Source organism: Ranitomeya imitator, chromosome 1 (assembly GCF_032444005.1).
Source record: "Ranitomeya imitator isolate aRanImi1 chromosome 1, aRanImi1.pri, whole genome shotgun sequence".
NCBI lineage: Eukaryota > Metazoa > Chordata > Amphibia > Anura > Dendrobatidae > Ranitomeya > Ranitomeya imitator.
The window spans coordinates 1122983516-1123127694 of NC_091282.1; the positions used below are offsets into that span (position 1 = coordinate 1122983516).

The window sequence follows — 144179 nt, forward strand, 5'->3', positions numbered from 1 at the left end:
AAGTAATAGTGACAAGCAACAAAAAGGTCAAGATCCCAGTGATGAGTGGTTCCTTCTAAAATATCGCAGATACTATGGTGATCACTTCCAATTATCAGTATAATCCAGGTGTTCCTCTATCATGCACCTAAGCTATTAGGTTGGAATTGGCTCTAAGATTTCTTAACATATTTGTAGCTTCTGCCACCACTATCAGAGGATTTTTCTAAGCCAAAATAGTTAATATAATAATTACAAGCATTAATAAAACCTCATGCAGCTGCACTGAAGACAAAAATAAAAAGGTATACATTCATAAATAAGGTGAAACAAAAAAAAGTCTATTAATTTGTACAAAAAAGTTATTGCCCAGCAAACAAGCTCATTCAGCAGGAGAAATTATGTCCAGGCTGGTTTTAAGATAGTCGCTCTGGGCGGCACATCATCCTATGTAACCAGGTCAACAATGATATTCTATGTGCATAAGACGATGTAGTAGCGATCATTCTGTGCGCATTAGAAAAGCTGTCGGATGTATCTAAATAGGCTATTAACCTCTTAACCCCTGGAGCTTTTTTTCGGTTTTGCGTTTTCGTTTTTTACTCCCCTCCTTCCCAGAGCCATAACTTTTTTATTTTTCCGGCAATATGGCCATTTGAGGGCTTATTTTTTGCGGGACGAGTTGTACTTTTGAACGACGCCATTGGTTTTACCATGCAGTGTACTAGAAAATGGGGAAAAAAATTCCACGTGCGGTGAAATTGCAAAAAAAGGTGCAATTCCACACTTGTTTGTTTGGCTTTTTTGCTAGGTTCACTAAATGCTAAACTGACCTGCCATTATGATTCTCCAGGTCATTATGAGTTCATAGACATCAAGCATGACTGGGTTATTATTTATCTAAGTGGTGAAAAAAAATTCCAAACTTTGCTAAAAATAAATTTTTCTTGCAATTTTCCAAGACCCGTAGCATCTCCATTTTTCGTGATCTGGGGTCGGGTGAGGGCTTATTTTTTGTGTGCTGAGCTGACGTTTTTAATGATATCATTTTGGTGCAGATATGTTCTTTTGATCGTCCATTATTGCATTTTAATGCAATGTTGCGGCGACCAAAAAAACACAATTCTGGCGATATGAATTTTTTTCTCGCTATGCAGTTTACCGATCAGGTTAATTCTTTTTTTTTATTGATAGATCGGGCGATTCTGAACACAGTGATACCAAATATGTGTAGGTTTGATTTTTTTTAATGTTTTATTTTGAATGGGGCAAAAGGGGGGTGATTTAAACTTTCATATTTTTTTATTTTTTTCATATTTTTTAAAACATTTTTTTTTACTTTTGCCATGCTTCAATAGCCTCCATGGGAGGCTAGAAGCTGGCATAGCCTGATTGGCTCTGCTACATATGAGCAATGCTCAGATCGCTCCTATGTAGCAGAATTACTGCATTGCTATGAGCACTGACCACAGGGTGGCCCTCACAGCAATCCGGCAGCAACAACCATGGAAGTTTTCAGGAGACTTCTGGTTGTTATGCCAATGCACCGATGACCCCCGATCAGGTGACAAGGGACAGAGGTGCGCGCATTTCCGGTCCGATGGCCGGAAGTGCTTGTTAAATGTCGCAGAGTTTGACAGCGGCATTTAATTAGTTAATAGGCGCGGGTGGAGCACGATTACACCTGCGCCTATTGCGGGCACATGTCAGCTGTTCAAAACTGCGGGCTCACCATCAGAGCCAGCATCAATGCAGGGGATCTGCCATCGGACGTACTATTCTGTCTGATGGCAGAAAGGGGTTAAATACATCCTATCCGCCATCAATTTCTGGCCACAGGTCGTGTAGTCTAAGCACACCTTTACCCAAGTTAGGTTGAGGAACCTGCATATGCCGATAATGAGGGATCCAGTGGCATGTAAAAGTTTGGGAACCCCTAGTGAAAACGACACATTTACTCTATATTTCTGGCAAAAAAAAATTACACATTTTCATATTTTTCATTTTAAAAATTACAAAAATTAAAATGGGATAATGCTAACGCTTGGGAACCCTGGAGATTTGTGTGCTCAGATAACTTTGACCAAAGTTCAGACCTTAATTAGCCTGTTAGGGTTATGGCTTGTTCACCATCATCATTAGGAAAGGCCAGGTGATGCAAATTTCCCTGCTTTATAAAAACCCAGTCTCCTCTAACCTTGTGCCAAAAACAGCCGCCATGGGTTCTTCTAAGGCTATGTGCACACGTTGCGGATTGGTGTGCGGATTTTTCCTCACTGTTTTTATAAAACATTTACCGCAGTTTTTGTGCGGATTCCACCTGCGGTTTCCTAATGAGGAGCAGGTGTAAACCGTTGCGGAATCCGCACGAAGAATTGACATGCTGCGAAAAAAACACATCTGCAAAGCGGATTGTGTTTTCCATATATTTATATAGTACTGTACAACTCATGGAAAACAGCTGCGGTCCCGCAGCAAAATCCGCAACGTGTGCACATAGCCTAAACAACAGCCTAGCACTCTGAAAATGAACATGGAGGAGGCCTACAAAGCGGGAGAAGGCTTCACATTGTGTTTCAAACAAAATCAAGATGTGAACTTTGCCTAAAAGTGGAAAACATTTAAGAACCTGAATATTTCAAAATGTGAGTACTACATCTAATTAACTGTATTTATTAATTCTGTCTTTGCATTATACAACACATCATTCCTTTCAATATGAGTTTCAATTTGAAACACTTGAGATCCCTGTATGAGATGATTGTTACAAATCTACTGACAAATACACGTACCACATGAACTAGTCCAGAAATATGTCATAATTTACAGAAGTGACATCACTGCTTTACAATTATGAAAAGGAACAAACTGTACAGAGCAGCATGTTTTATTGCATTGTCTACTTTAAAACAAAACACTAACACTTTAATAACGGTCCATAATTCACAATGCATTGATACAGGTGCTTCTCACAAAACTAGAATATCATCAAATAGTTAATTTATTTCAGTTCTTCAATATAAAAAGTGAAACTCATATTATATAGAGTCATTACAAAGAGAGTGATCTATTTCACGTGTTTATTTCTGTTAATGTTGATGATTATGGCCTACAGCCAATGAAAACCCAAAAGTCATTATCTCTGTAAATTAGAATTAACTAAAACACCTGAAAATGCTTCCTAAGGGTACCGTTACACTAAACGATTTACCAACGATCACGACCAGCGATACGATCGTTGGTAAGTCGTTGTGTGGTCGCTGAGGAGCTGTAACACAGACAGCTCTCCAGCGACCAACAATGCCGAAGTCCCCGGGTAACCAGGGTAAACATCGGGTTACTAAGCGCAGGGCCGCGCTTAGTAACCCGATGTTTACCCTGGTTACCATTGTAAATGTAAAAAAAAAAAAACACTACATACTTACATTCCGGTGTCTGTCGAGTCCCCCGGCGTCAGCTTCCCTGCACTGTGTGAGCGCCGGCCGTAAAGCAGAGCGGTGACGTCAGCGCTGTGTTCTGCTTTAAGGCCGGCCGGCGCTGACTCTGTGCAGGGAAGCTGACGCCGGGGGATGCGACAGACACCGTAATGTGAGTATGTAGTGTTTTTTTTTTTTTTACATTTACAATGGTAACCAGGGTAAACATCGGGTTACTAAGCGCGGCCCTGCGCTTAGTAACCCGATATTTACCCTGATTACCAGTGAACACATCGCTGGATCGGCGTCACACACGCCGATTCAGCGATGACAGCGGGTGATCAGCGACCAAATAAAGGTCCTGATCATTCGCAGCGACCAACGATCTCCCAGCAGGGGCCTGATCGTTGGTCGCTGTCACGCATAACGATTTCGTTAACGATATCGTTGCTACGTCACAAAAAGCAACGATATCGTTAACGAAATCGTTATGTGTGACGGTACCTTAAGTGTTTAAAAAGGTCCCTTAGTCTGTTTCAGTAGGCTCCATAATCATGGGAAACACTTGAAATAGATCACTCTGTGTGTAATGACTATATAATATATGAGTTTCACTTTTTGTATTGAAGAACTGAAATAAATTAACTTTTTGATGATATTCTAATTTTGTGAGAAGCACCTGTATGTGTCTTGTTAATAAATGTTGCATTTTAAATAAATGACTAAACATTTAACAGTTTTTTTACGCAACTTAATTTCCTGCAGATTGAAGGGAGACTATGTCCTTAGACCCCACCAATCTCTCCGGAGAATTGTGCATCTCAGCAGGCTGAACTTTCTACTTCAGCTTGGAATACAGGACTATCTATTCTGTCCTCCGCTCAGTGAGTGAACTCATGCAACATATTTCTGAGCCATGTTTCAGGAAATCAGTGGGGGGTCTCAAGATCAAAACCCTATTGATCTGCTGGTAATTAAAAATATATACACTGCTCAAAAAATAAAGGGAACACTTAAACAACAGAACATAACTTCAAGTAAATCAAACTTCTGTGAAATTAAACTGACCACTTAGGAAGCAACACTGACAATCAATTTCACATGCTGCTGTGCAAATGGAATAGACAACAGATGGAAATTATTGGCAATTATCAAGACACACTCAATAAAGGAGTGGTTCTGCAGGTGGGGACCACAGACCACATGTCAGTACCAATGCTTTCTGGCTGATGCTTTGGTCACTTTTGAATGTTGGTTGTGCTTTCACACTCATGGTAGCATGAGACGGACTCAACAACCCACACAAGTGGCTCAGGTAGTGCAGCTCATCCAGGATGGCACATCAATGCGAGCTGTGGTAAGAAGGTTTGCTGTGTCTGTCAGCGTAGTGTCCAGAGGCTGGAGACGCTACCAGGAGACAGGCCAGTACACCAGGAGACGTGGAGGGGGCTGTAGGAGGGCAACAAGCCAGCAGCAGGACCACTACCTCAGCCTTTGTGCATGGAGGAACAGGAGGAGCACTGCCAGAGCCATGCAAAATGACCTCCAGCAGGCCACAAATGTGCATGTGTATGAACAAACGGTTAGAAACTAACTCCGAGGATGGTCTGAGTGCCCGACGTCCACAGATGGGGGTTGTGCTCACAGCCCAAAACCATGCAGGACGCTTAGCATTTGCCACAGAACACTATGATTGTCAAATTCGCCACTGGCGCCCTGTGCTCTTCACAGATGAAAGCAGGTTCACACTGAGCATATGTGACAGACGTGACAGAGTCTGGAGACGCCGTGGAGAGCGTTCTGCTGCCTGCAACATCCTTCAGCATGACCGGTTTGGCAGTGGGTCAGTAATGGTGTGGGGTGGCATTTCTTTGGAGGGCCGCACAACTCTCCATGTGCTCGCCAGAGGTAGCCTGACTGCCATTAGGTACCGGGATGAGATCCTCAGACCCCTTGTGAGGCCATATGCTGGTGCGGTTGGCCTTGGGTTCCTCTCAATGCAAAACAATGCCAGACCTCATGTGGCTAGAGAGTGTCAGCAGTTCATGCAAGATGAATACATTGAAGCTATGGACTGTCCCGCCCGTTCCCCAGACCTGAATCCGATTGAACACATCTGGGACATCATGTCTCGCACCATCCACCAATGTCACGTTGCACCACAGACTGTCCAGAAGTTGGCGGATGCTTTAGTCCAGGTCTGGGAGGAGGTCCCTCAGAAGACCATCTGCTGCCTCATCAGGAGCATGCCCAGGCATTGAAGGGAGACCATACAGGTACGTGGAGGCCACACACACTACTGAGCATCATTTCCTTGTCTTGAGGCATTTCCACTGAAGTTGGATCAGCCTATAACTTCATTTTCCACTTTGATTTTGAGCATCATTCCAACTCCAGACCTCTGGGGAATATTAGTTGTGATTTATGTTGATCATTTTTAGGTTTTATTGTTCTCAACACATTCCACTATGTAATGAATAAAGATTTACGACTGGAATATTTCATTCAGTGACATCTAGGATGTTGGATTTTAGTGTTCCCTTTATTTTTTTGAGCAGTGTATATTTTAGTTACTCTCTAAAAGATTTATTTAAATTTGGAAAGTGATTTGGGGAGTGGTTATTTGTGCATGGGGTCTAGAGAGAAACCTATTCACTAACAAGAGTCTTAGGACGTATGATTACCATTAGGCTGAAATCACACATGTAGTGTTGTGGTCATTTTTTATGCAGTTCTTTGAGGCAAAGCTAGACGTGGATTCATAAGCAGGAAATAGAAGGAAAGGAGTAAGAACTTCTATTTCTTGTCCACTTTGGCTTTGGTATCTCAAACTGCATCGTAAATTTTCTCACTGCCTAACCTTCTTGGCTCTTTCACCCGAGACAACAACAGTGCTCAGACCCTCCGATCATGAATGTGAGGAACTATATCTTGACTATTTGTTGTGATCTTGACCCAACGGATCTTGTGGAATTCACTACATAAAGTACAACTACCCTGCCTAGCGTGCAGGCCAGGATTATTTGTGTTTTCAAACTTTACACTTTGCTATAAACTTGTAACTAACATCTTTCCACAGCATATTGCAAAAAAATACAGAAACATAGCAAAAATACTAAAAAAATATAGCTAACTCCTATGTGGACGTGCCCTGAAATACTCATTTATTTGCTGTATAACATGCACAGTACTTTTGTGGTACTTCTTCAGTAAATTCCTATAGTAAAAGAATAACTATAATGATAATAATACCAATAGTAATCTAAAAGTTTCTAATTATTCTGGTCATACTAACTACAGGACAGATACAGATAAATTACTACTAATGATGAATGACAACTATAAAACCTTCAAGTAATAATGTCTTGTTTCCATAATTAGTATTGCTTCGTTATCCATTTCTTGTTAAAAAAAAAAAAAGAAATTAAAGAATATTTATAACAAGAATAGTAAAAATACCCAATAATGAGCCAATCTTATACTAATCTGTATAAAACATTATTTTCAAGTATTGCCATTTGCACATTTAAAAATAAAATAAATAACAAAAACTATTATTTCTGCAGTACAAAAAGGAAATAGAATAAAACTTAGTAGCACAAATGAACCATTACTTCATTTAAAAATGGAAACTCTTATATGATTGGATTATTTTTTTCCTGCAATTATACACCAGTTACCATGGTCAAAAGAAGAACTTATAACGGTAAGCTCTGGAACATCATTTTCCAAGAGACTACGCAGTTCTCCCTCGCGGAAAACGTGATAATAGCGCATATATGCCTTAGAGTCAAAAGCATCTGCTTCTTGGTCACTAGCTGCCACGGTCTCATCCAAGACTGAGTCACTGGACTCTGTGGTTGAAGTTCTCTTTAAGACTCTGTTTTGGGTACCTGCATCACCTTCATTGCTACAATTACAGTGACGGTATTTGACATCTGGCTGGAAGTTTTGCTTTACATCATTCTGAACCAAACCAATGTGTTTCCCATTTTTGGAGTGATCTAAAGCTAGAAACCATTGATGTTTTTTGACCCTTTCACTTTTAATAAAAACATCATCATCGTCAAAACTGGTCTCCTTAAGTAGGAGCCTCTGGTGTCCAAGATCCAGACTACAGTGTCGGGAAGGTTGCACCGACACAGCGCTATTCACCCAACCGCTCACAGGGCTGAGCGACTTCATCTTATCAATCTGTCTCCTCAAGGTGGTCTCATCAAGGGATCTGGAGAAGAACCACGAGCGAATAGATTTTCCAATAGCACTGTAGAGTCTACTGTCGTCATTAGGAAACTTCATGCAGCATGTTTCGCTTGCTCTACAGGTGTTGGCGTTGTGTAATTGCTTAGAATCAAAAGTCTGCTTCAAGTTATGTATGTTGATGCTCCCGGACTGCTGAACCAACTTTGAGCTGATGTCATGTGATTTAGTATTGGAGTCTTCTTTATTTTCACACTGGTTTGTTTCTGGGTTCCGCCGAGGCAGTAATGCTTTGTTCCATGGCACAAATACGTCTTGCTTTTCAAACCGACGGCTTTTCTGTTCCATTGCCCAAACATACAGCATTATCTGACCACCAGGATGCAAAATTCTTGCCATTTCTTTTATTGCCCGAATTCTTCTTTGCTTAGTAGAAAAATGATGAATCACTAAGTAAAAAAAACACAGAAAACATTACAATTGATTGCTAGAAACATAAACTACCAGCTCTACAATTAAATCAAAGGGTGTTTATCACAATCTCACTATTTTTCACAAAGCACAGTAAATGCATAATAATTGTTTATATACTGTACATACTAAGCCCTACATAAAGTTTATTTTCTGGTTGTATACTTTTTCATCTCTATCTATTTAAATCAGCAAAAACTATATTTCCGGCAGCACTTGCTTCTCTTTAGTGCTGCAGATTCCATCCTTCTTCTCTCAAAGTTGTCATCAAACTAAAATCAAGCTAATCTAAATCTACAATACACCTTATGCTTCTGTTCACTCTGTGCTCCTTTAGAGTACTCTGCCTACTACTTATTTTATCTGCTGCCATCTACATTCGAAAAGCTGCCTGTATGGTTTTAAACCATTGTTAGCTGGTTTCTCTCAGAGCTCAACTCTACTGCAGTCCCTTACTATATAAGTGCATATGTATAAGACAGTGCAGAGCTGTGAATGTTTTCTGCAGCTGACAGATCAGTGATGTGACACTACAAATGCTGCTAAAGTTGATGCATATGGCAGAGGTTATATTTTGTGTCATGCATCAACAGAGCAGCATTTGCAGTTTCACACCACTGATCTTTCAGCAGCATGCAATAAACATAGCTCAACTCCTCTCAGCTCCTGAGCTAAGCACAGCTTAAAAAAATATTAGAACTTTTTTCTAACACTTAAAAAGGCATGTTTTATGGAAAAAATGTTACATATTCTCACCACAGTAAAGTTTATCTACCATTTGAACTTGATGGAGAACGCCACAAAAATATTCCAAGTCTGTAAGTCCTATTAGAAGATCATGGTTGAAAAAAATTACTGTTGAGTTAAAAACGGACTTTAAAAGCGACGCAACCTCAAAACTCTTTACTAGAAGCTTTAATGAATTGGTAACAGCACAGAAACCTCATAAAACATGCACAATACTTAGCAATGGATCAAACTGTCTATGCTCACTTCTACCACAGTTCACCATCCAGCCATCATAATGACAATTCTAATTTGTCAGATTAAGGAAAATAGAACTTTCCTAAATATGGTGGCATCTGGCAGAAAAAAAATGTTGTGCGCCTGATTTTTTAGTTTGGGCTTGAACAGTTAGTTTCAGCGAAGGAAAATACTAAAGAGTTTCTCACCATGCTATTAATGGCATATCGTTATTATAAATCATCACTTACAGTTTGGTCTTAATTGGACTGTGAAGCTCTCATAAAGGCCACGATCATATGTTCAGTATTCGGTCAGTATTCTACCTTAGTATTTGTAGGTCAAAATTGGTCAAAATTTTCAGCACAGCATACCTTCCACCCTCCGCTGTTCAACAGCGATATCCTGAGGCTATGCAAATACAATTTGCTGAGTGCTCCGGAGTTCTCTATAAAAGAGCCACTGCCAGACGACTCCTGCAACAGCTTATCTCTCTGAGAAAAAAATTTTTCTCTTCCTTGACATCATCATTTGGGAGAGGGACAGGAGGCCCCCACACAGATCTGAAGTTCATGCTTTAAGTCTCCTCATCTCGGCATGCTTAACATGTCACTCTCCGCAAGGAGAAACTTTACCCCATGGATACCGGTCAGATGCCTCTCACCCAGCCAAACCAGATCTCATACTTTGCACTGATGAGGGGCAGTAACCCGAAACACAGTGTCTGCAAACTGGGATTCTGGTTTTGGCTTTTATCCTAAGTCTTGTGGCAAGGCTTGTTAAAGAGTCGACATTGATTTTTAGGATTGGTACTTCCTACAGGTGGCACTACAGTTCTAGTTCACTTCCTCTCTGAAGAGACAACTTGCATATTTCCCAGAGGAGCATTGCGGCTTTAACCCTAGAACGCATACCCATAGAAATCTATACATTCACGCACCTGGGGCCTTTTAGGCCTGTTTGCAATTATCATAGAATAACTCAAATAAAAATACTTTTCAAAGTTTATTGCAAAGTAAGGATGCATTCCCACTAGCACATGGGTCCGCCAGGACGGGATTCCGTAATGGATCTGACCTCCTGATGACCCCAGCTAAGGCTGGCGGACACATACCTGGGGCCTCGCAGGCCTGCCAGGTTACTTGTTTTCTATTTTCTGTAAGGCTACTTTCACACTAGCATTTTCTGCAATCCGTCACAATGCGTCGTTTTGCAGAAAAAACGCATCCTGCAAAAGTGCTTGCAGGATGCGTTTTTTCCCCATAGACTTGCATTGACGACGCATTTGCGACGGATTGCCACACGTCGCATCCGTCGAGCGACGGATGCGTCGTGCTTTTGCGGACCGTCGGGAGCAAAAAACGCTACATGTAACGTTTTTTCTCCTGACGGACCGCCCCCACCTCCCCGCACCTTACAATGGGGCAGTGGATGCGCCGGAAAAATGCATCCGCTGCACCCATTGTGCAATGCAGCAAACGCTAGCGTCGGAATCTCTCCCCGACGCATTGCGACGGGGAGATTCCGACGCTAGTGTGAAAGAAGCCTAAAATTACTTTAGTTAGAATTTTGAAACTAGGTATTCCTCAGGTATTTAGTTGTTAGTAATTTCCAGTTGTTCATATATTTTTATGTTATAGGCATTTCGGTATAACAACCTTTTTTTGGGACTACCCCATATTCACGCACCTGGGGCCTTTTAGGCCTATGTGCAAATAACACGGAATAACTCAAATAAAAATACTTTTCAAAATTTATTTTACAATTGCAAGGTAAGGATGCATTCCAACTAGCGCTGGGGTCCGCCAGGAGGGGATCCGTAATGGATCTGACCTCCTGGTGACCCCAGCTAAGGCTGGCGGAATCCCGCCATTCCGGCAGCCTTAGCTGAAGTTACCAGGAGGTCAGATCCATTATGGATCCCCTACTGGCGAACCCCAGCGCTACTGGGAACACAGCCTAAGATGTGTATATTTCAAAACATAATTATGTGCATAAAACAACAAAAAAGTAAGTAAACGGGCATGCCAAATATAGGCATTCTATATGCAATTTTGTTATGAAAACATTTTTTGGTTGTAGCAAACTTGGTGCAGGAATATTTATTTGTAAAGTTACATATTCCCCCGACAATTCTCGCATATTATTTTTTCGGCTGAATGTTCCTTGCATACATTTTGTCCGCAAGTAGAACAGAAATGCTCCGATTTTCTTTCCTTCTTTGCTGGACAAATATAGCAGCAGCGCTTTCTTTTTTTTTTCTCTTTGCTCTGGATGTTCCACAAAGCATATTCCACATCGGATCATTGCCTCCGTAATTTGCCTTGATAAGCATATCATGCTGCTTCTCTCCATCATAGTAGGCATCAAAAGTTCATAACAAAGTTCTGTCAAAAATAGACGTCTCTTGTCTTTCCTGTTGGCATGGAATTCTGGATTAGTTTGACAATAAACAATGTAGCTATTGAGGGCTGACACATCAAGGATATTGGAAAAAAGGGCAACAGGCCAACGTTTAGTCTGCCTTTTGCACGAATACTCTCCAATCATTTCGTCCATCTTGTCGACACCTCCTTTTGTCTTATTATAATGCAGTATGATTTCAGGTTTTTTTTTCCTGTCATTGGTGTCAATACTTCCATCATGATGCATTTTTCTTTCTTGGCTTTATAAGACACCATTGTTGCTTGATTGCAGAAACCGAATACACTCTCGTAGATTGTTCGCTGTGCATTGTGCTTCATGATTGGAGGAATTTCGCGGCGGTTTGGCCTCATAGTGCCAACAAGTGTAAGTTGCTTTTGAAGCAAAAAGTTGGCCATTTCAAAATTGGTAAAGTAATTATCCATTGTAATATTTTTTTCCTGAATTGAAAATTGGTAGAGCAAGTGTTTTTACTATGTCGGAACATTGGTCTTTCTGGACTGGAGCATCAGTTTCTTTGCCACAGTAAATCAGACCATTCATCCCATAATCCCAGAGTCATAAAAGTTCTTCCCCAGCAACAATACTGACAAAAAGACTGAGTATCACATGTAAACCTAGTACAGGCCTAAAAGGCCCCAGGTGCGTGAATATGGGGTAGTCCAAAAAAAAGTTGTTATACCGAAATGTCTGTAACATAAAAATATATGAATAACTGGAAATTACTAACAACTATATACCTGAGGATTACCTAGATTTTCAAAATTCTAACTAAAGTACTTTTACAGAAAATAGAAAACAAGTAACCTGGCAAGGCCTGCGAGGCCCCAGGTATGCGTTCTAGGGTTAAGTTTCCTCATCTCGGCATGATTAACATGTCACTCTCCATGAGGAGAAACATTACCACTTGGATACCAGCCAACACCACCAAAATTCATGACAAAATTACATTTTCAAGCAACAGTTTGCAGACTTTTCCTGTTTAGCATGATAATATTGAGTGGTCAAACAGTAGCGAGAACTATGATGGTGAATCCATAAGTGACTAATTTGCTGAAGATTTTTCATGCAGATTTCTGTAGCTGATTACAGTACCAATGCAAGTGGACAAGATTTTACAAATTCTTTTTCTGTTGCAGTTTTGTCATAAATGTTCAATAGATATTTCACCACTTTTCATATTTGAAAGAATGCAATCCATGGTGAATTTATTGTAAAATCTGTATGTAACATTTCTATTGTAAAACCACTTTGTTTATATGTTCAGTCTTTTGAGCACTTTCTACCAATATAGGTTGTAAAAACCCTCGGTGAGAGAAACAAAATTGCATGTCACTTCTTTGAAGTGGCTCCTAATGGAATCTGCTCCAAAATAAGCCCTGTCCTACCTGCAAAAAATGCTTCAGGAAAATCTCCCACAAATTGTTGAAAAAACACTTCAAAAGTGCTTCAAGAAATGTAGAACTTAAAAAAACTCCCCAAAGAAGTAGCGTTTCCTCAACCGGTTTCCACTAGAAAACTACCGTATATACTTGAGTATAAGCTGAAATTTTTTCAGGCCATTTTTTTAGGCTGAAAGTGCCCCTCTCGGCTTATACACTTCCTGTGTTCAGCGGTCAAGTGGTACCGCTCATTAAAGTAATGAATATGGACGTGACTCCACTCCCATAGGGGTGGAGCCGCATATTCATTACTTTAATGAGCGGTATCAGTGACTGCTGAACACAGGAATGAGCTGCCGGCGCCATCGCATCAGAGAAGCAATGGCTGTGACGTTCAGGTCAGAGGGCGCGAAGATGTGGTTAGTGCGCGCCACCCTCTGCCTGAACAGTCACTGCACAGAGACGGAAGACAGAGCAGCGCACAGCAGTGGAACGGGGACAGGTGAATATCGCAAGTGCCGGTGTCCCCGCCTGCTCAGGACAAGAGGTGAGTATGTTTTTCTTTTATAAATCGCAGCAGCAGCATATGGGGCAAATGTTTCTATGGAGCATCTTATGGGGCCATAATCAAACTTAATGTAGCATTATATGGGGCAAATGTTTCTATGGAGTATCTTATGGGGCCATAATCAACCATAATGCAGCATTATAGGGGGCAAATGTAGCAGAGCCGATCGGGTTGTCGCAGCTTCTCGCCTCCCATGGAGGCTATTGAAGCATGGCAAAAGTAAAAAAAAAATGTTTTAATAAATATTAAAAAAATAAAAAAAAATATAAAAGTTTAAATCACCCCCCTTTCGCCCCATTCAAAATAAAACAATAAAAAAATTCAAACCTACACATATTTGGTATCGCTGCGTTCAGAATTGCCCGATCTATCAATAAAAAAAGAATTAACCTGATCGCTAAACGGCGTAGCGAGAAAAAAATTCAAAACGCCAGAATTACTTTTTTTTTGGTCGCCGCGACATTGCATTAAAATGCAATAACAGGCGATCAAAAGAAAGTATCTGCACCAAAATGGTATCATTAAAAATGTCAGCTCGGCACGCAAAAAATAATCCCTCACCCGACCCAAGATCACAAAAAATGGAGATGCTACGGGTATCGGAAAATGGCGCAATTTTTTTAAAAAATTTTTAGCAAACTTTGGAATTTTTTTTTCACCATTTAGATAAAAAATAACCTAGACATGTTTGGTGTTGTGATGGTATGATATGTTATGTGGGTATCATTTTGTGTATATTTATATTTTACTGATTTTCATAGTGTTCTCTTGTTGCCCTGTACCATTCCGTGTATTCCCCATATTGTCTAGACCCTCAATTACCTTCCAAAAGACTGATAATTGAATTAGCTCACTTACTGTCTGCAGCCTGACTGTATCTATGCCTCTTGATGACCCCCTGTAGTGCCTTAATCCCTTGGGCACCTTTGTCAGGTCTGGGAGGCATGAACACCACCCCAACCTGTCTGACTACCCCTGGACATAAAAGGAGGGGGCTTGGGAAGACAGGAGCTGGGAAGTCAGTTCCTGTGTGGAGTGGATGGTGTGAACACAGCATGTCAGAGAGAAAGGGAAGCATATGGATTTTTTTATCCTCTGCTGGATTATTGGACTCTCATCTCCTTGGACATTTTATCCTGTTACTGAACTGCATTTGTATTCTGAACTATTGTATCCTCAGTGTGGTGGATTGTTTATGGACCTTTTAGTTTTGCCTATAATAAAGGTCTTGGGAATGTTCACACTTCCCTCGCTCTGTTGATTGTTTGGTATCGGAGAAGGCCCCCGTGACAGGTGTCTATGAACTCGTAATGACCTGGAGAATCAAAATAGCATGTCAGTTTTAGCATTTATTGAACCTAGCAAAAAAAAGTCAAGCAAAAAACAAGTGTGGGATTGCACTTTTTTTTGCAATTTCACAGCACTTTGAATTTTTTTTCCGTTTTCTAGTACATGATATGCTAAAACCAATGATGTCGTGCAAAAGTACAGCTCGTCCCGCAAAAAAATAAGCCGTCACAGGGCCAAATTGACAGAAAAATAAAAAGTTATGGCTCTGGGAAGGAGGGGAGTGAAAAAAGAAAATGAAAAAATGAAAATACCCCTGGTCATGAAGGGGTTAATGGAGCATCTTATGGGGCCATAATCAACCTTTGTGCAGAATTATATGGGGCAAATGTTTCTATGGAGCATCTCATGGGGCCATAATCAACCTTTGTGCAGCATTATATTTGGCATATTTTTGTATGAAGCATCTTATGGGGCCCATCATAAATTTAATGGAGCATTATATGGGGCATATTTTATTACAGAGCATCTTATGGGGCCCATCATGAACTGTATGGAGCATTATATGGGGCTCCTGATTCAATATGGATATTCAAAAACACTTAACCTACTGATGTCTCAATTAATTTTACTTTTATTGGTATCTATTTTTATTTTTTACATTTACCGGTAGCTGCTGCATTTCCCACCCTAGGCTTATGCTAGAGCCATTAAGTTTTCCCAGTTTTTGTGGCAAAATTAGGGGGGTCGGCTTATACTCGGGTCGGCTTATACTCGCGTATATACGGTAGTTGTTTTTGACCAACTCAAATAAACTCTGAATGCACATACTGTTAGGCTATGTGCACAAGTTGCAGATTAGGCTTAGGAATTTCTGGTGCATATTCTGCCTCTCCTGACAGAAAACGCACCTGTGGATTTGTCGCATTTTTTTGTGCGGTTCCGCAGCGTTTTTTGTGCCTTTTTGCTGCGGTTTTCTTGCGGATTTGCTGCGTTTTTTACCCCTGCGGTTTTCTATAATGGAATGGGTACAAAAACGCTGCAGATTCACAAAAAAGAAGTGACATGCTACTTCTTTTAAACCGCAGCGTGTGCACAGCATTTTTTTTTTCATTGATTTACATTGTACTGTAAATCAATTGCGGATCTGCAGCATTTCTGCGCCTCAAAAAACGCTGCGGATCCGCAGAGAATCCGCAACGTGTGCACATACCCTAAGAGTATGTTCACAGTGAGGTTTTTTCAGGAGTCTTTGGAGCAGAAACTTCCCAACCTGTGTTTTTTGAACTCCTCATGCTTTTTGGAGAGTTTTCAAAAACTCTTGAAAAAAACATCAGTGTGAACACACCATAACAACTCCTACACGCAAGTGTCAATTACATTACCACGGAAGAGTTTTACTAGTTCTGAAAATAAAAAATGAAGGTTCCTATTAAATAACAGCAAGCAAATAGCTTAAAAACGATGAGGTATTAATACTGAAAATACATTAGGGAATTGTATAGTAGAGTAAGCACTATCGATGACTAAGTACGAGCAGATAAATGATTCAATGGAGAATGACGATGTGAGATGTTCGTGTATTTTAGTGATTGGTATTTATAGAAAGATTAAATGGAGAATAAAAGCCCTTATAATAAGCAGGTACATCTTAGTCATCACTATGCTCGTTATTTTCTCTCCAATGTCACTGTAATCCTCCACAACATAATCACCAAGGAAATAAGTAAGTTTTACAAAAGTTATGATTTTCATTCAGTAAGCGGCGTTTTCACAGATGGATACGCAAAGAAAAAGCCGAGACGTGTTTTGTGCTTGTTCCCAGACAAGGATCTAATTCACTCATTCAAATCAATGGGTCCTTAAAAAACAGCACACGGATGCCATCCATGTGTCATATAAGTGCTGACTATTTTTTGCTGTGTAATGAGTTGGAGAAACTTGAATTTTATTATTTTTTATTTTTTTTGTATAGGAGAGCAACATCCCACCCTCATGGTAAAAACAGACGCATAAACCAAAAATGGGGGACAACTGGATCTAGCACACTTATGGAAAAACTTTTCTTTTTCTTGTATGTAGAAGAAAATGGACTGTTGCATGAGGTCTTAGAAGGATCATTATATTACATAAATGATTATTTTTTTACGATATGGATAGACTGTGACCTCAAACTACATGACATTTCCATATAGATTCGGTAGAGGTGGAGCAAGGAAAAGTGGGAGTAAGCCAATATATGCAGCACCAGATAGAAATTGCAGCCACTTATTGTTCTGGTGAAAGAGGACCTTTCAATGGATTTTTTAATATAAATTTAATTTAAATTGAGTTCCTCCTCCAACTACTGCTGCTCCTCTGATTGCCCTCCTTTCCAAAGTAGCTGAAAATGTTTCCCTTCAACCAACAGGGCGTATACCACAGAAATGGCTTTTTTTACTCTGTGAAAGGAGTTCTGTGATGTTTTCCCGGTTGGTTAAAGGGAAAATTAGCATCTATTTCTATCTGGGGAGGCATAACTTTGGACCAGAGGTGTACGGGAGAAAAAAAAGAAACACTGTTCCAGAATCAGTGGAACAGCAGCCATTGGAGGAGGTACTCAGTTCATAGTTAATACAGTTAAAAAAAAACAAATGTCCATATAATTCAAATAAGGGATGGGAATTACAAAAAAAAGGGGGACATGCACAACCACAATGCCGGATTAAGGCTGCCCCCAAAAAGTAAATCTGTCCCAATGTACCAAAGATTCATAAAAGAACTCTACACATTTTCATAATGATTTGTTATTTTCTTCTAAAAAAGGATCTCAAACTTTTTTGGAACCATAAGCGGAACCCGCTGTCACCATCTCCTGAAGCAGACTATTCTACAGATTAATAGTTTGCATGGTAAAAATGTCTTGTCTACTCTGGGGATTCAACCTTTCTTTCTCCAGGGAGAGAGAGTGTCCCTTTGTCTATGAAACAGGTTTTCATAATAGCTTTTGTATGGGCCACTTATGTATTTGTACTAGTTAATCATGTAGATTAGCGAAATTAGGATTATTTAGTCTAGAAAAAAGACGACTGAGGGGCGATCTAATAACCATGTATAAGTATATAAGGGGACAATACAAATATCTCGCTGAGGATCTGTTTATACCAAGGAAGGTGACGGGCACAAGGGGGCATTCTTTGCGTCTGGAGGAGAGAAGGTTTTTCCACCAACATAGAAGAGGATTCTTTACTGTTAGGGCAGTGAGAATCTGGAATTGCTTGCCTGAGGAGGTGGTGATGGCGAACTCAGTCGAGGGGTTCAAGAGAGGCCTGGATGTCTTCCTGGAGCAGAACAATATTGTATCATACAATTATTAGGTTCTGTAGAAGGACGTAGATCTGGGTATTTATTATGATGGAATATAGGCTGAACTGGATGGACAAATGTCTTTTTTCGGCCTTACTAACTATGTTACTATGTTACTATGTTACTATGTCGCCTCGATCTTAGTCTCTTCTCAAGATTAAATAAATGTCATTCATTAAAGGGAATCTGTCAGTAGGATCAACCCTCCTAAGCCATTGAATAAAATATATTTGATATCTGAGACCTAATGTCGTATTCCAGAGGAGTCCACAGTTTTCTTATATGTAAATGACCTCTTCCAGGCTATGGGGAGGATGATGCCTGGAAGATAACTCTGCCCCCTTCTATTTACAGTAAGCTCTGGAGGCAGAGTTATCTTCCAGGCAGCGTCCTCCCCATAGCCTGGAAGAGGTAAAATACAAAAAGGGATAAAAGATGATTTATCAACAACAAGGCTTCTGATATGAGACACACAGGGAGGACTTTTTTCCAGCTGCCCATAGAAATAATTTAGATACGTCAAATGTGGTGCATTGGGTATTGGGTACAGCCGGGACCAGCTGCTTCGAAAGCATCACCAAACCAGGGATTCAAGCTTCAGGAGGCTAATTTGCATATTCCAGGTGCCTTCTGGGAGAAGCGAAGTCTCCCTAAGCTAGAAGATCGTTGGGTACAGCCGGGACCAGCTGCTTCGAAAGCATCACCAAACCAGGGATTCAAGCTTCAGGAGGCTAATTTGCATATTCCAGGTGCCTTCTGGGAGAAGCGAAGTCTCCCTAAGCTAGAAGATCGTTGGGTACAGCCGGGACCAGCTGCTTCGAAAGCATCACCAAACTGCGCGCCTTACGGCGCGCGAATTTTTGCCTGTAGGACATTATTGCAAGAGAGCTTGGCTGAGTAGATTACACAAGAAGGAAAACACACAGCAAGTCAGCAGGATCTAGGAGCAACATGGCAGATGTGACAACCTACATGGTGAGCTGCAGCATGTGCTACATGTTCACAGATCGACCAGAAGAAGAATCCAATTTCACCTGTCAGAAGTGTAGACTAGTGGCCCTTTTAGAAGAAAAGGTGCGGGGTCTGGAAGAAAGAATAACAACTTTGAAACTCATCAAAGAGAATGAAGACTTTCTAGACAGAACAGAAGCATCTCTACTGGTCACAGAAGGTGAAAAAAGTGTCAGAGAACCTCCAAAAGCAGATGAGTGGAAGCATGTGACCAAAAGAAGCAAGAAGACCATGGAGAAATCACCAACCACACAACTGAAGAACCGATATCAAATCTTTGTAGAGGATGAAGATGGCACACCTAAGAATGAAGCAATACCAGCAAGCAAAAAAGAAAAGGGCACACAGCAACAAGTGACAGCAAAAAGTACAGCCAAGAAGCAACGAAGAGTGGTGGTGGTGGGAGACTCACTACTGAGAGGCACAGAAGCAGCCATCTGCAGACCGGACATAACTGCAAGAGAAGTATGCTGCCTTCCAGGTGCGATGATCAAGGATGTGACCGATAGGATACCAAAGCTCTTCAGCTCCAAGGACGTCCACCCATTTCTTCTGATACATGTTGGCACCAATGACACGGCAAGGAAGGACCTACCGACAATCTGCAAGGACTTTGAAGAGTTGGGGAAGAAATTAAAGGAACTGGATGCACAGGTAGTTTTTTCTTCTATCCTTCCAGTAGACGGGCATGGCACCAGGAGATGGAACAGGATCCTTGATGCAAACAACTGGCTAAGACGATGGTGCAGACAACAAGGATTTGGATTCCTGGACCACGGTGTGAATTACTGCTATGATGGACTCCTCGCCAGAGACGGACTACACCTCAACAAACCTGGGAAACACACATTCGCCAGAAGACTCGCTACACTCATCAGGCGGGCGTTAAACTAGAAGAAGAGGGGACGGGAAGAAAAACATTAGACTCGAACAAAGACGACCCAGGAAAACATACTCAGAAGGGAGGTAAGAACATTTCTAAAACAATCCACAGTGAGGAGATTGGAACAAAACAAAATCCTCTAAACTGCATGCTCGCAAACGCCAGAAGCCTGACAAACAAGATGGAAGAACTAGAAGCAGAAATATCTACAGGTAACTTTGACATAGTGGGAATAACCGAGACATGGTTAGATGAAAGCTATGACTGGGCAGTTAACTTACAGGGTTACAGTCTGTTTAGAAACGATCGTAAAAATCGGAGAGGAGGAGGGGTTTGTCTCTATGTAAAGTCTTGTCTAAAGTCCACTTTAAGGGAGGATATTAGCGAAGGGAATGAGGATGTCGAGTCCATATGGGTTGAAATTCATGGAGGGAAAAATGGTAACAAAATTCTCATTGGGGTCTGTTACAAACCCCCAAATATAACAGAAACCATGGAAAGTCTACTTCTAAAGCAGATAGATGAAGCTGCAACCCATAATGAGGTCCTGGTTATGGGGGACTTTAACTACCCGGATATTAACTGGGAAACAGAAACCTGTGAAACCCATAAAGGCAACAGGTTTCTGCTAATTACCAAGAAAAATTATCTTTCACAATTGGTGCAGAATCCAACCAGAGGAGCAGCACTTTTAGACCTAATACTATCTAATAGACCTGACAGAATAACAAATCTGCAGGTGGTTGGGCATTTAGGAAATAGCGACCACAATATTGTGCAGTTTCACCTGTCTTTCACTAGGGGGACTTGTCAGGGAGTCACAAAAACATTGAACTTTAGGAAGGCAAAGTTTGACCAGCTTAGAGATGCCCTTAATCTGGTAGACTGGGACAATATCCTCAGAAATAACAATACAGATAATAAATGGGAAATGTTTAAGAACATCCTAAATAGGCAGTGTAAGCGGTTTATACCTTGTGGGAATAAAAGGACTAGAAATAGGAAAAACCCAATGTGGCTAAACAAAGAAGTAAGACAGGCAATTAACAGTAAAAAGAAAGCATTTGCACTACTAAAGCAGGATGGCACCATTGAAGCTCTAAAAAACTATAGGGAGAAAAATACTTTATCTAAAAAACTAATTAAAGCTGCCAAAAAGGAAACAGAGAAGCACATTGCTAAGGAGAGTAAAACTAATCCCAAACTGTTCTTCAACTATATCAATAGTAAAAGAATAAAAACTGAAAATGTAGGCCCCTTAAAAAATAGTGAGGAAAGAATGGTTGTAGATGACGAGGAAAAAGCTAACATATTAAACACCTTCTTCTCCACGGTATTCACGGTGGAAAATGAAATGCTAGGTGAAATCCCAAGAAACAATGAAAACCCTATATTAAGGGTCACCAATCTAACTCAAGAAGAGGTTGGTACACAAAATGAGAATGCTTGGTCTGGGGGAAAATGTGTGTAAATGGGTTAGTAACTGGCTTAGTGATAGAAAGCAGAGGGTGGTTATAAATGGTATAGTCTCTAACTGGGTCGCTGTGACCAGTGGGGTACCGCAGGGGTCGGTATTGGGACCTGTTCTCTTCAACATATTCATTAATGATCTGGTAGAAGGTTTACACAGTAAAATATCGATATTTGCAGATGATACAAAACTATGTAAAGCAGTTAATACAAGAGAAGATAGTATTCTGCTACAGATGGATCTGGATAAGTTGGAAACTTGGGCTGAAAGGTGGCAGATGAGGTTTAACAATGATAAATGTAAGGTTATACACATGGGAAGAGGGAATCAATATCACCATTACACACTGAACGGGAAACCACTGGGTAAATCTGACAGGGAGAAGGACTTGGGGATCCTAGTTAATGATAAACTTACCTGGAGCAGCCAGTGCCAGGCAGCAGCTGCCAAGGCAAACAGGATCATGGGGTGCATTAAAAGAGGTCTGGATACACATGATGAGAGCATTATACTGCCTCTGTACAAATCCCTAGTTAGACCGCACATGGAGTACTGTGTCCAGTTTTGGGCACCGGTGCTCAGGAAGGATATAATGGAACTAGAGAGAGTACAAAGGAGGGCAACAAAATTAATAAAGGGGATGGGAGAACTACAATACCCAGATAGATTAGCGAAATTAGGATTATTTAGTCTAGAAAAAAGACGACTGAGGGGCGATCTAATAACCATGCATAAGTATATAAGGGGACAATACAAATATCTCGCTGAGGATCTGTTTATACCAAGGAAGGTGACGGGCACAAGGGGGCATTCTTTGCGTCTGGAGGAGAGAAGGTTTTTCCACCAACATAGAAGAGGATTCTTTACTGTTAGGGCAGTGAGAATCTGGAATTGCTTGCCTGAGGAGGTGGTGATGGCGAACTCAGTCGAGGGGTTCAAGAGAGGCCTGGATGTCTTCCTGGAGCAGAACAATATTGTATCATACAATTATTAGGTTCTGTAGAAGGACGTAGATCTGGGTATTTATTATGATGGAATATAGGCTGAACTGGATGGACAAATGTCTTTTTTCGGCCTTACTAACTATGTTACTATGTTACTATGTATGTAGATTCCCTTTAATCCGTCCTCATAACTAAGATCCTCCATGCTCATCAGTTTTATGAATCTCGTTCTTTTCTAACTGCAGGGCATTTCCTCTATGAACTGGCGTCTATAACTGAACTGCATATTCCATAGATTGCACCAACACCATGTAAAGTGGTAGTATTACATCAATGCTCCGCAAGTTCACACCTCTTTTAACACATGACAGTATCCTGGCTCACCTTAGAAGCCGCTGATTGACACTGCATGCTGTTATGTAGTCTGTGATCTACAAGTACACACTGATCCATCTCTACAAGTAACTTTCCTAGTGTCACTCCCCCTAGAACATATGGATCTGCATATTATTAGTGCCCAAGTGTATGACCTTACATTTCTCCATATTAATATCTCACCTGCCACGTGGATGTCAAATTCCTTAAGTTTTGTCCAACTCATCTGGTAACTTATGAAGATCCTCCATAGACTGCTCTATACTGCACAGCTTGGTGTCATCAGAAATAAGAAGTTAAATAATAGAAGATCCACCACATATAACCAGATACCATTCAGACTTGCTGTCATCAACCACGACCAGGGGCGGATTTTAATGGGGTCAATCTGGGCGGTAGCCCAGGGCCCAGTGGTGTGGGGGGGCCCTGGGCTACCGCTCAGATTGCCCACCACCATAAGGGCATTACTGGCATTACTGCCCTGACTGGCATATGGGCCCGGTGGGCAGAGGGGGCCCGCATCGGGCCCCGTCTCATCTGCTCCCGTCTCATCTGCTCACCGGGCCCCTACCGGCGCTGCGGCAGTTAAGCGCTATTGATGTGCGGGCGCACGCCCGCACGTCAATAGTTGACAGCCGCCAGCCAATCGGAGGCTGGCAGCTGACATCAGCCGCAGCGCGCACGTCGCCGGCGTCTGATGTCATTGTCAGTTGCCAGCGAGTGCGCGCTTCAGCTGCGAGGAGCCAAAGGAGCGCGGGCAGGTGAGGAGAACTCTTTTTTTTTTTATTATGAACCGCAATATGCTGGACACACTGGGGGCAATATGCTGGAGACACTGGGGGCAATATGCTGAACACACTGGGGGCAGGATGCTGGACACACTGGGGGCAGGATGCTGGACACACTGGGGGCAATATGCTGGACACACTGGGGCAGATTGCTGGACACACTGGGGGCCATATGCTGGAGAAACTGGGGCAGAATACTGGACAAACTTGGAGCAATATGCTGGACACACTGGGGGCAATATGCTGGAGACACTGGGGGAAATATGCTGGACACACTGGGGGCAATATGTTGGATACACTGGGGGAAATATGCTGGACACACTGGGGGCAATATGCTGGACACACTGGGGGCAATATGCTGGAGACACTGGGGCAGATTGCTGGACACACTGGGGGCAATATGCTATGCTGGACACACTGGGGGCAATATGCTGGACAAACTGGGGGCAATATGCTGGACTCACTGGGGGCAGGATGCTGGAGACACTGGGGGCAGGATGCTGGACACACTGGGCGCAATATGCTGGACACACTAGGGCAGATTGCTGGACACACTGGGGGCAATATGCTGGAGACACTGGGGCAGAATGCTAGACACTGGGGGCAATATGCAGGACACACTGGGGGCAATATGCTGGACACACTGGGGCAGATTGCTGGACACACTGGGGGCAATATGCTGGACACACTGGGGGCAATATGCTGAACACACTGGGGTCAATATGCTGGAGACACTGGGGCAGATTGCTGGACACACTGGGGGCAATATGCTGGACACACTGGGGGCAGGATGCTGGACACACTGGGAGCAATATGCTTGACACACTGGGGGCAATATGCTGGACACACTGGGGGCAATATGCTGGACACACTGGGGGCAATATGCTGGAGACACTGGGGCAGATTGCTGGACACACTGGGGGCAATATGCTGGACACACTGGGGGCAGGATGCTGGACACACTGGGGGCAGGATGCTGGACACACTGGGGGCAGGATGCTGGACACATTGGGGGTAGAGATGCTGGACATTGGAGGCAGAGATGCTGGACACTGGGGGCAGAGATGCTGGACACTGGGGGCAGAGATGCTGGACACTGGGGGCAGAGATGCTGGACACTGGGGGCAAAGATGCTGGACACTGGGGGCAGAGATGCTGGACACTGGGGGCAGAGATGCTGGACACTGGGGGCAGAGATGCTGGACACATTGGGGGCAGAGATGCTGGACATTGGGGCAGAGATGCTGGACACTGGGGGGCAGAGATGCTGGATACACTGGGGGCAGGACTAGAGACAGATGGGGCAGGATTGGAGACATGGGCAGAATGTAGATACGGGGCATGATTGGAGACACGGGGCAGAATGAAAAACATGGGGCAGGATTGGAGACAGATCGTGCAGGATCATGGGGCAGGATGGATACGATGGAGACTGATGGGGAGATCATATGGGGCAGGATGGGGAGGTCATACGGGGCAGAATGGATACTCATGAGGGCAGGATGGGAGAACATATGGCTGAAGCCAGGAATGAGATATACGGGGCCAGGATGGGGGATATTATAATTACCATACAATTAAGGGATATTATTACTGCAGTAATGTATTTATTTTATTTTTTGAGGACACTGTTTTAAATGGGGGGGGGGCGGTCCTGTTACTGTGTAGAGTGATACTATGTATTCTCATTTTCTTCATGTGGTGTAATATAGAAGTTGGGAAAAATTAAGTAATGTGTTCTGCAAGCGGAGCTCGAGATAACTGTGTTAATTCCTGCAGAGACAAGTCCTGGCTAGATGAAGTGATGGCGGTCTTTGCTCGATGAAAGAAGGACTTCTCCTAGAGACGTCACTGGTGAGTCAGTGTTACCTATACACTGACACTATACACTGTATACTATATACAGAGATCCTGTGTATAATGTCACCGGTGATCACTGTATTACCTCTACACAGACAATGCATGCTAAGTACAGATCTCCTCTGAATACTGGCACTTATGGTGATAGTACTGTTTTTTTTTTCTTCCTAACTGACGGATAAATTGACTAGATTAATGGATGTTTGACAGGTTATAGTTTCACACAGCAACTATTTTTCTGGAATAATCTGGTTCAGGTATATGATGTCCCTGTCGCATGACCCCGTCGCATGACCGGAGGGCCCACAGTGTCTGAACAGCCCGGGGCCCTGGCTACCCTTAATCTACCCCTGACCATGACTCTCTGTGTGTGCTCTTTTCAACATAAATACAAAATCTTACTTTCTAATCCTATAGGCCTACATTTCAGGGATTTGCGTGAGACGGAGTCAAACACTATATTCACACCCACACATTTGTCTAGGTTTCTACTCACCTCTTCATAATGACTGCAGAGTTCAGGTTAATTTGAGGACTTCCGTTCTTAGTAAAACAGTGCTGGTGATCCTTACAATGTTATTTTCTATCACATGCTCATATTTATAATCCCTTACCAGCCCCCTGAACATTTTTCACACAATAGACGTTAAGCTTATAAGTCTAAAATTACCCGTGAAAAAACTGGAGCCCTGTTTAAAAATAGTCACTCAGCAAAGAACAGTCATTAAAGAGTCTTTAAACATGATGTATAACTGAGATGAGTCCTTAAGAACACTTTGGAGGTGGCCCATCTGAAAGCAGGGCCTTGTTCACATTGCAGACATTGTCCAAGCTAGGTTACATAAAATCATTTAGCCAACTAAGTACCTTAGATGACACATTAAGACCACTGGGATCAACCATATCCACAGCTTTCTCCAATTTGGCACATACAAAGCTGGAGAACCTGCATTTAGCAATTCTTCCTTCTCTTGATCTTCAGTGACCGGTACCCATTACCGTTATTTGTGTTCCACCTCTGAGGACCATCTTTTTTTTCTGAATATTTAAAGAACTTCTTGATTTTAAAATTTAAAAAAATCTATTGAAGACTCCTCTTAAAATGTAGTAAAATGATAGTTTGAATAAGCCTGCCCTCCATGTCAGAGAAGGTTCAGACAACTGTATTACATGTTCCGTGTATGGGCCGCAATGCCCGGTCTGACGGTGGGGCTCCTGACCTATGAGGTTGTCAGCTCGGGTCAGGAAACCTGCATTCAGTCCGGGCACTGCGGCCCCTATACCGACCATGTAATGCGGCCGTTGGAACCCGGCATTTTTGAGGGAATTACAAAACTTCTTCACTTAACTATAAATGCCAAACCAACAAAATATTCCATGCTTCAGCCTCTTTTTGTCTTGTTTTGGATTATCCAGATTAAAATGTGCCAGAGTAATGAAAAGTCTGATCAGAATGTCAAACTAAGAACTTCATGTTTAGTTATATATATTTTTGCCTAGCGGTGATAGATCATTGTATGATTTTTGGAGGTGCTGTCCATTCTCTTTTTTTCAGAGTAATGAACATGTATCCTTTACTGATAGATATGGATGAAAATTGCACCATTATTAGGGAATAAGGCCATGTGCACACGTTCAGTATTTTTCGCGTTTTTTCCGCGTTTTTTCGCGTTTTTTCGCTATAAAAACGTGATAAAAACGCGAAAAAAACGCTTACATATGCTTCCTATTAATTACAGTGTATTCCGCATTTCTAGTGCAAATGTTGCTTTTTTTTCCGCGAAAAAATCGCATTGCGGAAAAAAAAGCAACATGTTCATTAAAAATGTGGAATTGCGGGGATTCCGCACACCTAGGAGTGCATTGATCTGCTTACTTTCCGTATGGGGCTGTGCACACCATGCGGGAAGTAAGCAGATTATGTGCGGTTGGTACCCAGGGTGGAGGAGAGGAGACTCTCCTCTACGGACTGGGCACCATATAATTAGTAAAAAAAAAAAAGAATTAAAATAAAAAATAGTGATATACTTACCCTCTGATGGCCCCGGTGTCTTCCCGCCTCTCAGCGGTGCATGCTGCCGCTTCTGTTCCTATAGATGGTCTGTGTGAAGGACCTGTGATGACGTCGCGGTCCTGTGATTGGTCGCACGACCGCTCACGTGACCGCTCACGTGACCGCGACATCATCGAAGGTCCTGCACACACACACCATCTATAGGAATGGACGCCGCTGAGGAGATCAGCTGTCTGCAGAGTGAGTATAACCATTTTTTTGATTTTTTTTTAATTATTTTTAAACATTCTATCTTTTACTATAGATGCGGCATAGGCTGCATCTATAGTAAAAAGTTGGTCACACTTGTCAAACACTATGTTTGACAAGTGTGACCAACCTGTCAGTCAGTTTTCCAAGCGATGCTACAGATCGCTTGGAAAACTTTAGCATTCTGCAAGCTAATTACGCTTGCAAAATGCTAAAAAAAAAAACGCAAAAAAAACGCAAAAAAAAAATGCGGATTTCTTGCAGAAAATTTCCGGTTTTCTTCAGGAAATTTCTGCAAGAAATCCTGACGTGTGCACATACCCTAAAGGTACCGTCACACTGAACGATATCGCTAGCGATTCGTGACGTTGCAGCGTCCTGGCTAGCGATATCGTTCAGTTTGACACGCAGCAGCGATCAGGATCCTGCTGTGCAGTCGTTGGTCGCTGCAGAAAGTCCAGCACTTTATTTCGTCGCTGGACTCCCTGCAGACATCGCTGAATCAGCATGTGTGACGCCGATTCAGCGATGTCTTCCCTGGTAACCAGGGTAAACATCGGGTTACTAAGCGCAGGGCCGCTGCAGCGATCGACATCGTTGTCGGTATCGCTGCAGCGTCGCTCAGTGTGAAGGTACCTTAACACACAGTAATTGCTTAACCCTGACACAAATATCAGACTTACCTCCAATAGAGATGACAGTGTCGAAGCACTTATCTCTAAAAGGGAGATTCAGGTTGTCGCATACCATGACTTCAAGGTTGTTATTTCTGCCAATCTCCACTAAAGGTTCACAGTAATCACAGCCAAGATTGTACGTGTTACAGTTCACACTGAGATACTTTCCTGTACCACAACCTGCGAAGAAAAAATGAGAAATCTTCAGGAATTTGCCAATACACAGCGAAACTGGTACAGGCATTAATAAATATCACATGTGAGGTTTAAACAAATACGAGGAAAGCCAATCAGACATTACAATTGACAAGCATAATTTATGTACCCTGAAATTTGTATCTTCTAGACCGGATGCACAATTATTAGACGATTTTTATTTTCCAGATTAATTTTATTATTCAACAACTCCAGTGCTGTCAGTCAAGCCAGAAAGTTAATAAACCTGACTATTTGAGAAAGTAAATATGTGTTCAGAATAATTGGGCAACTAGTAATTAGTGTGCAGGATTATTATGCAACTACCGTATATACTCGAGTGTAAGCCGACCTGAGTATAAGCCGACCCCTTTAATTTTGCAACAACGCTACACTCATCAGGAGGGCGTTAAACTAGAAGAAGAGGGGACGGGAAGAAAAACATTAGACTCGAACAAAGACAACCCAGGAAAACATACTCAGAAGGGAGGTAAGAACATTTCTAAAACAATCCACAGTGAGGAGATTGGAACAAAAAAAAATCCTCTAAACTGCATGCTCGCAAACGCCAGAAGCCTGACAAACAAGATGGAAGAACTAGAAGCAGAAATATCTACAGGTAACTTTGACATAGTGGGAATAACCGAGACATGGTTAGATGAAAGCTATGACTGGGCAGTTAACTTACAGGGTTACAGTCTGTTTAGAAAGGATCGTAAAAATCGGAGAGGAGGGGTTTGTCTCTATGTAAAGTCTTGTCTAAAGTCCACTTTAAGGGAGGATATTAGCGAAGGGAATGAGGATGTCGAGTCCATATGGGTTGAAATTCATGGAGGGAAAAATGGTAACAAAATTCTCATTGGGGTCTGTTACAAACCCCCAAATATAACAGAAAGCATGGAAAGTCTACTTCTAAAGCAGATAGATGAAGCTGCAACCCATAATGAGGTCCTGGTTATGGGGGACTTTAACTACCCGGATATTAACTGGGAAACAGAAACCTGTGAAACCCATAAAGGCAACAGGTTTCTGCTAATAACCAAGAAAAATTATCTTTCACAATTGGTGCAGAATCCAACCAGAGGAGCAGCACTTTTAGACCTAATACTATCTAATAGACCTGACAGAATAACAAATCTGCAGGTGGTTGGGCATTTAGGAAATAGCGACCACAATATTGTGCAGTTTCACCTGTCTTTCACTAGGGGGACTTGTCAGGGAGTCACAAAAACATTGAACTTTAGGAAGGCAAAGTTTGAACAGCTTAGAGATGCCCTTAATCTGGTAGACTGGGACAATATCCTCAGAAATGAGAATACAGATAATAAATGGGAAATGTTTAAGAACATCCTAAATAGGCAGTGTAAGCGGTTTATACCTTGTGGGAATAAAAGGACTAGAAATAGGAAAAACCCAATGTGGCTAAACGAAGAAGTAAGACAGGCAATTAACAGTAAAAAGAAAGCATTTGCACTACTAAAGCAGGATGGCACCATTGAAGCTCTAAAAAACTATAGGGAGAAAAATACTTTATCTAAAAAACTAATTAAAGCTGCCAAAAAGGAAACAGAGAAGCACATTGCTAAGGAGAGTAAAACTAATCCCAAACTGTTCTTCAACTATATCAATAGTAAAAGAATAAAAACTGAAAATGTAGGCCCGTTAAAAAATAGTGAGGAAAGAATGGTTGTAGATGACGAGGAAAAAGCTAACATATTAAACACCTTCTTCTCCACGGTATTCACGGTGGAAAATGAAATACTAGGTGAAATCCCAAGAAACAATGAAAACCCTATATTAAGGGTCACCAATCTAACCCAAGAAGAGGTGCGAAACCGGCTAAATAAGATTAAAATAGATAAATCTCCGGGTCCGGATGGCATACACCCACGAGTACTAAGAGAACTAAGTAATGTAATAGATAAACCATTATTTCTTATTTTTAGGGACTCTATAGCGACAGGGTCTGTTCCGCAGGACTGGCGCATAGCAAATGTGGTGCCAATATTCAAAAAGGGCTCTAAAAGTGAACCTGGAAATTATAGGCCAGTAAGTCTAACCTCTATTGTTGGTAAAATATTTGAAGGGTTTCTGAGGGATGTTATTCTGGATTATCTCAATGAGAATAACTGTTTAACTCCATATCAGCATGGGTTTATGAGAAATCGCTCCTGTCAAACCAATCTAATCAGTTTTTATGAAGAGGTAAGCTATAGACTGGACCACGGTGAGTCATTGGACGTGGTATATCTCGATTTTTCCAAAGCGTTTGATACCGTGCCGCACAAGAGGTTGGTACACAAAATGAGAATGCTTGGTCTGGGGGAAAATGTGTGTAAATGGGTTAGTAACTGGCTTAGTGATAGAAAGCAGAGGGTGGTTATAAATGGTATAGTCTCTAACTGGGTCGCTGTGACCAGTGGGGTACCGCAGGGGTCAGTATTGGGACCTGTTCTCTTCAACATATTCATTAATGATCTGGTAGAAGGTTTACACAGTAAAATATCGATATTTGCAGATGATACAAAACTATGTAAAGCAGTTAATACAAGAGAAGATAGTATTCTGCTACAGATGGATCTGGATAAGTTGGAAACTTGGGCTGAAAGGTGGCAGATGAGGTTTAACAATGATAAATGTAAGGTTATACACATGGGAAGAGGGAATCAATATCACCATTACACACTGAACGGGAAACCACTGGGTAAATCTGACAGGGAGAAGGACTTGGGGATCCTAGTTAATGATAAACTTACCTGGAGCAGCCAGTGCCAGGCAGCAGCTGCCAAGGCAAACAGGATCATGGGGTGCATTAAAAGAGGTCTGGATACACATGATGAGAGCATTATACTGCCTCTGTACAAATCCCTAGTTAGACCGCACATGGAGTACTGTGTCCAGTTTTGGGCACCGGTGCTCAGGAAGGATATAATGGAACTAGAGAGAGTACAAAGGAGGGCAACAAAATTAATAAAGGGGATGGGAGAACTACAATACCCAGATAGATTAGCGAAATTAGGATTATTTAGTCTAGAAAAAAGACGACTGAGGGGCGATCTAATAACCATGTATAAGTATATAAGGGGACAATACAAATATCTCGCTGAGGATCTGTTTATACCAAGGAAGGTGACGGGCACAAGGGGGCATTCTTTGCGTCTGGAGGAGAGAAGGTTTTTCCACCAACATAGAAGAGGATTCTTTACTGTTAGGGCAGTGAGAATCTGGAATTGCTTGCCTGAGGAGGTGGTGATGGCGAACTCAGTCGAGGGGTTCAAGAGAGGCCTGGATGTCTTCCTGGAGCAGAACAATATTGTATCATACAATTATTAGGTTCTGTAGAAGGACGTAGATCTGGGGATTTATTATGATGGAATATAGGCTGAACTGGATGGACAAATGTCTTTTTTCGGCCTTACTAACTATGTTACTATGTTACTATGTAACAAAAAACTGGGAAAACTCGAGTATAAGCCTAGGGTGGAAAATGCAGCAGCTACCGGTAAATGGCAAATACCAATAAAAGTAAAATTAATTGAGACATCAGTAGGTTGTTTTTGAATATCCATATTGAATCAGGAGCCCCATATAATGCTCCATAAAGTTTATGATGGCCCCATAAGAGGCTCCATATTAAAATATGCCCCATATAATGCTCCATGCAGTTTATTATGGCCCCATATATGCCCCATATAATGCTCCATACAGTTCTTTATGGCCCCATAGATGCCTCATATAATGCTCCACGCAGTTCTTTATGGCCCCATAGATGCCCCATATAATGCTCCATGCAGTTCATTATGGCCCCATAGATGCCCCATATAATGCTCCATGCAGTTCTTTATGGACCCATAGATGCCCCATATAATGCTCCATGCACTTCATTATGGCCCCATAGATGCCCCATATAATGCTCCATGCAGTTCATTATGGCCCCATAGATGCCCCATATAATGCTCCATGCAGTTCTTTATGGCCCCATAGATGCCCCATATAATGCTCCATACAGTTCATTATGGCCCCATAGATGCTCCATATAAAACTGTGCCACATATAATGTTCCATACCGTTCATTATTGCCCCATAGATGCTCCATATAAAACTGTTGCCACATATAATGCTCCATACCATTCATTATTGCCCCATAGATGCTCCATATAAAACTGTGCCACATATAATGCTCCATACCGTTCATTATTGCCCCATAGATGCTCCATATAAAGCTGTGCCACATATAATGCTCCATACAGTTCATTATTGCCCCATAGATGCTCCATATAACAATGTGCCACATATAATGCTGCTGCTGCAATAATAAAAAAAATGACATTCTCACCTCTCATCCCGTCTCTCCGCACTGACTGTTCAGGCAGAGGGCGGCGCATACACTAATACGTCATCGTGCCCTCTGACCTGAACAATCACAGCAAGAGGACGGGAAGACGGAGCGGCGCCCGGCGGGTGGAACGCGGACAGGTAAATATGAAATACTCACCTGCTCCGGCGCAGTCCCTGGCTCCTTCTCCCGGAGAGATGGTCTCCGGGCACTGCAGCTTCTTCCTCTGTCAGCTGTCACTGGTACCGCTCATTACAGGAATGAATATGCGGCTCCACCCCTATGGAAGTGGAGTCTATATTCATTACTTTAATGAGCGGTACCACGTGACCACTGAACAGAGGAAGAGCTGTGGCACCCGAAGACCATGGGACAGGCAGGGATAGCGCCAGGAGCAGGTGAGTATGCGAAAGTCCTCTCTCCCCCTCACCCGCCGTCCCTGCCGCTGACCATGGGCTGAAAATCTCGGCTTATACTCGAGTATATACGGTAAATAAAAAATGTCAATTTTCCCATCTCAGTTGTTTATTTTCATCAGTTAAACCCTTCCCGACAAGAGGTATTGTCGTTTTGGCGTTTTCTGCTCCCCTTCTTCCCAGAGCCATAACTTTTTTATTTTTCGATCAATATGGCCATGTGAGAGCTTGTTTTTTGCAGGATGAATTGTACTTTTGAAAGACACCATTGATTTTAGCAAGGAGTGTACTGAAAAACTTGAAAAAAATTCCAAGTGTGGTGAAATTGCAAATAAAGTGCAATTCCACAGTTCTTTTTGTTTTTTCTTTTTGCCGTGTTCACTAAATGCTAAAACTGACCTGCCATTATGATTCTCCAGGTCACTATGAGTTCATAGACACGAAAAATGTCTAGGTTCTTTTTTTATTTAAGTGGTGAAAAAAAATCCAAAATATTGTTAAAAAAAAAAAAAAAAAAAGACCTGTAGCGTCTCCATTTTTCGTGATCTCGGGTTGGGTGAGGGCTTATTTTTTGTACACCATTTTGACATGGATACCATCTTTTCATCGCCTATTATTGTATTTTATTACAATGTAGCAGAGACCAAAAAAACGTAATTCTGACGTTTTTAACTTTTTTTTCTCGTTACACCGTTTATCGATCAAGTATATTTGATTTTTTATTGTTTTATTTTGAATTGGGCGAAAGGGGGTGATTTGAACTTTTATATTTTTTTAAATTTTTGCAATATTTTTAATAACTTTTTTTTTTTACTTTTTGCATTCATCAATAGTCTCCATGGGAGACTAAAAGCTGCAGTTGTCTGATCGGCTCTACTACATACAGGCGATAATCAGATCACCTGTGTGTAGTAGAAATGCTCACTTGCTAAGAGCGCCGACCATGGGGCGGCGCTCATAGCAATCCAGGAATAACAACCATAGAGGTCTGCTTCAGACCTCTGGTTGTCATGCTGACCATCGGTGACCCATGATCATGTGACAGGGTCACCGATGGGCGGGATTTACGACACGCTTCAGGTAAGAGAGAGTTAAATACCGCTATTAGAAATTGACAGTGGCATTTAACTAGTTAACAGCAATTCCACCCGCGGCTGTTTCATAAATCAGCTGTCATGTGCCTGGAAAGGTGCAAACTCAGCGCCGGAGCTCACACCAAACAGGGGGAGTCCGGCATCGGCATACTATTACGCCCAATGTTGTAAAGGGGTTAAAGTGAAAATAATAACCAAACAACTCAAAATGTACAAAAATACATTTTTTACATTACCAACCAAAAATATCAGTGACCAATACAGCCACCATCCTTTTCAATAACAACCATAATCCTTCCAACCATGGAGTCTTTCTGTTTCTTAATCTGTTGACAATCAACATTTTGGGCAGGGGCATCACAGTCTCCCAGACACTAATCAGAGAGGTGACTGTTTTTCTGAACTGTAAATCTCCTATTTACGTAAGAAGGGCACACGTGTCCTCAATAGGGTTTAGGTCAGGTGAGGAAGGGGCCATGTTATTATTCTTTCATCTTTAAGGCCTCCACTGTGGAGACTTTGTTGCTGCGATGGAGCATTGCCCTGAATAAAAATCATGGTTTTCTTGCAATATGCAGACTTTACCACTGCTTGAAGAAAGGTTCTTCTAAAAACTGGCAATAGTTTCGGCAATTGATTTTGACTCTATCTTCAACCTGAAAAGGTCCAACTAGCTCATCTTCAATAATCCCAGCCCATAGCAGAACCCCAAATCTACCTCAATGGCATCTGAGTCGAAGTAAAGGACTGTGCTCGTCACTGATCAATCCCTGGACTCATCCGTATAGTCAATAGACTCCTCTCATCAGTCCATAAAACCTTTGAACAATCCATATTAAGATATTCCTTGGACCAGTCTTGACATTTCTCCTTCTGTGCCTTGCTCAGTGGTGGTCTGGTTTCATTCGGCCATGACTCTGAGCTCTGAACACCTTGTACTTCTGGGAACTGCAGGAAGGTTGTAGTTCCGGAATATGACAGCACTGGAGGATAATGGCTTCCTTGTGGCTTCACATTTCATTCTTCCCAAATCTTTGGCAGTTAATGTGCGTCATATTTTCTCAACATGTTCTTTGCAAAACTGTTGATTATTTACAACAAAACTTTTGAAAGTTCTGTGATCACGCCACAATAGCTTAACAATTTCAAGAGTGCTACATCCCTCCCTAAGACTTTAAAAACATTTTGACTTTTCAAAGTCAGTTAATGGAATTGTTCGGTCTAAAATGAAATGTCTGAAGTCACTCTGTGTGACTGCAGACTTTTGAATCTCGGCACACAGCGAGGATTCGCTATTCTCTGCATTGGGAACAGCGGTCAGGTATGCGATATGCATACTCCCAGGCAGAATCCGTCTAGTGGGTGTGGCCTAGCTCAATACAGTTCTATGGATTGAGGTCATGCCCAGTAGACAGATTCTGCCCCGGGGTATGCATACCAGACCACTGTTCCCGGGGCAGAGAAAAGTGAATTCTAGCAGTGCTGGGAAGATTCAAAAGTGTCCAGTCCCACACAGTGACTGCAGACTTTTCATTTTAGTCTCCATTTTGACTCAAAAAAAGTCCAAGGAAGAATAACTCTAGACTTATTGCTACCCAAGACCGGCTGATAGTCCAAGAGAGCAAAGGCTGGGTGTTCTTTTCCAAACCCACAGAATAGATACCTACCATAGCACAATTATAATGCTATGATAGGATATAGGTCCCTATTGCTCATGTGCGGGTTCTGTAAAGTCACTCCTTTTTGTCTTTTGGTATTAATTGCTGTTTTTGTTGCCAAATGCATCCAAATGACGCATGTGATTCATTTTAGCGCAAAGTTAAAAAAAAAAGCCTTTCTTCCTGTCTTCCGGTCTTGAGCTGTTTTTGCGACCTTTGTTGCCAAAAGTGGCATGTTGGCTTAAAAAAAAGTTTAAAAAAATGCGCCTAAATTTTAGCGTACTCAAAAATACACTAGATGTAATTCATGAATTACGATTAAACATCCAGAATTACTAAACTCCACCCCCCCAAAAAAGGTGAGCACATATAAAATACTAGCTGTTTCCAGCCAGCTAACGCTCGGCACGCTCATTGATATCTAATTAACGCTGCTGGTGATTATGCAATTAAATGTACGTTTAACTTGGCTGAAGTGGTTGAATTGCTGCGTGTGGTAAAGTGGGGAGGCGGAGCCTCGTGTGGTAATGTGTGGGGACGGAGCCTTGTGTGGTAATGTGTGGGGACAGAGCCTTGTGTGGTAATGTGTGGGGACAGAGCCTTGTGTGGTAATGTGTGTGGACGGAGCCTCGTGTGGTAATGTGTGTGGACGGAGCCTCGTGTGGTAATGTGCGGGGACGGATCATCGTGTGGTAATGTGTGAGGACGGAGCATCGTGTGGTAATGTGTGTGGACGGAGCCTCATGTGGTAATGTGTGGGGACGGAGCCTCGTGTGGTAATGTGTGGGGACGGAGCTTTGTGTGGTAATGTGTGGGGATGGAGCCTCGTGTGGTAATGTGTGGGGACGGAGCTTTGTGTGGTAATGTGTGGGGACGGAGCTTTGTGTGGTAATGTGTGGGGACGGAGCCTCGTGAGGTAATTTGTGGGGACGGAGCCTCTTGTGGTAATGTGTGGGGACAGAGCCTCGTGTGGTAATGTGTGAGGATGGAGCCTCGTGTGATAATGTGTGTGGACGGGATTATGTGTGGTAATAGGGTGGGGGGCGGGATTATGTGTGGTGATGTGGTGGGGGCAGAGCTACTGTGCAGGGGGCGGGATTAGCGAGTAATCACGATGCCTCTTATATATATAGATACTTACAAAAAAGCGGAAACAGAATAAAGAATTGGAAGCTCACAAAAAAATAGCAAAAATGATTTCTATCACTAGGTACATGCATTTACGTAAAAAAAGTCCCCAAAATTGGACAGACCCTTTAAATGTTTTTAAGTTGGATATCACCAAAAACCTTGAGAGATACTTCTAAACCATGCCTCTATGGGTCAGAGTTGATTTTATTGCAGTTAGATGGTCTCCATAATATTGGTTAGGAGGTCTGCATGTTTTTGTAGACTATCCATTCAGAGATTCTAATATAAAATGTTGGAAAACAATCAGATTTCTTTTATATACATATGAATATGTATCTATATGTATATACACAAGGACAAAATTGTTGGTAACTTTGTGTTAAAGAAGGATAAAACCACAATGGTCACTTAAATAACTTGAAACTGACAAAAGTACATTTCAGTTTAAATATACTGCATATCAACTAATGAAAATCATTGAACTGATTGGTTTTGAATTGTGGCTAAACATAAAAATTAAAAAGAAAATAATTGAAAATGGTCTGGACAAAAATGATAGTACCATTAACAAAATTTGATTGCACAACCTTTTGAGGTAATACCTGCAATCACACAATTTCTGTAACTCTCAATAAAACATTTGTACCTATAAACAGGTATTTTGGCCCACTCATAGTGAAAAAACTGCTCTCAGGTGTGAAGGAGCTTACTCCAGACGGCAGATTTCAGTTCCTTCCACAAATGTTCAGTAGGATTTAGAAGAGGGCTCATAGAAGCCACTTCAGAATAGTGTAATGCTTCGCTTTTAGCCAATCTTGGATATTTTTAGCTGTGTGTTTTGAGTCTTTATCCTGTTGGAGGACCCATGACCTACAACTCAGACTAAGCTTTCTGACACTGTACAAGTACAGACCAAAAGTTTGGACACACCTTCTCATTTAAAGATTTTTCTGTATTTTCATGACTATGAAAATTGTAAACTCACACTGAAGTCATCAAAATTATGAATTAACACATGTGGAATTATATACCTAACAAAAAGGTGTGAAACAACTGAAAATATGTCTTATATTCTAGGCTCTTCAAAGTAGCCACCTTTTGCTTTGATGAGTGCTTTGCACACTCTTGGCATTCTTTTGATGAGCTGCAAGAGGTAGTCACCGGTAATGGTTTTCACTTCACAGGTGTGCCCTGTCAGGTTTAATAAGTGGGATTTCTTGCCTTATAAAAGGGGTTTGGACCATCAGTTGTGTTGTGCAGAAGTCTGGTGGATACACAGCTGATAGTCCTACTGAATAGACTGTAAGAATTTGTATTATGGCAAGAAAAAAGCAGCTAAGTAAAGAAAAATGAGTGGCCATCATTACTTTAAGAAATGAAGGTCAAACAGTCAAAAAAATTGGGAAAACTATGAAAGTGTCCCCAAGAGCAGTTGCAAAAACCATCAAGCACTACAAAGAAACTGGCTCACATGAGGACCGCCCCAGGAAAGGAAGACCAAGAGTCACCTCTGCTTCTGAGGATAAGTTTATCCGAGTCACCAGCCTCAGAAATCGCAGGTTAACAGCAGCTCAGATTAGAGACCAGGTCAATGCCACACAGAGTTCTAGCAGCAGACACATCTCTACAATAACTGTTAAGAGGAGACTTTGTGCAGCAGGCCTTCATGGTAAAATAGCTGCTAGGAAACCACTGCTAAGGACAGGCAATAAGCAGAAGAGACTTGTTTGGGCTAAAGAACACAAGGAATGGACATTAGACCAGTGGAAATCTGTGCTTTGGTCTGATGAGTCCACATTTGAGATCTTTGGTTCCAACCACCATGTCTTTGAGCGACGCAGAAAAGGTGAACGGATGGACTCTACATGCCTGGTTCCCACCGTGAAGCATGGAGGAGGAGGTGTGATGGTGTGGGGGTGCTTAGCTGGTTACACTGTTGAGGATTTATTCAAAATTGAAGGCATACTGGACCAGCATTGCTACCACAGCATCTTGCAGCGACATGCTATTCCATCCGGTTTGCGTTTAGTTGGACCATCATTTATTTTTCAACAGGACAATGACCCCAAACACACCTCCAGGCTGTATAAGGGCTATTTAACCAAGAAGGAGAGTGATTGGGTGCTACGCCAGATGACCTCGCCTCCACAGTCACCAGACCTGAACCCAATCAAGATGGTTTGGGGTGAGCTGGACCGCAGAGTGAAGGCAAAAGGGCCAACAAGTGCTAAGCATCTCTGGGAACTCCTTCAAGATTGTTGGAAGACCATTTCCGGTAACTACTTCTTGAAGCTCATCAAGAGAATGCCAAGAGTGTGCAAAGCAGTCATCAAAGCAAGAGGTGGCTACTTTGAGGAACCTAGAATATAAGACATATTTTCAGTTGTTTCACACTTTTTTGTTAAGTATATAATTCCACATGTGGTAATTCATAGTTTTGATGCCTTCAGTGTGAATGTACAATTTTCATAGTCATGAAAATACAGAAAAATCTTTAAATGAGAAGGTGTGTCCAAACTTTTGGTCTGTACTGTATATATATGAAATTATGTCCAATGTCCCTTTTTTTTCTCAGTTTTATTTGTGTTGTTCCAATGCACAAAAAGGAAATAAACATGTGTTTAACAAAATGTGTGTAACTGCAATAATTTTCTGGGAGAAATACATTTCTAGAACAATTTCAAGGGTGCTAACACTTTTGGCCATGGCTGTATATACAGTGCCTTGCGAAAATATTTGGCTCCCTAGAACTTTTCAACGTTTTCCCACATATCTTGCTTCAAACATAAAGATGCCAAATGTAAATTTTTGGTGAAGAATCAACAAGTGGAACACAATTGTGAAGTTGAACGAAATTTATTGGATATTTAAAATTTTTGTGGAAATTCAAAAACTGAAAAGTGGGGTGTTAGGAGTCGAGTTCCCGCTGCTGCACAGGGGGAATCTCGATCCACGTCTGCTGCAGTCTCCCATTCTACATCAGCCGCAGTGGAGCCTGCTCAGCGGAGACGTCAGTCCCAGCGTCTCACTCAGTGTGATACTGTGCAAAGGCTTACTGCTGCCTTTCCAGGCTCTGCTGTTGTAGCCTGCACTGGTCAGCGGCGAGCAGGCTTTTCTGGGACTAAGTCCTGCTTTGCACACACTGAGCATGCCCAGGGTAAGACCTCTCATTGGAGGTCAGGGGTCACATGCTCAAGTACTGCTGCACCTCCCATTTGTCCTCTAGGAAGGTCATGAAGTTGCTCTGGTATTGCAGCAACTTCCATTGGTTCCCTAGGAAGGTTCTGAAGCTGCTGCAGCTATAAAAGGTTTGCATGGCCGCACGGCCATGCGCTAGTATCACCTCATGTCATGAGCTTGTTATTTGTGGTCGCGCCTGTATGTATGTATTCAGGGACCCGGCTGAAATAAGCCCCTAGAATACCGGCACCTCCGGCAAGGATTTTTGAATGTATGTATTCAGGAACCCGGCTGAAATAAGCCCCTAGAATACCGGCACCTCCGGTGAGGAGTGTTTGTGTGCTTTTCTGGTGCGTGACCACTGACTGCCATCACATTGCCTTGTGCAGGCGTGTACTACGGAGGACATAGAATGAACTTCAATCCAATATTGCGGCCAGCATGCAGCCAGCGGGTAAGGAAAGGGTGAATCAAACACCCGAAAACTTCGCCCATATGACCGAAAACCGGTCCAGCCAAATTCAGGTGACAGGTTCCCTTTAATACTTTGTTGCGCCACCTTTTGCTGAGATTACAGCTGCAAGTCGCTTGTGGTCTGTCTCTATCAGTTTTGTACATTGATAGACTGAAATTCTTGCCCATTCTTCTTTGGCAAACAGCTCGAGCTCAGTGAGGTTTGATGGATATCGTTTGTGAACAGCAGTTTTCAGCTCTTTCCACAGATTCTCGATTGGATTGAGGTCTGGACTTTGACTTGGCCATTCTAACACCTGGATACGTTTATTTGTGAACCATTCCATTGTAGATTTTGCTTTATGTCTGGGATCATTGTCTTGTTGGAAGACAAATCTCCGTCCCAGTCTCAGATCTTTTGCAGACTCAAACAGGTTTTCTTCAAGAATGGTCCTGTATTTGGCTCCATCCATCTTCCCATCAATTTTAACCATCTTCGCTGTCCCTGCTGAAGAAAAGCAGGCCCAAACCATGATGCTGCCACCAGGATGTCTGACAGTGGGGATGGTGTGTTCAGGGTGATGAGCGGTGTTGCCTTTACCCCAAACATATCGTTTGGCATTGTTGTCAGACAGTTCGATTTTGGTTTCATCTGACCAGAGCACCTTCTTCCACATGTTTGGTGTGTCTCCCAGGTGACTTGTTGCAAACTTTAAACAACACTTTTTATGTATATCTTTGAGAAATGGCTTTCTTCTTGCCACTCTTCCATAAAGGCGAGATTTGTGCAGTGTACGACTGATTGTTGTCCTATGGACAGACTGTCCCACCTCAGCTGTAGATCTCTGTAGTTCATCCAGACTGATGATGGGCCTCTTGGCTGCAACTCTGATCAGTCTTCTCCTTGTTTGAGATGAAAGTTTAGAGGGATGGCCGGGTCTTGGTAGATTTGCAGTGGTATGATCCATTTCCATGTGATCGCTTGCACCGTGCTCCTTGGGATTTAAAGTTTTGGAATTCATTTTGTATCCAAATCTGGCTTTAAACTTCTCCACAACGGTATCACAGACCTGCCTGTTGTGTTCCTTGGTCTTCATGATGCTCTCTGTGCTTCAAACAGAACCCTGAGATTATCACAGAGCAGGTGCATTTATACAGAGACTTGATTACACACAGGTGATTATATTTATCATCATTAGGCATTTAGGACAACATTGGATCATTCAGAGATCCACAATGAACTTCTGGAGTGAGATGGCTGCACTGAAAGTAAAGGGGCCGAATAATATTGCACGCCCCACTGTTCAGTTTTTGAATTTCCCAAAAAATTTAAAATAACCAATAAATTTCATTCAACTTCACAAATGTGTTCCACTTGTTGTTGATTCTTTACCAAAAATTTACATTTGGTATCTTTATGTTTGAAGCATGATATGTGTATCCAGTTCAGATTACTAATACTGACCTACAAAGCCATCCATAACCTGTCTCATCCATATATCTCTGAACTAATCTCCCGATATCTTCCCTCACGTAATCTCCGGTCCTCCCAAGACCTCCTTCTCTCCTCCACACTTATTCGCTCCTCATCCAACCGCCTCCAAGACTTCTCCAGAATATCCCCCATACTCTGGAATTCTTTGCCCCAACACGTCCGACTATCAATCACATTCGGATCCTTCAGACGGAACCTGAAAACCCATCTCATCAGGAAAGCCTACAGCCTGCACTGACCCCGCTGCCTCCTCATCACTACCGAAGATACTGCCTCACCACCACCGGAGCTCCTGCAACCCTCAACCTATTGTCTCCTTCCCCATAATCCTGTAGAAAGTAAGCACACAAGGACAGGGTCCTCGCCCCTCTGTATCAGTCTGTCATTGTTAGTTTGTTTACTGTAAGTGATATCTGTAACTTGTATGTAACCCATTTTCATGTACAGCACCATGGAATCAATGGTGCTATATAAATAAATAATAATAATGGGAAAAGGTTGAAAAGTTCCATTAAGCCGAATACTTTCGCAAGGCACTGTATAACATGCTACATCTATGCGTTTGTGCTGTTGTATGCTGCAAAAGAGCAGACACGGAATCTATATGACGTCTGTTTGTCTCACTGTCATGAATGGCTCTGTCCTACGTTGTTTTTTAAGAATTCAGGTCAGAAGCCATCAAAGCACTGCTGAATGCACTGTTCCTAGGCTTGGAAAATCGGAAAAACATTGTTGCTTTTTTCCAAAAAACAGCACCGCTCCTCCCTACAGTTTTTGTGGTAGTACAACTGAATCCCATTCAGTTTAACGGAACGGGGCTGTAATATCAGATATAACCCACAGACAGGAGTGGCGCTATTTAAGGAGTCATGTTATTTATGATGAAAAAAACACTTTTAAAAGGGATTATACATAAAAACTCCTGGAAAAATTATATTTGAAATCCCCATAAATCGCACAGATTTTATGATACACTATCACACAAGGCTATGGATATTAAAGTTACAATTTCTCAAAACATAAAGTGCTTAAAGTCAATAAATAATAAGTCTGAAGTGCAGAACAGATAAAACTTCCAGACTACAAATCTCTGTGTATTCACTAGCAGGATCCTCGTTTCTGCACCTCTGAATTCTCCTTCCGCTCAGCGTTGTGTAAGAAGCGATCGCCCATTCTTCATGCAGCGTAAATCGTGCTCACTAAAGCGTCGGCTCAGCGCTGTCACACGTCGCAGCCTATTTTTACCTATTGTCTATTTCTGTCATTGTTCGGGAAGGCTGTTATTACTCAGTGCTCAGGTGGCTGCAACCAGAAAGTTGCCTGACAAGGTTTCTGAAGAAATATACACAACATTTGCGAAGAATTATTATCACACAAGAGGTCAATTAGTATTCAGCAGAAAAGCTATACAGCATGTATGAATTTCTGCGTGGGAGAAAATAGTGCAAAATATTTAAAAATGCCATATACATGACGTGGAAAACATGGCACAATTTATTAAGTAAGTTGAATATGTTTCTCTCTGCCATATAACTTAATGGCTGACTTACAATTACGTCTCTTTCCAAAAGTGTCAAAATAAGTGAATAATGTATTTACAGGACAAAATACATTTTGCCAATGTTAACTACATCACTTTTTAGCTCTGATCACATTTACTCAGTGGTTTCTGCTGAAAAAGAACAGGCTGATATATTTCAGGACTTTTCCTACAGTGCATACCACCAGCCTCCAAAGGACACCACTGAAGGTAGTGCCGAATTTCGTGCATGCAGGGCTATTCCTACTTAGAGCAGTTGTCCAGGATTAAGATACTATTGACCTATTTATGGGATAGGTCATCAATATTAGATCGGTAGGGGTCTGCTTTAGAAATATATTTTTAAGATTTATATTTAAAAATTGCTGATGTGCTCAATACTTATTTCACCCACTGTATATACACAAAAACTGCACTGCTGCACCTACCATACATATACACACAGCTCTGCTACATGCACAGTTGATACACACAGCTCTGTACATACACAAACATATGTTCCCTCCCCTGCCCTTCCCCGATCAGACAGATCAGTGTTGGGTAGGGAGAGAACCTTGCAGCTACACATTTCTCTCAATAATCTTCTCAATAATGGGGCACAGCACTGTATAAACACTTTGCACAATCAATTAGGCCAGAGGGTCTTTTAGTCCAAAAGCTACAGACCATTTTTTTTAAATATTTTACTTTGTTTGCAAGATTACACGAGTACCAGAGTAACAGTATTTTACTTTACAGCAGGCATGACTAACGTTGAAGTGTGTTGCTGACATGCTCTATGACCTGTGCAGAGGTCTCTGTAAGACAGCAGGAGCAAGTGGATCCCGAGTCTTCTCCTTCCAGCATTTATTGTAATTTTGGATGTGCAGAGACAAATAAAATTCTGCAACGAGCTGTTCTGTAACTCTTATTGATTTTGCACATTTTATGTTTAAGCATGATAATTAAAAAGTCTAAGATAAATTAAATAGTAGGAATAAAATGACTGAATTTGGAAAAGAAGATATAAAATTCCTTAAATTAGATGTGTTACAATAAATAGGTGGCATCAATTATTTTATATAACATTAAAATAAGAAATGCTTACCTATATCAACAACGAGACTGCCTGGCTTTTGCTCCAGCAGAAACTGTCGGACCTTTGGCCATGCTTTACTCTGCACCTCATTGAAGTATGGGGCTGTGCTCTCATACACACTGTGCACATGTTGATTCTCCAGCTGGGCGGCTTCATGGTCCATGCTGAAAAAGAGCAGTGACATTTAGTCATACCCACAATGGATAATACTTAATACATGGATTACTATGAGTTTTCTGATCAGGCTTGCCTATAATCCTTCACAATAGATGGCTGTGCTTGTCTGGCATGTAGACTTGGACAACCAAAGGGCTGGAAACAGTGTCGTACCTGCACCATGCTGCCGGTTACATCTTAGCATCTGAGTCTCGGTGCAGCAGGAGCGGTGACATCACCAGATCGTGTCTGCTGTGCAACACCTCAGTCAACATGCTGCACAGAACAGTCGAGAGCATCAGGTGCTATCAGAAACTGTGGGGCATCATACTGTGTGGGGGGCTGTGGGGACATAATACTGTGTGTTGGAATCTACTTGGACAACCCCTTCTCAATCACTATGTTCACCCCTAAAAAGAATAACAGCTATAATCACCCCGATGCAGGCGCCGTTCCAGCAGAGTCAGCAATAGCTCTCGTGGGGCTCTCACTTCCTCTTGATGTCTGATTTGTCCAAAAAGAGGGGGCAGTGAAGCAGCTGCTAATTGGCTGCAGGGCTCGTGTGACATAGAAATCTCAGACAAGCCTTGGGAGAGCCAGTGACGACACCACTGGAACGGCATCGACACTGGAGGTAAAGCAGTTATTTTATAAGAAGGGATTGAGTAGTGGTTTGACTTCTTGGATTTGGACTCCATAACAGTCACGGTCTCCACGTGGCCCCTTAGAAAATTAATTACCCACCCCTACTCTACAGAATTACCTAAAGTTGTCCCTGCTACTATTGGTCAACAATCTGAAGAAAGAATTCTAAGTAAAAGCTAGCTGGACTTCCTAAACCCTTTAGGAATAGTTTGGAAGGATGGTGGCAACTGAGGTCCTATTATCCAACATTAGTGCCTCACATCATTAATGCTCTCAGGACAACCATGTACATCCAAACTTATGTTACCATGTCTACAAGAAATCCTATCTGACCTTTCCGGCTGGAGCTGCGGCATGCAGACCAGAAGAGGACGTCATGGAATGAAGATGGGAGGCGCCGGAGCGGACCTAAGATACCCATTTGACCAGACCACAGCGGGACCGCCCCTAGGTGAGTATAATCTAACCTCTTTTTCTCCTCTTTCAGGATACATCGGCGGCTTATCTACAGCATTACAGAATGCTGTAGATAAGCCCCTGATGACGGTGAGCTTACCTCACCATCGATTTTGGGGGTGACAGGTTCCCTTTAAGGGGATCCTGCCACTTGATTCGTGACACCTGAACCACATCAGGAGTACGTAGTTTATGTAACTGGTCGGTTGAAAGGACGATTATTGTTTCCTTTTCATCACAATTGCCATTTACTTCTAAGAACACTAACTGTGCAGATCTCACTTCTTAATATCTTAAGAACATCTTAATATCCTGCAGAGGGTAAAGTGCCCCGCTGATCGGAAAACGAGTGATTTTCAATCTTTCAGTGTGTGATAAGATTTCATGGCGGTGGTTCTATTTCAGAAATATTTTTCATGTCTCTCTCTCACAGAGGATAACTGGACCAAGCCAGAGAAAAGGATTTCAATTTTTCATCTTACCTCATAGGGGGGTTTATAAGTACTGTACATGTAATAATTACCTACACAAATAGAGCAAAAACGTTCAAAGAATTCTTGCTGAATTTTTAAGCACTTGAGGACCTGGGAATTTCTCATTTTTGCACTTTAGGTTTTTTTCCCTCTTTTTCCTAGAGCCATACATTTTTTATTTTTATTCAACACTGCCTGATTTTTGCAAGACGAGATATAATTTTGAATGTCACCATTCATATCACCAATGTACTTTAAAATGGGGAAAAAATTCCAAATGTAGTAACATTGCAAAAACAAACCACAATTCTACAAACATTTGTTTTTAATTTAATAATAAATGACATGGTAACATGATTCTCCGGGTCAGTAAAATTACAAGGCTACAAAAATGTGCAATTTTTTTTATTATTTTAGTGGTGAAAAATAATATAATTTAAAAAAAAGTGTTTGTGTTACAATTTTCTGAGACCAGTAACTTTTTTATTTTACAATGATGAAGCTGTATAAGGGCTTGTTTTTGTACCCAGAACTGACATTTCGAATTTATGCTATCTTGGGGTACATATGACATTTTGATTTTTTACTGCATTTCTTGCAACAACCAAAAAATGGTAATTTCCATTTCCATGACGATACCAAATATGCTTGTTTTTCAATTTTTTTTAATGTCTTTATTTTTTTATTTAAACTTTTATATATTTGTTTTTATAAAGGTTTGTTTAAATTTTGTACTTTTCTTAGGGTATGTTTCCACGGTCAGGAAACGCTGAGTGTTTGACGCTGCGTAGAGCCGCAGCGTCAAACACGCAGCGTGCAGATGTTACAGCATAGTGGAGAGGATATCCTGAAATCCCGTCTCCACTATGCGTTAAAACAGGCAGGCGGCAGACCCGCGTAAACGGACATGCGGCGCGTCTTTTCAGAACGCATCATGTCTGCTTACAATGTGGCGATGCTCCGTCGCCGCACCGTAAGTTACCCATAGATAATCATTAGATGCGGTAAAACCACATCTAATGATTAGTCACATGCGTAGTAAGTGCGTAAACGCAGCTTACGACGCATGTCTCCTAATTTACGTGCAGGCTTACCTGTCCCACCGCCGGAAGTCCACGTCCACTGCAGTTCTCGCGATAACTTATCTTATTGTGAGAACTGCCATGCACATGACCGGGGGGTTATCTCCGGTCACTAGTCTGGTTCTCACGATTGTGAGAACGCTGCAGTGTAGGTGATCGCTGGAGAGTTATCTCCGGTCACTAGTCTGGTTCTCACGATCAGCTGATCAGCAAATTGTGAGAACGCTGCAGTGTAGGTGATCGCTGGAGAGTTATCTCCGGTGGTCATCTACAAGCTCTGCTATGCCTGGATGTCAGGCATCCAGATGTAGCAGAGCTGGACTCGTCGTGAGACACTCGTTATTAAGGACTGTGTCAGACACAGGGAGTATACTGTTGGTTTATTATTTTTATCTAGAAGACGAGGGCTTCACTTGGATTACCAGTACAATAACAATATGGTCAAAACTCTGTGGTGTTTTATTTCATAAAATACTTTATTCTGCATGTGAGTGTTTTATTAACCCTTTACCAAGTATAGAATTAGTAATGGTAGATTGACGCCTCTCCATTACTAAGCCAGCTTAATGTCACCTTACAAAGGTGACATTAACCCCTCATTACCCATATTCCACCGCCACTCGGGAGTGGAAAGAGAGAGGTTAAGCGCCGGAATTGGTGCATCTTACAGATGTGCCATTTCTGGGGCGGCTGGGAGCTGGTATTTGTAGCCAGGGGGTGGCCAATATCCATGGCCCCTCTCTATTTTATGAATATCAGCCCCCAGCTGTCTGTGTAGCCTTTCTGGCTATAAATTACAGACGGACCCCACGTCATTTTTTTTGTGGGGGGGGTCCCCCTATTTTAATAGTCAGTAAAGGCTAAATATACAGCTGTGGACTGATATTCATAGCCTGGGAAGATCCATGGGTATTAACCCCTTCCCAGGCTACAAACATCGGTCCCCCAGTCGCTGGTTTTCCCTCTTTGGTGCAGAAAATTGTGCGGGAGCCCACGCCATTTTATTTTTCTATTTTTTTTTTTTTAAATTAAGCAGATATTGCTTTTAAGGCCGGGGTAAGTCTCGCATCTTAATACCCGGCACTGCCGCCGGCACTCAGGAGCGGAGCGTGCGGCCGCATAGGAATACATGCAACAGCACACTCTGCTCCAGAGTGCCGTCGTCAGTGCCAGGTATTAAGATGCGAGACTCGTCCGAGTTTCTCGCATGTGTGATCCCGGCCTAACTCTTTATGTTCCATTTTATTATATTTATTACTAAACATCGGGCTTGGTATTATCTATCTATCTATCATCTATCTATCTATTATCTATCTATCGTATCTATCTATTTATTTATCTATCTATAATTATCTATCATCTATCTATCATATCTATCTATTATCTATCTATTTATCTATCTATTATCTATCATCTATCATATCTATGTATTTATCTATTATCTATCATCTATCATATCTATCTATCTATCTATCTATCGTATCTATCTATCATCTATCGTATCTATCTATCTATCGTATCTATCTATCATCTATCGATATACTGTATCTATCTAGCTATCGATAGATATATCTATCAATAGATATATTTATAGATAGATAATAGATAGATACAATAGATACAGTAGATACAATATAGATACGATAGATAGATACAATAGATCTATCTATTATCTATCTATCTATCCCATATCTATCTATCAGTCTGTGTGTGTAAACATTATTCCTCAATGGAGTATGTAAATGAAGAGGTTAGACAAGAAAAGACATCACAATTCTTTTTTTTTGGTATATCTTTATTTAGCTTACAAAAACACACACAAATCCGCATGAAAAACGCATGTAAAAACTCATCAAAAACACAGGTGACCTGCCTGTGACCTCAGGTGCAGATTTGGTATAGATTTTACCTGCGTCAAATCCTGAGCAAATCTTGATGCAATCCTGACCGTGGAAATATACCCTTAGGGCAGGGGTGTCAAACTGCATTCCTCGAGGGCCGCAAACCATGCGTGTTTTCAAGATTTCCTTAGCTTTGCACAAGGTGCTGTAATCATTATGTGTGTAGGTGATTAAATTATCACCTCTGCAGTACAAGGAAATCCTGAAAACATGACCTGTTTGCAGCCCTTGAGGATTGCAGTTTGACACCCATGCCTTAGGGCATTCAGGAAACGCTGCGGCTCAAAAATGCAGCATCCAGATGTTACAGCATAGTGGAGGGGATTTCATGAAATCCCGTCTCCACTATGCATTAAAAGACGCATGCGGCAGACCCGCGAAAACGCACATGCGGCGCGTCTATTAAGAACGCAGCATGTCCTTACATTGCAGAAACAACGCAAGGACAACACAGGTGACCTGCCAGTGACCTCAGGTGCAGATTTGGTCAGGATTTTACCTGCATAAAATCCTGACCAAATCCTGATGCAATCCTGAACGTGGACACATACCCTTAGAGACCTGGGATGAAAATGTTCTTCATAGGTCGTTAAGAGGTTAAAGTCACGTTTTGTTGTTGATGCTTTGCTGTTACTTGGAAATTATCAAAGTGTTGCACAATGTGTGATAGATCTGGCAAATTTTAAGATATTAAACTTCTGTGTTGAAATGTTAATATGCCACTTCCTTATTGTAACAAGTTTCTAGAAACTCATTTGCATAGAACATAGAATACTGTGTCTACTTTGAAAAAAAAATAGAAAAGCCTAGAATTGCAAAAAGTCACAATTATTTAGAAAAAAAATGGTTTGTGCAAATTTTTTTCATTGTAGAAAACCAACATAAAAAGCTTTGATAATTTATTGTCAAGCAAACTGGCATACAAAACAGTAGCAGCTGTGGAAAAGTAGTAGCTCTTGACATGCCACTGAAGACCATAATAGGCTGAGGCCTAAAGGGGTACAAATCATGAGAACAAAAGGCTGCTATCATATTTTGCCCTCAGACAGACTAACAAAAATTTTTATTTAGGGTGAAATAGCTCTTAGGCCGGTTTCACATGTCCTGATATTTCCCGTACCGGTAAACATGGTATATCCGTGTCTGTGTGAAACATCGATGTGGCACACGTGCAGCAGGCCGTGTGCCACCCGTGTGCCACATCAGGACCACAGGGACTGCTGCGGAGGAAGCAGCGCTACAGTAAGAGCTATCGCCCTGCGTGTGGTGCTGAAGTCAGCTGTCATCCGTCCTCCACTGCTCGGCGGCGAGGGGAGAAGGGGAGAGGGGTTGAAAGAAAAACTGGCATGGGGTGCCCCCTATATTTTACAACCAACCTGGCAAAACTCACAGGTGCAGGCTGCTATTCTCAGGCTGGTAAAGGGCCATGGATATGGCCCCCCAGCCTAAAAACAGCAGCCCGCAGCTGCCCAGAAAAGGCACATCTATTAGATGCGCCAATTCTGGAGCTTTGCCCGATTCTTCCCACTGCCCTGTAGTGGTGGCATATGGGGTGACATATGGGGTAATGAGGGGTTAATGTCACCTTCCTATTGTAAGGTGACATTAAGCCCGGCTTAGTAATGGAGAGGTGTCAATAAGACACCTATCCATTACTAATCCTACAGTTGTTAAATGGTTAATAAAACACACACAATAAGAAAAAAGTCTTTTAATTAAATAAAACAATACACACAGTTTTTCTATCTTTATTCTTCTGCCATTCCAAGCGAAGCCATCGTTCTCATGTAATAAGTCATAAGATAAAAAAACAAAAATATACCTATACCTGTCCGTCAAACAGCAAGTTCGAAGCAGTAATCCAAATCTAGGGGAATTTACAGTTTACAACCGGGAGCGCTGCTCATGGTCATAGTGACCCGAACAGACTTTTTGCGGCCCTGTAGATTTTTTTCTGTAAGTCTATAAAACTTGAGACTCCTTGACTTTTCCTCATTTGGGGGGACCTACCTATGAGTATTTTTTTTTTTTTTTCGTTTACTTTTTGCTACACGCAAAAAGTTACACTTGTTGTGTTCGGGTCATAGTGACCCGACATCGTTTTTTACAGCTGTGAGGCCATATTTTCAGTGAAATAAAGGAGTTATAACCTCAGTTGGGTCTATTTATTGCATCTACTATTGTATATCAATTGATTTATTTCCTAAATTATTTCAATGGGGTCGTACACGAGCTCTACCGGGGGTATGCATTGAGATCTGCGCACCATAAAAATGGTTTTATATTGATTATTTTTGGTGCGCAGTCTATTCTAAAATGTAGAGTGCATCCGGAGAGATCACTAGGTGTGCACTACACGTGTATATTATGCGCAGAACGGACTGCTCAGAACGCGCTGTCTAAGACGTTTTTTTTTTGTAAAGCTGAGCTGTAAAGTCTTGCAAATAATTTTCTTTTGCTAAGTAAGTCTGTCTTCCTGGCTTATCTGCTTGTTTTCAGAAGGGTTCTTATCTTCTCTGCTCTTATCAGTACACATATGCTAGCCCAGACATGTTACCTTTCAGTTTCTTTGGAGAGCAGCTGTGTGCTTCTACCCCCATGGCCTCTTCCGGCATCAAAAGAAAAAGATGCAGCTATTGCCCTTCTACTTGTGACAACAAGACAAGTATAACATGTTCTGGCTGTAAAACATTTCTATGGAAAAATCATGTGTATTGTTTTTCATGCAAGAATCCGTAAATTTATATGATCATGTAAATATATTCACATTGTAATGTTTATTATCTTTAATTTTTTATCACAAAATGTTTGATTTGATTGTTTTGTTTGTTTTTTACAAAATATGTGTAGTTTTCTATTTTCCTTTTGCTCATTGGATGGATCTGTTTTTTCAGAATAAAAACAAAAAAAAAGATTTCTAGTTCATTTTACTTTTTTTTTTACTACCAAACATGTTCACAAACAGTCTAGTAAGCAAAAAGTATAAAAAAAATGGAGTTAGAGTGTCTAAAATCAAGGTTTAATAAGCCGGGTCACTACAAGTGTATAGTAACATAGTAACATAGTAACATAGTTAGTAAGGCCGAAAAAAGACATTTGTCCATCCAGTTCAGCCTATATTCCATCATAATAAATACCCAGTAAATGCCAACAAAACAGCAGGGTTAAGCTTGTCAAGCTTAAAGGGCCACTGTCACCCCCTCCAGCCGTTATAAACTAAAAGAGCCACCTTGTGCAGCAGTAATGCTGCATTCTAACAAGGTGGCTCTTTTAGTTCTTGGTGCAGTTATTGCCAAAATAAAGTGTTTTATAATTTCGCCAAAATACCTATCTTTAGACAGGGAGGCAGGTCTTAACCCCCCTGCTGCAAACGCCACACTGCCGTCACTCAAATCTTCTTTGGCACCGGGCGCCGCCCCTCCGCGCTGTTTTCCAATTAAATCCGGTGCCTGCGCTGTTTAGTACTGGCTGGGGCAGGCGCAGTGACCTCTGGCCGTCTGACCTCACATGCAGTCTTGCAGACTGCGCCTCTGCGGCCGCCCTGCCTATGAATCCCAGCCCCGCACTGTGCATAATGCATAACATACTGTGGGGCTGGGATTCACTAGCTGGGTTGCCGCACAGGAGCAGTCTGCAAGACTGCATGTGAGGTCAGACGGCCAGAGCTCACTGCGCCTGCCCCAGCCAATACTAAACAGCGCAGGCTCCGGATTTCTGTTGGAAAACAGCGCGGAGGGGCGGCGCCCAGCGCCGAAGAAGATTTGAGTGACGGCAGTGTGGCGTCTGCAGCAGGGGGGTTAAGACCTGCCTCCCTGTCTAAAGACAGGTATTTTGGCAAAATTATAAAAAGCTTTGTTTTGGAAATAACTGCACCAAGAACTAAAAGAGCCACCTTGTTAGAATGCAGCATTACTGCTGCACAAGGTGGCTATTTTAGTTTATAACGGCTGGAGGGGGTGACAGAGTCCCTTTAATTTACTTTATAATAATAGTTAGGCATTGAAAACTGGGGGTCATTTGGCTAAAGTTGTGGGGGGGTAGGGCTGGCTCAAGATTTTTGTCGGCCCAGGAAACGCGGAATACGTCACAGCGGTGGAGCAGGGAGAGGTAAGTATTTCAACTTTGCAAGTGCTGTGATCCTGAGCAAGCAGGGGGGGCCCACTCATTGGCGATGGCACTGGCACATGGCCCCTCATAGTACGGTGGTGTGTTTAACAGCGGGTGGCGCCTCCCACTGGCAGAGACACTTTTGCGTACTTTGAAGGGCCCTGTGCCAGTGACGTCGCCAATGTGTATGCCCCTCACCTGATGAAGGAACCTGCACTTTCATCTGCACCTTCCTCTTTGTCCCCGTGTAAGGTGGTATAGTATGCGGGAAGGGGAACCTGACTTTCAGCAGGGTCAGATTCTGGCTGTGTAGAGTGCAAGGGGAATGTAGTGGTCTGGGTCAATGTACCAGCAGACTCATCTAGCAGTGGCTGGGCAATGGGCAGGATGAGGAGGAAACACAGATATAGGCCCAAATAATAAAGTAGGCTAAATGCAGTTCAAATGTGGTAACAGGACTAAACAGGCAGCATTGCTTTGATCAGTGGAGGAAAACTGTAATGAGTGGCAGACACAGTTAGTAGGCCCAAATAATAAAGTAGGCTAAATGCAGTTCAAATGTGGCAACAGGACTAAACAGGCGGCATTGCTTTGTTCAGTGGAGGACAACTGTAATGAGTGGCAGCCAGACACAGTTAGTAGGTCCAAATAATAAAGTAGGCTAAATGCAATTCAAAATTGGTAACAAGACTAAACAGGCGGCATTGCTTTGTTCAGTGGAGGACAACTGTAATGAGTGGCAGCCAGACACAGTTAGTAGGCCCAAATAATAAAGTAGGCTAAATGCAGTTCAAAATTGGTAACAGGACTAAACAGGCGGCATTGCTTTGTTCAGCGGAGGACGACTCTAATGAGTGGCAGCCAGACACAGTTAGTAGGCCCAAAAAATAAAGTGGGCTAAATGTCTGCCAAAAAATTGTTCATAAATAAACAGGTGGCACAGCTAGGTACAGGGGTGGGCTCCTCTGCTGAGTAGCAGACAGTGGTAGTAGGCGCAAAGTATTAACTGGTCTAAATGGAGGCCAGGGCCCAACAAATTAGCATTGGCAGTGCCATTGAAGGATTTAACAGCACAGACTACACAGTGGTGGAGCAGGGAGAGGTAAGTGGTAGAGCACTGTTCGAGCTGGGGGGAACACTCTCTTGTGGGCGGCGGTACTGGCACAGGGCCCCTCATATTACGACGGTGTGTCTGACGTTGGTTGTGCACCACCACTGTTAGAGACACTTCATTGTACTATGAGGGACCCTGTGCCAGTGCCGTCGCCCAAGAGTGGGCCCACCCACCTGTCCAGGCAAACGACACTCGCACGGGTGCTTACGCCAGGTGGTGACCACGGCCCTGTGGGGGGAGTCAGCCCATTTAGGGAGGTATAAAAATGGCCTATGGTAGACATTCAGCAGCTGCAAATGGAGGAATTGGAGAAGTCAGTAAGAGGAGGCCAAAAGCAAGACATTTTTCAGGCAAGCTACGTGTCAGCAGGGGAAGGTGGGGCAAAATAATTTGAAATCCATGATTGGTTCATTTTAATGAAGGTTAGATCATCAACATTTCGGGTAGCCAGACGACTCCTTCTTTCGGTCAGTATTGAACCAGCATCACTGAATACTCTTTCTGATAGCACACTAGCAGCAAGGCAAGCGAGCTCCTGTAATACATACTCTGCCAATTCAGGCCAGGTGTCTATTTTTGATGTCCAGTAATCAAAGGGGAATGACCGGTGAGGGAGAACATCGATAAGGGAGCAAAAGTAGTTGGTAACCATACTGGACAAATGCTGTCTCCTGTCACTTTGAATCGATGCAGCAGTATCTGTCGTGTCAGCGGTCATTGCGAAATCACTCCACAACCTGGTCATAAAACCCCTCTGTCCAACGCCACTTCGTATTTGTGCACCTCTAACACCTCTGCCATGTTGCCCCCTATGGCTCGTGTGAGAACCATCACCGCCGCTGTGTGCTGGGAATGCCTGAACTAAACAAGAGTTGCTTGTTTGGTAGCCAATATGTGCTCAAGGTTCTCATGTGGCATGATATTTGTAATTTTCCTTTATATCGTGGATCCAGGAGGCAGGCCAACCAGTAATCGTCATTGGTCATCATTTTGATAATGCGGGGGTCACATTTTTAGGATAGGCAAGGCATACTCAGCCATGTGGGCCAATGTTCCAGGTGTCAATTCACTGCTTGTGCAGGGTTGAGGAGCACTTTCTTGCAAATCAACATCAGTTGTGTCCCGCAAAAACCCTGCACCTGACCTTGCAACGCCACCAGTTTGTATTACCCCCTGAGAAGCATCCTCCTTCCATAAATATTCATCCCCATCATCCTCCTCCTTCTCCTCTTCGTCCGCCACCTCATCCAGGAGAGTTCCCTGAGCAGACAATGGCTGACTGTCATCAAGGCTTCCCTCCTCCTCGGCTTCAGGCGCCTGCTCCTTAATGTGCATCAAACTTTGCATCAGCAGACGCATTAGGGGGATGCTCATGCTTATAATGGCGTCGTCTGCAGTTACCAGCCGTGTGCATTCCTCAAAACACTGAAGGACTTGTCAGAGGTCTTGCAGCTTCGACCAGTGCACATCAGACAACTCCATGTCTGCCATCCAAGTGCCTGCCCGTGTAGTGTGTATCCTCCCACAAATTAATTACAGCCCGCCTCTGTTCGCAAAGCCTCTGAAGCATGTGCAGTGTTGAGTTCCACCTTGTTGCAATGTCGATTATTAGGCAGTGCTGGGGGAGATTCAGCGATCGCTGATGGTTCAGCATACGGCTGGAGTGTACGGGCGACCGGTGGATGTGCGAGCAAAGTCTTCGCACCTTCAGGAGCAGGGCTGGTAACTCCGGATAATTTTTTAAGAAGCACTGCACCACCAGGTTCAAGGTGTGAGCCAGGCAAGGTATGTGTTTCAGTTCTGAAAGGGCTATGGCAGCCATAAACTTCCTTCCGTTATCACTGACTACCTTGCCTGCCTCAAGATGTACACTGCCCAGCCATGACTGAGTTTGTTGCTGCAAGTACTCTGCCAGTACTTCCACGGTGTGTCTGTTGTCGCCCAAACACTTCATTTGTAGCACAGCCTGCTGACGCTTACCACTAGCTGTTCAATAATGGGACACCTCGTGTGCAACACTGGCAGCTGCGGATGGAGTGGTCGTTTGACTGCACTCTGTGGACGAGCTTTTGCTTCTGGAGGAGGAGGAGGGGTGGCGAACGCCTACAGCCAACTGTTTCCTAGACTGTGGGCTATGGCTGTCCCCTGTGGACCCTGCATCCACCACATTAACCCAGTGCGCCGTGATGGACACGTAACGTCCCTGGCCATGCCTACTGGTCCATGCATCTGTTGTGAGGTGCACCTTTCCACTGAATGATTGCCTCAGTGCATGGACAATGCAATCTTTGACATGCTGGTGGAGGGCTGGGATGGCTTTTCTCGCAAAGAAGTGCCGACTGGGTAGGTCATAGCATGGTACTGCGTAGGCCATCAGGTCTTTGAAAGCTTCGCTTTCAACCAACCGGTAGGGCATAATCTCTAACGAGATTAGTATAGCAATGTGGGCGTTCAAACCCTGTGTACACGGATGAGAGGATGAGTACTTTTTCTAACGAGAGTCTCTTGTAGGGTGAGCTGGACTGGAAATCTGCATATGGTGGAACTAGCAGTGTTGGTGGTGGACATGGCAGATTGAGAGAGGGTTGGTGATGGTATTCTTGATGTTGGCCTACATACAGTGTTTCCTACCAATAACCTTGTGATTCCCTGACTGCTTTGGCCTTGCGACGATACCTCCACATTTGCTGCTGGTGGTGTCCTAACCGGTGGGCTTACAGTGAGGGAAGCAATGTAGCGTTGCTGACTACCTTCATTCTGAGCAGGTGCACCAACGGTACGGGACGTTTGGTAGTTAGTCCAGGCTTGCAAGTGCATGCTGGTTAAATGTCTAAGCATGCACGTTGTATTTAACCCTCCGTCACATACAATATTCGGACTAACGAGTTCACATACAATGTGCCTGTCAGGCGCCTGCTGGAAAAATACCTATAATATCTAATGTTTGCAATTTCAGTGCTCTAAAAGTGATCAGTGACCTTCATATGGATGTAATAAAAGAGACTACACATAATCAGTTGCAAAAAAAAACATTTACTTAACATAAAACTAATAACTATGAAATACAAACTTTTCAAAACTCCCGCCAAATAGTCCCCAGTTCGACTCTCTCAAAAAAATGTACAAAGAAAATTTTTGAACACAAACTTAATTTTAAGGTACCTTAAGTACTATTAAAAACATATTCAATCAGAAGTAGATGCTGAGGTTTCCCCAGAAAAGTCACACTTGCAGAGCAAATAGCAAGAATTACACACCATTTTTGCATGTGTCAGGCAAATTGCTTTATGACATTTGAGACATTCATAATGTGAAAGCCTTCTGGTTCCGCTTTCCGTTTGGCATGTGGTGCATCTCCTTCTTTTGTGAGGTGGTGCAGATGGTGACTTTTCACCATCATCTTCTGGGCGGAACCTTTTGAGCTGAACTTGAAGGCGAGAGGGGATACCGATTGTTTTCACGCTTCTCCTGCGTAGCTCTCCAAGTACTAGTTCATGGGCCAATTTTTTCAGATACAATCGTCTACGGAGTGGTTCAAGCTTGTTTTCAAGATAAATTACTTGTGAATTTATACCACCCAAATTCAACATAGCAAAAAATATGACCATTGGCCAGCGTTTGATGTTTCTGCTGACGTTGAAAGTGGAGCACATCTGATCTGCTGTATCCACACCCCCTTTGGTCGCATTGTAAAATGTAATTATCTCCGGGTTTTTTTCTGCCCCAGTCCCAGGATCGATGGCAGCATCATCATGAAGTGTTGATAGAAGAAGTACGATTTTTTTGGCATGTGGTACATAGGAAACTAAAGCCTTTCCATTATGGAATGCAAACATACTGCTGTACTGTTGTCTCTCTTTCACACTTACAAACTGTGGCGGCAATTCCCTTTTGTTTTTTCTTACAGTTCCCACATATGACAGCTTCTGAATTTTCAGATAATCAATCAGATCACAACTTGTAAACCAATTGTCAGCTGTAATATTGCGACCCGATCCAAATAAGGGTTCAGCCAGTCTTTTTACAACATTAATGGGTTTGTTGCTCACACAGTAAGGACCTTCTGGTTGTTTTCCTGCATAAACTTCCAGGTTGTAAGTGTAGGTCTTACTGGCATCAACAAGGGCATAAATTTTTATTCCATATTTGTTTGGCTTTGATGGAATATATTGACGAAAGGCACATCTACCACGAAAACCAGGGAGCATTTCGTCAATAGTGAGATTCTCTCCAGGGTAATAACTTTGTTTACAGTTTACAACAAATCTTTGAAATATATCACGAATTGGAGCAAGTCGGTCATGTGTTTTGCGTTCGGTTCGGGTAGTTCTGTCGTCAAACCGAAGGCAACGAATTAGAATCTTGAATCTGTTTATGGACATAACAAGGCTAAATTTTTCAACTCCATCCCCATCTTTACCCCAAAGTTCCTCCAAACTTTGTCTATTTGCCCTATAAGCTCCTGCAAGGTACAGTAATCCAAAAAAAGCACGCAGTTCTATTTCATCTGTGGGCTTGATGGTTCTGTTGCAGATGTACTTGTCCTTTATAATGTCTATATATTGGTTGGTATATGTGACAATAGAGTCCAGAATGTCATCTGTAAATATACTATTCCAGCATTCAACTGCAGTTTTTGCATTACATACAGTTCCTATTACTGCAGGAAGGTGAGTAATAATGTTTAAAGGTTCCCTACGTTTTTTCTGGAATGGCTTCTTGTTCCATTTAGTATTTTTATCTTTTCCAATATAATATGATCCAACTTCTTCATCCTCACCACTGTCACCATCTTGCTCTGTTTCAGAATCCAGGACACATTCTTCCACCTCATCATGAGAATCAATCTCACTTTCCTCTCCTAAATCCTCATTCAGTGTGAGGTCTCTATCATCTAACAGCATGTTTGTTACTTCCTCAACATCAAGTTGTTTGGATAAATTGTACATTTTCCTCTCCATTTCAGCAGATAATCTGAAGCAAGAGAAGGAATATGTTAGGGAACTACTGTATATGCCTGAGCAGCACACTTTCTTTTATAAAATCTCCCTTATTTCTATGAAATATCCTCACATTTTGTGCTATACATTCATAAAACAAGCTAAATAAACTATTGTGATGAATAAAAACATAAAATACCAACCTTACTGAATGTGACGTATTCACATACAATGAGCCTGAGAGATCTGTGCAGCTATATCCTCTCCCCTGAAGCTCTGAAATCCAACTGTGATATCAGGTTTCACAGACCTTCAAGAGACAGGAGACTACCTGGAGGGAGGGGGTTTCCTCACAATCTGGTGAGGAAGGAGAAATGAAAGTAAAAGAGAAGCGCCTGTCAGATCAGTTGTATGTGACGGAGGGTTAAGTTTTGAAGATTCTTCCCTCTGCTAAAGGTCTTTGAGCATTTCTTACAGATTTTTGACTGATCATTCGGATCTTGGTTAAAAAATTGCCACACTACACTCTTCCTACTATGGAATACCTTTTCAGGCATAGCACGCTGTGCTACTTTTGCCGGATGGCCACGCTATCCTAAAACTGTTTTTGTTTTTGACAAACGTTTTTGGCCTGATACGGGCCTGCCAAATGACAGCTGTTGCGATGTAGATGGCTGCTGCGGATCATCCTCCTCCGCTTCTGAGCTACTGGCAGCAGCACCCTCTTCCCCCAATGGCTGCCAATCTGGGTCAACAACTGGGTCATCAATCACCTCCTCTTCAATGTCATGTGCACCTTCCTCTGTGTCACCGTGTAAGGTGCTATAGCTTTCGGGACGGGGCACCATAGTCTCAGCCGGGTCAGATTCTGGCTCAGTACACTGCGAGGGCAATGTAGTGATCTGAGTCAATGGAACAGCATAATAATCTAGCTGTGGCTGTGCATCAGTGCACTCCATGTCCGATTCATCTTGTAAAGGGCAGTTAACAATTTCCCTTTCTAACCCAGGCACGGTATGTGTAAAGAGCTCCATGGAGTAACCTGTAGTGTCGCCTGACGCATCCTTCACTTTTGGTTTGGGTGAAGGACACAAGGAAACGTCTTGTTCCTGACCGAAAGCATCCACTGACGACTCGCTGCTTTTATATTTGGAACTTTCTGAAGAGGCAAAAGAGCTAGAGGCTGAGTCAGCAAGGAAAGCCAAAACTTTTTCCTGCTGCTCCGACTTTAAAAGCTGTTTTCCTACTCCCAGATAAGGGAGCCTTCGAGGCCTTGTGTAGTCAGAGGATGACGCTGGCTCAACACCTCGAGCCTTAGGTGCTATTGTGCTTTTGCCACCACCACCAGATGCACCACCACCACCATCAGTACCAGCTGGCAACCACTGCCCACGGGCTCTTCCACCAGACTTCCTCATTTTTTTGGAAAATCTGACCAAAATAACAAACGTTATATGGTACTGTAAAACAAGGTAGAAGGTGTATATAAACTTGTTGAGAATTTAAATCTCCCTTTTTTTTGGGAGACTGAACCAAAACTCAGGCCCAGTGTATATAACAATGCAATCTAAGTGGCAGAAAGTGGCTGGCTGACATACGACAAACTAACAGGACTGAAGTATATCCACTTTGTGACAATTCGAATCTCACTTTTTTGGGGGGAGACTGAACTAAAACTCAGGCCCTGTGCATAACACAACACAATGTAAGTGGCAGAAAGTGGCTGGCTGATATACTGCAAACTAACAGGACTGAAATATATCCACTTTGTGATAATCTGAATCTCACTTTTTTGGGGGGAGACTGAACCAAACCTCAGGCCCAGTGCATAGAACAACACAATGTATGTGGCAGAAAGTGGCTGGAAGATATCTGAAAAAATCCAAGGACTGTAGTACAATTTCAATCTCCCTACAATGATCTCAGGACAAGTATGGCAGCAATAAAAAGGACTGCTGCACACAAAAGTGTGGACAAATAAACAATATAACTGTGCAGAAAGGAGCAACAGGATTTTTGCTTTTAAAAAAGCAGTTGGTTTGCACAGCAGCGTGCAAACAGCAATGCAGCTATCAGGGAGCCTTATAAGGCAGCTTAATAAGCTACTAGATGATGTACAAAAATATAGCCTCCACTTTCCCTGCAAAAAAATGGTGGTGTTGGACAGTGGAAATCCCTACAGCACAAGCGGTTTGGGGGTTAATCTTACCTCCCTAACTATATCCCTTCTTCTGATGAAGCTGCAGCAACCTCTCCCTATGCTAAGATCGGCAGAAGTAAGATGGCGGTCGGCGTGCACACCCCTTTATAGCCCCTATGACGCCGCAGAAAGCTAGCCAATCACTGTCATGCCCTTCTCTAAGATGGTGGAGACCGAGACCTATGTCATCACGCTGCCCACACTCTGTGTCCTCCTTCATTGGCTGAAAAATGGTGCTGAACGCGTCATACAAAACGCGACTTTGGCGTGAAGATTGCCGACCTCATGGCCGATCCCACACTAGGAACGGGTCGGGTTTCATGAAACCTGACTTTGCCGAAAGTCAGCGATTTTTTTAATTTGTCCTATCCGTTTCGCTCAACCCTACTCACCACCTCTCGTGGCAGCCTGTTCCCTTCATTGATCACCCTTAATATGGCATCAAGACATGCAAATAGGGCTTATGGACAGGGATTGTTACCCTGAGAAAAACCACGTTTAGGCCATGTTCATATCTTCATTATTTGATCAGTATTTTACATCATTTGTAAGCCAAAACCAGGAGTGGGTGATAAATACAGAAGTGGTGACGTGTTTCTACTCTACTTTTCCTCTGATTGTTCCACTACTTATTTTTGCTTACAAATACTGAGGTAAAATACTGACCAAATTCACTTGTATGGAGCACGACGGCACTCCGTCTAGTGATTCGACCATTCAGAGGGCGCGGCATCACTCCATACAAATTTGCAGATGATGCAAAGCTATGAGGGATAGCTAACACTAAAGAAGACAGAGAAAGGATTCAGAAGGATCTAGGTAAGCTTGAACAATGGGCAGCAACTAATAGAATGGTATTTAACGGAGAAATGCAAGATTCTACATCTGGGCAAGAAAAATTAAAACTACATCCATAGAATGGGAGGAATAGAACTAAGCAACAGCATGTGAGTGTGATACACACAATGTCACCAAACAGCACAGTATCTGTAGCCCTATATACAGGCCCACTCACTGATTCCCCCGCAGGGATTAATTGAAAATTTGGGTTTTGGATCCTTTTTGTGATTTTTCTTGGCCTCTCTTTTGAGCTACTTGTGTACATATACGGATATTGTTAGCCAGTCAGTCATTTTATTTATTTTAATTGGTGTTTTTGCTTGGGTGTTCAGGTTTCTTATGGTGTGTTTGATTTATTTTGGTTCGTTTTTAATTTTGTGTATTACTTTTCAGATTCTCGTATTTATATATTCTCTCATATATACTACCAATTGGGTGGTGCAATCTGGAGATGACATCAAGAGGGTATTATGAGCCTGAGTACCTTTGGAGACAACATCGGGTTGCCACTAGGAGCCAAGTGTTTTGGAAATAACATCAGGAGGCGAATACCACTTCATTCGCGTTCTTCCGCTTGACTGTGGGGATTGGAGTGATTATGTGATGTCTTCCAGCCAATAGTTTAAAATACAATGGACTTCTCTTCCTGTTAATAGCCCCTAATGGACGATACCTGTGGACTCGGGTGGAATCTATAGTATGGTCCAATTTGGGTATGGAGAAGAAAGTGGCCCCTGTGTCCACTGAATGGATATTATGGAATTACCAAGGAACACTGTCCAAAAGTTTGCCGGACTGAAGAAAGCCATTGTGTTTTCCGGCGGCTTTCCAAACAAACGAGGGATGTAGTGTCATTGCCCTTCTTTTACAGTTTGTTGGATGCTTCTGTATGTGGGTGTCTCATGGGGGCGGGGGAGTCAATTAACTATCATGGCTTCAGCCCCATTTATGATAGTGGTGACTGTATATTGCGGCCCAATGGGAATGGAGACCCATCACTCACTTGAGCGTACCACTCTGAATTGTACAGGAGGTGATGGTGCGTTCTGGGACCCCGTCCTGCAGGGGGGGTCGCAGATGCTCCTCGCTGGTACTTTGTGCGATCGGTGTTTGGTTACTGCTCCGGTTAATAAGGTCCCGATAAGGACTCAGATGGAATTTATGCACCTTTTGGTTGAGTCATGTGTAGCAGTGGGCTAAGTATTGTACCATGTTTGTCAGATCTTTGGATAGGGGGTTGGTGACTTTCTGTCTATTTAACTACCTTAGCTATGGGGTTGGGAATGAATGGTTCATTTATCTCATCCATCCTCCAGCATGGCGTCATCAGCGAGCCACTTTGTGCACGCTGGATGGCTACAGCGGAGCTTGTATTGCGGTGTGTTCCCGAGTGAACCGGCCGCAGCGCGGACTCTGACAGACGGCGCCGAGAGAGATGGATTTAGGCTCACCACCTTCACTCCTTTCATCGGCTGATCATGTTTGCGTGGCGGCCAGGCTGGCGTATGACACGGGGATTGGACAGGTAGAGGGTGTCTCCGGGTGATGTACCAGAGACGGCCCCCTCCTCGTGGTAGGTGGATTAGGTTTTGGCGTTTGGAGCCCCTTTTAGGTAGCGGGTGGATGGCCTTCTCATGGCGATACTCTGAGTTCGGCCCCCCCTGTATGGGAGTGGTGGAAAGATGAAGGCACCTCTGTGTGACGCGCCGGAGACCGGCCCTTGCATTTAATTGGACAATGAGTGGTGTGTGTCCCGGGATGACGTGCTGGGGATATCCCCCAACGAGCAATCTGATAGGTTGGTTTTGATTTTAAATATCCCAAGTTGCCTGGCCTTAGACACGCCCCCTGGAGGAAGCAGATGCGAAATGCGCGTCGGGGTAATCAAGGTGCAGCGTGCCACGAGGCAGGACTATAGCGATACACGTAATATGTACCGGGCAGTTTGCCCATGAATTTTGGAAGGTATATGTTCATCAGATATACTACTAGTATGGCTTACATCATGAATAGCGGTTCCTGTCTAGAGATTTTTTGTTGTGGGTAGGAGTTCCCTTTGCCTGAGACTTTTTAAGTACGATATAGATCTTATGCAATATATAATGGCTTCCATTGTGCTTGATTGCTTGTGCAGAGATATTGGTTCTGAGTCTCAGCTATACCCTGCTTGTGCGGATTAACCCACTGATGAATGAGTGGACATTTTGTGCACTAATATATGGTCTCTGAACAGTTACCGTGAATAGATGTGGTAGTAATTTTGTAAAGCCACTGCCTGACTGTGGTATTGACCACAAGGAAATGTCCGTCTGACGATTATTAAGAAATTATAAAACTAATTAAAAGTTATATACCTGTAATTCCCGCTGCTTACTTTGATATAGAATTTTATCTGATTTTGAGGCACTGTTTTTTAATATTTTGTCATGTGTATGTTAATAAAGGTTTTGGTTTTAAAATTATACACTTTGTGACTGGGGTTAATTAACTTTACGGTCAATATGTTTACATTGAGTTTGGAGTGTGGCTCAATTGTAACTTGAGGAAATGGGTTGGTGCATTTTGTTTATTAAGAGAAAGGATTCAGAAGGATCTAGGTAAGCTTGAACAATGGGCAGCAACTAATAGAATGGTATTTAACGGAGAAATGCAAGATTCTACATCTGGGCAAGAAAAATTAAAAATACATCTATAGAATGGGAGGAATAGAACTAAGCAACAGCATGTAAGGCCGATTTCACAGGTCAGTGGCTCCGGTACGTGAGGTGACAGTTTCCTCACGTACCGGAGCCACTGACACACGTAGACACATTAAAATCAATGCATCTGTGCAGATATCATTGATTTTTTGCGGACTGTGTCTCCGTGTGCCAAACACGGAGACATGTCAATGTTCGTGGGAGCGCACGGATTACACGGACCCATTAAAGTCAATGGGTCCGTGTAAAACACGTACCGCACACGGACGTCCGTGTGCAGTCCGTGTGCCGTGCAGGAGACAGCGCTACAGTAAGCGCTGTCCCCCCCACTGGTGCTGAAGCCGCGATTCATATCTTCCCTGCAGCAGCGTTGCAATCCCATAGGGGTAAAGCCGCATATTCATTACGGTAAATGAGCGGCCCCACGTGACCGCTCATACAGTAGAAGGTGCGGCCAGGACAGGAAGCAGCGCCAGCCAGCGAGGGAGCCGGGTGAGTATTTTAACAACAGCGGGGGGGCGCACAGGGGGTGAGAGGGGGCTGGGCACATGGATATTTATTTTAAACACGATTATTCATATCTTCTCTACAGCAAACGCTGCTGCAGGGAAGATATGAATCGCGGCTTCAGCACCAGATGCTGGTGCGTGTGGTACCCAGCACGGTGCGTGTGGTACCCAGTGGGCACACGTGTGCCGCACGTGTGCCACACTGATGTGCCACAGAAACGCACCAGCACACGGACACGGATAATTCCGGTACCGATTTTTACGGTACCGGAATTATCTGGACGTGTGAGACTGGCCTGAGTGTGATACACACCATGTCACCAAACACCACAGTATCTGTAGCCTTATATACAGGCCCACTTACTGATTCCAAGATTGTAGACACCTGTGATGCTGGTTAGTGGACACACCTTGATTTAACCCCTTCAAGTCGCGGCCCTTTTTCATTTTTGCGTTTTCGTTTTTCACTTCCCTCCTTCCCTGAGCCATAACTTTTTTATTTTTCCGTCAATATGGTCATGTGAGGGCTTATTTTTTGCGGCACAATTTGTACTTTTGAACGACACCATTGGTTTTACCATGTCTTTTACTAGAAAACGGGAAAAAAATTCCAAGTGCGGTGAAATTGCAAAAAAAGTGCAATCCCACACTTGTTTTTTGTTTGGCTTTTTTGCTAGGTTCACTAAATGCTAAAACTAACCTGCCATTATGATGCTCTAGGTCATTACGAGTTCATAGACACCTAACAGGTTATTTTTTATCTAAGTGGTGAAAAAAAATTCCAAACTTTGCTAAAAAAAAAAAAAAAAAAAGGGCCATTTTCCGATACCCGTAGCGTCTCCATTTTTCGTGATCTGGGGTCGGGTGAGGGCTTATTTTTTGCATGCCGAGCTGATGTTTTTAATGATACCATTTTTGCGCAGATACGTTCTTTTGATCGCCCGTTATTGCATTTTAATGCAATGTCGCGGCGACCAAAAAAACGTAATTCTGGCATTTCGGATTTTTTTCTCGCTACGCCGTTTAGCGATCAGGTTAATGCTTTTTTTTAATTGATAGATCGGGCGATTCTGAACACGGTGATACCAAATATGTGTATGTTTGATTTTTTTTTTATTGTTTTATTTAGGATGGGGCGAAAGGGGGGTGATTTAAACTTTTATATTTTTTATATTTTTTTCATATTTTTAAAAAACATTTTTTTTTTACTTGTGCCATGCTTCAATAGCCTCCATGGGAGGCTAGAAGCTGGCATAGCCTGATCGGCTCTACTACATAGCAGCGATCATCAGATCGCTGCTATGTAGCTGAAATGCAGGTGTGCTGTGAGCGCCGACCACAGGGGGGCGCTCACAGTAGGCCTGCATCAGTAACCATAGAGGTCTCAAGGACCTCTATGGTTACCTTCCTGATGCATCGCCGACCCCCGATCATGTGACGGGGGTCGGCGATGACGTCATATCCGGCCGCCCGGCCGGATGCGGTAGTTAAATGCCGCTGTCTGTGTTTGACAGCGGCATTTAACAGGTTAATAGCGGCGGGTGAATAGCGATTTCACCCGCCGCTATTGCGCGCACATGTCAGCTGTACAAAACAGCTGACATGTCGCGACTTTGATGTGGGCTCACTGCCGGAGCCCACATCAAAGGGGGATTCACGGCATGCGCCGTACTAGTACGGCGCATGTCGTGAAGGGGTTAACATGTCCCTTTTGTCACATTATTTTCAGTGGTGCCATCATTTCTGTCCAGGCCTATTTCATGAGTTTTATTTTTTTAATTCTGTGGAAGCATGGTTGTAAAGCAATGTCTGACTTTTATTTGTTCATCTTCATAGATCTTTTATTTGTTATTACTTTTGTCAAATTCAAGTTATTTCTGTGACCATTTGGGGGGTTTTTTTGTCATTAAATGAGGGGTACCAACAATTTTGACCATGTGTGTATATAGACGTGATACCTTTCATTGTAATCCATCCTTTGATATTAACCCCTTTGCCCCCAAGGGTGGTTTGCACGTTAATGACCAGGCCAATTTTTACAATTCTGACCACTGTCCCTTTATGAGGTTATAACTCCGAAACGCTTCAACGGATCCTGGTGATTCTGACATTGTTTTCTCGTGACATATTGTACTTCATGATAGTGGTAAAATTTCTTTGATAGTACCTGCGTTTATTTGTGAAAAAAACGGAAATTTGGCGAAAATTTTGAAAATTTCGCAATTTTCAAACTTTGAATTTTTATGCAATTAAATCACAGAGATATGTCACACAAAATACTTAATAAGTAACATTTCCCACATGTCTCCTTTACATCAGCATAATTTTGGAACCAATTTTTTTTTTTGTTAGGGAGTTATAAGGGTTAAAAGTTGACCAGCAATTTCTCATTTTTACAACACCATTTTTTTTTAGGGACCACGTCTCATTTGAAGTCATTTTGAGGGGTCTATATGATAGAAAATGCCCAAGTGTGACACCATTCTAAAAACTGCACCCCTCAAGGTGCTCAAAACCACATTCAAGAAGTTTATTAACCCTTCAGGTGTTTAATAGGAATTTTTGGAATGTTTAAATAAAAATGAACATTTAACTTTTTTACACAAAAAATTTACTTCAGCTCCAATTTGTTTTATTTTACCAAGGGTAACAGGAGAAATTGGACCCAAAAAGTTGTTGTCCAATTTGTCCTGAGTACGCTGATACCCCATATGTGGCAGTAAACCACTGTTTGGGCGCATGGGAGAGCTCGGAAGGGAAGGAGCGCTATTTGACTTTTCAATGCAAAATTGACAGGAATTGAGATGGGACGCCATGTTGCGTTTGGAGAGCCACTGATGTGCCTAAACAGTAGAAACCCCCCACAAGTGACACCATTTTGGAAAGTAGACCCCCTAAGGAACTTATCTGGATGTGTGGTGAGCACTTTGACCCACCAAGTGCTTCACAGAAGTTTATAATGCAGAACCGTAAAAATAAAAAATCATATTTTTTCACAAAAATTATATTTTTGCCCCCAATTTTTTATTTTTCCAAGGGTAAGAGAAGAAATTGGACCTCAAAAGTTGTTGTCCAATTTGTCCTGAGTACGCTGATACCCCATATGTGGCAGTAAACCACTGTTTGGGCGCATGGGAGAGCTCGGAAGGGAAGGAGCGCAGTTTGACTTTTCAATGCAAAATTGACAGAAATTGAGATGGGACGCCATGTTGCGTTTGGAGAGCCACTGATGTGCCTAAACATTGAAAACCCCCACAAGTGACACCATTTTGGAAAGTAGACCCCCTAAGGAACTTATCTGGATGTGTGGTGAGCACTTTGACCCACCAAGGGCTTCACAGAAGTTTATAATGCAGAGCCATAAAAATAAAACAAACTTTTTTTCCCACAAAAATTATTTTTTAGCCCCCAGTTTTGTATTTTCCCTAGAGTAACAGGAGAAATTGGACCACAAAAGTTGTTGTCCAATTTGTCCTGAGTACGCTGATACCCCATATGTGGGGGGGAACCACCGTTTGGGCGCATGGGAGGGTTCGGAAGGGAAGGAGCGCCATTTGGAATGCAGACTTAGATGGAATGGTCTGCAGGCGTCACATTGCGTTTGCAGAGCCCCTAATGTACCTAAACAGTAGAAACCCCCCACAAGTGACACCATTTTGGAAAGTAGACCCCCTAAGGAACTCATCTTGATGTGTTGTGAGAGCTTTGAACCCCCAAGTATTTCACTACAGTTTATAACGCAGAGCCATGCAAATAAAAAATATTTTTTTTTCCACAAAAATTATATTTTAGCCCCCAGTTTTGTATTTTTCCAAGGTTAGCAGGAGAAATTGGACCCTAAATGTTGTTGTCCAATTTGTCCTGAGTACGCTGATACCCGATATGTGGGGGGGAACCACCGTTTGGGCGCATGGGAGGGCTCGGAAGGGAAGGAGCATCATTTGGAATGCAGACTTAGATGGATTGGTCTGCAGGCGTCACATTGCGTTTGCAGAGCCCCTAATGTACCTAAACAGTAGAAACCCCCCACAAGTGACCCCATATTGGAAACTAGACCCCTCAATGAACTTATCTAGATGTGTTGTGAGAACTTTGAACCCCCAAGTGTTTCACTACAGTTTATAACGCAGAGCCGTGAAAATAAAAAATCTTTTTGTTTTCCCACAAAAATTATTTTTTAGCCCCCAGTTTTGTATTTTCCCAAGGGTAACAGGAGAAATTGGTCCACAAAAGTTGTTGTCCAATTTGTCCTGAGTACGCTGATACCCCATATGTTGGGGTAAACCCCTGTTTGGGCACACAGGAGAGCTCGGAAGGGAAGGAGCACTGTTTTACTTTTTCAACGCAGAATTGGCTGGAATTGAGATCGGACGCCATGTCGTGTTTGGAGAGCCCCTGATGTGCCGAAACAGTGGAAACCCCCCAATTATAACTGAAACCCTAATCTAAACACACCCCTAACCCTAATTCCAACGGTAACCCTAACCACACCTCTAACCCTGACACACCCCTAACCCTAATCCCAACCCTATTCCCAACTGTAAATGTAATCTAAACCCTAACCCTAACTTTAGCCCCAACCCTAACTGTAGCCCCAACCCTAACCCTAATCCTAGCCCTAACCCTAGCCCTAACCCTAACCCTAACCCTAGCCCTAACCCTAGCCCTAACCCTAGCCCTAACCCTAGCCCTAACCCTAGCCCTAACCCTAACCCTAGCCCTAGCCCTAACCCTAGCCCTAACCCTAGCCCTAACCCTAGCCCTAACCCTAACCCTAGCCCTAACCCTAGCCCTAGCCCTAACCCTAGCCCTAACCCTAGCCCTAACCCTAGCCCTAACCCTAGCCCTAACCCTAGCCCTAGCCCTAACCCTAGCCCTAACCCTAGCCCTAATGGGAAAATGGAAATAAATACATTTTTTTTTATTTTTCCCTAACTAAGGGGGTGATGAAGGGGGGTTTGATTTACTTTTATAGCGAGTTTTTTAGCGGATTTTTATGATTGGCAGCCGTCACACACTGAAAGACCCTTTTTATTGCAAAAAATATTTTTTGCAATACCACATTTTGAGAGCTATAATTTTTCCATATTTTGGTCCACAGAGTCATGTGAGGTCTTGTTTTTTGCGGGACGAGTTGACGTTTTTATTGAAAACATTTTTGGGCACGTGACATTTTTTTATCGCTTTTTATTCCGATTTTTGTGAGGAAGAATGACCAAAAGCCAGCTATTCATGAATTTCTATTGGGGGAGGCGTTTATACCGTTCCGCGTTTGGTAAAATTGATAAATCAGTTTTATTCTTCGGGTCAGTACGATTACAGCGATACCTCATTTATATCATTTTTTTATGGTTTGGTGCTTTTATACGATAAAAACTATTTTACAGAAAAAATAATTATTTTTGCATCGCTTTATTCTCAGGACTATAACTTTTTTATTTTTTTGCTGATGATGCTGTATGGCGGCTCTTTTTTTGCGGGACAATATGACGCTTTCAGCGGTACCATGGTTATTTATATCTGTCTTTTTGATTGCGTGTTATTCCACTTTTTGTTCGGCGGTATGATAAAAAAGCGTTGTTTTTTGCCTCGTTTTTTTTTTTTTTTTCTTACGGTGTTTACTGAAGGGGTTAACTAGTGGGCCAGTTTTATAGGTCGGGCCGTTACGGACGCGGCGATACTAAATATGTGTACTTTTATTGGTTTTTTTTATTTAGATGAAGAAATGTATTTATGGGAATAATATTTTTTTTTTTTTTCATTATTTTGGAATATTTTTTTTTATTTTTTTTACACATTTGGAAAATTTTTTTTTTACTTTTTTACTTTGTCCCAGGGGGGGACATCACAGATCAGTGATCTGACAGTTTGCACAGCACTCTGTCAGATCACTGATCTGATAGGAGTGCAGGCTGCTTCACAGTGCCTGCTCTGAGCAGGCTCTGTGAAGCCACCTCCCTCCCTGCAGGACCCGGATCCGCGGCCATCTTGGATCCGGGGCTCGAGCAGGGAGGGAGGTGAGGAGACCCTCGCAGCAACGCGATCACATCGCGTTGCTGCGGGGGGCTCAGGGAAGCCCGCAGGGAGCCCCCTCCCTGCGCGGTGCTTCCCTGTACCGCCGGCACATCGCGATCATCTTTGATCGCGGTGTGCCAGGGGTTAATGTGCCGGGGGCGGTCCGTGACCGCTCCTGGCACATAGTGCCGGATGTCAGCTGCGATAAGCAGCTGACACCCGGCCGCGATCGGCCGCGCTCCCCCCGTGAGCGCGACCGATCGGCTATGACGTACTATCCCGTCCAGGGTCAGATAAGCCCAGGGCACCTCGACGGGATAGTACGTCTAAGGTCACAGAGGGGTTAATAAAAATGACTCATGAAAAGTATTACGAGGCTCAGACAATGCATTGAAAACTGCAAGACTTCAGAATTTTATTTAAATATATTTAATGGCATGGAATACTAAAATAAAAAGCACCAAAAATTATGATACCCATAAAAAAAGAGCTTTTCATTTAATGTCATGGCTAACACCATCAATCCCACGCTCACTGTACAGAATACAGAAAAGTACAATTAGTGTTTCAGGCCACGATTTAATTACGAGCTCCAAGATGTAGGTCTTTGAGTCACTAACGAGGTGAAAAGGTTACCCGGTAGAAGCTATCATGTCTTCCCTGGTGTTGTCTTCTATGGGTAAAGCAAAAGCTCTGTTTGCACTCATTATTTATATCTCATCCAGAACATTGCTGAGAGCTAAACAATAAATCAATGGACGGCATGAATGAGAAAAGCACAGCAACGCCTACATGTCCATCAGAGGAATCTAACAGGGCAATCAGGAAGCACAAAAGGAGCCATGTATTTATAGCGAACATTCATGAAAGATTTATCGCCACATACTGCTCATGTCCCATTACGGCCCATACGTATTGCCGTGGTGGTAGCGTTCTGCTCATATTCGGAGGCTGATAGTAGACATGGTTTATCATCATTACAGATCCTAGACCTCTTTTGGTCACTTCATGGTTAAAATGATTATTAATAAATCTATAGAGATACTAATATGCATTATTACAATATTCACTACAACAACGCAGCAATGCACCGGATGACAGAAGCTGACGAAAATATTGTCCGGGCACAACATGTCTCATGGCCGATCTATTGGATGGGTCATCAATATAAGATTGATGTGAGTGCCAGGTGGTAGACCCCCACCGATCTGATATTGATGATGCATCCCCTGATAGGTCATCAATATATTGTGACCGGACAACCTCTTTAATAATTGGTTTGGATAAAGGCACTTGAGGAAAGTAGAGGAATGGCACAGTGTGGCCAAGCATAACCCAGGAGGTCCAAGAAAGGTAATAAAAAGGGAGCAACAACCTGTGGACTTTAACATTTACTCTATGCCATGTTCACATACATCTCAGAATGTTTCCAGATTTAGACATAAATCCACAACACATCTATGACAGAATCTAGTCCACATGTGTTACTTGCAGATTTCATTGTGGATTTGGCAGAGGATCTCACCCTATTCCATTAGAGAGCATTGAATAGGGTGAAATCTGCTACGTAAATCCGTGCAGGAATGAGCAGGCTACAGATTTGATATAAGTACTGTGATCTTATTTTCATACAGATTTATTTCCGCAATTGTCAATTGGATGTTGTAGGCCCCATTAACTTATATACTGTAGCGGCCATATGCATGGGATAGCTGTTGGCCAACTATCTCTCCCAACTCCCCCAAATAACAGAACAATAGGCTGTGTCTTCAATAGCCCGAGGGGGAAAAAGTTGCTGTTTATCCTATTCCCCTTGAAATTTTGAATTGCTCTTTATCTCCAGCAATATCGTCTGTTGGGGAGAGTGGTGAAGCCCCCTACTCATCACATGGCTGGTTGGTTCTGCCAGCATTCGTCTAAGGGTACCGTCACACTATACGATTTTCCTACGATCACGACCAGCGATATGACCTGGCCGTGATCGTAGGTAAATCGTAGTGTGGTCGCTGGGGAGCTGTCACACAGACAGCTCTCCAGCGACCAACGATGCCGAGGTACCCGGGTAACCAGGGTAAACATCGGGTTACTAAGCGCAGGACCGCGCTTAGTAACCCGATGTTTACCCTGGTTACAAGCGTAAAACTAAAAAAAAAAAAAACAGCACATACTTACATTCTGGTGTCCGTCAGGTCCCTTGCCGTCTGCTTCCCGCACTGTGACTGCCGGCCGTAAAGTGAAAGTGAAAGCACGTCACCGCTGTGCTCTGCTTTCACTTTACGGCCGGCAGTCACAGTGCGGGAAGCAGACGGCAAGGGACCTGACGGACACCAGAATGTAAGTATGTGCTGTTTGTTTTTTTTTAGTTTTACGCTTGTAACCAGGGTAAACATCGGGTTACTAAGCGCGGTCCTGCGCTTAGTAACCCGATGTTTACCCTGGTTACAAGCGAACGCATCGCTAGATCGCATCGCTAGATCGCTAGATCGGTGTCACACGATCGACTAGCGATGCCAGCGGGAGATCCAGCGACAAAAGAAAGTTCTAAACGATCTGCTACGACGTACGATTCTCAGCAGGATCCCTGATCGCTGCTGCGTGTCAGACACAGCGATATCGTAACGATATCGCTGGAACGTCACGAATCGTACCGTCGTAGCGATCGAAATGGCAGTGTGTGACGGTACCCTAAGGTGTAAAGGCCTTTAGACGGGGCATCTGAAGGCCATCGGTATTATGGAGGTCACTTGGATTGTAAGAGGAATCCGTGACTGCTGCCAACTGTCCAGGGCACACTAGGAACCTACTACCAGGAACATTGGGTCAATAATACAGTACCATATTAACCTTTCACTGTTACTGTAAAAGTCAGAAGGACGATAAAACCTAGGATTTACCGGTCAATCTGGACATTCACCGAGGCCGTCGGTAAAAGCTCAAAATGAAAAGTAAAATTGGACTTTTATCGGTGAAGTCTTGGTAAATGTTAACATTTCTCAACAGCGTTGGTAAAAGTCAGTTGTATTCCATATAAACGAACGATTTTGGACTTTTACCTGGGTGAATTGGTAAATCTTTACATTTACCAGCATGTGTTGGTAAAAGTAACTTTGAGTCACAGAATTCTGACTCTGACCAGCAGATGATGGTGGTAAAAGTTAACTAAATGCAATTTCTGACTCTGATGAAGGCCTTACTCTTATTACATTTATAAAAACTTTGAACACTGTGTCCTCCATTTCCTCGCCCGCGGTGGCTTACACTTTTTATTACACCCTTCTCAGCTACATTTACCAAGAAGCCGTGGTAAATGTGCACATTTACCAACAGCGCTTGGTTAAAGTCAGATGTTCCATCTTCACACCAGATATTTGTGACTTTTACCAACGCTGTTGAGAAATGTTAACATTTACCAAGACTTCACCGGTAAAAGTCCAATTTTACTTTTCATTTTGAGCTTTTACCGACGGCCTCGGTGAATGTCCAGATTGACCGGTAAATCCTAGGTTTTACTGTCCTTCTGACTTTTACAGTAACAAATACATCAGAAATGTTTGCCCACCCATGCCATACACAGCAAAGATTCAGGAGACCGCACACGCCTTTATCACCTCTATAGTGAGTGGTTTCATATTAGAAAGGAAAAGATGCAATTATCGAGGCTGCAGGGAACGAAACACAAGGCCAATTTTCTCCCATGGTAGAGCTACAATACAGGTCCTTCTCAAAAAATTAGCATATAGTGTTAAATTTCATTATTTCCCATAATGTAATGATTACAATTAAACTTTCATATATTATAGATTCATTATCCACCAACTGAAATTTGTCAGGTCTTTTATTGTTTTAATACTGATGATTTTGGCATACAACTCCTGATAACCCAAAAAACCTGTCTCAATAAATTAGCATATCAAGAAAAGGTTCTCTAAACGACCCATTACCCTAATCTTCTGAATCAACTAATTAACTCTAAACACATGCAAAAGATACCTGAGGCTTTTATAAACTCCCTGCCTGGTTCATTACTCAAAACCCCCATCATGGGTAAGACTAGCGACCTGACAGATGTCAAGAAGGCCATCATTGACACCCTCAAGCAAGAGGGTAAGACCCAGAAAGAAATTTCTCAACAAATAGGCTGTTCCCAGAGTGCTGTATCAAGGCACCTCAATGGTAAGTCTGTTGGAAGGAAACAATGTGGCAGAAAACGCTGTACAACGAGAAGAGGAGACCGGACCCTGAGGAAGATTGTGGAGAAGGACCGATTCCAGACCTTGGGGAACCTGAGGAAGCAGTGGACTGAGTCTGGTGTGGAAACATCCAGAGCCACCGTGCACAGGCGTGTGCAGGAAATGGGCTACAGGTGCCGCATTCCCCAGGTAAAGCCACTTTTGAACCATAAACAGCGGCAGAGGCGCCTGACCTGGGCTACAGAGAAGCAGCACTGGACTGTTGCTAAGTGGTCCCAAGTACTTTTTTCTGATGAAAGCAAATTTTGCATGTCATTCGGAAATCAAGGTGCCAGAGTCTGGAGGAAGACTGGGGAGAAGGAAATGCCAAAATCCCTGAAGTCCAGTGTCAAGTACCCACAGTCAGTGATGGTGTGGGGTGCCATGTCAGCTGCTGGTGTTGGTCCACTGTGTTTCATCAAGGGCAGGGTCAATGCAGCTAGCTATCAGGAGATTTTGGAGCACTTCATGCTTCCATCGGCTGAAATGCTTTATGGAGATGAAGATTTCATTTTTCAGCACGACCTGGCACCTGCTCACAGTGCCAAAACCACTGGTAAATGGTTTACTGACCATGGTATTACTGTGCTCAATTGGCCTGCCAACTCTCCTGACCTGTACCCCATAGAGAATCTGTGGGATATTGTGAAGAGAAAGTTGAGAGACGCAAGACCCAACACTCTGGATGAGCTTAAGGCCGCTATTGAAGCATCCTGGGCCTCCATAACATCTCAGCAGTGTCACAGGCTGATTGCCTCCATGCCACGCCGCATTGAAGCAGTCATTTCTGCCAAAGGATTCCCGACCAAGTATTGAGTGCATAACTGAACATTATTATTTGATGGTTTTTTTGTTTGTTATTAAAAAACACTTTTATTTGATTGGATGGGTGAAATATGCTAATTTATTGACACAGGTTTTTTGGGTTATCAGGAGTTGTATGCCAAAATCATCAGTATTAAAACAATAAAAGACCTGACAAATTTCAGTTGGTGGATAATGAATCTATAATATATGAAAGTTTAATTGTAATCATTACATTATGGTAAATAATGAAATTTAACACTATATGCTAATTTTTTGAGAAGGACCTGTATGTAATTTATGTCCTCCTGAGTGAACAAGACGGAGCCGACGGGAACACGAAACCAGCAATTCTTTATTATGTACCATTCTTATATCTAATAAATCTAGTGAATATTAGTGTTATTGCTTCTCTGGGCAGCTACAGACATTTCTACACGTGGCTGTCATGGTGGACCACCCTGTTACAGTGCCTGTAGGGAAGGCCTTATGTACACCGCCATATTATGTCTCCATGTAATACCAAGCAGCACTTGGTCATTACCCATGGAGGCACTTTGGAGACTGTCGAAGCACCAGATGGTGGATTACTAGCTGCTTAGTACTAAGGATTTGGAGGGATCTCATGGGTCCCCTGTGCTGCCTCCTGCATGAGGCCTCATCCAAAAACGCACTCAAGCACAATCAATATTGTGTTTTGAAAGGAATAATAGCTAGTAAGATCTTCGAGTTTTAAAATGCTGAGAAATATGAGAAGGATGTCCCTCCTGGACGTGATTACAGGATCTAAAACCAGTAATTTGCACATAAAAAAATAGCTTTCTACAAGAAGTAAATGCGTGCCCAGAACATCAAGGACTGTGTTATAATCAGGGCTGTGGAGTCAGTAAGCTAAACCCGCGACTCCTCAATTTTCCTGACTCCCGACTCCAACTCCGACCCCACAGCACTGGTCACTACTGAGCATGTACATGAAGTGCAGCACAGATTCATCTCCACTATGACTCCACAGCACTGGTCACTACTGCGCATGTACATGAAGTGCAGCACAGATTCATCTCCACTATGACTCCACAGCACTGGTCACTACTGCGCATGTACATGAAGTGCAACACAGATTCATCTCCACTACGACTCCACAGCACTGGTCACTACTGAGCATGTACATGAAGTGCAACACAGATTCATCTCCACTACGACCCCACAGCACTGGTCACTACTGAGCATGTACATAAAGTGCAGCACAGATTCATCTCATCTACGACTCCACAGGACTGGTCACTACTGAGCATGTACATGAAGTGCAGCACAGATTAATCTCCACTAAGACTCCATAGCCCTGGTCACTACTGAGCATGTAAATAAAGTGCAGCACAGATTCATCTTTACTAAAAGCCGAGATCCTTAGACCAGGCACAGGGCAGACATTTATAGGACCTGTCATAACTTTTCCAAATTCTTATGAAAAAATTTACAGCACATCCTGCATTGTACTACTGTACCCAATGTATTTATTTTACATTTTATTCCGAGTCCAATTCCTCCAAAACGGACACCAACTCCTACTCCACAGCCCTGGTTATAATGCAGGAATAAACCAACTTTATGTGCATCTGTCATGTCAGATAACGTTTCCAAATATGTGTATAAATGGAATAGCACTATTTTTGACCATTACATGACTTGTATCCAGCAATTTGGCATTTAGAAGTATCAGCAGCAGTATAGAATACGTTATACAACAGCACTGAGCAGTGTAGCTGTGAATCCAGCTCAAAAATAATCTAACTCACTAACTGCAGTACAATCTGCCTGTCTCTACTTGCTTTCTCACTACCCCTCTCCATAGAGTATTACAGGAGGTGTAACCTGACACTTCACTTGGCTGGCACTCCATCTTCTTTTAAACAAAACAGAGATTAACTGTTTTTCAGAGTGGAAAGTGAATACAAAAGGCGAATGAGGAGAAGGAGCCACTGATAAGTAGATAAAGAATCAGAATTCTCTGAGAAGATACATTACAAAGTTTGTGCTATTCCCTCGTGCTATTGATTTATGCAAAATTTGGTACCCCAGACACATTTCCTTTAAGCTGAAATTAAATTGTAGGATGTGTGAGATGAATAAAGTCTAATAACTTTTGACAGTCTTGCGGAAACTGCCAGCCACATTATCTTATCTCGGAGTGGTTGCCGGACTACACCTTTCATCATAATCCCCTGTGCAATCCCTCTGAGCCATGTTGTCTAGAAACACCTGGATTTCTGCATGTGCTCCTTGAATAAAGCAGAAAATATTTTTAGCCACACAATGCTCGAGGGGAGACACACAAATAGAACCACACGGCCAAATGATTTCCCAAATGTGACGGGACTGCACTAGACATCTGCAGCCAGCGTCCTCACTGCAACAGTCTTATGTCATTTACCAAATGCTCAAACACTCTCACTGAATTATAAAGGTTTCCTATTAATTATATATTTCCACTATTAAATTATCTCCTCGTTTCCAGACTATTACATGGTCATGTCCTGCGTGGTTAACATCATCTGTGCCAGATAAATGCTGAGAAATCACTTAGCAGCTGCTGGGGATTTTACAGCCTCAGTTCATAGTAAATAAATAATCATTTTTCTACTACTAGAATGACCTTTGTGTATGTCTCTGGAGGTCATCTGCACCCTAAAATAAACGATGCCATGCTTCAGGGGTCACATCTCTCAGTCCATTGACTAGGCTTTGAGTTACATACCAAAATGCTGTCACTATTCACCCTACATGCAGCAGCTGTCACTATTCACCCTACATGCAGCAGCTGTCACTATTCACCCTATAATGGGGGCAGCCGAGCTGGTGTGATCCAACCTACATTCATCCTACCCTCAGGGAGCAGAAAGCAGACTACCAAGTTAGATGATTTCTGTAAGTTTTCTCCTGTTATTTTATACTGTTTTGCATAAGTTGTATGTCTTTTATTATCATATTTTTATACCTTTTTCTTACTGTAAGCACTGAACCTTTTGTATTAAAGTATAAACTTTAACAAGTTGAACCCTGAATGTTCTAAAAGAATCCATAACCTAAGGTGTGTGAGCCTTATGAGTGGTAGACATTATTAGTATTAATATTTCCTGGACTCATCGCCCTTGTGTTCGATGAGTGGTGGCAGCATGTATGAGCGGGTGTGTGGCCTGGGTGGGTGTGATTTATACTCCCATTATAGCATAGGACCGAGGTTGAATGCTGGACTGAGAGTGGCGAGATAGACTAACCCTTGCAGGCACAACTCCAAGTCACGTGCCGATACGTGACGAATTAGTGACACCACGGGGGATCTGTGACAACTGGATCTATGTGCAGCAGTTGTCACTATTCACCCTATGCGCAGCAGCTGTCACTATTCACCGTACGTGCAGCAGCTGTCACTATTTACCCTACGCGCAGCAGCTGTCACTATTCACCCTACGTGCAGCAGCTGTCACTTTTCACCCTACGTGCAGCAGCTCTCACTATTCACCCTACATGCAGCAGTTGTCACTATTCACCTTACATGCAGCTGCTGTCACTATTCACCCTACATGTAGCAGCTGTCACTATTTACCTTACATTTACCTTACATGCAACAGCTGTCACTATTTACCTTACATACAACAGCTGTCACTTCACTATTCACCTTTCATGCAGCAGCTGTCACTATTCACTTTATATGCAACAGCTGTCATTATTCACCCTACATGCAGCAGCTGTCACTATTCACTCTACATGCAGCAGCTGTCACTATTCACCCTATTGCAAAAGCTGTTGCTATTCACCCTACATGCAGCAACTGTCACTATTCATCCTACATGCAGCAGCTGTCGCTATTCACCCTATATGCAGCTGTCTCTGTTCACCCTACATGCAGCAGCTTTCACTATTCACCCTATGTGCAGCAACTGTCACTATTCAACTTACTTGCAACAGTTGTCACTATTGACCCTACATGCAGAAGCTGTCACTATTCACCCTACTTGTAGCAGCTTTCACTATTCACCCTATATGCAACGGCTGTCGCTATTCACCTTACATGCAGCAGCTGTCACTAATCACACTATGTGCATAGCCATCATGTATGCATTCTGTATACTCATTCCCAAACAACTGGCAAAATAAAAACATAATTTTCCAATGTGTTCTGTGCACTGATACCTGAGATATCACCAAATGCTACACCTACCCAATATATGCACAGGATGCACTCAATTCTTTGCACCCAAGAAACATGTTAAATCTACATTAATCACAAAGAATTAAAGGGGAAGTAGCCGCTTTTTTACACTCATAGTCAAGACTTCCATACTGACACATAACATAGACTCATTCATGTGACATCACTTACACATAAATTATGCATTGGGTACCACTGTGCACTCACAGCATCCTGTAAAATTACACCAAAGTTGTGTATGGGATATTATTATAACCTCTATGCCAATACCCATGCTATGCATGAATTATTAATGCATTCTCAGTATCCATACATGGGATGCAAGGGATAGTATTAATTTTTAACATTTACACCTTACACATGCATGGTATATTCCTGCATCCTCTATGTCCATGTATTCCTGCCTTCTCTACCAAAGATATGGATATCCTGTACCCTCTAGTCTCTGCCCATATCCAAGACATACAAAGGGTATTATGGCAGCCTCTATACCAGTGGTCCTGGAAACGTATGCCAAATACATGCATGGGATATGACCGTATTCTCTACATTTAGGTCAAAGAGATGCATGGGATATCAGTACACACCCTGCCCTTATATTGATTGCATGCATACAACATCATTGTACACGCCTAGACAATTTCAAGACATACACAGGATATCAATAACACCACCGTACGTGTGGTCTTCAGCCTCCGACTCTCCAAAGCTACGACTGCTGCATTCCCGGATGGTCAAAAGACCCACAGGTTAGAGCCCAATGCTCTACAATCACTGACTCTTAGGCTATGTGCACACATTGCGGAGTCGTTTTCCGCACTGTTTTTGTAAGATCCGCAGGTAAAACGCACAGCATTTTATCTGCGGATTTACCGCGGATTTCCTGCGTTTTTTGTGCGGATTCCACCTACGGTTTTACACCTGCGGATTCCTATTGAGAAACAGGTATAAACTGCTGCAGAATCCGCACAAAGAATTGACATGCTGCGGAAAAAAACTCAGAGGTTCCGCGCAGTATTTTCTGCAGCATGGGCACTGCGGATTTGGTTTTCCATAGGTTTACATGGTAGTGTAAACTCATGGAAAACTGCTGTGAATCCACGGCGGCCAATCCGCAACATGTGCACATAGCCTTATACTCTACACAAGGGATCTCATTGTAGCCCCAATATTCATGCCCAAACCATATATGAGATATCACTGCAGCCTCCATATCCATACCCAAGTCATGTGTATATTACTGCACTCCCTATACTCATAGATGTATAGATGTGTATACAGTGTATAGTATATCACTGCACCCCATATCTACTGTGTAGATTCTACACACAAGGTAGGCATGGGCTATTACTGCACCCGGGCGACTCATACCTAAAGCCTATGTAACCGATCACTCACAGGACTCTATCCTTACATACATACATGGGCTATTACTGCACCCGGGCGACATATACCTAAAGCCTACGTAACCGATCACTCACAGGACTCTATCCTTACATACACACATGGGCTATTACTGCACCTAAACTCATACCTTACATAAAATATCATTACACGCATTATACTTACACACATACATATTATACATACACACATACATATTATACATTCACACATACATATTATACTTACACACATACTGTACATATTATACTTACACACATACATATCATACATACACACATACATATTATACATTCACACATACATACTATACTTACACACATACATATCATACATACACACATACATATTATACATTCACACATACATATACTTACACACATATTGTACACTAGATTGTGGCCCGATTCTAACACATCGGGTATTCTAGAATATGCATGTCCCCGTAGTATATGGACAATGATGATTCCAGAATTCGCGGCAGACTGTGCCCGTCGCTGATTGGTCGAGGCAACCTTTATGACATCATCGTCGCCATGGCAACCATTATGACATCTACGTCGATACTGTGCCCGTCGCTGATTGGTCGAGGCAACCTTTATGACATCGTCGTCGCCATGGCAACCATTATGACATCTACGTCGATACTGTGCCCGTCGCTGAATCAGAAACGTGAGATGTCTAAGGCCTTTATGACATCATCGTCGCTGTGCCCGTTGCTGATTGGTCGAGGCCATCAGAGATGCGGGATTTCTACGTCGATGCTGTGCCGGCCTCTGATTGGTCGAGGCAACCTTTATGACATCATCGTCGCCATGGCAACCATTATGACATCATGGTCGCTGTGCCCGTCGCTGATTGGTCGAGGCAACCTTTATGACATCATCGTCGCCATGGCAACCATTATGACATCATCGTCGCTGTGCCCATCGCTGATTGGTCGAGGCCTGGCGGCCTCGACCAATCAGAGACGTGGGATTTCCAGGACAGACAGACAGACAGAAAGACAGAAAGACATACAGACGGAAAAACTCTTAGGCAATTATATATATAGATATTATACATACACACATACATATTATACTTACACACATTATACTTACACACATGCATATTATACTTACGGTACATAAATACATAAATGGGTTATTTCTGCCACCATATCTATATATATAATTGTCTAAGGGTTTTTCCGTCTGTCTGTCTTTCTGTCTGTCTGTCTTTCTGTCTGTCTGTCCTGGAAATCCCGCGTCTCTGATTGGTCGAGGCCGCCAGGCCTCGACCAATCAGAGACCGGCACAGTATCGACGTAGAAATCCCGCGTCTCTGATTGGTCGAGGCCGCCAGGCCTCGACCAATCAGCGACGGGCACAGCGACGATGATGTCATAAAGGACGTAGAAATCCCACGTCTCTGATTGGTCGAGGCCGCCAGGCCAATCAGCAACGGGCACAGCGCCGATGATGTCATAAAGGACGTAGAAATCCCGCGTCTCTGATTCAGCGACGGGCACAGTATCGACGTAGATGTCATAATGGTTGCCATGGCGACGATGATGTCATAAAGGTTGCCTCTAGATAAGAAGAACCCGGCACTCAACTTTAAGACAAACTTGTGGTTTTTATTTTGTAGTACGTAAAACGTTTCGGCCTGGTCTGGCCTTCGTCAGTTACTACAGTGTTATAAAGAAAATAAATAATGAGTACATCCATGACTACATCTGTACATACATCGGAGAGTACATGCAGTGTGTAATACATCAATAAACAAAAAAACAAGAAAACAGAAAAAAACAATAAAACAGAAGTATATACAGAGTATCCTATGGTCCTGGTATGATAATCTTAGGAAACCACCATAAGAGGAATTAACTAGTATATCCCGGCCCTCCCTGGTGGTGAAAGAGAATGTGAGAAACAGTGTGTTGCTATGCGTACCGTACTGAGAGGTGTCTGGATAGATGGTGTGCTTCTGAGAGCGTAATGAGCTCCAGGGAAATCCCTAAGAAGGGAGAGAGGGAGAATGAGCCCATAATAGGAGCTACCATCAACATGCTGAAGTGGGACCGTGCCCGTGTTATATGTGGTCCCAGTAGGTGCTAGTACCTTGAACGATGTAAGTCCCTAGGCAGGGTCGCGATTGCAGACGTTGCTGCAGGCTGTGGAGGGAACAAGGGTGAATGTCAGGATACTGAACATGAGGCTGAAGGCTGAATCGCCAGGTGGTATGTCATGCTGGGGCTATCGCTATCGGACCTTCGACCTGGACATGGACCTACAAAGGTTCTTTAGATCCCTAAGGCTTAAAGTATATTTCTCTGATCCACAGAACCAAGTGGTTAATACCGCACGAGCCCCTACAGTACCTCAACTTCTTACAGCAGAAAGTTTAGGCTTACGTACCAAAAGCCCATTCAGACCCCCACGGGGCTCACACGCCCTTGAGACGTTTATACAATTCATTCAAAATTCTTTCCAGTCACTCCGGGGGGAGGTTGAAATGGGTCACCTTTACTATCCTCCCAATTTAACGTTAAGTGAACGTCAGTCACTACAATCACTCCAGTCTGACTCCAGCTTAATAATTAAACCAGCAGACAAAGGGGGTGCGATTGTGATCATGGACAAAAGTGATTACTTACATGAAATTGGGAGACAGTTAGACAACACCACCGTGTACCAAAAACTGGATTCCAACCCCACCCAAGCCATTAGAAACAGGATTTCACGTATATTACAGCAATACACAGAATTAGGGGTCTTAGACCTCAAAACCTGCAACTATCTCACCAACGACCATCCGGTGACCCCGGTCTTTTACACACTCCCTAAGATTCACAAAAATGTGGAGCATCCCCCGGGACGACCAATAGTGGCAGCCACTAATTCTATACTGTCCCCGATAGCTATCTTCCTAGAAAAAATACTGACCCCCATATCCAATCCACTAGGTCATTCCTGTTGGACACGGGGGCTTTTCTGGGTACAATACGAGACCTAGGTAGTATACCGGCCGATGCGATACTGGCATCACTGGACGTTAAGGATTTATACACTTCCATCCCACATGCGGATGGCATTAATTCCATCAAAAAATTACTATCTACCACGGGGACCCACAAACAACAAATTGACTTGGTTGTGGATTTACTCACATTGGTTCTTGATTCTAATCATTTTTTATTCCAGGACCAATACTACCTACAGATACGGGGTACCGCTATGGGCTCCAACGTAGCGCCCCCGTACGCTAACTGCTATATGGCAGATTTCGAAGAGACTATCATCTATTCCGACTCACGCTTCCAGGATAATGTCCTACTCTGGAAGCGTTACATAGATGATATTTTTTGCGTATGGGGGGGCACGTTGGAGTCCTTCCGGTCTTTTGTGGATTTTCTTGACACCGCCTGGCCTGGTATCTCCTTTACAATGTCTCATGACCAGCACAGAATGAATTTTCTGGATACTATGGTCATGAAGGACAACACTGGCAAGTTAAGTACCGATATCCACATAAAGAACACCGACCGAAATAGCCTGTAGCATTTTGAAAGTCTACATCCTAGAGCTATTAAAAAAGCGATCCCTAAATCTCAAATTCAGCGGGTAACACGCATAGTCACGGATAACGAACTACGGACACAAAGAGTGTCTGAGATGGAAGCCAAGTTTCTGGCACGCGGTTACCCCCCCTCTGTCCTCCAAGAATCCCAGACACCTAGCCTTAATAGCAGACCAAAGTCCAATAAACGTATAGCATTTGTCCATTCCTTCCATCCGTTTTCGTACATTCTCCACAGTAACATTCGCAAACATTGGCATCTACTTACAACTGCCCACCCAAACATCCCGGAGTTCAGAGAACCCTTTCTTCCATGTTTTAGAAGACCCCGTAACCTACGGGACACATTGGTAAGAGCGGATGTTGGTCCAGACAACAAAGCACCCATCCAACGGTTCCTCCAGAACCCACGTCTTGGGACCTTCCCTTGTCTCCACTGCACCCAATGCAGCAATGTACTTAAAGGCAGCTCATTCCACCATCCACGATCTGGGAGATCGTTTCCCATTAAGAATTACTTCAATTGCGATTCATCATATGTGGTCTACCTCATTAAGTGCCCCTGTGGCATGCTTTATGTTGGCGAGACAACCCGGTCTATCCGGGAACGCATCTCTAGGCATAAATCCACGATCAGATGCGGCAACACGCTCTTACCCATCCCACACCATTTCATATCCCAAGGTCATAACATTTCTCAGCTGTTGTTTCAGGTAATAGAGCAGGTCCCAGCACCCAGACGGGGGGGAGACAGATTAGCCTCCCTAAAACGTAGGGAGGCTTTCTGGATTCATACCCTCGACACCCTGCACCCCAAAGGTCTCAACAGGGATTATGACCTTGTTTCTTTTACCTAATTGACATGTGCCGTTTTTAGAATTATACTACGGGTTTCATTATGGGCTCCTACTACTTAACACTCCGGAATGTGGACTATGCACATTATGACCTAACTGTTTCCTATCGTATGTATGTTCCAGTGTATCTATGTCTCTAACATATTTATTTATCTTCCTAGAGTCGCCTCTATTGAATCACCAGGACTCTTCCACCTTCTCACGGGGTCACAGTGGATTTGTTATGAATTACCACCACCTCCACCTTCCCAGCGCTGCTATCACTGGTTCCGTACCATCTGAGGCTGTCCATCTGCTCTATCGCACAGTGCACACCGGGTTTTTGTCCCGCCTCCCTACCATAGAGCCACAGGATTGGCTGGCTCTCTTCTGTCTATTACTGGTAACCACATGCGGTCACTTCCGGTACATCACATCCGGTCGGACCGGCGCACACATAAGGAACGCCGCTCTGGCGGTTCCTCACTCGGGCATGCTCATCCGACAGCGGTGGACACCGCGTCCTGACCCGTCTCCTTTCCTGGTAACTAGCTCCCCTAAGCCACCGCTTGCAGGGACTCTGCCCCAGCATGACATACCACCTGGCGATTCAGCCTTCAGCCTCATGTTCAGTATCCTGACATTCACCCTTGTTCCCTCCACAGCCTGCAGCAACGTCTGCAATCGCGACCCTGCCTAGGGACTTACATCGTTCAAGGTACTAGCACCTACTGGGACCACATATAACACGGGCACGGTCCCACTTCAGCATGTTGATGGTAGCTCCTATTATGGGCTCATTCTCCCTCTCTCCCTTCTTAGGGATTTCCCTGGAGCTCATTACGCTCTCAGAAGCACACCATCTATCCAGACACCTCTCAGTACGGTACGCATAGCAACACACTGTTTCTCACATTCTCTTTCACCACCAGGGAGGGCCGGGATATACTAGTTAATTCCTCTTATGGTGGTTTCCTAAGATTATCATACCAGGACCATAGGATACTCTGTATATACTTCTGTTTTATTGTTTTTTTCTGTTTTCTTGTTTTTTTGTTTATTGATGTATTACACACTGCATGTACTCTCCGATGTATGTACAGATGTAGTCATGGATGTACTCATTATTTATTTTCTTTATAACACTGTAGTAACTGACGAAGGCCAGACCAGGCCGAAACGTTTTACGTACTACAAAATAAAAACCACAAGTTTGTCTTAAAGTTGAGTGCCGGGTTCTTCTTATCTATATGCACACGGTTTGGGAACCTACCCGAGCACCTGAGTAGCAGTGCCCACGTCTTTCCACTCACTATAAAGGTTGCCTCGACCAATCAGCGACAGACACAGTCTGCCACGAATTCTGGAATCATCATTGTCCATATACTACGGGGACTTGCATATTCTAGAATACCCGATGCGTTAGAATCGGGCCACAATCTAGTACTAACATAACTGCATGGTCTATTACTGCCTCCTCTATAGACTCATATGTATACCCTACATATACTTATATACATATATACATGGGCTATATCTTATCTGTCCTCAAATCCTCATACATACTGTAAACCCTACATATACTTATCTATATATATATACTATATATATAATTGTCTAAGGGTTTTTCCGTCTGTCTGTCTGTCTGTCTTTCTGTCTGTCTGTCCTGGAAATCCCGCCTCTCTGATTGGTCGAGGCCGCCAGGCCTCGACCAATCAGTGACAGGCACAGCATCGACGTAGAAATCCCGCGTCTCTGATTGGTCGAGGCCTGGCGGCCTCGACCAATCAGCGACGGGCACAGCGAAGATGATGTCATAAAGGACGTAGACATCCCGCGTCTGATTGGTCGAGGCCGCCAGGCCTCGACCAATCAGCAACGGGCACAGCGACGATGATGTCATAATGGTTGCCATGGCGACAATGATGTCATAAAGGTTGCCTCGACCAATCAGCGATGGGCACAGCGACGATGATGTCATAATGGTTGCCATGGCGACGATGATGTCATAAAGGTTGCCTCGACCAATCAGCGACGGGCACAGTCTACCGCGAATTCGCCTCGACCAATCAGCGACGGGCACAGTATTGACGTAGATGTCATAATGGTTGCCATGGCGACGATGATGTCATAAAGGTTGCCTCGACCAATCAGCGACGGGCACAGTCTGCCGCGAATTCTGGAATCATCATTGTCCATATACTACGGGGACATGCATATTCTAGAATACCCGATGCGTTAGAATCGGGCCACAATCTAGTATATCTATCTATATATATAATTGTCTAAGGGTTTTTCCGTCTGTCTGTCTGTCTGTCTGTCCTGGAAATCCCGCGTCTCTGATTGGTCGAGGCCGCCAGGCACAGCATGGCGACGATGATGTCATAAAGGTTGCCTCGACCAATCAGCGGCGGGCACAGTCTGCCGCGAATTCGTCTCGACCAATCAGCGACGGGCACAGTATCGACGTACATGTCATAATGGTTGCCATGGCGACGATGATGTCATAAAGGTTGCCTCGACCAATCAGCGACGGGCACAGTCTGCCGCGAATTCTGGAATCATCATTGTCCATATAGTACGGGGACATGCATATTCTAGAATACCCGATGCGTTAGAATCGGGCCACAATCTAGTATATATATATATATTTGCCCCATATACTCATCTCTATATCCTACATATATGCATACGTGATCTATTACTGCCCCCTTTATACCTATACCCTACATATACTTATATACAGTACATGGTCTATTACTGCCCCTATATCCTCATACCTGTACCCTACATATATACATACATGGTGTATTACTGCCCCCTTTATACCGATACCCTAAATATATACATGGTCTATTACTGCCCCTATATACCTATACCCTACATATATACATGGTCTATTACTGCCCCTTTATACCTAAACCCTACATATATACATGGTCTATTACTGTCCCTTTATACCGCTACCCTACATACATACATGGTCTATTACTGCCCCTTTATACCGCTACCCTACATATATACATGGTCTATTACTGCCCCTTTATACCGCTACCCTACATATATACATGGTCTATTACTGCCGCTTTATACCGCTACCCTACATATATACATGGTCTATTACTGCCCCTTTATACCTATACCCTACATATATACATGGTCTATTACTGCCCCTTTATACCTATACCCTACATATATACATGGTCTATTACTGTCCCTTTATACCGCTACCCTACATATATACATGGTCTATTACTGTCCCTTTATACCGCTACCCTACATATATACATGGTCTATTACTGCCCCTTTATACCTATACCCTACATATATACATGGTCTATTACTGTCCCTTTATACCGCTACCCTACATATATACATGGTCTATTACTGTCCCTTTATACCGCTACCCTACATATATACATGGTCTATTACTGTCCCTTTATACCGCTACCCTACATATATACATAGTCTATTACTGCCCCTTTATACCTATACCCTACATATATACATGGTCTATTACTGCCCCTTTATACCGCTACCCTACATATATACATGGTCTATTACTGTCCCTTTATACCGCTACCCTACATATATACATGGTCTATTACTGCCCCTTTATACCTATGCCCTACATATATACATGGTCTATTACTGCCCCTTTATACCTATACCCTACATACAGTTAGGTCCATATATATTTGGACAGAGACAACATGTTTCTAATTTTGGTTACAGATATTACCACAATGAATTTTAAACAAAACAAGTCAGATGCAGTTGAAGTTCAGACTTTCAGCTTTCATTTGAGGGTATCCACATCAAAATTGGATGAAGGGTTTAGGAGTTTCAGCTCCTTAACATGTGCCACCCTGTTTTTAAAGGAACCAAAAGTAATTGGACAGATTCAATTATTTTAAATAAAATGTTCATTTTTAGTACTTGGTTGAAAACCCTTTGTTGGCAATGACTGCCTGATGTTTAGAACACGTCAACATCACCAGACTCTGTGTTTCCTCCTTTTTGATGCTCTGTCAGGCCTTCACTGTGGTGGTTTTCAGTTGTTGTTTGATTGTGGGCCTTTCTGTCTGAAGTTTAGTCTTTAACCCCTTCCCGACCTTTGACGCCACGTAGGCGTCATGAAAGTCGGTGCCAATCCGACCCATGACGCCTATGCGGCGTCATGGAAAGATCGCGTCCCTGCAGATCCGGTGAAAGGGTTAACTCCCATTTCACCCGATCTGCAGGGACAGGGGGAGTGGTAGTTTAGCCCAGGGGGGGTGGCTTCACCCCCTCGTGGCTACGATCGCTCTGATTGGCTGTTGAAAGTGAAACTGCCAATCAGAGCGATTTGTAATATTTCACCCATTATAACGGGTGAAATATTACAATCCAGCCATGGCCGATGCTGAAATATCATCGGCCATGGCTGGAAATACTAGTGTGCCCCCACCCCACCCCTCCGATCGCCCCCCCACCCCCCCGATCTGGCCGGTACACTGCTCCGGCTCCCCTCCGCCCTGTGCTCCGCTCCCCCCCGTGCTCGTGTCCGCTCCCCCCGTGCTCCAATCACCCCCCCGTGCTCCAATCACCCCCCCTGCACTCCGATCCACCCCCCCCCCGTGCTCCGTTCCACCCCCCCGTGCTCCATTCCAGCCCCCCCGTGCTCCGTTCCACGCCCCCCGCGCTCCGTTCCACCCCTCCCGCGCTCCGATTCCCCCCCCCGTGCTCCGATCCCCCCCCCCGTGCTCCGATCCCCCCCCCCGTGGTCCCCCCCCACCCTATCATACTTACCGATCCAGCCGTGGTCCCGTCCGTCTTCTCCCGGGCGCCGCCATCTTCCAAAATGGCGGGCGCATGTGCAGTGCGCCCGCCGAATCTGCCGGCCGGCAGATTCGTTCCAAAGTGCATTTTGATCACTGAGATATAATCTATCTCAGTGATCAAAATAAAAAAAATAATAAATGACCCCCCCCCTTTGTCACCCCCATAGGTAGGGACAATAAAAAAATAAAGAAATTTTTTTTTTTCCACTAATGTTAGAATAGGGTTAGGGTTAGGGGTAGGGTTAGGGTTAGGGGTAGGGTTAGGGGTAGGGTTAGGGTTAGGGGTAGGGGTAGGGTTAGGGGTAGGGGTAGGGTTAGGGGTAGGGTTAGGGCTAGGGGTAGGGTTAGGGGTAGGGTTAGGGTTAGGAATGTGCACACGTATTCTGGTCCTCTGCGGATTTTTCCGCTGCGGATTTGATAAATCCGCAGTGCTAAACCGCTGCGGATTTATGGCGGATTTACCGCGTTTTTTTCTGCGCATTTCACTGCGGTTTTACAATTGCGATTTTCTATTGGAGCAGTTGTAAAACCGCTGCGGAATCCGCACAAAGAAGTGACATACTGCGGAATGTAAACCGCTGCGTTTCCGTGCAGTTTTTCCGCAGCATGTGTACAGCGATTTTTGTTTCCCATAGGTTTACATTGAACTGTACACTCATGGGAAACTGCTGCGGATCCGCAGCGTTTTCCGCAGCGTGTGCACATACCTTTAGAATTAGGCTATGTGCACACGGTGCGGATTTGGCTGCGGATTCGCAGCAGTGTTCCATCAGGTTTACAGTACCATGTAAACATATGAAAAACCAAATCCGCTGTGCCCGTGATGCGGAAAATACCGCGCGGGAACGCTGCGTTGTATTTTCCGCAGCATGTGAATTCTTTGTGCGGATTCCGCAGCGTTTTACACCTGTTCCTCAATAGGAATCCGCAGGTGAAATCCGCACAAAAAACACTGGAAATCCGCGGAAAATCCGCAGGTAAAACACAGTGCCTTTTACCCGCAGATTTTTCAAAAATGGTGCGGAAATATCTCACACGAATCCGCAACGTGGGCACATAGCCTTAGGGTTAGGGTTGGAATTAGTGTTGTGGTTAGGGGTGTGTTGGGGTTAGGGTTGTGATTAGGATTATGGCTACAGTTGGGATTAGGGTTAGGGGTGTGTTGGGGTTAGTGTTGGAGTTAGAATTGAGGGGTTACCACTGTTTAGGCACATCAGGGGTCTCCAAACGCAACATGGCGCCACCATTGATTCCAGCCAATCTCGTATTCAAAAAGTCAAATGGTGCTCCCTCACTTCCGAGCCCTGACGTGTGCCCAAACAGTGGTTTACCCCCACATATGGGGTACCAGCATACTCAGGACAAACTGCGCAACAATTACTGGGGTCCAATTTCTCCTGTTACCCTTGTGAATCTAAAAAAATGCTTGCTAAAACATAATTTTTGAGGAAAGAAAAATGATTTTTTATTTTCACGGATCTGTGTTGTAAACGTCTGTGAAGCACTTGGGGGTTCAAAGTGCTCACCACATATCTAGATAAGTTCCTTGGGGGGTCTAGTTTCTAAAATGGGGTCACTTGTGGGGGGTTTCTACTGTTTAGGCACACCAGGGGCTCTGCAAACGCAACGTGACACCCGCAGACCATTCCATCAAAGTCTGCATTTCAAAAGTCACTACTTCCCTTCTGAGCCCCGACGTGTGCCCAAACAGTGGTTTACCCCCACATATGGGGTATCAGCGTACTCAGGAGAAACTGGACAACAACTTTTGGGGTCCAATTTCTCCTGTAACCCTTGGGAAAATAAAAAATTCTGGGCTAAATAATTATTTTTGAGGAAAGAAAACGTATTTATTATTTTCACGGCTCTGCATTATAAACTTCTATGAAGCACTTGGGGGTTCAAAGTGCTCACCACACATCTAGATAAGTTCCTTTCAGGGTCTAGTTTCCAAAATGGGGTCACTTGTGGGGGGTTTCTACTGTTTAGGCACATCAGGGGCTCTGCAAACGCAACGTGACGCCCGCAGAGCATTCCATCAAAGTCTGCATTTCAAAACGTCACTACTTCAATTCCAAGCCCCGGCATGTGCCCAAACAGTAGTTTACCCCCACATATGGGGTATCACCGTACTCAGGAGAAACTGGACAACAAATATTGGGGTCAAATTTCTCCTGTTACCCTTGGGAAAAATAAAAAACTCTGGGCTAAATAATTATTTTTGAGGAAAGAAAACGTATTTATTATTTTCACGGCTCTGCATTATAAACTTCTATGAAGCACTTGGGGGTTCAAAGTGCTCACCACACATCTAGATAAGTTCCTTTGGGGGTCTAGTTTCCAAAATGGGGTCACTTGTGGGGGGTTTCTACTGTTAAGCCACATCAGGGGCTCTGCAAACGCAACGTGACGCCCACAGAGCATTCCATCAAAGTCTGCATTTCAAAACGTCACTACTTCACTTCCGAGCCCCGGCATGTGCCCAAACAGTGATTTACCCCCACATATGGGGTATCAGCGTACTCAGGAGAAACTGGACAACAACTTTTGGGGTCAAATTTCTCCTGTTACCCTTGGGAAAATAAAAAATTGCAGGCTAAAAGATCATTTTTGAGAAAATAATTTTTTTTTTTTTTTTCATGGCTCTGCGTTATAAACTTCTGTGAAGCACTTGGGGGTTCAAAGTCCTCACCACACATCTAGATTAGTTCCTTTGGGGGTCTAGTTTCTAAAATGGTGTCATTTCTGGGGGATCTCCAATGTTTAGGCACACAGGGGCTCTCCAAACGTGACATGGTGTCCGCTAATGATTGGAGCTAATTTTCCATTTAAAAAGCCAAATGGCGTGCCATCCCTTCCGAGCCCTGCCGTGCGCCCAAACAGTGGTTTACCCCCACATATGGGGTATCAGCGTACTCAGGACAAACTGGACAACAATATTTGGGGTCCAATTTCTCCTATTATCCTTGGCAAAATAGGAAATTCCAGGCTAAAAAATCATTTTTGAGGAAAGAAAAATTATTTTTTATTTTCATGGCTCTGCGTTATAAACTTCTGTGAAGCACCTGGGGGTTTAAAGTGCTCAATATGCATCTAGATAAGTTCCTTGGGGGGTCTAGTTTCCAAAATGGGGTCACTTGTGCGGGAGCTCCAATGTTTAGGCACACAGGGGCTCTCCAAACGCGACATGGTGTCCGCTAACAATTGGAGCTAATTTTCCATTCAAAAAGTCAAATGGCGCGCCTTCTCTTCCGAGCCCTGCCGAGTGCCCAAACAGTGGTTTACCCCCACATATGAGGTATCGGCGTACTCGGGAGAAATTGCCCAACAAATTTTATGATCCATTTTATCCTACTGCCCATGTGAAAATGAAAAAATTGAGGCGAAAAGAATTTTTTTGTGAAAAAAAAGTACTTTTTCATTTTTACAGATCAATTTGTGAAGCACCTGAGGGTTTAAAGTGCTCACTAGGCATCTAAATTAGTTCCTTGGGGGGTCTAGTTTCCAAAATGGGGTCACTTGTGGGGGAGCGCCAATGTTTAGGCACACAGGAGCTATCCAAACGCGACATGGTGTCCGCTAACGATGGAAATAATTTTTCATTCAAAAAGTCAAATGGCGCTCCTTCCCTTCCGAGCCTTACCATGTGCCCAAACAGTGGTTTACCTCCACATGTGAGGTATTGGTGTACTCAGGAGAAATTGCCCAACACATTTTAGGATCCATTTTATCCTGTTGCCCATGTGAAAATGAAAAAATTGAGGCTAAAAGAATTTTTTTGTGAAAAAAAAGTACTTTTTCATTTTTACGGATCAATTTGTGAAGCACCTGGGGGTTCAAAGTGCTCACTATGCATCTAGATAAGTTCCTTGGGGCGTCTAGTTTCCAAAATGGGGTCACTTGTGGGGGAGCTCCAATTTTTAGGCACACGGGGGCTCTCCAAACGTGACATGGTGTCCGCTAAAGAGTGGAGCCAATTTTTGATTCAAAAAGTCAAATGGCGCTCCTTCCCTTCCAAGCCCTGCCGTGCGCCAAAACAGTGGTTTACCCCCACATATGAGGTATCAGCGTACTCAGGACAAATTGGACAACAACTTTCGTGGTTCAGTTTCTCCTTTTACCATTGGGAAAATAAAAAAATTGTTGCTAAAAGATAATTTTTGTGACTAAAAAGTTAAATGTTCATTTTTTCCTTCCATGTTGCTTCTGCTGCTGTGAAGCACCTGAAGGGTTAATAAACTTCTTGAATGTGGTTTTGAGTACCTTGAGGGGTGCAGTTTTTAGAATGGTGTCACTTTTGGGTATTTTCAGCCATATAGACCCCTCAAACTGACTTCAAATGTGAGGTGGTCCCTAAAAAAAATGGTTTTGTAAATTTCGTTGTAAAAATGACAAATCGCTGGTCGAATTTTAACCCTTATAACTTCCTAACAAAAAAAAATTTTGTTTCCAAAATTGTGCTGATGTAAAGTAAACATGTGGGAAATGTTATTTATTAACTATTTTGTGTCACATATCTCTCTGGTTTAACAGAATAAAAATTCAAAATGTGAAAATTGCGAAATTTTCAAAATTTTCGCCAAATTTCCGTGTTTATCACAAATAAATGCAGAATTTATTGACCTAAATTTACCACTAACATGAAGCCCAATATGTCACGAAAAAACAATCTCAGAACCGCTAGGATCCGTTGAAGCGTTCCTGAGTTATTACCTCATAAAGGGACACTGGTCAGAATTGCAAAAAACGGCAAGGTCTTTAAGGTCAAAATAGGCTGGGTCTTGAAGGGGTTAACAAGTGAAATGCATGCTCAATTGGGTTGAGATCAGGTGACTGACTTGGCCATTCAAGAATATTCCACTTCTTTGCTTTAATAAACTCCTGGGTTGCTTTGGCTTTATGTTTTGGGCCATTGTCCATCTGTAGTATGAAACGACGTCCAATCAGTTTGCTGCATTTGGCTGGATCTGAGCACACAGTATGGCGGCTCTGAATACCTCAGAATTCATTCAGCTGCTTCTGTCCTGTGTCACATCATCAATAAACACTAGTGACCCAGTGCCACTGGCTGCCATGCATGCCCAAGCCATCACACTGCCTCTGCCGTGTTTTACAGATGATGTGGTATGCTTTGGATCATGAGCTGTACCACGCCTTCACCATACTTTTCTCTTTCCATCATTCTGGTAGAGGTTGATCTTGGTTTCATCTGTCCAAAGAATGTTATTCCAGAACTGTGCTGGTTTTTGTAGATGTTTTCTTAGCAAAGTCCAGTCTAGCCTTTTTATTCTTGATGCTTATGAGTGGCTTGCACCGTGCAGTGAACCCTCTGTATTTACTTTCATGCAGTCTTCTCTTTATGGTAGATTTGGATATTGATACGCCGACCTCCTGGAGAGTGTTGGTCACTTGGTTGGCTGTTGTGAAGGGGTTTCTCTTCACCATGGAGATTATTCTGCGATCATCCACCACTGTTGCCTTCCGTGGGCGCCCAGGTCTTTTTGCATTGATGAGTTCACCAGTGCTTGCTTTCTTTCTCAGGATGTACCAAACTGTAGATTTTGCCACTCCTAATATTGTAGCAATTTCTCGGATGGGTTTTTTCTGTTTTCGCAGCTTAAGGATGGCTTGTTTCACCTGCATGGAGAGCTCCTTTGACCACATGTTTACTTCACAGCAAAACCTTCCAAATGCAAGCACCACACCTCAAATCAATGCCAGGCCATTTATCTGCTTAATTGAGAATGACATAACGAAGGGATTGCCCACACCATTCCATGAAATAGCCTTGGAGTCAATTGTCCAATTACTTTTGGTCCCTTTTAAAACAGGGTGGCACATGTTAAGGAGCTGAAACTCCTAAACCCTTCATCCAATTTTAATGTGGATACCCTCAAATGAAAGCTGAAAGTCTGAACTTCAACTGCATCTGAATTGTTCTATTTAAAATTCATTGTGGTAATGTCTATAACCAAAATTAGAAAAATATTGTATAGTATTAACTGTATATACATGGTCTATTACTGCCCCCTTTATATCGCTACCATACATATATACATGGTGTATTACTGCCCCCTTTATACCTATATCCTACATATATACATACATGGTCTATTACTGCCCCCTTTATACCACTACCCTACATATATACATACATGGTCTATTACTGCCCCCTTTATACCACTACCCTACATATATACATTATGTATTACTGACACCTTTATACCTATACCCTACATATATACATGGTGTATTACTGCCCCTTTATACCTATACCCTAAATATATACATGGTGTATTACTGCCCCCTTTATCCCGCTACCCTACATATATACATGATGTATTAATGCCCCTTTATACCTATACCCTACATATATACATGATGTATTACTGCCCCTTTATATCGCTACCCTACATATATACATGATGTATTAATGCCCCTTTATATCGCTACCCTACATATATACATGATGTATTACTGCCCCTTTATAGCTATACCCTACATATATACATGGTGTATTACTGCCCCCTTTATACCTATACCCTACATATATACATGATGTATTACTGCCCCTTTATATCGCTACCCTACATATATACATGGTGTATTACTGCCCCCTTTATACCTATACCCTACATATATACATGATGTATTACTGCCCCTTTATATCGCTACCCTACATATATACATGGTGTATTACTGCCCCTTTATACCTATACCCTAAATATATACATGGTGTATTACTGCCCCCTTTATACCGCTACCCTACATATATACATGGTGTATTACTGCCCCTTTATACCTATACCCTACATATATACATGATGTATTACTGCCCCTTTATATCGCTACTCTACAAATATACATGGTGTATTACTGCCCCTTTATACCTATACCCTACATATATACATGATGTATTACTGCCCCTTTATACCGCTACCCTAAATATATACATGGTGTATTACTGCCCCCTTTATACCGCTACCCTACATATATACATGGTGTATTACTGCCCCTTTATACCTATACCCTACATATATACATGATGTATTACTGCCCCTTTATATCGCTACTCTACAAATATACATGATGTATTACTGCCCCCCTATATACCGCTACCCTACATATATACATGTATTACTGCCCCCCTATATACCGCTACCCTACATATATACATGTATTACTGCCCCTTTATACCGCTACCCTACATATATACATGGTGTATATTACTGCCCCTTTATACCGCTACTCTACATATATACATGATGTATTACTGCCCCCCTATATACCGCTACCCTACATATATACATGTATTACTGCCCCTTTATACCGCTACTCTACATATATACATGATGTATTACTGCCCCCCTATATACCGCTACCCTACATATATACATGTATTACTGCCCCCCTATATACCGCTACCCTACATATATACATGTATTACTGCCCCTTTATACCGCTACCCTACATATATACATGATGTATTACTGCCCCCCTATATACCGCTACCCTACATATATACATGGTGTATTACTGCCCCTTTATACCTATACCCTAAATATATACATGGTGTATTACTGCCCCCTTTATACCGCTACCCTACATATATACATGGTGTATTACTGCCCCTTTATACCTATACCCTACATATATACATGATGTATTACTGCCCCTTTATATCGCTACTCTACAAATATACATGGTCTATTACTGCCCCCTTTATACCGCTACCCTACATATATACATGATGTATATTACTGCCCCTTTATACCGCTACTCTACATATATACATGGTGTATATTACTGCCCCTTTATACCGCTACTCTACATATATACATGATGTATTACTGCCCCCCTATATACCGCTACCCTACATATATACATGTATTACTGCCCCCCTATATACCGCTACCCTACATATATACATGTATTACTGCCCCTTTATACCGCTACTCTACATATATACATGGTGTATATTACTGCCCCTTTATACCGCTACTCTACATATATACATGATGTATTACTGCCCCCCTATATACCGCTACCCTACATATATACATGTATTACTGCCCCCCTATATACCGCTACCCTACATATATACATGTATTACTGCCCCTTTATACCGCTACCCTACATATATACATGTATTACTGCCCCTTTATACCGCTACCCTACATATACTTGTGCACATCTACATGGTCTACTCTGATACTGGACCCCTATACGCCCGATTATCGTCCGCTTCTCCCCTCTATACAGTTTCCCTTCATCTTGTGCCCCCGTGTAGAGCGCCGCTTTGTGCCATGCATTACCTGCCGCTGATGCCAGCCGTGTTCTGCAGTCAGTGCGGAGCATTGCGACCATGGCAGCTGACACTGCACAGGCTGGCACGGTGTGCCCCCTCCATCCCCTCCTGCCGCTGCTGACGGTGCCGGTGAGCCCGGGGGGCAGCAGGAGGAGGCAGGGCTCGCCCCCCGGAATGATCCTCAGCACTGGCCGCTACAGTGAGGCAGAGCCGCGGACTGAGGAGGGCGGGGGACCGCTGCCGCCGCCGCCGCTGCTCATGTGACCTCGCTTCTCTTTTCCTGCCTCTCCTCACATGAGGGGCTGTGCACGGTCCACGGTGCACGGGCACGGTCCACGGCGCTCGGTCCACGGTGCTCGGTCCACGGTGCAGGGTCAGGTCTCGTGTAGAATACCGGGTGTTGTGTGAAGGTCACACACGGGGACCGTGCTCCTCCTCAGTCAGAGGCATCTCATGTGTCTGCACCCAATAGTCTCCGTTGCCTGACATATGACTGTCCCCTGGGGCAGGTGCAGGCGGCCATATATCTATCTACTGGCTAACACGGTACCAATGTTATTCTATGGGGTCGTGTACATGTCCAATATTATCCTCTCGCCACGTCCGAGGAAAAAATTACAGCGTTCTTGATTTGCATACGTAAATCAGACTACAGTCAGCCATGCAAATCAATGGGTTTGTCACAGAAATCGGGCTGCACTCAGATGCTGTCTGAGTGCAGTCCAAATTTCACAGACAGAATGGAGAAGATGAAGAATTTTTTCCATCTTCTCCTCAGCCAAGAGAATCTGGTCATACTAAGGCCAAACTCTGATCAGCGTGTGATTAGCAGAGTCTCCCACATGAGAGAAATACGATGGTGTGACCGCGGCCTTACAATCGACACTGCAAAGAGAATCTCTCCGCAGTGGAAACAATCATTACTACTAAAAAATCTGTCTCACAGTTATATTATTGTTAATAATTATACAATTATCAATTAAAACAAATGTTTGTGAATAGTAAGAATATAATAAGAGATTTTAGTTGATTGTGTACCGTCATACTGTTACTACAGTCATTTGGAAAACGTCGTGTTCTCGTGTTGCATTTTTTAGTGCAGAAAATCTGCAAGAGGAACAGATTTTACGCATAGCAAAACGCTCTATAAACCCATGTGCCCGAGACTGAGCTTCTACTGGACCCGCGGTGCCCAAACCTGCAGGATTTCACCCCCAGCTGTAGGCATGAACAGCAAGTTATGGTCCGTTACTTACCGGTTATTTGTAGGAAATACAACGCAGGCGCAATGTGGAAGTATGGACATTTATGGCCTACAAATACTAAGCTTTGGTGGACTTGAATTGCTGTGCAAAATTACTTATTGGCAATAGAGGTCTAAGGGTACAAGTCATCCTACCATCAAGATGGCAGAAGAAAGGATGAGAGAACAGTGGGAGGATATAGCACCATAGTGTTCCATACAGTGTGGCTAATTACTGATTTTTTACACTGGCACACTAATTTAAGTAGGGGGGTGGGGGGGAATAAAGGAATTACAAAGAGAATTGGAAATAAATTATGCCAGGAATTGGAAAAGGAAATTTTAGACCTGGAATAAAGAGACAAGGCAAATCAAAAACATCTAAAAGAGTATTTATAGGACAGAAAACTACATGGAAAAGTGAAGGATGTTCCATAATCTAGAACAACATCAGTGACTTCTCCCTGCCCACAAGCTGAGAGCACACAAGGGTATACGAGGGAGAAGATACAGATGTAAAATAAAAACGAAGTTAGCAGGAAACAGGAAAAATCATAACTAGCCAGAGGACTGTACTAGTCAAAGTCGTAGAGGTGACCATTTAAACGCAAATAAGCTTTCTACGCACAAGCTAAGTAGTGTAAATGCTCCTAGTAAAGATCTAACTTTTCCCCCACTAATCCTTCACATACTCTCAGCAGTGAAAGGTGTTCATTTATTTGCAAGAAACCTGATTTTACGAAATTCACGCCGTAGACCAAAGATGGATTCATGGAGGAAGATGGGGAATATTAAGTAAACCTCTGTAGATCAAATTAAATAAAGTCCCACTACCAAGTCCCAGCTCAGATAAAGAGATATTTGTCAAACTGGTCTGTGAAGATCTAGAGAATCTTCTGAGGATTCTCCAGTGTCAGCAAGAGTATATGCGACGCCCCAGGGTCCTGGTCGTCGCAGTGGTATTTCTTTATTCTCGGGGAGAGTAATGCTACGTGTGCGGCAGCAGATCCAGGAGCAGGGATGGCCGCCAGCGGGTACCTGAACGACGACAAAGTGACACAGGACCGCCTCAAGCCACTGGAAGAAGATCCGATCTCACCGCTGTTGGAGGATCCGGACTTCCTGGAGCCGCAGGTAAAGGAGCTGAGCCGCCAGTTCCGGAACACGGAGCTGACCGCAGTGAAGAAATGGAAGTCGGCCCTGTGCAGGAAGATCGCGCTGGAGGAGTCGCAGTCTGTGCCACAGCTGACTCCAGCATCCTCATCAGCGGAGTGGACCGGCATCAATGGAACCACATGAGACGCAGGTACCGGAAGTGACCCTGCTCCGGTGACCGGTCAAGCTCCAGTGACCGCTCTCCCCCCAGCCACTAATCCCGCCCATAAAGGGAAGCATCAGTTATATTAATTTGTTTTATAGCATTTCAAAAATTGGTATGTCTGTTTGCTAACCCGTAACTGTTGTTTTCTTTTCCCAGTCCGAGAGTACTGGATTTAACGGGGGGGAGTGCGTCGCCGCATGGTCCTGGTCGTCGCAGTGGTATTGCTTTCCTCTCGGGGAGAGTGATGCTACGTTTGGAGGCAAAGAAGGATAACTGCATCCAGGTATCACAAACATGCAACACATTTCACACTCCAGACCACCAGGGAGAGCTTCTGCTCCTATTTATTAGGTTACTCCCCATATATATATATATATATATATATATATATACTAGCTATTGAACCCGTTCTACGCCCGGGTGGCGAGCATTTATATTGGTATATGGTCTCCATCCTGGTATGTGCTGCTCCATCCTGCGTCCCCATCCTGTCATGTGCTGCTCCATCCTGCGTCCCCATCCTGTCATGTGCTGCTCCCATCCTGCGCCCCCATCCTGTCATGTGCTGCTCCATCCTGCATCCCCATCCTGACATGTGCTGCTCCATCCTGCGTCCCCATCCTGTCATGTGCTGCTCCATCCTGCGCCCCCATTCTGTCATGTGCTGCTCCATCCTGCATCCCCATCCTGTCATGTGCTGCTCCCATCCTGCGCCCCCGTTCTGTCATGTGCTGCTCCCATCCTGCGCCCCCGTTCTGTCATGTGCTGCTCCCATCCTGCACCTCCATTCTGTCATTTGCTGCTCCCATCCTGTCATGTGCTGCTCCCATCCTGCGCCCCCGTTCTGTCATGTGCTGCTCCCATCCTGCGCCCCGTTCTGTCATGTGCTGCTCCCATCCTGCGCCCCCGTTCTGTCATGTGCTGCTCCCATCCTGCGCCCGTTCTGTCATGTGCTGCTGCCATCCTGCGCCCGTTCTGTCATGTGCTGCTCCCATCCTGCGCCCGTTCTGTCATGTGCTGCTCCCATCCTGCGCCCGTTCTGTCATGTGCTGCTCCCATCCTGCGCCCGTTCTGTCATGTGCTGCTGCCATCCTGCGCCCGTTCTGTCATGTGCTGCTCCCATCCTGCGCCCGTTCTGTCATGTGCTGCTCCCATCCTGCGCCCATTCTGTCATGTGCTGCTGCCATCCTGCGCCCGTTCTGTCATGTGCTGCTCCCATCCTGCGCCCGTTCTGTCATGTGCTGCTGCCATCCTGCCCCCGTTCTGTCATGTGCTGCTGCCATCCTGCGCCCGTTCTGTCATGTGCTGCTGCCATCCTGCGCCCGTTCTGTCATGTGCTGCTGCCATCCTGCGCCCGTTCTGTCATGTGCTGCTGCCATCCTGCGCCCGTTCTGTCATGTGCTGCTGCCATCCTGCCCCCGTTCTGTCATGTGCTGCTCCCATCCTGCACCACCATTGTATGATATGCCCCCCATAAGACGCTCCAGTGTGTATGCCCCCGTATGCTGCTGCCATATAAAAAAAAAAAAATACCATACTCACCTATTGTCCGGCTCCACTGCAGGTGTGTCTTCAAGAAAATGGCGCCGGAAAGCGCGGACTGCGCAGGCGCCGATTCCGGCAGCAGGAATCGGCGCCTGCGCAGTCCGCGCTTTCCGGCGCCATTTTCTTGAAGACACACTCCAGCTCCTCTGCCTGTGACTGGTAACTCAGAGGGCGGCGCCGGCGAGCATTAAGCGCGTCATCGCGCCCTCTGAACTGTCACAGCAGAGGAGTCGGGCGACGGAGCCGCACGCAGCGCTGGAACGGGGAAAGGTGAATATACTTACCCTCCTGGCGGTCCCTGGCTCTCCGGTGGAGATCGCGGTATGCGTTCAGTGTTTACGCATACCGCGATCTCCTGGGAGCGTCACTCTGTGGGGGCCAGACTGCGCCGGCGCTTGCGCCTGCGCAGTCTATAAAGGCTTCGGACAGAGTGACGCTCCCAGCGTTATATTATAGATATATAACTGGTAGTCTGTAGGGAAACTTAGAACGTTCCAGACAGTAGTCTGAGGTGGACAGAGGGTCCAAGGAGCTGTGCATGCCCTTAGAGCTGCAGCTCCCAGAAAGAGACATTCAGAAGGCAGAACTGTATTGTAGCGAGCGTGAAGGAAGTCAGAGCAAAGGAGAGGATACCAGAAGGGGATCAGCCCTACACAGGCTGCCTCCTTTTGAGGCTAGAAATCCAGTAGACAGAACACCGAGGGAGTAAGGATCTTTATGCTTTGCTCCAGAGACCAGCAGGACAGCTAATTGCAGGTTACCTGTCCGCACCTATACCCAGGAGGCACGGTGGCACCCCTAAGAGGCTGGGGCGTGATAGAGTCCCCATAAACAGCCTCAAGCCACCAGTCATACGGGTTTGTCCTATCCGACTATGGGGGACAGAGAGAGAAACACCGCACCTGTGAGACCCTTATGTGAAGCCATAGGCAGTAAGGAACTACACCACTACAGCGCAAGGGAAGGCTATTGATTTTCACCTGAACAAGGGAACTCCGGACTTGCCTCCAAATCGGCCGGACTCTTCCTGCCCTGTGATCTGGTGCCTTGGACTGTGGATGCTGAAGTCTTCAGTAAAGGTAAAGAGACTGCAACCTTGTGTCCTCGTTCTTCTCTGTGCCTCTCACCATCCACCATCTGCACACTGGGAAGCCCTGGGGACATACTTCACCTGTGGGAAGGTATACCACCTAGCAGCCATAACATCACCCCAGCGTTCCCCTTAAAGCAGCGTCGGTCACCCTGACCGAATGCAACAGGTGGCGTCACGAACACAAACTTTATCCCTTTAAAGACCTTTCCCTTTTACACGGACATTCCAGGGCCACGGACCGGGTCAGCCACAGTGGCATCCCCCAGTGAGCCACAGGACCCGGTACCGAGTACCCCACGGCCCCATGGGGGCGAACCATATACAACATGTAATTTCCAGATTAGAAACAGACTTTTTCCGGCCTCACACAATACACTTGCATTGAGTATGTTGGAAACAATCTCAGTCTAGTCGGATTCTGTTTCTGAGCTTCCCCATAGTTTCCAGCTCCACAACACCAGTGGCACTAATGAAGATATTACCCCAGAACAGCTCCTTCTAGTTGGTTTATTGCAACAAATGAATAGTTATCCTTTGTGGATGACATGGAGGACACGATTCTAATGCCAAGCTATGTTGCTGGCTCGGTGAGCCATGGTGGTAGGAGCACTGGCAATTGGTGGTAATAGCTCTCTGAGCCACTGCAGATCTCAAAGTGGGAAAGTGGTGGGACAGCAAGGAGCTCAGGCTACTTCCCGCAAAGAGGCAACTGTTAGCCGAATCACCAGTGCCGATGATTCTGTGGTGGACAAGACCAGGGAAATAGACCAGGGATCCAAGGAGTTGACATAATAAGAAGAGAAGGGTGCTGGCCTAATCAACACACAGCACAGGAGAAAGGTAAAAGTAACTTGGAGGCAAAATTTGCTTGCTCTGCAGTGAGTTTTGAAGCAGGTGATGCCGCAAGTACTGTTGGTGGAAGGGGGTTTATGGAGCTTGTAAGGTCATGTTCCGATGGTGGCGAGTAGCAAGCCTGAGCATTTTTTGCACATTGCAGCCAGACAATTTTTTGGCAGACTAAAAGCTCTGAAAGTGCTAAATAAAAAATTGATGCCCCTGTTCTTACAGACTAGTAACTATGACTCTACATCAGCAGATGAAGTGGCATCACCTGCTCGTTTTTGAAAAGCAAGCTGGATAGTAATCAGAGCAATCTTCAAGTTGTCCTCCTCCCTTTTTTTCTCATGCTCCTCTGTCAGCCGGACCGTACCCTCAAGTAGTGCCTGGTCGGTGTTCTCAAAACCATCATTGTCATCCAGCTCTGCTGCTTTTCGTTCTCCGAATACAACTCCTCCTTCTCCTTCTGCATCGGCAGATATCCATCTCCGATAGGCACACGCTCCCAGTCTTCCACTTGTGCCAACTAAACTCCTGACTGGTCAAGTTGCTGGTGCCTAGCCTCACTGGAAGATACCTAGTTGCCATTATAAGTAGTGCTCTCACCTGCAGGAGAACACAGGCTGCTCTCTCAAATTGTGCGTGAGCTCCACACTGCGCTGCATCATAGACATATGGAGCAGAAACTATGTGTAGGGTAGGGACAAACTAAGAGGTTTCACAGCTCAGTGGGTGAATGTCTTCAGCGGCTGCAATGTACCACAGCAATCAGGACAGGTAGTAAAGCCTTCACTACTGGGTGTTACGTTTGTTTCCACTGCCGGATCCTACTCAACAGACATGACCCCATCCCCATCAGCAACAGCGTTGATTAAGCACACAGACCTCATTGTTTTTGCCCTTGCAAGGTAGACCATCTCAAAATGGTTTTACAGCTTGAAGGCAAGGGTGACAAAAGTCATATTGTGGACAAGTTGCTGTGCATAAAGCAACAAATCTTATTCTAGCTGGCTTCCCATCAACCCCATCAAATGCAGCTGAAAATTGTAATGCGTGACAATGCCCGGAAAATTTTGCCTGTCCTTACAGTCGGGAAAAGTAAATCACACTCCCTGCATGGCACGTGTGCTGAATTTAATTGTGCAACATTTCTTTCAGAAATATACCTACTTGAAGAAGGTGGTGGATATAGCCAGGCAAGTGGCTGCTCATATCAACCATTCTTCTGTGGCAAAGTGCACCCTCCTGGCTTTGCACACAGAACAGTCTGCCAGAGTGCCACATGATTTGCAATGTTGCATCTGGCTGGAATTCGATGCTGATATGTTGGAGCATCTGTATGAAAAGCAGTGATGCACAATACTATGTAGCTGTTGTGAATTCTGCTTTTGGGTTCCCTCCAGTGGTTGTAGGTGGTAATGCAGTTGTCCCTGAGTTGCAGTCCTGCTCAGGTGTATCTGCTGATTGCAGCTCTGACTGGGGTATTTAGGTGTGCAGGATTCATTAGTCCTTGCCAGTTGTCCATGGTTCTGGGAGGTTTTGGATCTTTGGTTCCTCCTGCCTTGCTGCCATTTCAGCAAAGATAAGTGGTTTTTGTTTCTGTGGCACTCATGCTGTGTGCTTAATAATTCTGTGCTATTCATTTGTTTTCTCTTGTCCAACTTAGATTGTGTCAGTGTTTTCTCAGTCTTGCTGGATTCTCTGGAGTTGCAGATATACGCTCCACATCTTTAGTTAGATGGTGGAGTTTTTTGTATTTTCTGCTGTGGATATTTTTTTAAAGGGTTTTAATACTGACCGCTTAGTATTTTGTCCTATCCTTTCCTATTTTAGCTAGAGTGGCCTCTTTTGCTAAATCCTGTTTCCTGCCTGCGTGTGTCTTTTCCTCTACTACTCAGTCAATATTTGTGGGGGGCTGCCTATCCTTTGGGGTTCTGCTCTGAGGCAAGGTAGAATTCCTATTTCCATCTATAGGGGTATTTAGTCCTCCGGCTGTGTCGAGGTGTCTAGGATTTGTTAGGCACACTGTTATGGACCTGGTGGTTAGGAGCACCAGGCACGACCTGATAGTTAAACTCACACAGGACAAGCTCTGGAATGTGGGAGCTCTGCTGACCGCAACCCCTAATCCTATCACACAACTAGAAATAGACGTGGAGCGTACCTAACTCTACCTAGACGCCTCTTCACAGCCTAAGAGCTAGCTAGCCTTAGAGATAGAAAATAAAGCCTACCTTGCCTCAGAGAAATTCCCCAAGGAAAAGGCAGCCCCCCACATATATTGACTGTGAGTAAAGATGAAAGTCACAAACGCAGAAATGAAACAGGTTTCAGCAAAGGGAGGCCCGACTTACTAAACAGACAGAGGATAGGAAAGGTATCTTTGCGGTCAGCACAAAAAACTACAAAAGACCACGCAGAGTGTGCAAAAAGACCTCCGCACCGACTAACGGTGTGGAGATGCCACTCTGCATCCCAGAGCTTCCAGCTAGCAAGGCAAAATCATAATATGCAGCTGGACAAGGAAACAATGAACAAATAATAACAAGCAGGAACTTAGCTTCTGCTGGAGTAGACAGGTCACCAGAAAGATCCAAGAGCGAACTGAACCAATGCAGGAACATTGACAGCTGGCAAGGAGTAACGATCTGAGTGGAGTTAAATAGAGCAGCCAACCAAAGGATAAACCACGTCACCTGTGTAAGGAACCTCAGAAGCAGCAGCTCCACTCACAGCCACCAGAGGGAGCCCACGGACAGAACTCGCCGAAGTACCATTCACGACCACAGGAGGGAGTTCGACAACAGAATTCACAACAGCACACCCCACGGCTACTTCTAGTTGCGTTGTTAAGTTCAGGATTTGCGGTCAGTATAGTTTCCACCCACTCCAGAGAAAGTTCCATGCGGCTCCAAGGTCACCGGATCATAACAGTACAACTGGCCGATAATGAGTTAAATGCATCTCAGAAGAAGGGAAGAAAGGTGTTGAGCCATTTTTTTTCTGCAGTCTGCTTTGTCTTCTTTTCCCTCTTTTTCTCTGGGAGGCTGAGGAGTCTTGTGCTAGCATGGATATTCAGGAATTAGCTTCTCGTGTGGACCAGCTTGCTGCTAGGGTACAGGGTATTTCTGATTATATTGCTCAGACTCCTGTTTTAGAGCCGAAGATTCCTACTCCTGATTTGTTTTTTGGTGTCAGGTCCAAATTTTTTAGTTTTAAAACAACTGTAAACTGTTTTTTGCTCTGAGACCTCGATCTTCCGGTGATTCCATTCAGCAAGTTAAAATCGTCATCTCCCTGCTGCGTGGCGATCCACAGGATTGGGCATTTTCCCTGGAATCTGGGAATCCGGCTTTGCTTAATGCAGACTCCTTTTTTCAGGCTTTGGGATTATTAAATGATGAACCTAATTCTGTGGATCAAGCGGAGAAGACCTTGTTGGCCCTGTCTCAGGGTCAAGAGGCGGCAGAATTGTATTGTCAGAAATTTAGAAAATGGTCTATGTTGACTAAATGGAATGATGATGCTTTGGCGGCAATTTTCAGAAAGGGTCTTTCTGAATCCGTTAAAGATGTTATGGTGGGGTTTCCCACGCCTTTCGGTCTGAGTGATTCTATGTCTCTGGCCATTCAGATTGACTGGCGCTTGCGGGAGCGCAGAACTGTGCGCGCTGTGGCGTTGTCCTCAGAGCAAATTCCTGAGCCAATGCAATGTGATAGGATTCTGTCTAGAACAGAACGACAAGGTTTCAGACGTCAGAATAGGTTGTGTTATTATTGTGGCGACGCTTCTCATGTCATTTCTGTCTGCCCTAAGCGGACAAAGAGGATCGCCAGTTCATTTACCATCAGTACTGTACAACCTAAATTTCTGTTATCTGTGTCCTTGCTCTGCTCATTGTCATCATTTTCGGTCATGGCGTTTGTGGATTCAGGCGCCGCCTTGAACTTAATGGACTTTGAGTTTGCCAGGCGTTGTGGTTTTCCCTTGCAGCCTTTGCAGAACCCTATTCCTTTAAGGGGCATTGATGCTACACCTTTGGCTAAAAATAAGCCCCAGTTTTGGACACAGGTGACCATGCGCATGGCGCCAGCCCATCAGGAAGATTGTCGATTTCTGGTGTTGCATAATTTGCATGATGCTATCGTGCTGGGTTTTCCGTGGTTGCAGGTACATAATCCTGTGTTGGACTGGAAGTCTATGTCTGTGACTAGTTGGGGTTGTCAGGGGATTCATAATGATGTTCCTTTGATGTCAATCTCCTCTTCTTCCTTTTCTGAAATTCCTAAGTTTTTGTCTGATTTTCAGGATGTATTCGATGAGCCCAAGTCCAGTTCCCTTCCACCGCACAGGGACTGTGATTGTGCTATTGACTTGATTCCAGGCTGTAAGTTTCCTAAGCGCCGACTTTTCAGCCTGTCTGTGCCTGAACATACCGCCATGCAGAATTATATTAAGGAGTCTTTGGCGAAAGGGCATATTTGGCCATCTTTTTCACCGTTGGGAGCGGGATTTTTTTTTGTTGCTAAGAAGGATGGCTCCTTGAGACCCTGTATTGATTATCGCCTCTTGAATAAGATCACGGTCAAGTTTCAATACCCTTTACCATTGCTTTCTGATTTGTTTGCTAGGATTAAGGGGGCTAGTTGGTTTACTAAGATTGACCTTTGGAGGGCATATAATCTTGTTCGTATTAAGCAGGGTGATGAATGGAAAACTGCGTTTAGTACGCCCGAAGGTCATTTTGAATACCTTGTGATGCCATTCGGGCTCACTAATGCTCCATCTGTTTTTCAGTCCTTCATGCATGATATCTTCCGGACTTATCTTGATAAATTCTTGATTGTATATTTGGACGATATTTTAATTTTTTCCGATGATTGGGAGTCTCATGTGCAACAGGTCAGGATGGTATTTCAGATCCTTCGTGACAATGCTTTGTTTGTAAAGGGGTCTAAGTGTCTCTTTGGGGTGCAGAAGGTTTCTTTTTTGGGCTTCATTTTTTCTCCCTCATCTATGGAGATGGATCCGGTTAAGGTTCAGGCCATTCATGATTGGATTCAACCCACATCCGTGAAGAGCCTTCAGAAATTTTTGGGTTTTGCACATTTTTATCGCCGTTTCATTGCTAACGTCTCTAGCGTGGATAAACCCTTGACCGATTTGACGAAGAAAGGCGCTGATGTGGCGAATTGGTCCTCTGCGGCTGTCTCTGCCTTTCAGGAGCTTAAACGCCGATTTACTTCTGCCCCTGTGTTGCGTCAACTGGATGTTTCTCTTCCTTTTCAGGTTGAGATTGACGCTTCTGAGATTGGGGCAGGGGCCGTTTTGTCTCAGAGGGATTCTGTTGGTTCCTTGATGAAACCGTGTGCCTTCTTTTCCTGTAAGTTTTTGCCTGCTGAACGCAATTATGATGTCGGCAATCGGGAGTTGTTGGCTATGAAGTGGGCATTTGAGGAGTGGCGACATTGGCTTGAGGGAGCCAAGCACCGCATTGTGGTCTTGACCGATCATAAGAATTTGATTTACCTTGAGTCGGCCAAGCGGCTGAACCCTAGACAGGCTCGGTGGTCCCTGTTTTTCTCCCGTTTTGATTTTGTGGTCTCATATCTTCCAGGATCTAAGAATGTTAAGGCGGATGCCCTCTCTAGGAGTTTTTTGCCGGATTCTCCTGGAGTCCTTGAGCCGGTTGGCATTCTTAAGGAAGGGGTGATTCTTTCTGCCATCTCCCCTGATTTGCGGCGGGTGCTTCAGGAATTTCAGGCTGATAGGCCTGACCGCTGTCCCGTGGGGAAGCTGTTTGTTCCTGATAGATGGACGAGTAAGGTGATTTCTGAGGTCCATTGTTCAGTGTTGGCTGGTCATCCTGGGATTTTTGGTACCAGAGATTTGGTTGCTAGGTCCTTTTGGTGGCCTTCCTTGTCGCGTGATGTGCGTGCTTTTGTGCAGTCCTGTGGGACTTGCGCCCGAGCCAAGCCTTGCTGTTCCCGCGCTAGTGGGTTGCTTTTGCCTTTGCCCGTCCCGGAGAGGCCTTGGACGCATATTTCCATGGATTTTTATTTCGGATCTTCCTGTGTCCCAGAGGATGTCTGTTATCTGGGTGGTTTGTGACCGGTTCTCTAAAATGGTCCGTTTGGTACCTTTGCCTAAATTGCCTTCCTCCTCTGATTTGGTTCCATTGTTTTTTCAGCATGTGGTTCGTTTGCATGGCATTCCGGAGAATATTGTGTCTGACAGAGGTTCCCAGTTTGTTTCCAGGTTTTGGCGGGCCTTTTGTGCTAGGATGGGTATTGATTTGTCTTTTTCTTCCATCCTCAGACCAATGGCCAAACTGAGCGAACTAATCAGACTTTGGAAACCTATTTGAGATGCTTTGTGTCTGCTGATCAGGATGATTTGGTGACTTTCTTGCCGTTGGCCGGGTTTGCCCTTAATAATCGGGCTAGTTCGGCTACTTTGGTTTCGCCTTTCTTTTGTAATTTTGGTTTCCATCCTCATTTTTCTTCAGGGCAGGTTGAGCCTTCTGATAGTCCTGGTGTTGATTCTGTGATGGACAGGTTACAGCGGATTTGGGCTCATGTGGTAGACAATTTGACGTTGTCCCAGGAAAAGGCTCAGCGTTTTGCTAACCGCCGTCGGGGTGTTGGTCCTCGGCTTCGTGTGGGGGATTTGGTTTGGTTGTCCTCTCGTCATGTTCCTATGAAGGTTTCTTCCCCTAAGTTCAAGCCTCGGTTTATTGGTCCTTAGAAGATTTCTGAGATTATCAATCCTGTGTCTTTTCGTTTGGCCCTTCCAGCCTCTTTTGCCATCCACACTGTTTTCCACAGATCTTTGTTGCGGAGATATGTGGTGCCCGTTGTTCCATCTGTTGATCCTCCTGCCCCGGTGTTGGTTGAGGGGGAGTTGGAATATGTGGTTGAGAAAATTTTGGATTCTCGTTTTTCGAGGCGGAAGCTTCAGTATCTGGAAGGAAGTGGAAGGGTTATGGCCAGGAGGATAATTCTTGGGTTGTTGTCTCCGATGTTCATGCCGCCGATTTGGTTCGTGCTTTTCATTTGGCTCATCCTGATCGGCCTGGGGGCTCTGGTGAGGGTTCGGTGACCCCTCCTTAAGGGGGGGTACTGTTGTGAATTCCGCTCTTGGGCTCCCTCCGGTGGTTGTAAGTAGCATTTTTGTGAGTTCTGCTCTTTGGCTCCCTCCTGTGGTTTTGAGTGGTATGGCTGCTTCTTGGATTTAGCTTCAGCAGCTGTTTTCACTGATCGTCTTTCTGGCTCAGCTATATTGGTCTGGCCTTATCCCTCATTCAATGCCAGTTGTCAATTGTTCCTGCCTGGAGTCATTGCTCTTTGGACTTTCCTGACACTCTGACCAGTTCATCAAAAGCTAAGTCCTTGCTTGTCCTTTTCCGGTTCTCTTGTTGTGGACTTGTTGTTCAGCACTTTCTTTGTTTTTGTTCATTTGTCCAGCTTTTCAGTATGGATCTATTCAGTTAAGCTGGAAGCTCTGGGCAGCAGAGTTTGCCCTCCACACCTTTAGTCAGGTGTGGAGATTTTTGCATTTCTCTGCGGTGGACTTTTTCTAGTTTTTTTTTTACTGACCGCACAGCGTTCTGTTCTGTACTATTTCTATTTAGCTAGAAGTGGCCTCCTGTGCTAAATCTTGTTTCATACTACGTATGTCATTTCCTTCTCATCTCACAGTCATTATTTGTGGGGGGCTAATTTATCCTTTGGGGATTTTCTCTGAGGCAGGATAGTTTTCCTGCTTCTATCTTTAGGGGTAGTTAGCTCTTAGGCTGTGACGAGATGCCTAGGCCGAGTTAGGAGCATTCCACGGCTGCTTCTAGTGTTGTGTTGAGCTTAGGGACTGTGGTCAGTATAGTTACCACCTGCTCAGAGCTAGACGCATGTCGCTCCTTAATCACCAGATCATAACAGTTTGAGGAGTGGCAACATTGGCTTGAGGGAGCTAAGCACCGTATTGTGGTCTTGACCGATCATAAGAATCTGATTTACCTCGAGTCTGCCAAACGGCTGAATCCTAGACAGGCTCGATGGTCCTTGTTTTTTTCCCGTTTTGATTTCGTAGTTTCGTATCTTTCGGGTTCTAAGAATATTAAGACTGATGCCCTCTCTAGGAGTTTTTTGCCTGATTCTCCTGAGGTCCTTGAACCGGTCGGCATTCTGAAAGAAGGGGTGGTTCTTTCTGCCATTTCCCCTGATTTACGACGGGTTCTTCAGGAATTTCAGGCTGACAGACCTGACCGCTGTCCTGTGGGGAAACTGTTTGTTCCTGACAGATGGACTAGTAGAGTGATTTCTGAGGTTCACTGTTCTGTGTTGGCTGGTCATCCTGGTATTTTTGGTACCAGAGATTTGGTTGGTAGGTCCTTTTGGTGGCCTTCTTTGTCACGTGATGTGCATTCTTTTGTGCAGTCCTGTGGTACTTGTGCGTGGGCCAAGCCTTGTTGTTCCCGTGCTAGTGGGTTGCTTTTGCCATGAGAGGCCCTGGACGCATGTTTCTATGGATTTTATTTCCGATCTTCCTGTTTCCCAGAGAAGGTCGGTTATCTGGGTTGTTTGTGACCGGTTCTCTAAGATGGTTCATTTGGTGCCTTTGCCCAAATTGCCTTCCTCTTCAGATTTGGTTCCGTTGTTTTTTCAGCATGTGGTTCGTCTGCATGGTATTCCGGAGAATATTGTGTCCGACAGAGGTTCCCAGTTTGTTGCTAGGTTTTGGCGGGCCTTTTGTGCTAGGCTGGGCATTGATTTGTCTTTTTCTTCTGCATTTCATCCTCAGACAAATGGCCAGACTGAGCGAACTAATCAGACTTTGGAGACTTATTTGAGATGCTTTGTGTCTGCTGATCAGGATGATTGGGTGGCCTTCTTGCCATTGGCCGGGTTTGCCCTTAATAATCGGGCTAGTTCGGCTACTTTGGTTTCGCCTTTCTTTTGTAATTTTGTTTTTCATCCTCGTTTTTCTTTTGGGCAGGTTGAGCCTTCTGACTGTCCTGGTGTGGATTCTGTGGTTGACAGGTTACAGCAGATTTGGGCTCATGTGGTGGACAATTTGGTGTTGTCTCAGGAGGAGGCTCAACGTTTTGCTAACCGTCATCGGTGTGTTGGTTCCCGGCTTCGGGTTGGGGATCTGGTCTGGTTGTCTTCCCGTCATGTTCCTATGAAGGTTTCTTCCCCTAAGTTTAAGCCTCGGTTTATTGGTCCTTATAGGATTTCTGAGATTATTAATCCGGTGTCTTTTCGATTGGCGCTTCCGGCCTCTTTTGCTATCCATAATGTCTTCCATAGATCTTTATTGCGGAAATATGTGGTGCCCATTGTTCCCTCTATTGATCCTCCGGCCCCTGTGTTGGTTGATGGAGAGTTGGAGTATGTGGTTGAGAAGATTTTGGATTCTCGGTTTTCGAGGCGGAGGCTTCAGTACCTTGTCAAATGGAAGGGTTATGGCCAGGAGGATAATTCTTGGGTTTTTGCCTCTGATGTCCATGCTGCTGATTTGGTCCGTACCTTTCATCTGGCTCGTCCTGATCGTCCTGGGGGCCCTGGTGAGGGTTCGGTGACCCCTCCTCAAGGGGGGGTACTGTTGTGAATTCTGCTTTTGGGTTCCCTCCAGTGGTTGTAGGTGGTAATGCAGTTGTCCCTGAGTTGCAGTCCTGGTTAGGTGTATCTGCTGATTGCAACTCTGACTGGGGTATTTAGGTGTGCAGGATTCATTAGTCGTTTCCAGTTGTCCATGGTTCTGGGAGGTTTTGGATCTTTGTCTGGTTCCTCCTGCCTTGCTGCCATTTCAGCAAAGATAAGTGTCTGGTTTTTGTTTCTGTGGCACACATGCTGTGTGCTTAATAATTCTGTGCTATTCATTTGTTTTCTCTTGTCCAGCTTAGATTGTGTCAGTGTTTTCTCAGTCTTGCTGGATTCTCTGGAGTTGCAGATATACGCTCCACATCTTTAGTTAGATGGTGGAGTTTTTTGTATTTTCTGCTGTGGATATATTTTTAAAGGGTTTTAATACTGACCGCTTAGTATTCTGTCCTATCCTTTCCTATTTTAGCTAGAGTGGCCTCATTTGCTAAATCCTGTTTCCTGCCAGCGTGTGTCTTTTCCTCTACTACTCACAGTCAATATTTGTGGGGGGCTGCCTATCCTTTGGGGTTCTGCTCTGAGGCAAGGTAGAATTCCTATTTCCATCTATAGGGGTATTTAGTCCTCCGGCTGTGTCGAGGTGTCTAGGATTTGTTAGGCACACCCCACGGCTACTTCTAGTTGCGGTGTTAAGTTCAGGATTTGCGGTCAGTATAGTTTCCACCCACTCCAGAGAAAGTTCCATGCGGCTCCAAGGTCACCGGATCATAACATGTAGCATCCAAACTGCAGCATGGGATACTTTGAATTCCTCCACTGGCATCTGATGACTGACGCTGTAATGCTGGTATCGAAGCATGGTTCCTCCCCCTCTTTTGTGCAGGGATGCTGACATACTCACCTCAACTGCCCAACTATGTCTTCTGCTCCAGCTCCCGTATCCCATGACCTGCGCATCCTTATATATATATTTACAATATCTACATCACCTGTCTTCATATTATACTACTGGGATAATTTAATCACATTATACTTTCCCGTTCAAAAGTTTAGGGTCACTTAGAAATTTCCTTATTTTTGAAAGAAAAGCACAGTTTTGTCCAATGAAGCTTACATTAAAAGATTCAGAAATACACTCTATACATTGTTAATGTGGTAAATGACTATTCTAGCCGCAAAGTCTGGTTTGTAATGCAATATCTTCATAGGTGTATAGAGGCCCATTTCCAACAACCATCACTCCAAGGTTCTTATGGTACTTTGTATTTGCTAACTGAGTAAGAAGGCTAATAGATTATTAGAATACCCTTGAAAACCCTTGTGCAAGTATGTTAGCACAGTTGAAGACAGTTTGGCTGATTAGAGAACCTATAAACCTGACCTAACCTTCGTTTGAGCTAGTTGAGAATCTGGAGCATTACATTTGTTTGGTTCCATTAAACTCTCAAAATGGCCAGAAAAAAAGAACTTTCATGTGAGACTCAACAGTCTATTCTTGTTCTTAGAAATGAAGGTTTTTCCATGCGATAAATTGCCAAGAAACTGAAGATTTCCTACAACGATGTGTACTGCTCCCTTCAGAGGAGAGCACAAACAGTCTCTAACCAGAGTAGGAAGAGAAGTGGGAGGCCCCGCTGCACAACTGAGTAACAAGACAAGTACATTAGAGTCTGTAGTTTGAGAAATCGACCCCTCACAGGTCCTCAACTGGCAGCTTCATTAAGCAGTACACGCAAAACACCAGTGTCAACGTCTACAGTGAAGAGGCAACTCCGGGATGCTGGCCTTCAGGGCAGAGTGGCAAAGAAAAAGCTATATCTGAGACTGGCTAATAAAAGGAAAAGATTAATATGGGCAAAAGAACACAGATATTGGACAGAGGAAGATTGGAAAAAAGTTTTATGGACAGACAAATCCAAGTTTGAGGTGTTTGGATCACACAAAAAAACATTTGTGAGATGCAGAACAACTGAAAAGATGGAAGAGTGCCTGACGCCATCTGTCAAGCATGGTGGAGGTAATGTGATGGTCTGGGGTTGCTTTGGTGCTGGTAAAGTGGGAGATTTGTACAAGGTAAAAGGGATATTGAATAAGGAAGGCTATCACTCCATTTTGCAATGCCATGCAATACACAGTGGACAGCGCTTGATTGGAGCCAATTTCATCCTACAACCGTACAATGAACCAAAGCACAACTCCAAATTATGCAAGACCTATTTAGGGAAGAAGTAGGCAGCTGGTATGCTATCTGTAATGGAGTGGCCAGCGCAGTCACCAGATCTCAACCCCATTGAGCTGTTGAGGGAGCAGCTTGACCGTATGGTACGCAAAAAGTGCCCATCAAGCCAAACTAACTTGTAGGAGGGGCTTCTGGAAGCATGGGGTGAAATTTCTCCAGATTACCTCAGCAAATTAATTGCTAGAATGCCAAAGGTCTGCAATGCTGCAAAGGGAGCATTCTTTGACAAAAGCAAAGTTTGAAGGATAACATTATTATTTCAAATAAAAATCTTTTTTTCAAACCTTGTCAATGTCTGGACTAGATTTTCAATTCATTTGGCAACTCATTTGAATAATAAAAGTATGAGTTCTCATGGAAAACACAAAATTGTCTGGGTGACCCTAAACTTTTGAAAGGTAATGTATATGCTAGGAGCTCCCTTTAATTCCAGGTATTGATGCACTGTAGCACCTTATTTTCGCTTTGGAGGCATAAACACATGCAGACACATTACCTTTTTATCTACGCTTATCTTTAGACATTTGATGATCTTTTTATCCGCATTGATAATCCCCTATGTATCCTCTATGTAATATACTCATATTCTGTGATACCTTGAATTTAGTTTTTGGTATATAATATTTTTACATGCATATTGATTATGTGACACACTTATATTGGCACCCACTTTTTTCTGGTTGTCCCCTTTCCCTATGTGAACCTATATCTTGATCTAATAAAGCTTGACGTTTTTTTACCACCATTTTGGCCTTTTCTCGGTTTCTTTCTCTCTTTTGGTTTTCCAATGTTCCTGAACCTGAATACCTGAACCTTGTAGGTTGTGAGCCCTCACAGGCAGGGTACTCTCGCCTCCTGTACCAGTCGTGACTTCTATTATTTAAGATTACTGTACTCGTTTTTATTATGTATACCCATCCTTAAATGTAAAGCTGTACAATAAAAAATAATGACAACTTGAATGCGTCCTTTCTGAACCTGAACCTGTCCGTACCTAAACCTGAATCTGTCCAGTCTGCTCCTGAAGCTGAATACCTGAACCTGAATCCGTTCTGTCTGAACCTGTTCCTAAGCCCGTCCTGCCGGAACCTGATCTCGAGTCCAGAACCAGTTGAGTCTGAATCTGCACCAGAAACTGTTACCATCTTGTCAAAGTGTTCCACAACTCGTCTAGTCTGAACCAGCACCTCAACCTCTTACCCGTCTTGTCAAAGTGTTACGCAACCCATCTAGTCTGAATCAGCACCTGATCCTGTTAACCTGTCTTGTGTAGCGTAGTGTTCCAGGATCTGCCCTCTCTGAACCAGCACCAGTGTCCGTACTGTCAAGTTTTCCAAAATCCGCACTGTCTGAATCAGCATCACTGTCCCTCCTGTCAAGAGTCCTAGGATCCGCGCTGTCTGAACCAGCACCAATGTCCGTCCTGTCAAGAGTTGCAGGACCGCGCTGTCCGAACCAGCATCAATGTCCAGTCCAATCTCTGTCCTGTCCGTGCCTTCAGGCCCACCATCTTCTATAGTACAGGGGACTGCCCTGGGCATGGGCGGACATACCGCCGGTTCAACCTGTGCAACTGCACCGGGGCCCAGAGCCGGAGGGGGCCCCTGAAGGACCGAGAAAGCAGGGCGGTGAATGACAGCCGGCGGCAGGATTACTGCTAACAGGAGAAGCAGGGGGCCCGCTCTGCTGCACACGTGATATGATGGTCAAAAGGGGCCCCCTGCTGACCTCTCCTGTTAGCATACATTACGCTGCTGTCCGGCTGTCACTGGTGCAGTGTGGTGAGGGGCAGCAGACGCTGGAAGAGGACGAGTGAGGGAGTCACTGAAGAATGATGCAACTCGCTGCTGTGCAGGTACACATTCTTCCCAGAGCCCCAGTGATCGGCAGGACTGGGATAGTGGATACACATGAAAATAGGGGGAGGGGAGGAGGAATTACTACTCTAGGTAGGAGATAGGAGAAGGCCTGGCCCACCGGGAGTCTGCAGGGATGAGAGCTGACAGTCTGGACAGGCTCCATGTCTCCCCTGCTCATTTCCTCTGGGCCTGACCAGCTCCCTGCAACTGCACTCTCTGTAGGTACTATACATATTCCATGTGATGGATGTTGATCTGTCTAGTGTGTGTGTGTGTGTGTTGCTAGTGTGTGTGTATATATAGCTAGTGTGTGTGTGTATATATAGCTAGTGTGTGTGTGTGTGTATATATATAGCTAGTGTGTGTGTATATATAGCTAGTGTGTGTGTGTGTATATATAGCTAGTGTGTGTGTATATATAGCAAGTGTGTGTGTGTGTATATATTGCTAGTGTGTGTGTATATATAGCTAGTGTGTGTGTGTATATATATATATATTGCTAGTATGTGCGTATATATAGCTAGTGTGTGTGTGTATACTGCTGTGTGTATATATATTGCTAGTGTGTGTATACTGCTGTGTGCATATATATATCGTGTGTGTGTGTAATATATATATATATATATATATATATATCTAGTATATGTGTGTTTACTGCTGTGTGTGTATACGGCTAGTGTGTATACTGCTGTGTGTGTGTGTATATATAGGGTTAGTACGTGTGTATACTGTTGTGCGTGTATATAGGGCTAGTGTGTATACTGCTGTGTGTGTGTGTGTGTATATATAGGGCTAGTATGTGTGTGTATACTGCTGTGTGTATACTGCTGTGTGTGTGTATATATAGGGCTAGTATGTGTGTGTATACTGATGTGTGTGTATACTTCAGTGCTGTGTGTGTATATATTGCTAGTGTGTGTGATTTCTGCTGTATGTATACTGCTGTCTGTGTATAGAGCTAGTATATGTGTGTGTATACTGCTGTGTGTGTATACGGCTAGTGTGTATACTGCTGTGTGTGTATATATATATAGGGTTAGTACGTGTGTATACTGTTGTGCGTGTACATAGGGCTAGTGTGTATACTGCTGTGTGTGTGTGTATATATAGGGCTAGTATATGTGTGTATACTGCTGTGTGTGTATATAGAGCTAGTGTGTATACTGCTGTGTGTGTGTGTGTGTGTGTGTGTGTGTATGTATGTATATATATATATATATAGGGCTAGTATGTGTGTGCATACTGCTGTGTGTGTATATAGAGCTAGTGTGTATATATATATATATAGGGCTAGTATATGTGTGTATACTGCTGTGTGTGTGTGTGTGTGTGTGTATATATATATATATATAGGGCTAGTATATGTGTGTATACTGCTGTGTGTGTATATAGAGCTAGTGTGTATACTGCTGTGTGTGTGTTTGTATATATAGGGCTAGTATGTGTGTGTATACTGCTGTGTGTGTATATAGAGCTAGTGTGTATATATAGGGCTAGTATATGTGTGTATACTGCTGTGTGTGTGTGTGTGTATATATATATATATATATACATATATATATATATATATAGGGCTAGTATATGTGTGTATACTGCTGTGTGTGTGTGTGTGTGTATATATATATATATAGGGCTAGTATATGTGTGTATACTGCTGTGTGTGTATATAGAGCTAGTGTGTATACTGCTGTGTGTGTGTGTATATATAGGGCTAGTATGTGTGTGTATACTGCTGTGTGTGTATATAGAGCTAGTGTGTATACTGCTGTGTGTGTGTGTGTGTGTGTGTGTGTGTATATAGGGCTAGTATGTGTGTGTATACTGCTGTGTGTGTATACTGCAGTGCTGTGTGTGTATATATTGCTGGTGTGTGTAATTTCTGCTGTATGTATACTGCTGTCTGTATAGGGCTAGTATGTGTGTGTATACTGCTGTGTATACACATATGTTATTATAGGTATTTTATATACAGTGTACATGCATGAGGGGGGCCCCGGACGTATTTCCTGCACAGGGGCCCATTGCTGCTTGTGTCCGCCCCTGGCCCTGGGGTAGTATACTACCTGCTACTCCAGCCTAACTTCACCATCAGGGGTTCTAGTCAAAATCTGGTAGCCACCTAGCCACACTCCTTCAGGGTAAGCCTGGCCCATGGCTCAGTGGGTCCTTGAGCCACCAGCGTGACAGATTAGTTTCATGTTTTGAAGCCCTTTGAAGAGTTCTCAAAGCTTGTCAATAGAGACAACTTTAGAATCAACTTTTCCTGGAAAAAAATAGAATGCAAGGTGGGATAGAGGAGGAACAGAAACTTGTATGTTCATTGCCACCCTGTCTGTTGGGGAGCCTTAAGGTCTCCTGCCAACAGAATGTCTTATCAGCAAAACCCCTCTGTGATCGCTGCAGATCCAATACTGCCATGCTATTGCCAGGGTTAGGGCTTAAAGGGAATCTGTTAGTAGGATCAACCCTCCAAAATAGTCTACATGGGTATGCAGGTCATAGAGTGTGGAATAATACTGATAATTTGATATCTGTGATCCAATGTCTTATTCTAAAGAATTCCATGTTTTTCTTGATATGTAAATGAGCTAAGATCTATGGGTAGGCCTCAGATCTCTCCAAAAATATGCCCCCAAAGCTTACTTTAAAGGAAAGTAGTGAAAATCAATGGGATGAATACTTTCACAAGCCACTGTAAGCATTTAGGGCAGGGGCGTACATAGAAATATAGAAATCATGGGGCCCCAAAGCAGAAGTTCTAATCCTCCTCCCCTTAAAAAAATGTATTAATATTTGTCGGGGTCACAGAAGAGAATGTCTCGTAACGTTGCAGCCCTTACAAAGTAATTCCTCCTATTGAAACCACTAGATTCCATTTTCATTACCCTCATAAACTATGATGACAACAAAAGGGCCCCACAAACACAGTATTGTACCACTACAGCGTATTCCTTCACATTATCCCCCACATGGTTGGTGACCCTACTATACCCCCTGAACTCCCCAGGCAAAGTATGGTGAGCTCAACACAGTATTGTGGTATCCTGGTACCCGTTCTTCTGCTGCTGAATTAGGCAGATGTTGTGTGGCAGTAGATCTGTTCCAGTGTGTCAGAATTAGTTTGTGCACTGTGAGTTAGAAAATGTAATACATTGCATTGTACACTGACGACTCATAGATGTGCTTTGCTGCCATCTACTGGCCAATGTGTATATGAAAGTTAAGTGATTATTCGCCTAATAACAAGCTGCCATAGAAATGGCTAGGAGGAGCCTACCAGCTCAGGGCTCACACAGACTTCCTGAGGTAACTCCCAGCTCAGGTCTCTCACTTCTTCCTGACGTAACTTCCAGTTGTGGGCGGTTCAAACTAACTGAGGGAGCAAACACTACTGCTCCCAGCATAGCTTCCATGCCAGTTCACGCTGGGGGGGCATGGACATTTTTCTCATCAAAATCTCCTCCGCAAAGGAGTGAAGCCTCCTTCAGTCAGGAGAGATATCTCTGCACATGTGTTCTCCTGCAAGATGGTTATCCTGTTTACTTATAGCCAGGACCAGATTCACGTGGCTGCCACTCCACCGACTTTGTTTAACCTACCCCCTGCAAAAGGGAATTTTAGGCTCAAAAACATGAGTACTTCCACACTTTAGTGTGCTTCCACAGAGAGCCAATCTGTGAAGGTACCTCCATCAGTGTAATATTTCCTTTAATAGCAAGTAAAGAGAACTCTGCTCCAGCCACCCTGAGAGGCCATAACCTCACTTGTCTAATGAGGAGAGAATCATTACTTTCATGTGCACAATATACTGTGAACTGTGCCTTTGAGAGACTGTACCCCGTTACCAGGGCCATATTTAGAGTTTCTGCTGCCCTAGGCACTTTTAGTGCTGCCTCCCCCCTTGGTGAGTATGACACTATCGGCAGTGACTTTGCCATAAATCGCTGATGTGAAAGTTGCCTTTTACAGCAGATCGGGCAGTTTTTCCGCATCTGCCTTGTAACGGATCACTTACGGCAACACTGCGTTCGGCCTCATACATTCCCTATGGGACTTGCGGACATGTGCGGCACTTGCGGTTTTGCCGCTATCCGGCAAATGCGGTACTTGCAGCAATGGAAAAAAACACTGCTAGCAGTATTTTTTGTATCACCGCAAGTGCAAAACCGCAATTGCCGCACATGTCCGCAAGTAGCCATCACTACCTGTCCCTGCACCTTGCTAGCTCATCCCTAACCATTCCTCACTGACCTAAAACTACACTATAAAGCTTTAGAAAAACAATGAACTGACATATTCCTATGATAATGAGTGCTCCAGGCTACGGCGTAGACTAGGACAGGCAGTCTCCGGGTCTCCATTCTCTTTGTGCACACCCTCAGTCCTTGCCTCACTGCCTGTGCACAGACCTCCCTCCACCGGACCCGGTAATCACCGCTCGCAGTAGCATACTGGCAGAGGTGTATCTAGGGTTTCTGGCACCAGGGGCAAGAATTCATTTTGGTGCCTCCCCTCCGCCAAGGACATACGCGATTTGCACACTTAGTCATGTACCCACGAGCTCCTCTCCCTAATGCTCTCAATGTTCAGTGAAAAATTGAGAGAAGCGGGAAGAGAAGTTCATTGTCACAGGACCATGAGTATGAAAATCGCATATGAGTGTAGAGTCCATGTGACGACTACTGGAACCTGCAGAGCTGAATCCTGACATCGCAGCTTCTGAATTCTCACAGCTAATACACTGCACACTTTTAGGATTCTTCCTTGCCGGTGGACAGTCATGTCAGCACAAGTATGTGATTTGTATACTTCTGACCACATTCCGACTAGACGTGCCCGGCCTCGCTCAGTTCATTTTCATTGACTGAGGCCACACATGTCTAGTCAGCATGTGACCGCAATAATGTAAATCCAGCAAAAAAAGAAGAAGAAAGCAGATGCACTCACCAGATGCAGTTACAAAGCGTCCTTTATTTCAGTGCCAGCCGGCACATAATTCACGGCACGGGGGAGAGGGAAGTGGACTCAGGCAGCGCGAAACGGCCGTCGTCTTACCTGTCGCACTCTCCCTGTCCACTTCCCTCTCCCCCGTGCCGTGAATTATGTGCCGGCTGGCACTGAAATAAAGGACGCTTTGTAACTGCATCTGGTGAGTGCATCTGCTTTCTTCTTTTTTTGCTGGATTGTCATGGACTATTTTTCTGCAGATTGCACCTCCTGGTTCATTTCTTAGACTGCTACACACCTCGTTGGTTTGCCACCGGTTTTCTCTATTTTCAAAGGGCTGTGCCGCTCTCTCTCTCTTTTTGGTCGCAATAATGTAAATCCCCAGCACGAGATAATTCTGACAGCGTCAGAAGTCTGCAGTCACAAAGAATGACTGCAGACTCATCACAACCTGGACATCCCCTTTAATGCTCCTAACATAAATAAAAACATGAGAGTTAGTCAGTATCACAAATAACATTTATATCCAGGTACCTTATAGATGGCGTCGTCTCTGAAGCCGTTCTCCTTTTCTTCATCTTGTCCAGATCCCATGATGAGTTTTCTCATCCACAGCCGTCTCTGCAGACTTCCATCTTCTCCGCTCTTTTGCAGAAAATCTCCACATGACGCCCTTAAAGACACAAGTGTCATTATAATGCTCCTGAATAAAAAATTGCCCCTCACTATATTGTCGGCACAAAATATGACCCCCACACTGTCCCTCTTATGGTACATGCTCTTCACACTGACTTCTCCTTTCCATACCGGCCCCCTCTTCACACTGTCCTCTCACACTGTGTCCCCCCTATAGGGCCTAGTATTTATACTCCATATTTATACTCCATCCTCCCACTCTGCGTGCATGGCCCCTCCATCCTCCCACCCTGAGTGCATGGTTCCCCCATCCTCCCACCCTGCGTGCATGGCTCCTACATCCTCCCACTCTGCGTGCATGGCCCCCCATCCTCCCACCCTGCGTGCATGGCTCCTCCATCCTCCAACCCTGCGTGCATGGCTCCTCCATCCTCCCCCCCTGCGTGCATGGCTCCTCCATCCTCCCCCCTGCATGCATGGCTCCCCCATCCTCCCCCCCGCATGCATGGCTCCTCCATCCTCCCCCCTGCGTGCATGGCTCCCCCATCCTCCCCTCCCCCCCCCCCCTGCGTGCATGGCTCGCAAAATCCACAGCGTGTACACATACCCTTACTGGCCAGCCACACTGTGGAGTAGTTGGAGGCATGTGATGAAGCATTGTCCTGCATGAAAATCATATTTTTATTGAATGATACCGACTTCTTCCTGTACCATTGCTTGAAGAAGTTGTCTTCCAGAAACTGGCAGTAGGTCTGGGAGTTGAGCTTCACTCCATCCTCAACCCAAAAAGGTCCCAGAAGTTCATCTTTGATTATACCAGCCCATTCCAGTACCCCACCTCCACCTTGCTAGCGTCTAAGTCGGAGTGGAGCTCTCTGCCCTTTACTGATCCAGCCTCTGGCCCATCAAGAGTCACTCTCATTTTATCAGTCCATAAAACCTTTGAAAAGTCAGTCTTAAGATATTTCTTGGCCCAGTCTTGACGTTTTATCATACGTTTCTTGTTCAAAGGTGGTCGTTTTTCAGCCTTCCTTACCTTGGCCATGTCCCTGAGTATCGCACACCTTGTGCCTTTTGTTACTCCAGTAACGTTGCAGCTCTGAAATACGGCAAAACTGGTGGCAAATGGCATCTTGGCAGCTTCATGCTTGATTTTCCTCAATTCATGGGCAGTTATTTTGCGCCTTTTTTGCCCAACACGCTTCTTGCGACCCTGTTGGCTATTTGCCATGAAAGGCTTGATTGTTCAGTGATCACGCTTCAAAAGTTTGGCAATTTCAACACTGCTGCATCCCTCTGCAAGACATCTCACAATTTTGGACTTTTCAGAGCCCTTCAAATCTCTCTTCTGACCCATTTTGCCAAAGGAAAGAAAGTTGCCTAATAATTAAGCACATCTTATAGGGTGTTGATGTCATTAGACAACAGCCCTCCTCATTACAGAGATGCACATGACCTGTTTTACTACAATTGGTAGTTGGCTCTCAAGCCTGAACAGCTTGGAGTAGGACAACATGTATAAAACGTATCATGTGATCAAAAAGCAACTTGCCTAAAAATTCTGCACGCAGTGTATTATATAGAGTCATTACAAACAGAGTGATCTATTTCAAGTGTTTATTTCTGTTAATGTTGATGATTATGGCTTGCTGCCAATAAAAAAAAACAACAATCATTATCTCAGTAGAATAGAATACTTTATAACACCAGCTTGAAAAATGATTTTAAAATCAGAAATGTTGGCCTATTGAAATGTATGTTCAATAAATGCACTCAATACTTATTCGGGGCTTCTTTTGCATCAATTACTGCATCACTGCGGCGTGGCATGGAGGCGATCAGCCTGTGGCGCTGCTGAGGTGTTATAGAAGCCCAGGTTTCTTTGACAGCAGCCTTCAGCTGGTCTCAGAGGCGTAGCTAAGGGTTCAGCTCAGGGGGGGGCGAACCCTCTGAGTGGGCCCCTAAACCTTGATTACAACTATGGTGGCACACTTTAATCATGGGTATAGGGGGAACCTCAGCAGATGATCCTGCTGTAATTGAAAATATATAATGGCCCCCGCATTAGCCCCCACGCTGTATCTCCCTTGGATTCTGGTCTCTGTCCTGTGGGCTGCAAATTGCAGAAAATAAAAAATAAAAAACAGTAAATGCGTATAGAGTCCACCATATTGGAATAGGTCCCTGAATGAATCCAGGTAACCCTAAAAAGAATACTCTTGTCTGGACAAGACCATAAAGAGGTGAATGGAAAGAAAGAGGAAAGCAGAAGAAAGGGGGGAGGTAAAATATCACACAATGAAAGAAGAAAGTGCACCCCCCTGTATGTCATCTCTTCTTTCTTTCCCTTCTCCCCATTTGTGGGCCATGTTATTCACACTGAGTATACATATGCATCTATATGTGATTATCTATACTCACCTACTGGCTGTTCCCATTTTTATTCTATTTGGCTTTTTATCATATATATTTATCCTCAACTTTATGTTTTTTTTTATTGTTTATATAAATGGCATTTTCATGTTTATTACCTTGTATTTACTGATATGAGATGAGACACATTGGACTGATAGGACCCTGACCCCATCTACAGGACCATATTACGAGCGAGACAGACAGAGAGAGAGAGAGATGCTGAGAGAGAGCGAGACAGACACAGAGAGAGAGCGAGACAGACACAAAGAGAGACAGAGAGAGCGAGACACGGAGAGAGAGCGAGACAGACACGGAGAGAGACAGAGAGAGAGAGCGATACAGACAGAGAGAGAGCGAGACAGACACAGAGAGAGAGAGAGCGAGGCAGACACAGAGAGAGAGAGCGAGACAGACACAGAGAGAGAGCGAGACAGACACAGAGAGAGCGAGACAGACACAGAGAGAGACAGAAAGAGAGAGCGAGACACAGAGAGAGAGCGAGACAGACACAGAGAGAGACAGAGAGAGAGCGAGACACGGAGAGAGAGCGAGACAGACACGGAGAGAGAGCGATACAGACACAGAGAGAGAGAGCGATACAGACACAGAGAGAGAGCGAGACAGACACAGAGAGAGAGCGAGACAGACACAGAGAGAGAGAGTGAGACAGACACAGAGAGAGAGACAGACACAAAGAGAGACAGAGAGAGCGAGACACGGAGAGAGAGCGAGACAGACACGGAGAGAGAGCGAGACAGACACAGAGAGAGAGAGCGAGACAGAGAGCGAGACAGACACAGAGAGAGAGCGAGACAGACACAGAGAGAGAGTAACATAGTAACATAGTAACATAGTTAGTAAGGCCGAAAAAAGACATTTGTCCATCCAGTTCAGCCTATATTCCATCATAATAAATCCCCAGATCTACGTCCTTCTACAGAACCTAATAATTGTATGATACAATATTGTTCCGCTCCAGGAAGACATCCAGGCCTCTCTTGAACCCCTCGACTGAGTGAGACAGACACAGAGAGAGCGAGACAGACACAGAGAGAGAGAGAGCGAGACAGATACAGAGAGAGAGCACGAGACAGACACAGAGAGAGTGAGACAGAGAGAGCGAGACAGACACAGAGAGAGAGCACGAGACAGACACAGAGAGAGAGCACGAGACAGACACAGAGAGAGAGCGAGACAGAGAGAGCGAGACAGACACAGAGAGAGCGAGACAGACACAGAGAGAGAGCGTGAGACAGACACAGAGAGAGAGTGAGTCAGAGAGAGCGAGACAGACACAGAGAGAGCGAGACAGACACAGAGAGAGAGCGCGAGACAGACACAGAGAGCGAGACAGACAGAGAGAGCGAGACAGACAGAGAGAGAGCGAGACAGACAGAGAGAGCGAGACAGACACAGAGAGAGAGCGAGACAGACACAGAGAGAGCGAGAGTGCGCGAGAGAGATAGAGAGAGCAAAACGGATGCAAGAAACCTCAGGGACTTGTCAGTAGGGAAACAATGTCCTGCCTCCTCCTCACTGCACAGTGCAGTCACCTCCAGCCCCCTGCAGCCTGAGCTTCTACCTCTTCCTATCTCCTGTCCTGTATGCAGGGCTCAGGGAGGGAAGAAGCAGCGTCTCTTCAGCAGACACCACACAGCCATCAATGTGTGTGTGTCTGCAGTATGCTCTGCTGGAGGCTCCGACCTACAGAACAGACCGCGGCAGTGCAGGGAGATTCTGTCCCTGCTCTACCGCAGAGCTCAACTATATTGGCGTGCACAGCAGGCATATATAGTTAAGGGTAGCGTAGCTCCAGGTGGGCCCCTCTGAGCTCTGGGCCCGGGGCGACCGCACCCTCTGCCCCCCTGGTAGCTACGCTACTGGCTGGTCTGCATTGTTGGGTCTGGTGTCTTTTATCTTTCTCTTGACAATACCTCATATATTTTCTATGGCGTTAAGGTCAGGCAAGTTGCTGGCCAATCAAGCACAGTGATACTGTTGTTTTTAAACCAGGTATTGGTACTTTTGGCAGTGTGGACAGGTGTCAAGTCCTGCTGAAGAATGAAATTTCCATCTCCAAAAAGCTTGTCGTAGAGGGAAGCATGAAGTGCTCTAAAATTCCCTGGTAGATGGCTGCACTGACTTTGGTATTGAGAAAACTTAGTGGACCTACACCAGCAGATGACATGGCTCCCCAAACCATCACTGATTGTGGAAACTTCACACTAGACCTCAAGCAGTTTGGATTGTGGCCTCTCCACTCTTCCTCCATACTCTGGGACTTTGATTTCCAAATGAGATGCACAATTCACTTTCATCTGAAAACAACACCTCAGACCACTGAGCAACAGTCCAGTTCTTTTTCTCCTTGGCCCAGGTAAGACGCTTCTGGCATCTATTGGGCATGAGTGGCTTGACACAAGGAATGTGACACTTGTAGCCCATGTCCTGTATACAACGGTGTGTGGTGGCTCTTGAAGCAATGACTCCAGCAGCAGTCCACTCCTTGTGAATCTCCCCCCAATTTTTGAATGGCCTTTTCTTAACAATCCTTTCAAGGCTGCGGATATCCCGGTTGCTTGTGCACCTTTTTCTACAACACTTTTTCCTTCCCCTCAACTTTCCATTAATATGCTTGGATACAGCACTCTGTGAACAGCCAGCTTCTTTAGTAATGACCTTTTGTGGCTTACCCTCCTTGTGGACTGTGTCAATGACTGCCTTCTGGACATCTGTCAAGTCAGCAGTCTTTCCCACGATTGTGGAGCCTACTGAAAAACTAAGGGACCTTTTTAAATGCTCAGGAAACCTTTGCAGGTTTTTTTTTATTAATTATTCTAATTTACTGAGATAATGACATTTCGGTTTCCATTGGCTGTAAGCCATAATCATCAACATCAACAGAAATAAACACTTGAACTAGGTCACTCTGTTTGTAATGACTCTATATAATCTATGAGTTTCACTTTTTGTATTGAGGAACTGAAATAAATTAATTTTTGATGATAATCTAATTATTTGAGAAGCACTTGAATATCTGAATGAGTGCTTGTTTTCTTCAGGCTGAGCTATATAAGGGTGTTTATTAATGGAGCACACTCGGACTGGGTAGCGGTTAGCAGTGGGGTACCACAGGGGTCAGTATTGGGCCCTCTTCTTTTTAACATATTTATTAATGACCTTGTAGGGGGTATTCAGAGTAGAATTTCAATATTTGCAGATGACACTAAACTCTGCAGGGTAATCAATACAGAGGAGGACAATTTTATATTACAGGATGTGTTATGAAAGGTAATTCAGTACCACAATGGACATAGAGGTCAGCGCACATACAGTGACCTGGCAATAACCCAAAAACAAGAACGAGCTCTGAGATGTGGGAACTCTTTTGACCGCAATCCCTAATCCTCTCCAACCACACTAAAGGCAGCCGTGGATTGCGCCTAACGCTCCCTATGCAACTCGGCACGGCCTGAGAAACTAGCTAGCCTGAAGATAGAAAATAAGCCTACCTTGCCTCAGAGAAATACCCCAAAGGAAAAGGCAGCCCCCACATATAATGACTGTGAGTTAAGATGAAAAGACAAACGTAGAGATGAAATAGATTTAGCAAAGTGAGGCCCAACTTTCTGAACAGAGCGAGGATAGGAAAGGTAACTTTGCGGTCAACACAAAACCCTACAAAAACCACGCAAAGGGGGCAAAAAAACCCTCCGTATTGAACTAACGGCACGGAGGTACACCCTCTGCGTCCCAGAGCTTCCAGCAAGCAGAAAAAAACAAATAGACAAGCTGGACAGAAAAAAACAGCAAACAAATAGCAAAGAGGAACTTAGTTATGCAGAGCAGCAGGCCACAGGAACGATCCAGGAGGAAACAGGTCCAATACTAGAACATTGACTGGAGGCCAGGATAAAAGCACTAGGTGGAGTTAAATAGAGCATCACCTAACGACTTCACCACATCACCTGAGGAAGGAAACTCAGAAGCCGCAGTACCACTTTCCTCCACCAACTGAAGCTCACAGAGAGAACCAGCCGAAGTACCACTTGTGACCACAGGAGGGAGCTCTGCCACAGAATTCACAACAGTACCCCCCCCCCTTGAGGAGGGGTCACCGAACCCTCATCAGAGCTCCTAGGACGACCAGGATGAGCCATATGAAAGGCACGAACAAGATCGGGAGCATGGACATCAGAGGCAAAGACCCAGGAATTATCTTCCTGAGCATAACCCTTCCACTTAACCAGATACTGGAGTTTCCGCCTTGAAACACGAGAATCCAAAATCTTCTCCACAATATACTCCAACTCCCCCTCCACCAAAACCGGGGCAGGAGGATCAACAGATGGAACCATAGGTGCCACGTATCTCCGCAACAATGACCTATGGAATACGTTATGTATGGAAAAAGAATCTGGAAGGGTCAGACGAAAAGACACATGATTAAGAACCTCAGAAATCCTATACGGACCAATAAAACGAGGATTAAACTTAGGAGAGGAAACCTTCATAGGAATATGACGAGAAGATAACCAAACCAAGTCCCCAACCCGAAGTCGGGGACCCACACAGCGTCTGCGATTAGCGAAATGTTGAGCCTTCTCCTGGGACAAAGTCAAATTGTCCACTACATGAGTCCAAATCTGCTGCAACCTGTCCACCACAGTATCCACACCAGGACAGTCCGAAGACTCAACCTGCCCTTAAGAGAAACGAGGATGGAACCCAGAGTTGCAGAAAAACGGTGAAACCAAGGTAGCCGAGCTGGCCCGATTATTAAGGGCAAACTCAGCCAAAGGCAAAAAGGACACCCAGTCATCCTGATCAGCAGAAACAAAGCATCTCAGATATGTTTCCAAGGTCTGATTGGTTCGTTCGGTCTGGCCATTAGTCTGAGGATGGAAAGCCGAGGAAAAAGACAAGTCAATGCCCATCCTACCACAAAAGGCTCGCCAAAACCTCGAAACAAACTGGGAACCTCTGTCAGAAACGATATTCTCTGGAATGCCATGTAAACGAACCACATGCTGGGAAAACAATGGCACCAAATCAGAGGAGGAAGGCAATTTAGACAAGGGTACCAAATGGACCATCTTAGAGAAGCGATCACAGACCACCCAAATGACTGACATCTTTTGAGAGACGGGAAGATCTGAAATAAAATCCATAGAGATATGTGTCGGCCTCTTCGGGACCGGCAAGGGCAAAAGCAACCCACTGGCACGAGAACAGCCGGGCTTAGCCCGAGCACAAATCCCACAGGACTGCACAAAAGTACGCACATCCCGCGACAGAGATGGCCACCAAAAGGATCTAGCCACTAACTCTCTGGTACCAAAGATTCCAGGATGACCAGCCAACACCGAACAATGAACCTCAGAGACAACTTTATTCGTCCACCTGGCAGGGACAAACAGTTTCTCCGCTGGGCAACGATCAGGTTTATTAGCCTGAAATTTTTGCAGCACCCGCCGCAAATCAGGGGAGATGGCAGACACAATTACTCCCTCTTTGAGGATACCCGCCGGCTCAGATACACCCGGAGAGTCGGGCACAAAACTCCTAGACAGAGCATCCGCCTTCACATTTTTAGAGCCCGGAAGGTACGAAATCACAAAGTCAAAACGGACAAAAAACAACGACCAACGAGCCTGTCTAGGATTCAACCGCTTGGCGGACTCGAGATAAGTCAAGTTCTTATGATCAGTCAAGACCACCACGCGATGCTTAGCTCCTTCAAGCCAATGACGCCACTCCTCGAATGCCCACTTCATGGCCAGCAACTCTCGATTGCCCACTTCATAATTTTGCTCAGCAGGCGAAAACTTCCTGGAAAAGAAGGCGAATGGTTTCATCACCGAGCAATCAGAACTTCTCTGCGACAAAACAGCCCCTGCTCCAATCTCAGAAGCATCAACCTCGACCTGGAACGGAAGCGAAACATCTGGTTGACACAACACAGGGGCAGAAGAAAAACGACGCTTCAACTCTTGAAAAGCTTCCACCGCAGCAGAAGACCAATTGACCAAATCAGCACCTTTCTTGGTCAAATCGGTCAATGGTTTAGCAATACTAGAAAAATTGCAGATGAAGCGACGATAAAAATTAGCAAAGCCCAGGAACTTTTGCAGACTTTTCAGAGATGTCGGCTGAGTCCAATTATGGATGGCTTGGACCTTAACAGGGTCCATCTCGATAGTAGAAGGGGAAAAGATGAACCCCAAAAATGAAACCTTCTGAACACCAAAGAGACACTTTGATCCCTTCACAAACAAAGAATTAGCACGCAGGACCTGAAACACCGTTCTCACCTGCTTCACATGAGACTACCAATCATCCGAGAAGATCAAAATGTCATCTAAGTACACAATCAGGAATTTATCCAGGTACTCTCGGAAGATGTCATGCATAAAGGACTGAAACACTGATGGAGCATTGGCAAGTCCGAATGGCATTACAAGATACTCAAAATGGCCCTCGGGCGTATTAAATGCAGTTTTCCACTCATCGCCTCGCTTAATACGCACAAGATTATACGCACCACAAAGATCTATCTTGGTGAACCAACTAGCACCCTTAATCCGAGCAAACAAATCAGGTAACAATGGCAAGGGGTACTGAAATTTAACCGTGATCTTATTTAGAAGGCGGTAATCTATACAAGGTCTCAGTGAACCATCCTTCTTGGCTACAAAAAAGAACCCTGCTCCTAATGGCGACGATGACGGGCGAATATGCCTCTTCTCCAAAGACTCCTTCACATAACTCCGCATAGCGGCGTGCTCAGGCACAGATAAATTAAACAGTCGACCTTTTGGGAATTTACTACCAGGAATCAAATCGATAGCACAATCACAATCCCTATGCGGAGGTAGGGTATCGGACTTGGGCTCATCAAATAAATCCCGGTAATCAGACAAGAACTCAGGAACCTCAGAAGGGGTGGATGACGAAATAGTCAGAAATGGGACATCACCATGTACCCCCTGACAACCCCAGCTGGACACAGACATGGATTTCCAATCTAATACTGGATTATGGACTTGTAGCCATGGCAACCCCAACACGACCACATCATGCAGATTATGCAACACCAGAAAGCGAATAACCTCCTCATGTGCAGGAGCCATGCACATGGTCAGCTGGGTCCAGTACTGAGGCTTATTCTTGGCCAAAGGCGTAGCATCAATTCCTCTCAATGGAATAGAACACTGCAAGGGCTCCAAGAAAAACCCACAACGCCTAGCATACTCCAAGTCCATCAAATTCAGAGCAGCGCCTGAGTCCACAAATGCCATAACAGAATACGATGACAAAGAGCTTAGGACAATCAGAGATAGCATGAGTGGAATCACCACAGTAGAAACACAGCCCATTCTGACGTCTGTGTTCTTGCCGTTCAACTCTGGTCAAAGTCCTATCGCACTGCATAGGCTCAGGTTTAAGCTCAGGTAATACCGCCAAATGGTGCACAGATTTACGCTCGCGCAAGCGTCGACCGATCTGAATGGCCAAAGACATAGACTCATTCAGACCAGCAGGCATAGGAAATCCCACCATGACATCCTTAAGGGCTTCAGAGAGACCTTTTCTGAAAATAGCTGCGAGCGCACCTTCATTCCACTGAGTGAGTACGGACCACTTTCTAAATTTCTGACAATATACCTCTATTTCATCCTGACCCTGACACAGAGCCAGCAAATTCTTCTCTGCCTGATCCACAGAATTAGGCTCATCGTACAGCAATCCGAGCGCCAGGAAAAATGCATCGATATTACTTAATGCAGGATCTCCTGACGCAAGAGAAAATGCCCAGTCCTGAGGGTCGCCACGCAAAAAAGAAATAACGATCCTAACTTGTTGAACTGGGTCACCAGAGGAGCGAGGTTTCAAAGCCAGAAATAGTTTACAATTATTTTTGAAACTCAGAAATTTAGTTCTATCTCCAAAAAACAAATCAGGAATAGGAATTCTCGGTTCTAACATAGAATTCTGAACCACAAAGTCTTGAATACTTTGTACTCTTGCCGTGAGCTGATCCACACATGAAGATAGACCTTTAATGTCCATTGCTACACCTGTGTCCTGAACCACCCAAATGTCTAGGGGAAAAAAAAGGCAAAACATAGTGCAAAGAAAAAAAAATGGTCTCAGAACTTCTTTTTTCCCTCTATTGGGAATCATTAGTACTTTGGGTCTCCAGTACTGTTATGAAAGGTAATTCAGTACCACAATGGACATAGAGGTCAGCGCACATACAGTGACCTGGCAATAACCCAAAAAACAAGAACGAGCTCTGAGACGTGGGAACTCTGTTGACCGCAATCCCTAATCCTCTCCAACCACACTAAAGGCAGCCGTGGATTGCGCCTAAAGCTCCCTATGCAACTCGGCACGGCCTGAGAAACTAGCTAGCCTGAAGATAGAAAATAAGCCTACCTTGCCTCAGAGAAATACCCCAAAGGAAAAGGCAGCCCCCACATATAATGACTGTGAGTTAAGATGAAAAGACAAACGTAGAGATGAAATAGATTTAGCAAAGTGAGGCCCAACTTTCTGAACAGAGCGAGGATAGGAAAGGTAACTTTGCGGTCAACACAAAACCCTACAAAAACCACGCAAAGGGGGCAAAAAGACCCTCCGTACCGAACTAACGGCACGGAGGTACACCCTCTGCGTCCCAGAGCTTCCAGCAAGCAGAAAAAAACAAATAGACAAGCTGGACAGAAAAAAACAGCAAACAAATAGCAAAGAGGAACTTAGCTATGCAGAGCAGCAGGCCACAGAAACGATCCAGGAGGAAACAGGTCCAATACTAGAACATTGACTGGAGGCCAGGATAAAAGCACTAGGTGGAGTTAAATAGAGCAGCACCTAATGACTTCACCACATCACCTGAGGAAGGAAACTCAGAAGCCGCAGTACCACTTTCCTCCACCAACTGAAGCTCACAGAGAGAACCAGCCGAAGTACCACTTGTGACCACAGGAGGGAGCTCTGCCACAGAATTCACAACAAGGATGATTTATGTAAACTAGAAGCTTGGGCTGATAAATGGCAAATGAGCTTTAATGGGGATAAATGTAAGGTCATGCACTTGGGTAGAAGTAATAAGATGTATAATTATGTGCTTAATTCTAAAACTCTGGACAAAACCGTCAATGAAAAAGACCTGGGTGTATGGGTGGATGACAAACTCATATTCAGTGGCCAATGTCAGGCAGCTGCTACAAAGGCAAATAAAATAATGGGATGCACTAAAAGAGGCATAGATGCTCAAGAGGAGAACATAATTTTACCTCTATACAAGTCACTAGTTCGACCACACTTAGAATACTGTGCACAGTTCTGGTCTCCGGTGTATAAGAAAGACATAGCTGAACTGGAGCGAGTGCAGAGAAGAGCGACCAAGGTTATTAGAGTACTGGGGGGGTCTGCAATACCAAGATAGGTTATTACACTTGGGGCTATTTAGTTTGGAAAAACTAAGACTAAGGGGTGATCTTATTTTAATGTATAATTATATGAGGGGACAGTACAAAGACCTTTCTGATGTTCTTTTTAATCATAGACCTGAAACCGGGACAAGGGGGCACCCTCTGCGTTTGGAGGAAAGAAGGTTTAGGCATAATAACAGACGCGGATTCTTTACTGTAAGAGCAGTGAGACTATGGAACTCTCTGCCGTATGATGTTGTAATGAGTGATTTATTACTTAAATTTAAGAGGGGACTGGATACCTTTCTGGAAAAGTATAATGTTACAGGGTATATACACTAGATTCCTTGATAGGGCGTTGATCCATGGAACTAGTCTGATTGCCGTATGTGGAGTCGGGAAGGAATTTTTTTCCCCAATGTGGAGCTTAGGCTACGTTCACACTAGCGTTGTGCGCCGCTGCGTCGGCGACGCAACGCACAACGCACGCAAAAAAGCGGCAAAACGCACGCAAAAACGCTGCGTTTTGCGACGCATGCGTCGTTTTTTGCCGAAAATCGGACGCAAGAAAAATGCAACTTGTTGCGTTTTCTTGGTCCGACGCTTGCGGCAAAAAAGACGCATGTGTCGCACAACGCAACAAACAAAAACGCATGCGTCCCCCATGTTAAATATAGGGGCGCATGACGCGTGCGTCGCCGCTGCGTCGCCCGACGCTAACCCGACGCACACTAGCATAACGCTAGTGTGAACATAGCCTTACTCTTGCCACATGGGTTTTTTTTGCCTTCCTCTGGATCAACATGTTAGGGCATGTTAGGTTAGGCTATGGGTTGAACTAGATAGACTTATAGTCTTCCTTCAACCTTAAGGCTATGTTCACACTTTGCGTTGTCCTTCTGCGGGTTCTCCCGCAGCGGATTTGATAAATCTGCAGGGCAAAACAACTGCGGTTCTCCCTGCAGATTTATCGCGGTTTGTTCCGCGTTTTCCGCTGCGGGTTTCCGCCTATACTATTGATGCTGCATATGCAGCAATATGCAGTATCAATAGTAATGTTAAAAATAATAAAAATTGGTTATACTCACCCTCTGACGTCCCGATCTCCTCGACGCTGCACCCGGCGGTCCGGTTCCAAAGATGCTATGCGAGAAGGACCCTTCGTGATGTCACGGTCATGTGACCGCGACGTCACCGCAGGTCCTGGTCGCACAGCAACTCTGACCGGACGGCCGCGTGCAGCGCTGAAGACTTCAGAGGGTGAGTATAACATGATTTTTTATTTTTTAACCCCAAATATGGTTCCCAGGGCCTGGAGGAGAGTCTCCTCTCCTCCACCCCGGGTAGGAACCGCACATTATCCGCTTACTTCCCGCAATGTGGGCACAGCCCCATGCGGGAAGTAAGCGGTTCAATGTATTCCTATGGGTGCAGAATCGCAGCGATTCTGCACAAAGAAGTGACATGCTGCGGGTTGTAAACCGCTGCGTTCCCGCGCGGTTTTTCCTGCAGCATGTGCACAGCGGTTTGCGGTTTCCATAGGGTTTACATGTTACTGTAAACGCTATGGAAACTGCTGCGGACCCGCAGCATCAAAATCGCGGCGGTTCCGCGGTAAAAACCGCAAAGTGTGAATATAGCCTAATAACTATATAGATATATTTGTCAGTGGCAGCATTTTGGGATACATATAAGGCTCCTTTCACACTAGCGTCGGAATCTCCCCGTCGCAATGCGTCGGGGAGAGATTCCGACGCTAGCGTTTGCTGCATTGCACAATGGGTGCAGCGGATGCATTTTTCCGGCGCATCCGCTGCCCCATTGTAAGGTGCGGGGAGGTGGGGGCGGAGTTCCGGCCGCACAAGCGCGGTCGGAAAAAGTGGTCCGTCAGGAGAAAAAAACGTTACATGTAGCGATTTTTTCTCCCGACGGTCCGCAAAAGCACGACGCATCCGTCGCTCGACGGATGCGACGTGTGGCAATCCGTCGCAAATGCGTCGTCAATGCAAGTCTATGGGGAAAAAACGCATCCTGCAAGCACTTTTGCAGGATGCATTTTTTCTGCAAAACGACGCATTGTGACGGATTGCAGAAAACGCTAATGTGAAAGTAGATTAACATACTGTATTACCTTTTTATATCTTTTTCAAGGCATGCACCAAATGTGATTAATAATAATCCATTATTATTATAGTATGGGTCAATATGATTATCGTACTGCGGGGGGGCCAATCGGCTAACAGGGGGATTGCTTTCCCTCTGTCTAACGGCACAGTCAGCTTTATTACTCGCATAGGGATGGCATCGCAATCCTCGGATGCAAAATACTGACCAAATAGTGGTGTGTGAATAGGCCCTTACAATAAGCCTCTTACAGCTGATCGAACTGCCACAGAACTGGACCCTGCGATCAGCATGAAGGATACATCCATCATTGTGGACTAAGTGACATGTGCTCGTGACGGATATACTGTATCCATCATTCGGTGTTAAGGGGTTAACTAAAGAAATCCAGTGCAGCCATAATTATGCAAAAACTGGTAAATGTTTTTTCTCCCACATACGTTAGTGACTGTCAGTATTTCTAGATCCAACTGTTTGCTAAGGCAAAGTTAATTGGAAAGAAATTTCTATTGCATTATGCTGGAGAAGCGATAATTCTAGTGAATGAAAAACCCCGGCCTCATTGTGAGATTATTTCTCACGGTTCTTTTACTGAGCTTTTAAGATTATTCTGAGCAGACTCAGCAGATTATTTTAACCTTATAATTGCCTCTGCCCTCTTTAGGCCGGCGTCACACTGGCGAGTTTTACGGACGTATGAGCGCAGAAAATACATCCGTAAAATGCGCATAACACACGGCTCAATGATTCTCTATGCCCCAGCTCCTATCAGCCGTATTTAACGGATCCGTATTATACGGTCTTCTACGGCCGTAGAAAATCGCAGCATGCTGCGTTTGTCACCGTATTGCGCAAAAAATACACCAATGAAAGTCTATGGGGGTGAGAAAAATACGGATTACACACGGACCAGCAGTTTAACTTGCGAGAAATACGCAGCGGTGTTAGAGAGAAAAGCCGGCAATTCAGTGCGGTGTACAGTAAAATCACACTGACAGCTTACAATAGAATAGGTAGAATAAATGTGTACACATAGAATAGGTATATATACAGTGGGGCAAAAAAGTATTTAGTCAGTCAGCAATAGTGCAAGTTCCACCACTTAAAAAGATGAGAGGCGTCTGTAATTTACATCAAAGGTAGACCTCAACTATGGGAGACAAACTGAGAAAAAAAAATCCAGAAAATCACATTGTCTGCTTTTTTAACATTTTATTTGCATATTATGGTGGAAAATAAGTATTTGGTCAGAAACAAAATTTCATCTCAATACTTTGTAATATATCCTTTGTTGGCAATGACAGAGGTCAAACGTTTTCTGTAAGTCTTCACAAGGTTGCCACACACTGTTGTTGGTATGTTGGCCCATTCCTCCATGCAGATCTCCTCCAGAGCAGTGATGTTTTTGGCTTTTCGCTTGGCAACACGGACTTTCAACTCCCTCCAAAGGTTTTCTATAGGGTTGAGATCTGGAGACTGGCTAGGCCACTCCAGGACCTTGAAATGCTTCTTACAAAGCCACTCCTTCGTTGCCCTGGCGGTGTGCTTTGGATCATTGTCATGTTGAAAGACCCATCCACGTTTCATCTTCAATGCCCTTGCTGATGGAAGGAGGTTTGCACTCAAAATCTCACGATACATGGCCCCATTCATTCTTTCATGTACCCGGATCAGTCCTCCTGGCCCCTTTGCAGAGAAACAGCCCCAAAGCATGATGTTTCCACCACCATGCTTTACAGTAGGTATGGTGTTTGATGGATGCAACTCAGTATTCTTTTTCCTCAAAACACGACAAGTTGTGTTTCTACCAAACAGTTCCAGTTTGGTTTCATCAGACCATAGGACATTCTCCCAAAACTCCTCTGGATCATCCAAATGCTCTCTAGCAAACTTCAGATGGGCCCGGACATGTACTGGCTTAAGCAGTGGGACACGTCTGGCACTGCAGGATCTGAGTCCATGGTGGCGTAGTGTGTTACTTATGGTAGGCCTTGTTACATTGGTCCCAGCTCTCTGCAGTTCATTCACTAGGTCCCCCCGCGTGGTTCTGGGATTTTTGCTCACTGTTCTTGTGATCATTCTGACCCCACGGGGTGGGATTTTGCGTGGAGCCCCAGATCGAGGGAGATTATCAGTGGTCTTGTATGTCTTCCATTTTCAAATTATTGCTCCCACTGTTGATTTCTTCACTCCAAGCTGGTTGGCTATTGCAGATTCAATCTTCCCAGCCTGGTGCAGGGCTACAATTTTGTTTCTGGTGTCCTTTGACAGCTCTTTGGTCTTCACCATAGTGGAGTTTGGAGTCAGACTTTTTGAGGGTGTGCACAGGTGTCTTTTTATACTGATAACAAGTTTAAAGAGGTGCCATTACTACAGGTAATGAGTGGAGGAAAGAGGAGACTCTTAAAGAAGAAGTTACAGGTCTGTGAGAGCCAGAAATCTTGATTGTTTGTTTCTGACCAAATACTTATTTTCCACCATAATATGCAAATAAAATGTTAAAAAAACAGACAATGTGATTTTCTGTATTTTTTTTTCTCAGTTTGTCTCCCATAGTTGAGGTCTACCTATGATGTAAATTACAGACGCCTCTCATCTTTTTAAGTGGTGGAACTTGCACTATTGCTGACTGACTAAATACTTTTTTGCCCCACTGTATATATATGTCATTGAGACACATATATGTATATATATTAATATTTCATACAGCGCTAGATAGCTTTAAAGCCAGTAATTCTATTGCCGGCTTTTGCGAACTCCTTCCTAAACCCGACATGATATGAGACATGGTTTACATACAGTAAACCATCTCATATCCCCATTTTTTTTTTCATATTCCACACTACTAATGTTAGTAGTGTGTATGTGCAAAATTTGGGCGCTCTAGCTATTAAATTAAAGGGTTAAATGGCGGAAAAAATTGGTGTGGGCTCACGCGCAATTTTCTCCGCCAGAGTAGTAAAGCCAGTGACTGAGGGCAGATATTAATAGCCTGGAGAGGGTCCATGGATATTCGCCCCCCCCCCCCCAGCTAAAAACATCTACAAACATGCCTATTCTGGCACTTGGCCACTCTCTTCCCATTCCCGTGTAGCGGTGGGATATGGGGTAATGAAGGGTTAATGTCACCTTGCTATTGTAAGGTGACATTAAGCCAGATTAATAATGGAGAGGCGTCAATTATGACACCTATCCATTATTAATCCAATTGTCTGAAATGGTTAAAAAACACACACACATTATTACAAAGTCTTTTAATGGAATAAAGACACAGGTTTTTGTAATATTTTATTATCCTGGTAATCCACCTGAAGACCCTCGCTCTGTAACAAAGGAAAAATAAAAAAACAACAATATCTCATACCTTCCGATGATCAGTCACGTCTCACAATGTAAATCCATCTGAAGGGGTTAAATTATTTTACAGGCAGGAGCTCTGCTATAATGCAGCTGTGCTCCTGCCTGTAAAACCCCATTGAATGAATGGAAAGTAGGTCAATGACCTGTAGTTACCTTCATTTGCGATGATGCGCCCTCTGCTGGATGTCCTCATATGACCTCGAGCGTGGGAACTTTTCAGAATATTTTCCCAGCCTCGAGGTCATATGAGGACAACCAGCAGAGAGCGCATCACCGCGAATGAAGGTAACTACAGGTCATTGACCTACTTTCCATTCATTCGCTGGGGTTTTACAGCCACGAGCACAGCAGCATTAGCAGAGCTCCTGGGTGTAAAATAATTTAACCCCTTCAGATGGATTTACATCGTGGGACGTGACAGATCATCAGAAGGTATGAGATATTGTTGTTTTTTCATCTTTCCTTTGTTACAGAGCGAGGGTCTTCAGGTGGATTAAGAGTCTAATAAAATATTACAACAACGTGTGTCTTTATTTAATTAAAAGACTTTGTAATAATATGTGTGTGTGTGTTTCTTAACCATTTCAGACAATTGGATTAATAATGGATAGGTGTCATAATTGACACCTCTCCATTATTAATCTGGCTTAATGTCACCTTACAATAGCAAGGTGGCATTAACCCTTCATTACCCCATATCCCACCGCTGCACGGGAATGGGAAGAGGGTGGCCAAGTGCCAGAATAGGCGCATCTTCCAGATGTGCCTTTTCTGGTGTGGCTGGGGGCAGATGTTTTTAGCTGGGGGGGGGGCAATAACCATGGACCCTCTCCAGGCTATTAATATCTGCCCTCAGTCACTGGCTTTACTACTCTGGCGGAGAAAATTGCGCGGGAGCCCACGCCAATTTTTTCCGCCATTTAACCCTTTAATTTAATAGATAGAGCGCCCAAATTTTGCACATACACACTACTAACATTAGTAGTGTGGAATATGAAAAAAAATGGGGATATGAGATGGTTTACTGTATGTAAACCATGTCTCATATCATGTCGGGTTTAGGAAGGAGATCACAAAAGCCGGCAATTGAATTACCGGCTTTAAAGCTATCTAGCGTTGTATGAAATATTAATATATATATATATATATATATATATATATGTGTCTCACTGACATTAAATATATATATATATATATATATATATACAGTGGGGCAAAAAAGTATTTAGTCAGTCAGCAATAGTGCAAGTTCCACCACTTAAAAAGATGAGAGGCGTCTGTAATTTACATCATAGGTAGACCTCAACTATGGGAGACAAACTG

General features: G+C 44.0%; 1 protein-coding gene across 1 annotated transcript; it reads right to left on the reverse strand.

The window, feature by feature from the left end:
- Positions 1-5947: 5947 nt before the first annotated feature.
- Positions 5948-100637, reverse strand: TRMT9B (tRNA methyltransferase 9B (putative)). The gene is made up of 4 exons (XM_069744435.1): positions 100203-100637; positions 44893-45047; positions 28314-28487; positions 5948-8044 (listed from the first exon to the last, which is right to left on the reverse strand). Exons 2-4 carry the CDS (start codon positions 45044-45046, stop codon positions 7044-7046), a joined length of 1329 nt encoding a protein of 442 aa, XP_069600536.1. The 5' UTR covers position 45047; positions 100203-100637; the 3' UTR covers positions 5948-7043.
- Positions 100638-144179: the final 43542 nt, after the last annotated feature.

Bases quoted from the DNA above. Each gene is read 5' to 3' on its own strand.
- TRMT9B (XM_069744435.1), bottom strand. From the start codon at position 45,046: ATGGACCATGAAGCCGCCCAGCTGGAGAATCAACATGTGCACAGTGTG. The intron at 28,488-44,892 runs GTAAGCATTTCT...TTTTCTTCGCAG, and splicing joins CAGTCTCGTTGTTGATATAG to GTTGTGGTACAGGAAAGTAT. The intron at 8,045-28,313 runs GTAAGTCTGATA...TTTTTTACTTAG, and splicing joins CACTGTCATCTCTATTGGAG to TGATTCATCATTTTTCTACT.